This window comes from Podarcis pityusensis, assembly GCF_964106645.2.
Source record: "Podarcis pityusensis genome assembly, chromosome: 16".
Classification (NCBI taxonomy): domain Eukaryota; kingdom Metazoa; phylum Chordata; class Lepidosauria; order Squamata; family Lacertidae; genus Podarcis; species Podarcis pityusensis.
In genome coordinates this window covers 14,220,892-14,326,303 of record NC_138041.1, presented here as the reverse complement: position 1 = coordinate 14,326,303, position 105,412 = coordinate 14,220,892, and the positions used below count along the sequence as shown (strand labels likewise).

Below are 105,412 nucleotides of genomic sequence, written 5' to 3'. Positions count from 1 at the left end.
CACTGGTAACCTTCTCCTGCACAAACCATGTGCATAGGATAGCTCGATGGGTAGAGCACAAGACTCTTAACCTCAGGGTCGTGGGCAGAAGATTCCTGCATGGCAAGGGGTTGGACTACTGGACCCTCGTGGTTCCCTTCCATAGACGATTCTATGATTCTAGGACCAGGAAGAGTTGCACAATAATGGGAGATTCGTTTCCATGAACCTCGTGCAAGATAATTTCCTGGAAGACAGAGCCCTTGCCTGCCCAAGATACTTAAGGAAGAAAGAATATGAAAAGAGATCTGCTGGATCCGGCCAACTGCCCAGCGAGTCCAGCATCCTGTCCTCTCAGTGGTCAAATAGATGCCTGGGTAAAAGGTAAAGGTAAAGGGACCCCTGACCATTAGGTCCAGTCGTGACAGACTCTGGGGTTGCGGCGCTCATCTCGCTTTATTGGCTAAGGGAGCCGGCGTACAGCTTCCGGGTCATGTGGCCAGCATGACTGAGCCGCTTCTGGCGAACCAGAGCAGCACACGGAAACGCCATTTACCTTCCCGCTGGAGTGGTACCTATTTATATACTTGCACTTTGACGTGCTTTCAAACTGCTAGGTTGGCAGGAGCAGGGACCAAGCAAAGGAAGCTCACCCTGTCATGGGAATTCAAACCACCGACCTTCTGATCGGCAAGCCCTAGGCTCTGTGGTTTAACCCACAGCGCCACCCGCGTCCCATCTAGATGCCTGGGAGAGGTCACCAAACAGGAACCAGAGCGCAATGCAACTTTCCCGCCTTGCAGTGCCCAACAAGGGTTACTCAGAGGCAGAGAGAGCACAGCCATAGCAGCTAGCCGCCTTTATTAACCTTTATTCCCCATGATATTTGTCTAGCTCTCTTTGACAAGTCATCCAAGCTGGTGACCACCTCTCAATCTTGCAGGAACAAGCTGCTTTTTTTATTTCCCACCTCTGGAGCCGAACTGCCTTGGGATAGCAATCTGCCTTTCCCCTCATATCCCAGCTGTGTGAGGCTGCATGCTGGCCCTCTGCACATGCTCAGGAACACTTGTCACCTCACATAGTCAAAGGAAGGACTGCAGCAGAGCTCAGTTCCCAGTCTATTCCCCCACTCTGCACAGTGGAGCCATTAAGCCCCAGGGCAGAGAGGAGACAGCTGCCTCTCTACCCCCCGGAATTACGCACCCAGTGCCCTTTTCACACACCCCTTGACCTACTTCCCCAGTAGCCTCTGCCTTTCCCTGAGGCATGTTGGTACACCTCCGGGGAGGCCCGCCCTGGCCTTCTACGTGGGGCAGCTGGCGTCATCTCAGCCGACTCGCTGGGAGCGGCCTCAAAACCTACACAGACTCATTGCCTGCTGTTTCTCTGACACATCCTACCTCCAGCCCAGGTGAGGGTGGGGGAAACCCAGAGCCACCTGTCTCGAGACAAGGCTGTTGCACAGGCCCAGGTAGCCTGCTAGGAAGCAGGACTTCTGGGTTCTTGGCCAGAATCGGGGGTGGGGGAAGGGTTAGAGCAACCTGAAAGAGCCTACTTCCCAATTTTTTGGAGGGGAGAGTCACGATCGGAAAACTTCATTTTATTACACTTTTAATTTGCTTTATTTATTTCGTAAAATTTGTACACCACTTAACGGGGGGCGGGGGGGGACATTACTGGCAAAATTGCACCCTTCCACCAAGAACCAATTATACCAAGATCCTTGGTATACCAACAGCTCAGTTGACTAGAGTGTGGTGCCAAGGTTGCAGGTTCGATCCCCATATGGGACAGTTGCATTGCAGGGGTTGGACTAGATGATCCTCAGGGTCCCTTCCAACTCTACAGTTCTAATTGTAAGAGGATGAGAACAGCAGATTTTATTCTTTCCATTTTCTGTTTAGTCAACCAGTGAGCTTCAAGACTGAGTGGGTACTGCTGCCATCTGCATCTTCCATGTCCTAGTCTAACACGCTAACCACTAACTACACTGTCTGCAATTTCACTGCAAGGCCGCCACTCTCCCTTGCAGGATAAGTTGGGTCTCTTGGGTAATACACCCTGCTCCTCAAGGGGAGTGATGCGCAGTGGTTAGAACAACACAGGGCATGAGTTCAACATATAAAAAACACATTTATAGCCCACCTTTCTTGTAAGGAGTTCAAGGTGGAGCACATTATTCTTCTCTTCTCCACCTTATCCTTAAAAGCAACCCTGTGGCCGTGTCGGGATTCGAACCCTGGTCTCCCAGGTCCTAGCCCAACACTCTGACCATGGCACATTACACTGGTAGAGGCCCAGGCGGAAAAACCTGGATGCTGCAGGGCCAGGAATGGGGGAGGGGAGTGGCTATCAGCCTCTGGATGCTGTTGGACTCCAACTTCCATCAGCCTCAGCCAGCATGGCCAGCAGTGAGGGATGATGGGAGTTGGAGTCCTGCAACACCCAGAGGTTCCCCAGTCACTGCTGCAGAGAGACACCGCTCCCTCTCTCATCATACTGAATGTGCAGTGGGCTGCATCCAACTGAGTTCTACTCAGAGTAGGCCCCCTTGGCATTAATGCACCCAAGTTTTTCATGTTTATAAATTCCAACTCTGTGTCAGATTCTCTTTGGATACAACCCACTGCCATCAGACATGCTGATGCTATTCTGCTGATTCACAGAAGGTAGGGTCTATCACATGGGTAGGCAAACTAAGGCCCGGGGGCCAAATCCACCCAATTGCCTTCTAAATCCGGCCCACGGACTGTCTGGGAATCAGCGTGCTTTTACATGAGTAGAATGTGTGCTTTTATTTAAAATGCATCTCTGGGTTATTTGTGGGGCATAGGGATTTGTTCATTTCCCCCCCAAAAAAATATAGTCTGGCCCCCCACAAGGTCTGAGTGACAGTGGACCGGCCCCCTGCTGGAAAAGTTTGCTGACCCCTGGTCTATCACGATCTCTGAGGCAAACCTCCATGTCCACAAGAAGTCTACCTCAGCCTGGGTGCCAGATGTGGAGGGCAAGTCATGCCTCGGCTAGAGGGCTTCCGGCAGGCAACATATTGGACTGGATAGACCCACTTTTCAGAAGGGTTCAGCTGCCAGACAGATGAAACAGCAGTGACTCTCCTCTGGAAAGCACCATCCCCACAACACACATCTGACACAAAGGGAAAAGAGTTTACATTCCCCTCTCGGACACCCCCTTTTGTTGGTGTTTTTAAGAGAACATTACCCTGGCAGATTTTAAAGACAGACAGCGTCATGGAAAGACAGAAGACGGAGACAGAAGGACCCCCCACAAGGAGGTGCTGTAACAAATACTACCAGGACTACTTAATTTAACTCTCCCTGCTGGGTTTAGAGAGCACATCGCATAGGGGGTCAGGGGTGGGGAATTGGGTGCCCTCGACCCCCCAAGTCCCATCCTCCCTGACCATTGTCCAGACTGGCTAGGGATGCTAAGAGATGGAGTGCAACAGTTCTTCCATGCGCATCATCCGCCAGCCTTGCAAGGTAGGACGAGAGCTGGCAGATTTTTTAAAATTTGTTTTTTATTACGTTGAGCCGGTTCCCAGGGGCATTTCGCAAGAGGAGAGGAAGGCGGATTGGGGAAGAACAAAACTCCCAGCTGCCTTTGAAACGGGATCCGAGGAAGGAACGGGAGAGGGGAAGGGCGCCCCACCCTCGCTGTCTGTCGAGCGGGTGACTCGCACTGACGACTGTTCTGATGACTCACCTTGTTATGACACAGCACAAGATGACACAGCAGAAAAAAAGGAGAGCGCGGCCCCTCCCGTCCTGTCCCAGGGAAACGACCCAGGTGTGGATTTTTTTGCGGGGGGGGGCAGAGAGAAGTCGCCACCGAGCAAGGACCGTCTGCCCCCCATTTAAATACACGAACCTGAATTTCCCCCCTCTCTGCTAGAATATGGATGTAGGAACAGAGGAAGCTGCCTTATAGCCGGTCAGATCCAATGGTCCATCTAGCTCAGTATTGTCTGCACGGACTGGCAGCAGCTCTTCAGGGGTTTCCGGGGAGGGGCATTCTCAGCCCCACCTGGAGATGCCAGAGATTGAACGTAGGAATCTTCTGCTTGCAAGGCAGAAGCTCTCCCACTGAGCTGTGGGCCTTCCCCAAATAAGATTCTTGTTGTGAAGGGATGACTCAGTCGGTCGAGCATGAGACTCAGGGTCGTGGTTTCGAGTCCCACTTCGGGCAAAAGATTCCTGCATGGCCGGGGGTTGGACTAGATGACCCTTGGGGTCCCTTCCCACTCTACAGTCCTATGAAAGGGGAACAGTGACTTTGACTGTATTAGGTGGCAGGTTTCGTTCCCAGCCTTTCCTGGAGGTCCCGCCAGGGATTGAACCGGGGACCCCCAAGCTATGACTCTTCCCCCTTATTTCTCAATATTAAAATCTCTATTTATTTTTTTCTCCAGTAGAGCGTTTCTGATCCAAACTGTATTTTAAAAATGATAATATACCGACATTATTTATCCTAGGATCCCTGTACAAGGCAGAAAATTCTCTCCCAATCCCCAAGGTGGCAGTTTCATGTTCCTGGTTGAAGCCATGATCTCCCTTCCTGCTTACTCATGATGAGTTGCAGGAACTCAGGTTATTCCTGGGCAATTTCTGAAAGCACGATCGGCTTAAGGAACTCCTTGCCACAAGGCAGGATGGAAGCCACCAACAGATGGGGGGGGGGTAATGCAAATTCATTGAGGAAAAGTCTATGTAAGGGATGGAGGGAATCTGTGGCCCTCAAGATGTTGCTGGACTCTGGGTCCCATCAGCCCCAGCCAGCATGCCCAATGGTCAGGGAAGATAGCAACTGAACAACTTATCGAGGGCTGCAGGTCGCCCATCCTTGAGATCCAAGGCTCTCTTCCACCAATCCCTCACACTTTGCCTTCCACCAGACCTTCCTCTGCCTGCTGGAGAGCCCCATGGGGTTTAGATGCTGGCATATTTACTTTCTCGCCAACAGTAGCTAGTTTGAGTCATCAATTTATCTTGTTTTCTGGGTGAAAGGCCCCCAGAATTATCAATGCCAACACATAATGATGACTCTGTTTTATTCAATCTAGCCACATCTCTGTGGATTTAGTCACCAAACACCAAACACATACAGCAATCCACTAAAATCCACCCCGTCTGTCTCTTCTTATAGGCTCAGCTCTTCCCCTTAACCCCAAATCCCCATTTGCAACCAGAATAAAGGACAGATGAGATATTAGGCTTGTTCACACATTACACTGACCTAGGCTCAAGCAATCTCTATATAGTATTTTGCGTGAGAAAGGGTACACTTTGTTGATTGGTAACAGCTCACCTACTCTGTGCACAAGGTACACAGACCGTACTCTCAATGTGAGTAACCAAATGGGTGTGCAGTCCAGCTATTTGTGCACACAGATTGTACGCTTGTTGACTGCAACATGCGAACATCCCATAATGATTCCCAGATCCTCCTTCGTGTCCCCTGTAGAGTTATCTCCCCATTCCACTGTATGCAGGAATCTTGGGTTCTATTTTATTTTTTGTCTCGAACAAGATTTATATATCACTTAATCTTAAAGAAACTCTAAAATTATGGATAAAAACCAGATGTTGTTATTCTGGTTCCCCTCGCCCCCCCCTCCCCAAAATAAAATATTTATTTTTATCTAATAGGATTTCTATGCTGCTTAATCATAAGAAATGATGAAAACGCACCCAAAACTTACATTTTTAAACCTCTGCTGTGTGCCAGGCGCTGTACACATACGCTTGCTGTGGATGGGGTTCAAAACTAAACTCCTGCTATCTCTTTCCCTGCAGCTTCCCTCTTGCAAAACCACCAGTTGTCAAAGCCATTCGAAGAACCCACCTCTCTGTAATCTCTTTTCAGAGCTGACACTGAATAGCCAAACCTTCATTTGAGAGAAAAATCAGATGCAAGGCGCTTTTACCCACTATGGAAGCCGGGCGTGAGCTACCCCCTAGCGGCCAAAACCGGCACTGCTCCAATAGCCAAAGCGAGCAACGCGGCTTCTTAAACCCGGATTTGCTCCCGCTCCTTGTTTAGTTTGACCTCCCTTGCCCGTGCCTCTGAGCACATTGAGAGTATTCTTTTTTCTATAGCTGGAAATCATATTGCAATCTAATAAAACGTGTTTATAATTTTAGTAGATAACTATATTAAATAACCTAGCAAACACACACACAATAAATTATCGAATGGAAATAAACCCGGCATAGAGGCACCTATAAAAAAAGGGCCACAAAATTCCCACAACGCCATCGCTTCATTTTAAGCGTTTGGACAGGCAATACAACACAACAAATACTTCTCTCTCTTACACCACCCATTTGACAGAAGCAACCCCTCTCCACCCCCGATTTAGGGGGAAAGGCGCTTGAGATCAGAGGCAGACTGGGGCTCCCCAGGAACAGGGAAACCCGAGCACTTATTCAGAAATTTCAAACCGGGGCGCGGGAACTATATCATACCCTGGAACTATAAACCCCTCTCCTCCCCATGGGACTCCTGACATAGGAGCCGCGGTCCCTTCGTCCCCTAATAAAATATTGGAGGGGGTCAGCGCCCCCCCCCCCCCCGCTGATTGGCATTGCCATTCAAATAGTGTGCGTGACCCACGTCTTGTGATCGATTATACCTGCCCCCCCCCCAATATTTTATTCAAGTTGGCACCCCTGGCTCCTGAGGCTTCTGTCTTTGGGGCAATCATCAGTTTCAAGCCTCTGCCCTGGAAGACGCGTGGGGAGGGATCATTTGCCCGGCAATGGGACACTAAAGAGTGTCCAGAGTTAGGAGAGAGTAGGGAGAAAAGCCTTACCTGCTGCGTCCCTGGGCGCAGAGTGGAGGGCCGATGACTCCCGGGAGCAGGTGCCCTTCCCGCTCCGTAACCTTTGTACATCTCTACCCAGCCTCAGCCCCGCGAACTGTCTCACACGCTGAAAAGAGCGCTTTCCATTTGCCTGATTTTTATGAATGGGAGCTCCCAGCCCACGCTATTCTCTAAGGAGGTGGGGATGAGACATCGCTAAGTTGCCACTCGGCGTATTCGGGTAGGAAACCCCTCCCCTGAGACCTCATTTCGACAGGGAACCCGATGAACTGTAGAGATGACACCCCCTGCGGGCAAGAAAGACCTCTTAAAATACAATCTAAAGGTTCAGTGGACTGCAGCCTCCCCTAGCTAAAGCTGCACTTGGTTCATTCCAAGGAGTGAGTCAGAGAGCGGTGACGTAGATGCCCTTAAATGGCCTGATTTCTTCCTGTTTGGCGTTCCTCGAAAAGGATTCCCTTTGCCCAAGCTTTCACGTGTGTGGTAGAAACCCTGTTTCGACCGAGAGCGCTTTTGGATTAGGAAGGACACAATTTGGGAGACTGAGATGAGAGGTTCAGAGATTCAAACCTCGCTGGAAAATCCCACCTTTCGGCCTCATAGTCCAGCTCTTCTTAATCTGAATAGTTCACTTACAATGGAGAATGGGGCACTCTGCACATGCTCGGAAGCACTTTTAGGATTGTTATTTTTCTTAATAAAAAGAAAAATCTGGTCTAGGGCTGAATTTTGTTCTTGGGAAAAGAGGGTTCCGGAGCTGGACACCTTGCTCACAGCGCGGAGAGGGGTGGGGAGAGAACTGGGGGACGATAGACTTCAGGAGTGGGTGAAAATAAAATTTATTTGCTCTCTATTCGCCACCCCCCATCTTTTTTTCCATCAGGCACGTGCTCACCGTACCGGTCAAATCCAGATGGCGTTTCATATTCTTCACGGGGGTGACTCATACCCCCGTGGGCAATTAGCAGGGAAATCCCCATCATTTCCCCACTGGGAATAGAGCCAGGCCGTAAACCTAGATAGAGAAAGTATCTTGTTCCATTCAGCTAGTGGAAGAAGACACACACACACACACACACACACACACACACACACCATCAGGGTTCAAAAAGTGGGATCTTTCAAATCAGGGTTGGGGGAACCTGTGACCCTCCGAAGGTTGCTGAACTACAAATCCCATCATCCCAGATCACTGGGCTGCGGTGATGGAAGTTGAAATCCAATAATCTCTGCCATAAATTCCCTGTTCCTATGTTAAACAGTAGTACAGGGATATGTGGACTCCTGGGTCCTTTCCCCATCTCACAAAGAGCTGTGGAGTCCATTGTTGGGACAGAAGCTGGAATCCCTGACTTGTTCGTGAGGGTGGGAGAAGTTTTATGATGCAGTGTGGCCTAGTGGTCAGCGTGTTGGATTGTTTAGACCTGGGACAGCTGGTGTCTCCATCACTGAAAGCGGAAGGGGAGGTGCACTAGGATGCCTGGGTTCTTTTCTTGACAGTGTGGGAACTGGCAGAAAACCAAAGCTTCAAGCAGCCTCTTCTGAAGAAATCCTTTGGTATTGTTCTGTCTAAAGCCATGCTTATCTCTACTAAGGCATAAGCCCCTTGTATTTCAAAGGCACTTACTCCTCCCAGGAAAGTGTACAAAGACTGTGTGTAAAGCACTTTACACAATGACAAACGTGAGAGAAGCAAAATACAACTGCCATCACCACCATCAATGTCACTATCAGTAACAATAATGATTATTCATTCATTCATTACACATTTTTGTATCCTACCTTTCTCGTCCGGAGATCAAGGCAGTGTACAACAGTCCTGCTAGGGAGACCACGTTTGTTGTCCTCCCACCCTGTGCAAAACTTAAAAATTAAAAAAATGGGAGGCGGTGAATTAAGGTCACCTGTTGAGGTCGCGCCAGAGGAAAGATTGGAGCAGAGATGGCGTGATGTGGCTACTGGTCCCTTAGCCGCCCCACACTAACGCAACACTTCTAGCGGAGCTTCAAACCTTCTCAGCATGTGAATGGGGGAAGAGTTTATGAGTAATGAACAGAAGAACCAGGCAGCAGGATTTTTCCATTTTTCTGTTCCTGGCTTTTGGCCTCAAGAGGCAGGAATAGAAAGTGATTAAAAAGGCAACTTCTGAATAGAGAAAGTGAAGGTAGTGAAAGCAGGACTCCCCCTCAGCATCCTGTACACACACACACACACACACACACACACACACACTCACAATGGGGGGGGGGATGCTGTTGATATTTAAAAGTTTTTTTTTTCCAGATTTTACCCTGGGGCCCGAAAGTGAAGAATTCCCCTAGGCATGTGTAATCAAGTACAGCAAACCATTAAAGGCTGATAGAAGTGGGGGAGAGGGGCAGTTTCTGGGTTAGAGGGTCTTCTGGGGAAACCTCATTGAGAAATGCAAACAGAGTGCATGTACATCTATTATCATTGGTCCCCACCTATGCAACACTTTGAATGTGCTTGTGAAGGAGGCCACTTTTATGAACGCCATAGGAAGCTGGGTCAGACCACTGTTCCATCTAGCCCAGTATTGTCCACACTGACTGGCAGGGGCTCTCCAGGGTTTTTAGACAGAGTTTTCTCCCTGCCCTGCCTGGAGATGATGGGGATTGAATTGGGGACCTTCCGCATGCAAGGCAGATGTTTCCCCAGTTCTCATTGCACAGCGATCCCCTTTGCACAGCTCTGTTCCCATTGTACAGAATGAGGAAACTGAGGCTTGAGCAAAGAGAGGAAAACAGACAGGGAGAGCAACCTTGGGAGAGCACACACGCCTGCTAATTCTAACCATATGAGATGCAGCCTTATCCGGACCAGAGATGGAAGTGTTTGTCTCACTACTCCAGGAATAAAACATTGTCTTCCACTGTCAGGGCTCAGGGTCCAAAGTCTCTGAAAACTCCCAGGGCAGAGGGAACTCCCTAATTTTTTACAAATAAAAAAACCCTTAAAGGGATGACATGAATCTCTTCCTTCGAGATCTGGCAGGATGTGAGACACTGCAATAGGACTTTGGTGACTCACCTTGGAGGAAGAGGAGCGGAGTCAGCCGGCAGATCTGTGGCTTATCCCTAAAAACAGACACTTCTCAGCCCCGTGGAGCAAGCAAATCCAGAGAGGTTCAGAGATTACACTGAGGGGGCCTGGGCAGTGGTAGCTGCTGCCCCCTAAGACTGATGGAGTGGAAGGCAAGACAGAGGAGCCAGAGGCAATGACCAAGGATAGAGCCACCAATGGATTCTGATTCCCCCTCTCCCCATCCTCCTTAGCAGCCTGCTCAGTTCTAATAAGGAGACTAAGGAGGAGGAAGAAGCTGGCAGCAATGGCCACCCCCTGGGCTGCGCCCAAGTAAGAAGGCCGGCTGGCAATGCCCCATTTGCATTAATCATAGAATCTACCGTTGCAATGCAGGAATCTTAGCTAAAGCACCGGAGACAGACGGCCATCCAACCTCTGCTTGGAAACCCCCAGGGAAGGAGAGTCTACCACCTCCGAGGGAGACCATGAATCAGCCTTGGCCGGGCCTTGGCAAAGCATTTTACCATTGCACTGTTGAGAGTGCATTAACTTATGGTCTGTGTGTGTGGTGTGGGAGCTGCACGGTCAGGGAATAAACAATACTGTCCAGGGTTGTAAAGACCGCAGAGAGAATAATTGGGTGCGCTCTTCCCACCCTGGATCAAATCTATGCTTCCAGGTGTCATAAGGAAGCTGCAGAGATAGTGCAGGATAGTGTGGACTCCGGAAATGATCTCTTTCAGCTTCTGCCTTCTGGAAGAAGGTACAGGGTTATAAAGACTAGGACTAGCCGCCTGAGAAACAGTTTCTATCCAAATGCGCTTTTGGTTTTAAACGCAGTGTACGGAGTCTCTATGGGAGTATATTGTATTTTTAAAATGGGGTATCAGAGTTTTTAGGGGGCTAACCAGGTTGGGATAGCTGGGATAGCAGGCTTGTTGGTCTTGAATGTCTTATGTAGATTTTTTTTTTCCAATTTCTTTGTTCTGTATGGGACAATGACAATAAAGATTATCATATTGTATTGTATTGTATCGTATCATATCATAACAGGGGATGAGGTGGAAAAGAGAACAGGCATGGATGGAAGGAAGTGGGTGGGCATATAAGAACAGTTGGGCTACCCAGCTGCTGGGACAGAATGAACAGAGCACTTGCTTTGCATACATCCCTGCTGATAGAGCATGAGCCTTTGAATCTCAGGGTTGTGGGTTCGAGCCCCGCGCCGGGCCAAAACATTCCTGCATTGCAGTGGGTTGGACTCAATGACTCTCATGGTCCCTTCCAGCTCTACAATTCTATGATTCAGAAGGTTGCAGGTTCAATCCCCAGCATCTCCACGGAAGGCTGGGAATATCAGGCCTGCAAGTTTGGTGAGCTGCTGCCGGTTAGTGCAGGCAATGACCCGGTGAGTCTGGCGCAATACGAGGCCCCATTGGCACAATACATTCAAAGCAGTATCCTGCTACTCTAAGCAGCTGTGGCTTCCCAGGAAGAGGGGTTGGTTGTTCAACCACTCTGGGAATTGCAGCTCTGGGAAGGAAATAGGGAAGTATCCTCACAACTCTTAGCAAACTGCCACTCCCAGAATCCTTTGGGGGAAGGAGTAACTGTTTAACCCGGCACGATCCTCCTTGGACTGCGTAGTGCAGGTGGCACCTAAGGCCGTTTCTTATGTCCCTCTGCCATCATAGCTTGCATGGGACTCCCAGCCCAGACTGGGACAAACAGAGTATCCTGAAAGAGGACTCGTTTGGCTGCCTAGAACCAGGGGTAGACTTTGGTAATATGGCACCCTAAACTGTGGGTAGGCAAACTAAGGCCTGGGGGCCGGATCCGGCCCAACTGCCTTCTGAATCCGGCCCACGGACGGTCCGGGAATCAGCATGTTTTTACATGAGTAGAATATGTCCTTTTATTTAAAATGCATCTCTGGGTTATTTGTGAGGCCTGCCTGGTGTTTTTACATGAGTAGAATGTATGCTTTTATTTAAAATGCATCTCTGGGTTATTTGTGGGGCATAGGAATTCGTTCATTCCCCCCCCCCAAAAAAAAATAAAGTCCAGCCCACCACAAGGTCAGAGGGACAGTGGACCAGCCCCCTGCTGAAAAAGTCTGCTGACCCCTGCCCTAATCACACACCCTTCTTATTTTCACAATTCCCAGGGCTCTTTTTTCAGCAGCAACTCACAGGAACTCAGTTCTGGCACCTCTCAGGTAGGCGCCATTGCCATTCTAAGAGAACGAGGGGAGTGTTCATAGTGAGTTCTGGCACTTCTTTTAATAGAAAAATAGCAATGTCAGTTCCATTATTATTATTATTACTATTACTATTATTATTATTATTATTATTATTATTATTATTATTATTATTTTGCGCCCTATTGGCCTGGCACACTGTGCAGGGGAACCGCCCGCCCCACCCTAAATGTGGCGCTGCTGGAGCCCTGAACAGCAGCCCTCCAAACTTGAAGTTTTTGTTCCGTCACCCATGTGATTTGCTTATTTCCTACGATGCTGGGTTTCCTTTCTGTTTTGTACCTGCCTTGAAACATCGAGGAGAGGAGGGCTGGAAGAAAATAATCACGCCTAGTACACATTCAGGCCAAGTATAGCACAACTCTCACACCCATACACAGTGCTCAGCCATGAAGCTCACTGGGGGGGCCTAACCTACCTCACAGGGTTGTTGTGAGGATTAAACGGGCGGGGGGAGGTAGAACCACGCAGGCCAGCTTGAGCTCCCTGGAGGAAAAGCGCAATATAAATAAGTAAACAAAATAAGCCTGCATCAAAAAGCAGATGGAGAGAACTGAAACGAACAGAAAAATGTGTCCCTTCCTTCTGGGCTGCTAGTGGTTCTGGGCCTTGTTCCCAGGGAGAGCCAGGCAGCGGGACTCGCACGTGGAACAGCAGCAAAGCCTCTTCTGCCTGCGATGAGGGGACGGAGCCAAGTCTGGGAAGAGCTGGCATGCTGTGTGAGGCTTTGCTATACTTTTCAGGTTAGTCACACATTTCCTCTTCCTCTCACTCACGTTTCAAGGATGTCGCTTGGCTCCCAGCCTGCTCCCTCAAAGACGGGCCTCCTTTTCACTTTACCACCAAGAAGCAAGCCTTTCAGGAGGAGGAGGAGAGGAGGTCAGGGTACGGACAAGAGAGAGAGAGAGACAGAGGCGGCTTCAGAGGCAAAGATCCTCCTAGCTGTGCAGTGTGTGTGTGTGTTTTAAAAAACTGCTAGCACGGTTGCAAAGCTAAGCAGGGTCAGGTATGGTTTCAAACTGGATGGGAGACTTCATGCTGAGATGCCTGCATTGCACGGGGTTGGACTAGATGACCCTCGGGGTCCCTCCAATTATTCTATGATTCTATGTAGTGGTTTTTCTTGCCCCAGAGGGCAGGGGAGCAAGAGGGTAGATTATGGTGAGGACAAACGCATCAGCATGAACAGCAGTTCTTCCACAGTGGAGCCAACGATCTGGTGGGGGCTGTATTCCTTTCTGGATGGCCATCCAGTGCTGGGCGGGGGCAGATGGAAAAGTGGGCAGAGCAACAAATGTAAAATTGACCTTTGTACAGAAGGCTAGTTTCTACCCACACTTAAGCTGACACAACCCCTGTCTGTCTCCCATCCAGGGAAACAAATAGGTGTTTTCAAAGTTCAAGGGACACTTTCCAGCCAGGTCAAAGGACTCAAAGAGGATGAGCAGGGGTGGAGAGTGAGGGGTATCGCTGAGGCCTGGGGAGAGTTCAGAGGGCCAGACAGAAAGGCTTGGAGCAGCGGCCTTCAGCTGAGATATGACTTTTTTTTAAAGATAATCTTTGATTTTATGATTACATACTATACATATACACATTACTTTACATTTACATTTACTCCTAAGAGTTGACTTCCCTCCTTCCTTCTTCTGGCTTTTTTATGTCATCTCTAAGTTTTTCGCATTGTCTTTATCGATTTTGTATATTGTTCTTCTTCATTCAACTTTATCCATACAGTGTCTATATACAAATAAATCTTTCTGTATATACACGTCTTGTTGTTTGTCTTTATTCATTTACAGATACAATTAGTTACCTTGATTGTTCTTTACATTTTAATTCATATTGTCATTAACATCCAATAAAGTTTATTTTAATTTCCCATTATGAGGTTTATTTCCATTCTACTGATTTCACTATTTCACCTTATCCTATGTATAACATAAAGTTTTTCCATGCAAACTGAAATATGACTTTAGGCACAAGAGAAGCATAGAATTGTAGTATTGACCCCCTGCAATGCCTGTCATAGAATCATAGAATTGCAAGGTTGTGACGGTTATTCTGTGAGTCTTGGTTTTCCTTCCATCCTGCAAAGAGCCACCTACCTGGCAGCAATGTCTTCCTGGGTCAGACAAAAGTCTATCTGGCCCAGCAATTTTGTGTCTGATAACAGACGGTCGGTCCTGGGAAGCTCAGAAGTGGTGTGTAATAGCATCAGCCCCCCACTGTTGGTTGGTTGTCCCCAACAATTGGTATTCAGAGGTAAACTACTCTGAAGATGGAAGTTTGGATCTGCTGTCATGGCCTGACACAATACCTGCTTCTCCTCCTACTCTGTGAAGTCTGTCTGATGGTTTTCTTTTAAGCCGACAAAGTTGTCTGTATCTCTTCTGGCAGACAGTCCCACAAGTTAAGTAGGCATGGTATGCCCTTCCTTGAGACCCTGGGTTGTAGAATTGTATTTGGAAGTATTGGCTTCTTTTAAAAACAACAACAATTGCGCTGCCATGGATGAGAAAGTCAACTCTGCACGTGCTCAGAGGCAATGCAACATTATCTTTAACATACCACACCCAAGCCATTGTGCTGCATAAAATGTTTGGGTGCTAATCTATGTCCACCTTTCTCCTCAAATTAAGAAAAGAATCGCACTCAAGAGCAACTCAGGGCCTTGGTATTGTATCCCTGCTCCCCACAGACCAAGAATGTAGACTTGGCAAAAGGGTCCGTTTAATGAGAAATTCAGATCTGAGAGATCATGGCATTTTAACTTTGCGACAATCCCCCCCCCCCCCCGTATATAAAATATTGTTATTTATTGGTACATCCCTCTTGCTTCCTTTGAAATTAACGCTCGCAAATGTACAACCAAGTTAGGGATGAATACATGCTGGTCTGGATAACAAACGGATTAAAATCCTGTTGCAGCAGCAAAGTTCAGTGGGTGATCTGGGGCACTTCTATATCTCTCTGACCCTCTTGTTTTCTGGCAAAATGCCGTCAGAAGGGGGGGGGGTCAACAGATGCAGGTTTCTTCAGCCCAGTATCACAGCTATTGAGAAAGCAGCACCTGTTGGATTTCTCCCAGGCAGGCTGCCACTAAGGGAGCAGGAGTGCCAGGACCAAACCCATAATGTCAATTCCCCCCCTTCCTACCTCCTTGGCCATCAGGCGGCTGTTAATGAGTCACTGCCCCAGTTGTGGTTTCTCATCTACTTGGCACCTGAAATCCATCATTCCTCACACCCTGAGTCACCCAAGTTCTGGTGCCAGGACCGGCACCCGCCAATTCCTTCTCTCCTTCCTCTCCCCAAGCCAAGCCCACCCACTGGCACTGAGGAAAATGGGGCGAAGAGAAGCGAGTCATAGTGCCCCATTATCCCAAAGTCGCTCCCTGGTCTCTATTAGGCCCACCACCCTCTCCTCCAAATGCCCCTTTATTTACTTATTTTTAATGAAGTTTTCATTGTCATCCAAAATAAACGGCAGGATACTTCCTGATGATTACAACTCAGGGGTGTCAGCAAACGGGGGAAACACTCATTGACAGATCAGCACAAAGAGCACCTATTAAGAAGACAGAGACCTCAGCTGTTTAGGGGCACACAAGTTCATACAAAAACCCATTTCTGGACATCCATGGGCTTAATTGCCCTTTTAGAAAACATATGGAAAAAGACAAATTCTATGTCTGGGACAGCTGGTGCTATTTAATTTTCAGCTAAATATCTTTCTAAGAGATCTGTAACAGATCTTTGAAGATAAGTGTGTTATAATTTTCAGTGTGAATTTGTTTTGTCAGAACCTAGGACACTGGTCACCAGGTTATACAGCAGGGGTTCCGTTTCAGTTAAAAGCATCTTCTGACTTTTAGCAACAATAATTAAAATGGTGAGAGTGCCTCTGGGTTTCTGCAGAGTTCCTTTTGTCCTCACCAACGCCCTTCCTCACAGGGAGCATGTTCATGATCCACAAAACCTACCAGTCCTGTTTCCTAACCACTGCTGAGCAAAGTCAAAATACTACCTTGATGTGCAGTTATTGGACACAGGAAGCGGCGGTGACCTCAAAAGAAGCATGGCTTCTCTCAAAGAACCCTGGGAATTGTAGTGTTCTTAAGAAACGGATGTTGACACGGTTTCCCTCCCGCTGTTGAAACGAGGAACACTCTCAGACCCGTCCAGTCACACTTTCCCGTCACTGACTCCCAATTTCTCACTTACGCGCTAAGGTGGCCGACACACGTTGGGTGTGTTTAAACAGGCGCATCTTTTCCGTACTGGAATAAATGCTGAGCAAAGGAGCACACTCGCCTGGTTATTCGCACGTTCACTAGTGGTGCGGATGATGAACTTCGGGTACTTTCGGGTACCTCTAATGCGCATCAATTAAGGCTGCAGTCCTGTGCGCGATTACTAGGAGTTAAACACGGGATTTGCTGCCAAGTAAACAGGCGTAGGATCGGGGCGTACATTTTAAGTGAACTGCTTTTCAGGGTTGTTGTGAAGTTGGCCGACTATGGCTACAACCCAACACGCAAAACTTACCTGAATTGAATTCAGTGGGGCTTACTTCTGCAAATAAGGGGGTTGCATTGCAGAGGGTTGGATTAGATGACCCCCTTGGCCCTCTCCTACTCTGCAATTCTACGATCGGCCCTACACACACTTTCCTGGGAGCAAGACATCACTGAACACAAGGGGGCCGCCTAAGCAAGCAACCAAGCACGCGGGCTGTGCATCTTTAAATTAACCCTTTGCAGGGCGGTGAAAATTGCAGCGCTGTTGCAGGCACAGGACAGTAACAACGTGTTTGCTCAGAGGTAAATCCCATAAATAAGATCCCATGGGATTTAACTCCCTGGTAGCCGAGTCTAAGGGATTGCAATCTACAGTTATGAAGTTCAAACGATGCAATTCTAGGCAGGTTCACTCGGAAGTAAGTCCCCCTGCGTTCAAGGAGGCTTACTCCCTGGTAAGCGCTTGCCATCTGTTTTTGGACCCCTGTTAAGAACAGGATGCTGCACAAGGTGGCGCCCCCTCTGGCCTGATCCTGCGTAACGGCTCATGCCAAACTCTGCAAAACAAATGCAGCCTGCGCTTTGCTCACGGCGGGACAAATGTCGCGCGCCCCCGGGACCATTTTCACGCCGCCTGCTTGGAGCGGGGCGTGGCCTCTTCCGCCCCAAGCCCCGCCCCCAAGCGGAGCGGACTCGTAGGAGAGCGCCACGTCGGAAGCGGCCGCGGCCAGAGGGGGAGGGCAGAATCGGAGGCATCCCCGAAGGCTGGGGGATCCGAGATCGAGCCTACGGGGCAAGCGGGCAGGGGGTAGCCAACTGGGGTTCGACACCAGAGAGGCAATACTGGGGTTGAGGGGGCCGGGGGAAGGCGGTATAGTGTGAAAGGACCAACCCGGGTCCAGGCAAGGGGGAAGGGATTTGAACCTCCAAGGATCCAGCTCGGTTGAAGGCATACAGCAAATCAGGATTCAGGGAATCAGTCTCTCCCCGCCCCTCCACCTTTTTATTTTTTGCACTCTTGTCAAGTTCTTAACCGCGATGTGGGTGCCCGGACTCCTGGGTCCCTTGGCCCTGCTGGCCTTTTCTGCAGGCGGCTGCCAGGGACTGTCCTTCCAGCTTCCGCCGCAGACGCGCAAGTGTCTGAAAGAGGAGCTTCACCGAGATGTGATGGTCACCGGGGAATTCGTGGTCTCGGAAGCCACCGCACCGGGGATCAGGACAGACTTGCGGGTGAGGAGCATGTTGTGCTTTGACCTCCCCACCTTATTTCTTCTGCTGACAAACACTCCCCCCACCCCGGCTCACAAAAATACCTAAGTGGTACAGGAGTCTGTTGCAGCTGCAACCACAAAGTTCATTCTAGACCACGAAAGCTTCTTCATGCAGCAATGAATGCACACTGTACATTTTTAAACCACTGTTGCGTCACTTTAGTAATCATGGCGTCCTCCAAAGAATTCTGGGAACTGTTGTTTGTTAAATGTGCTGGGGGGGGTCCTCCTGACAACTCTGAGCCCCCTTTTAACAGACTACCATTCCCAGGAGGAAACCACCACTGTTAAAAGTGGTGTTTAAATGTGTGTTGTGGATGTTAAGGCTTTGCAAGTGCTGTGAGACTCTTTGTTGTCAAGCTTTTGTTTTGCATTTTGCGCATGCCCAGATACCCGTTGTCTCTACTAGAGTTGACGCTGGCAGTTGGCCCTTTCTCCTTGCAGGTTACGGACTCCTCTGGCCACCTCTTGTACTCCAGAGATGATGCCAAGAAAGGAAAATTTGCCTTCACCACAGATGACTATGAGATCTATGAGATTTGCTTTGAGAGTCATGGCCAGCCAGGTATGGGGGCGATGGATTCTGCAGGCGGGTTTAAGCTTCAAAAAGTAGCCTCTAATCCCAAATTTGGGTTTGTTTTTGATGTGCCTGCACAGTGAGGAAGGGAAGCACCCTACATGCTCAGAGGCACGTGAGCATGTAGCATTCTAGAATCTTGAAGCATTCTAGAATAATTTTCATGTTTCACAGCTGATCCCAGACTGGAAAAGTCAGTGGCTCACAATGAGACTTTCTCCCAAACTCACGCCCCTTTTTCCATCCCTTTGTCTCAGATTTGCCTTTAAGCACTATCCCGAACAGAGTCAGACCACTGATTGTCAGTGGCTTTTCAGGCAGGGAGCCTTTCCCAGCCCTACCTGACAGGATTTGAACCTGGGACTTTCTGCTCATAAGGCAGATGCTCCACCACTGAGCTGCAGCCCTAGGTAAGAAATAATTCCATGCAGTGAGTAGGTGAGAGAGGCAGGCCAGAGCTCTGTGACCATCTTCTGCCAGCCCCCAGCAAGCTAGCGGCTTTTTGTTAAAGACTTATTTACAAGATTATTTACCTCTGCAAAATAAACCATGTTTACATTCTTTGCTGAGAGGCATTAATTAATTCTAACACGGGCTTGCCTTTTGTCCCATATTGACTGAAACCGGGTGCAGATTTCCACAGAACCGTTCCATTTTTTAAAAAAACAAAACCATAATCCTTATTCAAATAACATTACTTGAATAAAACAAAACAGCTATAATAGCTGTAATCCCATACAGTAATGGAAGATTTCTTCATTAACTTTTCTCCCCCACCTGCCAGAACTGCAGCACCATAAATTTGCAAGAAACATTATCTTACAAGATCTTTTTAAAAACTGATTTCTTTTTGCTGAGAGGTCAGAACTTGGGAACTCATTTATTCAAGTTTTAACTGTATATTTTAATTGTTGTAACCCGCCCTGGGACCTGATGGTGAAAGGCGGGTAATAATAATAATAATAATAATAATAATAATAATTCAAAGAATGGAAATGATGTCTCTATAAAAATCATGATTTTTGGCAACCTCTCTGTGCAGCTGGTTGCAGTGCGTTAACCTCTCACACTTGACTAATTACCAAACCCACACAATCCATTCATTGATTGTAGGGCCTAGCCTAGATTTCTAGGGCTTCACAACTGGAAAAAAACAAAGTCTAAAAAGAGACGGTTACTGGATGCAGAGCTGACCCAGAAGCAGGGCCCCTTGAGGCCAGTCTGCATGACATCTAATCACAACATTGCAAACACCTTTTCTGGGTAGGCCTTGAATGAATGAAAAAACCAGAGATTGCTTCCTAACCAGCAGAATTTTCCAGAACAGCAGCAGTGAACCTGTGGCCTATAGCCTATGAGGCAGTTTGGTTGAAGCCATGCCCACTTGCTTGACACCTGACATCAGATATGACCGCTGGGGAATGTCGGGCCCTCTGGCCAGCCTTGGCCCACCAGTGGATCCAGTTTGACCTACCAGGCCTTTCCCCCCAAGCTATGCCCATCCTCCCATCAGCTGATGAGCAGGAGGACAAGGTTTAATCCTGCACTGGCTGTGTGCCCTGCACTAAGGAGGGAATAGGATTGCACCGCAGGATTTAATCTCTGTTCATCGGATGATCGGTGGAGATTAAGGCCTTCTCCAAAGCTCAGCTCCTGTGAACAGACAAGCGGCAGCAGTTGGGTGAGGGAGAAGCAGGGCTTCTGAGAAGAGCTTCAAGACAACCTTCGGTCCTGTTTTGGGATCTGCCTTCTCCCAAGTGCTGCTTGAAGCAGCTCACACACTTCTCCCGCGAGTGGTGGGGCGTCACTTGCAGGAGAAGCACAATATAATTTCAGTCTCAGAAGGGTGGAGGAAGAATCTTCCAAAAGCCTTTGTGAACCTCTCCCACTTTAAAATCAAAGTGGAAAAGGTGTTGACTTGTGGACGATCCCACCTACTAGTCAGTCGTAGGATGGATGACCTCTCCCACCTGTCAGATTTGGCTCTGATAAGGATCTGGCCCTTGGCACCAGAAAGGTTCCCCAGACCTGGATGTATGGTGTCAAGTGCTGGGCAGGTAAAAGATGGAGCTATCTGCTGAATGTGGGGTTTGCAGTAGATCAGTTGATGGTGCTCAGAAAGGTGGTCCTGTTGCCCATGTGATTGATTTTAGGATGACTTAATCATTATAAGGATCATAGTGATCTTGGGCGAGAAGGAACCCATCCTGAGCTAAGGGAGTTTGGAAGGCACTGGCCGCCATGTTTTTCAAACCAGAAATGCTTCTATTTAGTCCAGTAAAGCAAGCTGTTTTAAATATACATAGGAAGCTGCTACGCCGCAAACTTAAAAAACCCTATTTTAAAAAAAGTTTTCATTTTTATTTTATTTTGCAAATACAACAAAAGGAAAGGGAAAAATAAAAAAATAAAACCTCAACATTGCCAGATGACATTAACGGGGAAAATATATTGATCTTCATTTAAACATATAGATCTATAAAAACAGTCCATATGTCCAAATAGGCCTGTGTTGTGGTTTTAAAAAATCCTTCTGTAGTGCAGCCTTTTCCAGCCGGGTGTGATGGACTGTAATTTGCCTAAACCAAACCGTAAGTTTGGAACAAATGGCGAGTGGCTGGTTGTGGGACGTCTGCTGGACATCATTATTGCCTTAATCCTAACCTTGTCCTCTCAATCTATGCCTACCTTCTCTTCATTCCTCTCACCCCTAATCCCAGGGTCTCTCTTTTTCCAGGGAATTTCCGGGTCCCTGACCAACTGATCACCCTCAATATCAAGCACGGTGTGGAGGCACGGAATTACGAGGACGTAAGTGCAGCACTTAGTCTGCTCTGAATAAATATGGCAGGGAGTCCTCCGGCGGGGGGGGGGGGGTTGTGCCAGTTCCCCCATAGTGTGGACTAGATGCAGCAGGTAAATCTGTGTGCAAACGTTTCCTGCATTCCCCGTAAAAGTGGCTTGATTGTCTCAGGGCGGGGAGCCTGTGAAAAGCTCAAGATTCATCCCACCCCAGAAGTGCTTTGAGCTGTGGGGGTGAGCCTGCAGAACCTCCCTGAGATCGCCAGAAGATCCCTGCAGCTGGATCAGACCAAAGACCCAAGTGGTTGAGCATCTTGTTCTCACAACGGCCAACCAAACACCTTGCCCCACTGTGGGAGGCAGTGGGGCTCTGCATGCCAGTTGTTGGAAATCACAGGCGGGGAGGATGTTATAGGGGTCAGGTCCTTTAGGGCCTCTGTTTGGCCTCTGTGAGAACAGGATGCTGGGCTAGAAGGACCTGATCCAGCAAAGGTCTTCTTCAGTTTCTTTTATTTGAACTGTTTATATACGGGCCACACCTCATTTACATGTGTCCAGTTGATGCGTGACCACACACACACACACAGCATGTTGAACCCAGAATGACTTTAAAAATGAGCCCAGAAAGGTGCGAAAACAGCACCTAGCAATCCCAGAAGCCTTTGCACCGACCGTTGAGACCTGTGGAGAGTAGGGATTTTGAGCAAGGAGCTTCGGAGAGAGCAGTTGCGGTGGAGTTTGGCAGATTTGCGGCCGTTCATGCCAGTCTGATGAATGCTGCTGGTTTTTTTAAGGGTTTTCCAAGGGTTTCCAGAGTTGGTGGCCGTCTCCACTCCCTCTGTGGCCCCAGCTCTCCTTGTGGCATTGTGCTGGCCTTTGGCTCAGCCTGTCCTCCCCTTTCCCCACAGATTGCGAAGGCTGAGAAACTCAAGCCCTTGGAGGTGGACCTTCGTCGGCTTGAGGACCTTTCCGAATCCATTGTCAAAGACTTTGCCTTCATGAAACAACGCGAGGAGGAGATGCGCGATACCAATGGTGAGTGGCGCGAAAGCATGGCGGCTGGAGATCTTGCCCCCTGTCATTCGCTGGAGCCAAGAAAGGCTGCAGTGCAGGCCTCGTCTCTGGCTCTCACCATCTGGTGGCCTCCAGAACGTTGCTGGACTACAACTCCCATCATTCCTTACCACTGGCCATACTAAGGATGCTGGGAGTTGTAGTCCACTGACGTCTGGAGGGCACCATGTTGGCTGTGCCTGCTCTGTTGTTTGTTCTCTGGCCTTCGTTTGGCTGTTAATGGTGTCCATCAGCCTTGAGGCCTCCAACATCCTATGTTCCCAGCCACCTGGCCAATGGTTGGGGATGGTGGGAGCTGCTGGGAGTTGCAGTCCAAAGAATCTTGGTGGAGGCTGCCTCACAACAACCTTCCAAGGCAGGGTTGGGCTATGACTGGTGACTGGCCCAAGGTCAGCCATTAAGCTTTTGCAGGGATTTGAACTCAGGCCTCCTTGGGTATCAAGAGCTACTCCCTGCCCTGTCTACACTGGTGTGACAGTCTTATAAAGAGAAGCTTTCCCTCATTACCTGCCACAAAGTCATAAAAATATATATATTTTGGCAGTGGTGGGGACCTTCTGCATGTAGAGCAAGGCCCCTCCCTAAAACGAAGCCGAACAATAAAATATTAGAAGGTACTAATGTTATTTGTTGCATTTATTATCCTGCCGTTCCTCTGAGGAGGTAATGAGTGGCGTACAAACATACCGCATTTTTCGCTCCATAAGACGCACTTTTCCCCCTCCTAAAAAGTAAGGGGGAATGTGTGTGCGTCTTACGGAGCTAATGCAGGCAGGAGGCTCTGCTCAGCACTTCCTTTAAAGAGCCGCGTGGAGCGTGTGTGCGGCTCCTGGGGGCTTTTCCCCGAGGAGGGAGAAGGGCAGCCCATCAGACCCTTCTCCCTCCTCGGGGAAAAGCCCCCAAAAGCCGCACACACGCTTTGCACGACTCTTTAAAGGGAGCACAGCTCTTGGGGGCTTTTCCGGGAGGTGGGGGAAGGGACTGACAGGCTGCCCTTCTCCCTCCTTGGGGAAAAGCCAGCAAGAGCCGCACACACGCTCCGCGCGGCTCTTTAAAGGGAGCGCTGAGCAGAGCCTCCTGCCTTCATTCGCATCTGGGATGCACGCAGGCTCTGTTCAGCGCTCCTTTTAAAGAGCCGCGCAGAGCATGTGTGTGGCTCTTGGGGGCTTTTCCACGAGGTGGGAGAAGGGACTGACGGGCTGCCCTCTGCCCCTTCCCACACCTCCCAGAAAGCCAGCAAGAGCCACTGCGAGGCTCTGCTCAGCGGTCCCTTGTAAGGGCTCCCTTTCATCCCTCATCCCGCTTTGCTGGGAAGCCAGCAGAAGAGGTGCTGCACAGCTGTCGCTCTTGCTCTGCTGACTTCAGTGAGAGCTGTGCAGCTTGCTCTGCTGGTTTCTCAGCGAAGCGGGAGGAGGGACAGAAGGGTTTAAAGCAAGAAAAGCGAGAGCCACTTACATGCTCTGTGCAGAATACCGGTATTTTTTTCTTGCTTTCCCCCTCTAAAAACTAGGTGCGTCTTATGGAGCAAAAAATACGGTAGTTCTTTTCCCCTCCCCTGTTTATTCCAGCAACAACCCTGTGAGGCGGGTTAGGCTGAGAGACTGTGACTGGCCTGAAATCAGCGTTGTGGCTGAGTGGGGATTTGAACTCTGGTCTCCCAGATCTTAACCACCGCTCCACCCTAGGAGCTCGGAGCTGGATCTGCCACTTGGCCTTGTCTTTCTCTCTTTGCAGAATCCACCAGCGCTCGGGTCTTCTACTTCAGCATTTTCTCCATGCTCTGCCTTGTGGGCCTGGCCACTTGGCAGGTCTTCTACCTCAGACGCTTCTTCAAAGCCAAGAAACTCATCGAGTGATTGAGCTCCGGTTTGGGCACAGGGGGAGAGGCAAGAAGTGGGCGGCCCCCCTTTACTGGACTCCCCTGCCTAGTTTTGCCATGGATCTAGCCTACAACTTGTTAGGTGTGAACCATGCTCAATCTCTCTCCGCTGAATTATTCCACTCTGAAGGTGACTGCATTATTTTTTCCCGGGATTTCCTTGTGGCCAGGACTCTCAGTGGAACCTGACAACTGGACTGGATCTCTTTGCTAGCCAGGCATGGAGCCGCTCATCAGACAAGGCATGGATTCTGGGGAGCAGATTAGAAAACCACTTGCTGTTCCTCCCAAACCGACCATGGTGCTCGTCTGTTCTGCATGGTGGTGGTGCTTGGGATGTGGTGGGGCGGGTGTTTTAATTAGACAAGGTAATTTAAGTCCCAACTGCTGAGTGTAATACTTTGGAAGTAATAAATTTTGGTTCCTAGATATTGCTTCTGTTTTGGTGGGTGGGTGAGGGGAGAGTTATGGCAAACAATGCAGGAGGGTCTTGCCTCTCCTTGCCTCATCTGGAGTCAGGAAAAAGGTATTCTACAGGGTCTATGATGTGTGGATTTTGGTAGACTGGTTAAAGGCCATAAACACGGCTTTTTTCATATGGAACTCACAGGAACTCAGTTCTGGCACCTCTCAGGTGGGTTCCAGCACCTCTTTTTCTAGAAAAATAGCACAGGCCACAGACAATTTACAGGTGTCACCCTGGTTACGCAGGGCTTAAGTTTCCCAGGTAGCATGTGTGTATGTAAAATTGCAAATAGTGGGGAACAGCATCTATAAAGCCTGTAAATACTCTGGAAACCTTTGAAAAAGCAGCAGCACTCACCAGGCTGGCATGAATGGTGGCTCTCAGTCTTCCACATCGCTGGAGGAAGATGCGCAGTGTAAAGGATGAGGGGTCAGCAAACTTTTTCAGCAGGGGGCCGGTCCACTGTCCCTCAGACCTTGTGGGGGGCCAGACTATTTTTTTGGGGGGGGGGGGATGAACGAATTCCTATGCCCCACAAATAACCCAGATATGCATTTTAAATAAAAGGACACATTCTACTCACTTAAAAATACGCTGATTCCCGGACTGTCTGCGGGCCGGATTTAGAAGGCGATTGGGCCAGATTCGGCCCCCGGGCCTTGGTTTGCCTACCCATGGATTAGACTTTGGGTGGGGAGAGTGTTATTGTGGACACCCTTCTGTGGCTTGTGTGGCCAGAGGGAAAAGCGGTAGAGGCAACTCTTTGTAGGTTACCTTTCAGCTGCAGGAACGGCAGAGGGGACTTGCACACACACTGATCTCTCTCCTTCCAGGGAATCTAGGAGCATTATTGCAAATTGAGGATCTCTTTCAGTCAAGCACTTGAGGGTACAGAGGAGGGACGGTGAGGGGTATGGTAGGGTATGTCCTGTGAGACAGGGAGGCCAGGAAGACTGAATTTGGCCCCATCCCTGAGGATGATTTGAGAAATCTGTGGTGGTTGATAGTACTATCAGTGACTACCTGGTGTTATAAAAATGGAACCTCCATATTTAAAGGGAGTTTGGGAACATCTCCAGTTTTTGAGTTTTCAGATTAGGCCACACCAAAGCAAGCACCTCAGATCTCCCTCACTTCGAGGAGAGAATTTTGAAGCATGTGTTTTTAACAATCCCATCAGAAGCCGTGGAATTTGTGCACGCGAGTCCTTCTCTGCTCAGCACAGCTTCCCACCAGCTAAGCAAGTGTAGGGCTGCAGTTTCTAAGAAGCATGTTGGCTGAAGTCTGCCATAACTCAGGAGGCTGGGAAGGGCTCTCTGCACATGTTCAGAAGCCCTCGCTGCTTCTTAATTACAGGGGTTAAAAGTGTTTGCCTTAAAAACAGGTTCCGATGCACCAGGTCCTGTCCCTTAAATGGGTTAGAGCAAAATTTGCTTGCGTCTCCCACTTCCTGTTGCAACTTTATGCACATATTACTGCCTTGTCAGCCTAACTCGCCCTCTCTTCTGTAACATAAAAAGATGACAAATTCGCAGCAAGGTTGTATTAAAATAGTCAATACATTTTTATTGTTAAATCTGCATGCATTTCTTTATACGGATAAGATACAAAATTTGCCCCCTTCACCCTGTGCCCTTGCCAGAACTGCAGCTGTTGACTTTGTGGCCATGTCCATAACGAAAAATTAAACTTAATTCCTTGCCTGTTTAACTGTCACAACTCAATCAGAGGAGTTTCCTTCACTCACATACCAGGGTTGAGTTTTTCTAACTGCTGCCAATTTCATTCTTCTTATTGAACTAAATGACTTTTTTGAGGCCCCTTCCAACGTTAACATTCTATTCTATGGGTGTCAACCATGCTTATATGACAGGGTTGCCAACTTATTAAAAAGAAAAACAGCCTGACCTGCTCCTGTGCATTTATCAGCAGCTTGATCTGCAAAAACCAACAGAAGATGTTTCCCATGGCATGGAGATGGTACTTGTATGCAGATCTAGTTGTTGTGTTAAGGGCAGTCCTTTCCTATCGGATGCTGTGGGACTACAACTCCCTGCACTGGCTGCGTTGGTTTGAGCTGATGGGAATTGTAGTCCAAAACATCTGAAAGGGCACCAGACTAGGGAAGCCATAGGACCTGCAAGGGCCAAATAACGGGAAGAGACGGGCAAGCTCATTGTAAGGTACAACTCAAAAGAGATTCATTTTCACCCTGTCCTTCAACACGCAAACGATCCTGAATCAGGGTATATAAAATATAAAATGAAACTTAACAGTACAACAATTCCAGTAAACAAACAAATATTAATATGAAATCAAGCAGTATGACAACTTACCCTCCTTACTACAAAAGTCAGTGGCTTAATACATCAAGAACCCATGTCATAAAAAGCCTGGCTAAAGAGGTAAGTTTTCAGCTGGTGCCCAAACACCAGCTGGATCTCAAGAAGGAAGTCATTCCAATGCCAGGGAGCCACCACTATGGAGGTCCTTTCATGAGCTATGGAGGTACAAACTTCACTCGGTGATGAAGTAACTTATCCCCCAGAGACGCTGCCTTTGGGTTGTAGTTTTGTAATGGTATATATATATATATCACAATTCTTTGGTGACCTTCAACAGCAAAATCAGTTGAAGGTTATCTTTTGTTTCCAGGATGAGGAACCCGTGGCCCTCCAGAAATTGTTGGGACTCCAAATCCCATCATCTCTGGACAGCATGGCCAGCAGCGAGGGATAATGGAAAGTTGAAGTCCCAGCAACTTGTGAAGGGGATAGTATTCTCCGATTATATTTGGATCAGAGGATTCCTCTGCAGCAACCAAGCATGAAGAGAAAAGGACTCCCTTCTCACCCCATTAATGTCCCTTGTGGGAGAAAGGTTCTTCCACTGCTCTGCCCCAACATTGACAACTGCCAATTGGGGGCGTCCTCTGTTGATGCTCCAGCAGTCCTCCGTTACAAATTCCCGTCACACTCGGCGTAGGGCGCCTTCTACGCCAGCCAGGATGGGGGCAAAGCCTCAGGGGCGGCAGTGGCAGTCTCGTTCCAGGCGGATTGCTTGAATGACCAACGAGCCGTCCTCTTTGAGGAACACGAAGGGCATCGGTGCCCGGCGGGTCTGGCAGCAGTGTCTCTGTTGAGAGAGAAGCAGGAGGAGGAAGGTCTCAGGTTCAGTCCTTGATGGCATCTCCAGGCAGGGCTGGGAGAGACCCTGGTCTGAAATCCTGAAGAGCTGCTGCCAGTCAGTGTAGGCAAAACTGTGCTAGAGGGATCTGGCTTAGTAGAAAGCAGCTTCCTGGGTACAATTTATTCACTTACCATCCAAAGATAACAGGAGGGCCAACCCTAGCCTTGTTTCGCTCTCCGGAAGACAAGAACACAAGAGGGAGCCCTTAAAAAGGCCCAGCCAGGAAGAGAACAGCAAGGACCCTAAGGAGCTGCTGCCAGTCCGAGTGGGCAATACTGAGTTATGTAGACAAATAGCCTGAACGGGAATAAGGCACCTTCTTAGGTTCCCTGGGGGAGGGACTATAGTGCAGTGGAAATTAATCCCTGCTTTGCAAGCAGAAGCTCCCCAGGGTCATCCCTATAATTGCTGATTAAAAGGATCTCATCCATCTCAGAAAAGACTTCTCTGCCCGTGATCAAGGCCAGATCCATCACTTGGCATCTTGACAGCAAGAGCCAGAGATCGCTCCCCGCCCTTGCTCTGAAATCTGACCTAAATCTGCATCATTAGATATAAATTGGCATGTTGCAGAATTGTGCCCTGAAATGTTTAGGTCACCAGCGATACCCCCACAGCTTCCTATGTCCCAGAGGAGGGGCCCATACTTAGTCAGGAGCAGATTCCCTTGTTTGGCAGCCCAGAAGGTCACTCCTTCGATCCCTGCATCTCTGGGAGCAGGTGCTGGGAAAGATGGGCCCTTCTCTGCCCTAGACTATGGACAGGCACTGCCGGTCAGAGCAGACTGTACAGGGTTAGCTCAGGAGGTGCGCAACCTGTGGTTCCTCGGCCTAATTTCATACGGCTCTCTGAGAGGCGCTCTGTACCTGCTTGGCTTGCCCATCTGACCGACGGCTCGGCTGCTCAAGTCCGCAGTCTTGAATCCAAAGGGCCAGCGGAGGGGCCTTGTCCTTTCGTCGGCAGCGGCACCCGAGGCACTGGGTGAAGACGAAGGACACCGGGTGCAGCACCCAGCTTTGCCAGCCAAGATCTGGGGGAGGAGGAAGTCCAGAAGGAAAAGGTGGGTGAAGATGCAGGAAAGGTGGTGGGGCAGGAAGCTGCAGTGCAGACAGAGGGTCATTCTCCTCCATGAAACCCCTGGATTAGGGGAGGGGAACTTTTGCAGGATTCCAACTCCCAGCAGCCCCAGCAGCATGGCTAATGGTCATGGGGCGATGGGAGTTGTAGTGTTGTAGGGCCTGACAGATCCCCTACACCTGAGGCTGAAACAAAAGGGTTAGGTGAGAGAACCTTCCCTCTTGCCATTTCTACATTCTAGACCCCTCTCCAAATCTGTTTTGTGTTTGGGTATCTGAGTGTATCATGCAGTTCACCCCTCAAGGGGGCACCACAGTTTAAGTGGAAAACATGGCTGCCACAAGTGCATTGTGGGTAATACTCTTGAGAAAATGGAGGTAAGAGTCGAAAATTGCTGGAATGCTTCAGAGTAGAGTGCATTAACATTTATTAGCATTAGTAAACCGGAACCTGAGGAGACTGTCGATATTTTTGTTCTTTCAGGTCGGTTCTTAAAAGTGCCTCGTTTCCTTGGCTTTTAATTAAACGGCTCCACTATCCAGCCAGGATGGGCAACTTCAGGTCTGAAGGTAGCTTTCAGGCATAGGAGCCAACCCTTACGGACCAAAGTCCCTTTGTCTCCCCCCATAAAATATTTGAGGGGGCTGGGCCCCCCAAAGTTGATGCTATATTGCTCTCGGCAAGTGTCCCTATTTTCCAGGGACAGTCCCAGGTTTGCAGAAGCCATCCAGGTTTCTGATTTGATCCTAGAATGTCCCACTTTTACTTAGGACGTCCCTACTTTCACTGGAGAAATGTTGGAGGGTGTGCACCTTCCACTTTTGCCTCTGAAACCCTGGGAGACCTGGGATCTTCCCTTCCCTTCCGACGGAGGGAAATCATCCCTGATTATCTTCAGCCCCAATAATGCCCCTTTGCTTGCCTGGTGGGAGGATAGAGAAAGGTGGGTGTGCAAATGAAGCTTTGATGCCCCCCCCTTGCCACTTTTCCCTCTGGCACTGCCAACCACTGGCCAGTGGCTCCTGGAAGGTTGTCTAGAAGGGAATGCAGCCCTTAAGAAAAGGCTCCCCACCCCTGGCTTAGCATTACCTTCCAAAGTGACGTGGTGGGAAATTTGGGTGCAGCTTTCTCTTCGGACCAGAAGTGTCTCATTGGACGAAAGATCTGTTTGGGGAACAGGTGGGAGAAGAATGAAATTCGAAAGGCACTTCCTTTATTATTAGGACTAAGGAAAAGGCCACAAAATAGTGGCAAGGTTTTTAAGTTGTATTCATTCAACTTGTTTTTATTATTGCTTGTTAGCCGCCCTGAGCCCGGCCTTGGCTGGCGAGGGCGGGGTATAAATAAAAATTATTATCATTATTATTATTATTAAGGTTTGTGGGTTTCTTGGAACTCTTCCCCAGCCAAAGATGTTACAGAAAGGATTGGGGGGTGAAGTGGGCTTTGGGGAGATAAGGAACCTAAAACGGATACAAACGTTAGGCTTGATTCTGCAGACATAAAGTCACCTCAGTTCCAAGGTTGAGGTTGCAGGCTGTATATGCCCCTCCCAGGGCCAAATTAAGACCTTTTAGAGACCCAAAGCACTTAAAAGATTATGCTGGCCCGCACCATATTGATTCAAAATAAAAAGCAATATTATACTTTATAAGAAAAAAAAGGAAAAAAAGAAAGCATAGATTTATTGCAGCACATGACGGGATCTGAACTCCTCACATTATTTTGATCTAGATTAGTAGGAATACCCCCTGGAGATAAGTAATAAAAAGAAAATAGAAAAATTGGGGGAAAGTTTGTAGTGGAGTGTAAGGAAGCCTAACAAAGTTGTGATTTTCCCCTTGATGGGAGGTATTCCTACTAATCTAGATCAAAATAATGTGAGGAGCAGTGTGGAAGTGATATTAATTTGGGATTGCCAGCAGGTGTGTAACAGTTGCTGGTCTCAATAAATGTCCCCCAGTTTTGGTCACTCTCCCCATTCCACAGATGGGACTACCAAGGCTGAAAGTGAGCATTTTGCCCAACATCTCACAGCAATTCCTTGGCAGAGGGAGGAATTTGAACCCACATCTCCAAGCTTCCGACGCATCAACACTAGGTATGTTGAGCTTTTCAGACTGAGCTGTTTGCTCCTGTCGATCTCAGTAAAAATGTCTGCCAAATTGAAAAGATGGACCTTTCCCCCCGCATGCTAGAAAAAACTTCACATGCTGCATTTCTGTCTGTTGGGCTGCTCAGACAGCCATAAAAACAGGGCTTAAAAAAAAAAGAAGTAGCAGCAGCAACTTTTATCTCAGTTTAATTAGCGGTACTTGGTGAGGCAAAAGGAAAAGGAAGATTATGGTTAGGTGAGTTTATGCAGAGGCTTAAGTAATTTCAGAAGCTGTGCTTTCTGACCCATAAGCCCCTCACTATCAGTGGTAAGTGGTGAAGGAAAAGACACTCTGTACATGCTTTAAAGGTAAAGGGTAAAGGGATCCCCGACCATTAGGTCCAGTTGTGGCCAACTCTGGGGTTGCGGCGCTCATCTCGCTTTATTGGCCGAGGGAGCCGGCGTACAGCTTCTGGGTCATGTGGCCAGCATGACTAAGCCACTTCTGGCAAACCAGAGCAGCACATGGAAACGCTGTTTACCTTCCCACTGGAGCGGTACCTATTTATCTACTTGCACTTGATGTGCTTTCGAACTGCTGGTTGGCAGGAGCAGGGACCGAGCAACGGGAGCTCACCCCGTCGCGGGGATTCGAACTGCCGACCTTCTGATCGGCAAGTCCTAGGCTCTGTGGTTTAAGCCACAGCGCCACCCCCGTCCCTTGTACATGCTTTAGGGAACTGATATTCCAGGGCAGCCTTGGCATTGAAAGCAGATCCTGGAGCCAAGGCCCAGTGCCGATCAAACCCCTGCCTGGGGTTGGGATAAGTGGGCAGGTCAAGGTAAGGGATGCAGAAGTGGGGTGGGAATGAAGACTCACTGAAATGTTGCCCCCCACTGGACAGATCCGGCAGTTCCATCATTTCCCAAGCTTCATGCGCCTGCCTCCTTGTGCCAGCTGCGATCCTGGGGGGGCTGTCCAACCGGAGCAACCGGAGCGTGGCAGAGCCCACTTCCTGGAGGGCCCGCTCCCTGCAGCTGCCGGAGGAGACAGAACAGGCAGAGATCAGCTACAGGTTCTACAGCTTGCCAATGTCGCTTGGGGAAGGGCAGATCACATGCTTTGCATGCAGAAGGCGCCGGGTTCAACCCCCGATGGCATCTCCAGCTAGGGAGAGATGCTGCCAGCCAGTGTGGACATTACTGAGCTAGATGGCCCAATGGTCTGAGTTGATAGGAGGCAGCTTCATATGTCCCTCTGCTGTTGCAATGCCACTTCTGTTTGAGCTTTCAAAACCACACAAGCACAGCATGGGTTTCATTAGCGGGGGAAACGTCTCTCACCCTTGCAGGAGAGGTAGCTTGTGCAAAAAGGCACAGGTATGAATCTGGGAGAAATAAGGTTCAGTTTGCATTATCGCAGGAGCCTATCTAATTTGGGTTTCCTGAAACAATATGTGAAACAAATCTTATGACACCTTCTTTCCTCCAAAAAGTTCCTTTTATCTTCACAACATCCCTGTGAGGTAGGTTAGGGTGAGAGGCAGTGATTAGCTCACAGTCACCCAGTGAGCTTCATAGCTGGGCTGGGATTCGAACTCTGGTCTCCCCGGCCCTAGTCCAACAGTTCTCCAACAACAACAAAATTGCACAAAACTGTATTAGGGGAAAGTCTGCAGCAAAATGCACACATCTTGGTGAAAATGGTATACAAAGCCACACTGATTTTAGGACAAATTGCTTGCAGAGATTTGTATGTTAGGAGAAATGTGCAGTAAAAGCTGGCTGTTTTTATGAGGAATTTTTCAATAAATTGCAAACTGCTGGAGAAATGTTGCAAACTGAAGATTAGAAAAATGAGAAGCTGAGACAAAATGGGGCAGACTCATCCGTCCCATAGGCACAGGAGCAATCTCTTCTGAGGTTGCCAACAACAACAAAACAATATAGCCCTCCCTGCTCTTCTGCTTTTAACAGCAGCTTGACAGGCAAGGGATTAGCAGGGGATGCATTCCCCCTTTAATATCTGCCAAAAAAGCTGCCATAACAAAACGGAGGAGCAAAAGCTGGCTGGGAAACTGGCATCCAGTTCACTGAACAAGCAGGAGCCTAAACAAACCGAGAGAAACATCCATTGTTTCCAATGCCTATTGTTACTCAGATAACCTGCTGAATACATCCCTTTCTAAAAGGATTGTGCTTTCTCTTCCACCACAACTCTGTCCTCCAGAATGAGCCTCCTCTCTCTGTTTTAGCTCACCTCCCAGCATCACACAGAGGTATGACAACAACAAATTTCAGGTGGCCTTTTCTGTCCTCTCTCTGCAACGCAGTTCTCCACCTTCGAATTTAGCTACACAATCCTCCTCAGCCAAATTAATTTAATTTTTATAATTTATTTTAATAATTTTAATTTTAATGAAGCAGAACAGGCTAAGGAGGCCATTTCGGATCTGGAAGGGGCTCCTGGATTTCTAACAGCCTGAGTGACATCGAAACAGCCAAAAGTGACACAGGTATAGAGGGAGCTGCCCTCTACTGAGTCAGGCAACTGGTCCATCCAGCTCAATAGTGTCAACACTGGCTGGCAGCAGCTCTCCAAGGTTTCAGGCAGGAGAACCTGGAGCCTTCCCCGAATTAATATTGGGGAGTGATTCAGGGGCAAAGCCACCCAAGCAAACATCTGGAGTTCAGGGGGGCTGACTAGTTAACTAGCTACTCCTTCCTTGAAGGTTTTAAAGCAGAGGTTGAGTGGCCATCTGTCATGGTTGAGATCCCTGCATTGCAGGGGGTTGGACTAGATGGCCCCCAGGGGTCCCTTTCAACTCTACAATTCTATGACAGCATCCCTGACAGCCTGTGCCCAGCCTCTCCAGCAAAGAACAGCATACCACCTCCCAAGGAGGACGCCTGTTCCACGGTCAAAGAGTACTTATGGTTAAGGCGTTTCCCCCTAACATTTAGCCGAAATAATCCTCTTTGCAAACAGTACAGGCAATTATCTTTCCCGCCAAGCTGGTGCTGCTGACCAGCATGGCCATGGTTGCTTTAACGTCCCTTAAAATTGTTACTGTGCTCACAGGAGAAAAGCAGGAAGCAGGTCCTTGGTCCATCTAACTCAATACTGCCTACACTGACTGGCTGAGATTTCTTCCCTAACAATGATCCTCTGTCTAGGTGATAGGTATTCTACCTTTTGCACAAGCCACAAGATGGTTTATAGCAAGGCAACCATGCTGGCTGTCCCACAAGGACTGGACTAGTTGGTCTGCATTGAAGCAAGCTGAGCTAGCAGAAAGCGGCAGGGATAAGTTTGAATTGATTCCTCCCTTTTCGGACACAGTCCTATATGCCTACTCACCTGGGAGGAAGTCCCATTGAACTCATTGGGGCTTACTACTGAGGAATACATGTGGGATTGGACTGTTTTTGTTGGCTGTAGCAACAGCAAGGGGAAAGACCCAGAACTCTTTTATTATGCTTTTAGATGTGCTGGAAGCCGCCCAAAGTGGCTGGGGAAGCCCAGCCTGATGGGCGGGGTAAAAATAATAAAATTATTATTAATATTAATCCTCACCTCCCTTTCTTATAGATGCCAGCCCCACTGGGGAAGGGCTGTGGCTCATTGGTAGAGCATCTGCTTTGCATGCAGAAAAGCCCAGAATCAGTCGTGCTGGACATCTCCCTGTACGGCTTGCAATGTCCCCTGCCTTGAAACCCTGGAGAGCTGCCAATTCGTGTGTTGGACCAGTGGCCTGACTCAATATAAGGGAGCTTGCTGTGTTCCCATTGCATTTGGTAGGGCTTACTTCTGAGTAGGCATAGTTAGGACTGCACTTTAAAAGACTGCAGCTGCAAATCCTTTGCAAACTTTGTAAGCCCCTTTCCAACGCAGCAGAGTTTGCTTCCAAGTAAACACCTGTGGGAAAATGCTGCACAAGCTTGTGCTGGATCAGACAAAAGGGCTGTCTAGTCCAGGATCCTGCTCCCACCACTGGCCAGCCTTTGGGACCCTAACAAGCATGTTACGAAGGCAATGGCCATTCCCTGATGTTCATCCCCAGCAGCTGGCAATGTCCTAGGATAGCTTGCCCCTGACCATGGGAGATCAATTTAGCCAGGATGTCTAAGACTCATCTATGGTCCTCAAGAAGTTGTCTAATTAATTTTCATTATTATTATTAAAAGGCAGCCACCGGTGACATGAATTGTGGCAGAGAGGTCTGTGAGTTAACCAGGTGCAATGGAAGCATGGGTTCTGTCTGTTCTGAAACCTCTGCCAAGCTGGTTGTGGGAAGAGTAACAATTGCCAGCAAAGTATCTCTGTTTCTGCATTCTCTGCAGTATGCATCATTTCAAAAATCTCTGCCGTGTCCCCTGTAACTTTTCCGCATAGGGGAACGTACGAAGCTGCACCGTACTGAGTCAGGCCATTGGCAGGCTGGCAGCAAGGGGTCTCCCTCAGCCATACAGGGAGAGGTGCAAGACTGAAGGGGGGAAATGACTGAACCTAGGAGCTTCTGCAATGAAAGCAGATGCTAAGATGCTCAACAGGATCTCAACCCTGGGACCATCTGCATGCAAACGTTCCCTACTCCCCTGATCACACAGTCTTCTTCGTTACCCTAAATAACAACCCTCTTCCCACCTGTCATCACATCCCAACGGACCAGCCCCACACCCCACATTTCCTTCAAGACAACACACAACACTCCCCCCCCAACACCCATTTTAATCATCACAACAAACTTGCTAGGTACGCTGGGCTGGGGGGGGGGGGGGAGCCTAGCTAGAGAGGAAGACTGACCCCAAGCCACCCAGGGAGCCTCAGATTTTAGGTGTATGACAGGTATTAAATCAGAGCCTCAGGTCCAGCCACCGCACCAGATAGTATTCCCAAATTGCAAGCACAAAAGGATCTGGCCAGCTGCTTACCTCTCATTGAGGGTAACGACAGACGACTCGAGCGGCTGTTCTTCATCAAGGCTGGACTCCCGGAGGAGGGCGAAGGACCCCCACGACGACATCCCTGTCAGCAACCCACTCACAAGCACCAGGTGGAACATGGCGCACGCCAGGAGGGTGCCACACCAAGCCAGGCGGGCAAAGCCAGGGGGGAGAGAACAGCGGGGGTGCAGGGTAGCCTAGCCCGGTCAAGAATGCCAGCTAGACTAGGCGGGCGAAACTGGCTTGGGCAGAGCAAGGATGGAAGCAGAGGGACTGTGAGAACCCACTTTTATCTGCCTCTCCCCCAACACTGCCGTGACCTTGGCATTTTTCACAGGCAGGCTTGTGCCTTCCCTCAGAGGAATTGGAGAGGCAGCATCACGCGCCAGCTTCTGGGGGCCGTGTCCCAGCATTCGCCCTCCCACAAAAAAACCCTACCTTGTGCGGGGCGGGGGAATTAAAACCAGGAGCTGAGATTCAGCGTCAGAAGAACATGCTTGAAATAGCCCAACTGAGTTCTGGAAGGGTGGGCAAAGGAACTTCTGGGCATAAGCAGAGTGCTTTAAAAAAATAACAAAAACCAAACATCTGCACCTGGTGCAGGTCCCATTCCTTTCAATGGGGGCTGTGTGGGAGAACATTTCTGCTGCACTGGACCTGTTGGATTCCATGGTGGCGGCTTAAAAACCTTGTATTTTACCTCAGCCTGGGTGTTTCAGAGGCAAGATTGTCTCGCTGCATTAATGAACCTAAGAACATAGGCCTCCTGCTACCCTTAGGGGCTGGCTGCCCGCTGGGGGTGTCTCCTGGGCTATGCCTCCACCCATCGTGATTCAGAGCAGGCCTCTTCTCCACTCCTGCCACGGCCTTTGATTGACAGTTCAGCCGTCAGATAAGGTTCATTTGACACCTTCATTCACCCCTTTTTCCCTGAAAGAAAAGGGGTGCCATTTTGTGGTTCACCTCAGGGGCCAAATGTCTTCCGCCAGCCTTGCTTCAGCTGCTGTCACTGAGGATGTGGGCAGGAAGCAAGGCAGTGCAAAGGCCAGCAAGCTCTGAGGTTCTGCGTAGACGGCCTATTTCTGGGGTACATGCCTCTGCTCCCACCTCAAAAAGCTGTAGCTCCTACACAGAGGCAGAATAAAGGAGTAAGGAGGGCTGGCTGTCAGGCAGGCAGGCAAAAAACCCAGTGCCTTTTCCTTCCCCCAGTTGTTACTGCTTGATGGGTCTATTGAGCAGGACTAACAATGGCTACAACCCTTGGACTGCACAGCCCTTCACAAGAGGGTTCAGAGCCTTCAGAGAGAGGACTGTCCTCTGCAAAAGGGAATGTTCTGACTCTGCCCATCACTTTAAATTTCCCACAATGCACCAGAGACCACTAAATAGAATCACTCTGGGACGTTGTCGTAAATGTAAGAATACGAAAAATGAAGAAAGACTCACTTAGAAAAAAGAAGTTTATTACAATCATTTTTGTTATTTATTTATTCATTAGTGGGGTGGGGGGGAAGCTTTTTCAATTTGCGTATAAGAGTCAAATCTTAAATCTGATGTAAATATTTATGGATAAGTTGTTTAGTGTTTGCAGATTACTTTAAAACGGAGACAATCCAACACTATTTATCTTCAGTTCTGACTGAATGAATTACATAATTCATACCTGGCTCATAGTTGTTTTCTTTTTATTTCCAGAAAAGGAAAATTTATTGCATTATCATATTGTATGTGTGTGTGTGTTGCACCTTTAAAAAAGTGTTTTGCAGTTTCAGTGCATGATGAAAGTACTCCAGTTTTCAATAAAAAGATTATTTCATTGCTTTTGTAAAGCCCACCACTTTTAACTTTCCGTGAGGCCACAGCACATCCTGACCACCTTGATGAGACGCCTTCAGACCTAGAGGCAGCCCTGGCTGCTATAACCACATCAATTGCTATTAGCCACAACAAACCCGCCTTGTCCAGAGGCAGTGTGTCCTGTGTACGTGATGGATGCGAATAACAAAACCACAGGTGCTGCTTGTGAGAAGGACACACTGTTGGAGGTAAAAAAATGATGGGCTAGATGGGCCTTTGGTCTGATCCAGCCAAGGAAGGTTTTTTTGTTTAAATTGCTTAAAATGTTTACTCAGTAGATACAAAGATCAAGCTTTGCAAAAATAATAATAAAAGAGGACAAAGAAAAATATATTTACAGTAACTGTAAGACACGTTTGCATCTTGTCATATAATTTGAGAGCACAATCAATCGTGTCCTTCACTCCAAAATTCATTGATCCTCGCCAAGTCCTCCTAAAATATGTTATTTTCCAGATTTTAGCAATGAATATTTTTTTTTGCAGCTGTTAATAAGTTAGCTAGCTATTATTTTTGAATCTGCATCTAATACTTGAATCTTTCAATGACCCAGAAGCATTTTTTATTTTTTATTTTTTGCATCTAGAGGTAGTGAATGTCCTCCTAGCCAAGGTTGCTTTTAAGTGTGTGGGGTTTTCCCTTTCATTCCTTATTAAAAATAAACCCAAGAAACAGTGCCCGCTTTCATCTGACAGGTTGGGGGGTGAGGAGGAGACCTCGACTTCTCTTTTCTCTTTCCCCTTTTCTCCCTCTCCTAAAAGCGAGACATTCCTGCGTTAACAGGGAACTCTTGTCTCCTTAGCCTATAAATAGCGTCCCAGGTTGACTTGGGGAGGGGGGGCGGTATGTGTGCATGAAAAAAAGTGTGTGCAGGATGGGGGGAGCAACATGACCGAACGGTGGAATCTGCTAGGAGATTAGCCGTCCGCAGACACAGCACACTGCACCTGCTCCCAAGGTCTTCACATCAAGGGCTGAGGGTGGGAAGTGGGGGGAGTTGCTAACTGGACTGAAGCATTAAATTAGCTGCAGCCATGGCTGGGCGAGGGGGGGCGGACAAAATGAGGGACTAGTCTGCGGGTGCCTGGCTCTTTTTAAGTCAATCCAGGCCCTTCTCTCTGAATAGTCCCTTTTCTTTAAATAATAATAATAAAAGGAATTATCTAGCCCTTTGCGATAAGGATGGGCGAAGGGAACAGCGGTGCTGTCAGGACAGGGTTTAGAATTGTAGAGTTGGAAGGGACCCTGGCGGTCATCTAGTCCAACGCAGGAATCTTTTTCCTGAACACGGGCCTCAAAGCCACAACCCTGAGATCGAGAGTCTGCCGACTGAAATATCAAGAATAGAAACATAGGAAACTGCCTTACACTGTTAGGCCCTTGGTCCATCTAACTTAGTATGGTCTCCACTGACCAGCAGCACCTCTCCAGGGTTTCAGACAAGATGTTCCCAGCCCCAACTCTACAGCTGGGACCTTCTGCATTCAAAGCAGAAGTCCTGTCCCTGAGCTACAGCTCTTATCCTCCAAACAGAGTCACAGTCACATTTTCAAGTAGGACACCTTGAACTGGACTCAAGCCGGCACAAGGCTTTGGGGCTGACGATGACCCACAGTGCCACTCGCCAACGTGGCAGCTACATTTGGCACCATCTTCAAGGGCAGCCCCAAGTAGAGCGCCTTGCAGCAGTCCAGGTGGGAGGTAATGGGCACCTGCGGCCAGGAGCAGCCACAGCTAGGGCACCAGCCGTAAGTGAGCAGTTTGTCAGTTTGGGCACATGGAGTTGTCCTTTCCGCTGAAAAGTCCAGAACCAGAGTCTGTTCCTCTGCATCTTCTTGTCCTCATCATGTGATTCACCTAACTGAGAATCCGCTTGTATCCAGATGCAGGAATAAGCTCTCCTACTTGGGATGGGAAACCTGCAGCTAAGAATGGGTGGATCTGTTTGTTTTTGTTTCTTGTTTTTACAGTCTTAAATCCAACTCTCTATATTTCAACATCAGTTTGCAATTATTTAAAGAGTCCTTGTTAAAATTATCTATCATATGAGAGCAGATTTCTCTTAATGCTGTCAATTTTACCTAACTCTACTTTTTTTAAAAAAATGACTTGACTGAAGAACCGCATTGCAAAATACAGAGAAGTGTCAATTTCACAGGGTGCAGAGGAGGCAAAAGGGATGTCCTGGGGCTGAATATATCCATGAACTGAAACCCACATGCCTAATCGATGAAAATGCCTTTGTCTGGGTTGCAAGGGCCATTCTCATTTCTGCAGAACAGCTGCCAGAGGCAGAAGAGCCAGACTACCCCCCCCCCGCAATTAGCTGGCAATCTTGTGAACCACATCCTCTCAGGGCCAAGCTTTTGACTCTAAAAGTGTCTTGTTTTTAACACCTTAAGTGTGCAGTAGGTTTGTCTTTTCAAACTGAAAGTTGCATCAGCTGGGGTTGGGGATGATAAATTAGCTGGATCGGGTGTTTGCACTGGGGAAATTTCCACCCTGCACTCCATTTATAGAATCATAGCATTATAGAGTTGGAAGGGACCACAAGGGTCATCTAGTCCAACCCCCTGCAATGCAGGATTTATTTATTTTTGCCCAGTGTGGGGTTCAAACCCACGACCCTGAGATTAAGAGTCTCATGCTCTACCGACTGAGCAGTGGTACTACAGATCTTCCTCGGGAGCACACGAAGGGAGTAAGGGGTCAAACTGCCCTTTCCCTGCTTGTTCCTGAGCCCTCACTGCATGAAGTGAAGGTACAGGGAATCAGGCAGAGGGGGCCTTCTTGGCAGTGGCACCTTTCCATCGTATGTCAAGGAGACAAAAGAACTACACAACTTTTAGAAGACATCTGAAGACAGCCCTGTATCAGGAAGTTTTTAATGTTTGACGTTTTATTATGTTTGTACAGTATATTTGTTGGAGGGCAGGGTAATAATAATAATAATAATAATAATAATAATAATAATACAGTGGTACCTTGGGTTAAGAACTTAATTTGTTCTAGAGGTCCGTTCTTAACCTGAAACTGTTCTTAACCTGAAGCACCACTTTAGCTAATGTGGCCTTCTGCTGGCGCAGCGCTTCTGTTGCGCGATTTCCGTTCTCATCCTGAAGCAAAGTTCTTAACCCAAGGTACTATTTCTGGGTTAGCAGAGTCTGTAACCTGAAGCGTCTGTAACCTGAGGTACCACTGTAATAATAATACTCCTCTTGGAGGCCCTTCCAACTCTACAATTCCTGGAAATTCGAACCAATGCTCAGCAAAGGCCAGGTATCATCTAAACTTCACGTAAGCTTTGTGTAAGCAAATGAGCTGGACTGCTCAAGAAAGCAGTCTCCTGGCTGAGCCCCCGGCCTGTTTTGTTCCTCTTGGAGAAAGGGGGGCAGGAAGGGGAGCGAGAGGCCAGAATGCCAGGATTGCTCTGCTCCAGCAAACTACATCCTGGGCCTGCCAAACACCCCTCAAACTCACCCACCCCGGAGGAACAAAGGAACATTGCCAGTGGCCTGCCAAGTGTGGGGCAGGTGCCCAGACAGAGATGCTGGGGGGAGGGGGGGAGAAGGTTGAGAACGCGCTGCAAGCACAGGTGGGGCACAGCAAGCAAAGGGAGGACCATCGCTCAAAGCCGCAGGTGTGATCAACCAGGGCATTTCGGTTTCTTTTTCTAATAATAATAATAATTTATTATTTATACCCCAACCATCTGGTTGGGTTTCCCCAGCCACTCTGGGCGGCTTCCAACAGAATATTAAAATACAATAACCTATTAAACATTAAAAGGTTCCCTAAACAGGGCTGCCTTCAGATGTCTTCTAAAAGTCTGGTAGTCTCTCTGACATCTGGTGGGAGGGCGTTCCACGGGCGGGTGCCACTACCAAGAAGGCCCTCTGCCTGGTTTCCTGTAACTTGGCTTCTCGCAGCAAGGGAACCGCCAGAAGGCCCTCAGCGCTGGACCTCAGTGTCCGGGCTGAACGATGGGAGTGGAGATGCTCCTTCAGGTATACTGGACTGAGGCCATTTAGGGCTGTAAAGGTCAGCACCAACACTTTGAATTGTGCTTGGAAATGTACTGGCAGCCAATGTAGGTCTTTCAGGACCGGTGTTATAGGGTCTCGGCGGCCGCTCCCAGTTACCAGTCTAGCTGCTGCATTCTGGATTAGTTGTGGTTTCCGGATCGTCTTCAAAGGTAGCCCCACATAGAGCGCATTGCAGTAGTCCAAGCGAGAGATAACTAGAGCATGCACCAGTCTAGCGAAACAGTCTAAGATAGCCTTAATATGCAGATGCAGGCAGCCTTCCTCAAGAAAGGCAAACGCAGAGTGGCAGTGGTTTGTGAGAGTGGCTCTCTGCACATGCTCAGAAGGCCGCCCTGCCCTTGCCACACACAGGTCCCCAAGGGCCAGAAAGCCCTGCCACCCCTCCCTAGAGCATGATGTGCACTTGAAGTCTTTCCGACACCCACCCGCCCTCCCAAAATAACACCCCTCTTGTCTTCCTGCCTCTGTGGTTCCTCCCCACTCTGTCTCACCTCAGCATCTTCTTCTGAGGTCTGAGCCCCAGAAGCTACTTTCATTCCTAACCACACAGCTGTGCAGATTGCAGCCGCGATGTGGCCGACAACCTTCCCTGCCACTCGCTCAATGCTGTGGGGGCTCTGGATAGCTGCCCCCTTTGCTAGCACCTTTCTGGCCCCAGACCTGAGCACGGTGAGAGCGCCTGAAGGGGAGGGCAGAGGTGAGGGTGAAGGGTGGGGGCCCAGGTGGCCAAGGAGGGTGGTGTGCAAGGGATTTATTCAAGTACTATTGCTTGGCATGCCATCCCTGCCTGATTCTCACTGACGGGGCTCCTGTGCTTTTAATAGCTGCCTTACAGGCAGACATTCAACTGGTGAAGCTTAGGAACACAGGAAGCTGCCCTTTACACTGAGTCAGGCTGTTTGTCCATCTAGCTCAGTGTCGACTACACTGACAGGCAGCAGCTCTCTGGGGTTTCGGATTGGGGACATGGTTTGTTCATTTTGGGAGTCAAAAGCACAGGCGTCAGAAGAAAAGATGGCTGCCCAAGGGAATAAAAAATGAAGTGTCTAGGCCATGGGTAGGCAAACTAAGGCCCAGGGGCCAGATCCGGCCCAATCGCCTTCTAAATCCGGGAATCAGCGTGTTTTTACATGAGTAGAATGTGTCCTTTTATTTAAAATGCATTTCTGGGTTATTTGGGGGCATAGGAATTCGTTCATTTCCCCCCAATATAGTCTGGCCCCCCACAAGGTCTGAGGGACAGTGGACCGGCCTCCTGCTGAAAAAGTTTGCTGACTTCTGGTCTAGGCCAAATGGGGTTGCCAGCAATGGATAGAACTAAGATTGTAAAAGAGAAAAAAATGGAGGGGGGGGATCGTTTGCGATACTCCCTGGAGGGATTCAATTAACCCTCTCTGTGCCTTTTGCTTTTGTCTCAGTCCCAACTGACTCAGATGTTCCAGGATTTTATGAGGCAGTTCAATAAAACCTACCTGAGCCAAGAAGGTAACAGCAGCATTGATTCCCATTGGGTTAGGGTGTGGGTAAGGGAATATGGCAGGAGGGGAGGGGTCCTCTCTGGGGAGAACAAGCCCCACACATTGAGCACAAGATTCCTGCATTGCTGGGGGTTGGACTAGATGACCCCTGAGGCCCCTTCCAGCACTACAGTTCTTTGATTCTATGAGAGCGATAATAGAATTCACAGTCAGTTTCATGGCTGAGCAGAACCGGGTTCCTCTCTGCATCCTGGCTTTTCTGCAAGACTTTGAATATTGGCTCACCGCGACAACCCAGCTTGAAAAACTACTTGCAGCTCTTTGGCAGCAAGCAGGAGCCTCTGAGCATGAGGAGAGTGCTTTCTGAGGCTAGGCTTCTTGGGCTGAGGTTCAAGACAGGAACAAAAGAATGATGATGATGGGGAATGTCTCTTCAGATCGAGGATGGGGAAACTGTGGCCCTCTTGACCTTGCCGGACTCTGACTCCCATCAGCCTCCAGGCAGCATAGCTAATGGGCCAGCGAGGATGGGGTCCAGCTACATCTTCTGAAGAGCCTGACAGGTTCCCCCCACCTGCTCTCTAATTTGCATCTCTTGGCTTGCTCCAAAATGTGGAATATGCACAACCTTTGCGCTGTGTTTGGGGGCCTCTTGCTGCTTATTCTCCTTCTCTGGGGGCACCACTGATTCTCCTTCCTCCACTGTCTCCTCTTGATTTCTGACCCCAGAGATGCAATATCGGTTCAAGGTCTTTGTGCAGAACTTAGAAGTCAGCCGGCGGCTGCAGGCTGAGGAGTTAGGGACGGCGCAGTACGGGGTCACCCGCTTCAGTGACTTGACAGGTAAAAGTGTGTGTGTGTGTGTGTGAGAGAGAGAGAGAGAGAGAGAGAGAGAGAGAGAGAGAGGAGGCTGGATGTTGGGTGTTATTAAATTAAAGGGCATCACAGAGACAAGGCTGGGCTTGCCCAGTGCGCCACGTTTTTCTTAATCTTGCCAGGGCCTTGTGACATTCTCAGGCAGGTAGGAATTCAACTGGAGAAAATTGTAGCCAATAAAGGCTGCACCTGTTGGATTTCAGTTTGTGGAGGAGCTAATGCCGGTAATTTCAGACGAAACGAAACAAAACCATTGGGTGGTGAAGGGGAGAGGGTCTGTAGCTTTACCTCTGAATGTTTCAAACTCAACAAGACCTTGACGGCTTCCAGGGCAGGATTCAGGTATCAACTGGAGCTCAGGAAGCAGCAGCAGGCCAGGAAAAATCATACAAAATAATTCAGAACGCTCAAACTCCAGACCACCCAGTGAAGCTGAAGATTCAGAGCAGACAAAAAAGGAAGTCCTTCCTCACACAGAACCTAGTTAAAACTTTGGAGCTCACTCCCACAAGACGTAGTGGCATATCCCAGCTGGTCAAAAGCTCTCAAGGAGGGTGTGAAGCAGGGCCAGTGAGTGGTATTGTTTGGGGAGCAGCCCAAGGGGCAAATAGAGAAGCCTGGAGGCAGGGCCGGATTTAGGTTTGATGAGACCCTAAGCTACTGAAGGGAATGGGCCCTTTATAGGTCCAGCTGTCCTTTGTCAACAACAAATTATCACTGGTTTTTGTGTTGAATATATGCTCTATGGTAATTTATGGACCTGATAGGTATCAAAATCATTTGCACATGTTGCCATGCAACCAGTCCATGAAGAATGTAGGCTCCCTATGTATAGAGATGAGCAAACCAGTGATATTTTAGGGAGCCTGGTAGCAAGCGGGGCCCATTACTTACATCATAGGAGCCTACACAACACAAAACACTTGCTGTATGTAGGTTTTATTTTATTTGTTTTTTATCTTGTATTTTGGAAATGTACATCCAGGTTTTTTTCCTTTAAATTTTTTGGGGGGCCCTAAGAGAGTGAGGCCCTAAGCTATAGCTTGTTTAGCTTATATGTAAACCCAGCACTGCCTGGAGGGCCACATATGGGCCTGAGGCCTGAGGTTCCCTGTCCTGGCGTCACACACATTACAAGACATGCACATATCTGCTTGTGGAGGTGACTGACGGAGCACAACTCCGACCTTTCTTTTCCTTTCCCCACCACACAGAAAGTGAGTTTGCGATGATGTTTGGCATCCCTCAACCCTCCCAGCTCGGCCTGCCCCCCAGCTTGAGGGACTCGGATAACTCCCGCCTGGAGAAATTAACCAAATCCTGTGACTGGAGGAAAGCTGGCGTCATCCCAGCCGTAAAATACCAAGTAAGTAGACAGAAAGGGATTGTGCAATGCTTCGGCATACTCGTCCTGCCCCACAGAGATGGGGTGGAGGAGGTATTAAGGCCAGTGTACCCCACACACAGGTGGCATTGTGGTCTAAACCACAGAGCCTAGGGCTTGCCGATCAGGTCGGTGGTTCGAATCCCTGCGACGGGGTGAGCTCCCGTTGCTGGGTCCCTGCTCCTGCCAACCCAACAGTTTGAAAGCACATCAACGTGCAAGTAGATAAATAGGTAACGCTCCGATGGGAAGGTAAATGGCGTTTCCGTGCACTGCTCTGGTTCGCCAGAAGCGGCTAGTCATGCTAGCCACATGACCTGGAACGCCGGCTCCCTTGGCCAGTAAAGTGAGATGGGCACCGCAACCCCAGAGTCATCCGCGACTGGACGTAACGGTCGGGGTCCCTTTTCCTTTACCTTTTACCCCACACAAGTGATTCCCCAGTCTCTTCTCTGTCCTGCTTTGCCTGAGCAATGGGAAGTTCAAGGGGGGCTGTTGTAGGGTTCCCTTTAGAGAATGGACAGGAGACTTCAAAGCCCTTCCTGAAAGCCTCAATTTGTTTAATAAGCTTATAACAGGGAATCGATGCAGCCAATGGGAGCTTCAAGGCAGAATCGAAAGCCATTCTAGAGTCATCCACACTGAGGGCACAGAGAACCAAGTCTCCCTTGAATTACGCAAGCGAGGGTTGTGCAGGGCTGTCAATTTCTGTTTCAGTTTATCATTTTTCAACTCCTCAGTTCAGTTCTCTGTACATCTCTGTTTGCAATCCCCAAAGTAAAAATTCATTAGCATCCTAGTGCACATTTCCCCTGACAGGCACATTTTGGCATTCAGTTTTGCCACCTGGTATATACCGGTACATATTTTTTTTTGCAGGCAATTTCCCCTAATACAATGCATTTTTAAAAATGTTTTCAATAATATATGCATTCTAACACCCACTTCTCCTACGATAATAGACACTTGGTTTGTCTGGAGAGCCGCAGTAGAAAAGTGGGAGGAAAAAGGTGTCGATTTCAGAGGATGTCTGCGTTGTGGTTCGCATATTGTTTTGGAAAGTGCAAATCAGGGACGTTTGCACTAGAATCCAAACTGAATTTTCTCCCTATCCTTGACACCACCGGTGCTACAGTGCGCTAAAGCAGTCCAGGAGGGGATTGATGGGGAAATGCACTGAGAAGTGTGGGGTGAACGAGTTATGGGCAGGAAGACGTGTGATGATTGCGCAAGCAAATCTGGGTGAACGCTCACTGCTAACAAAGCGGAACAAATGCTCCATAAAGAACGGACCTAGTCTGACTTCTTACACCAGCTTTCGGCAAGCAAATCAGGAAGAATGACTGCTGCATAAAGAGGCTGTCTTGAGGGCCCCCCAGCATTCAGCCTGATATCTAGCTGATTCTACCACCCTCATTGTTTTATTTTCATTCTAGGAAATGCTTTAGTTTTCCAGTAAATTTTCTGTGTGGGCAACCGGCTGTTTAAAGGCATCAGAACAAGGCTGGGGGAGTGGGGGGTGGGAAGGGTGTCAGTTTATGGCTTATCTCCCAAGTCTATGTTAGGGTTTTTGAGAACAGAATTTTGGGGACGGAACAGGGGTGGGGGAGAAGAGGATGGGATATGTCCCAGGTTAACTATTCCTGCTCCCTACAATCTCTCTTCCCTTCCCCTCCCAGGGCAAAAAGTGCAGGTCTTGCTGGGCTTTTGCTGCTGTGTCCAACATTGAGGCCTTATGGAACATCCACAGACATGTGCCAAGGAACCTTTCGGTCCAGGGTATGTCGGGCATTGGGAGAGCAGGGCAAGGGGTGGGTGGATGGCCAGAGACAGGCAAGGCATGGGAGTATATTTTAGGCACAGGAGCTCATCATGGTAATCACCTTCCCATAGCCACACACCCCAAACATCTCAGTGGGCTGGCTCTTGAGCCGCCCCACCCCAAGCAGGGCATTGCAAAATTTGCAAAATGTGAATTTCGAAGGAAAGCTGTTTTTCCAGTTTGTTTGTTGTTTTGGAAAGGGGGAATTAGTTAGGTTCACCTTTAAATGCGAATTGAATCAAAAGTCTCGCCCATCCCTAATCACTGGATGTCTAAAAAAACCCACAGGTATCTTGACTTGAGTTCAAGTTACGCTGCAAAGGAAGGTCCCAGCCAATCCAAGTGGGAATCTCTTCAGTTGAATCTGCCAAACTGGCTCCGAGCTGTGTAGTCTGCCCCATCCTTGCTAGCTGGAAGGTTCTTCTTTTCGCCAAGGCATGGAGATTACGTACATTCCAAAGGCTGGAGGCAGATTTCTAGCTATAAGGAGACCCTCGCTTGTCATTCATTGACTGTTGTCTTTCTTACACGAGTTAATGGGAGCTACCCGTCCTGAACCCAGACATCAGCCTAGCAAATAGCACTTATGCTGTAATTTGTGGTTGAAAAAGAAAGGGGGGGGGGGGAGAGTGCAAACATTACTGTTCTCCTTTTGTCCTTCCACTGAAACATTTCCATGTAGGGTCCATTTACTGTTCAGCCATTCAGGAAATTTTACAAAGCAAGCTTTGGGTCTAAGCACTGGCAGGGACCATCAAAGGGACGGTTGTGTGTATGTTGAACTCAAACCACCAGTCCAGTTTGGGATTCTCCTTAGGGTGGGTTGACTCTTTGTTCTTCCATTTCAGAGGTACTAGATTGCACATACAACAAGATCGGTTGCCTGGGAGGCTTTGTGTGGGATGGACTCCGGACTGTCTTCAACAGCAGTAAGCAAACCTTTTGAATTCCCACTCTTCTTATTTATTTTCTGTAGGAACAACCCTTATAGCCTGCCTTTCCCCCATGGATCTGGGCTATTATGTTCCCTGCCAACATATTTTACCCTCACAACAAACCCTGCAATGCTGTTAGCCAGGTAGATAGAATCCCAGTTTAATTCAGAATTATTACAGGGCCTTTAAGCATGAGTCAACAGTGTGATGCAGCAGTAAAAAAAAGCTAATGCTACCCTAGGCTGCATCAACAGAAGTATAGGGTCCCGATCCAGGGAAGTCACAGTCCCGCTCTATTCTGCCTTGGTCAGACCACACCTGGAATACTGTGTCCAGTTCTGGGCACCACAATTTAAGAAAGATGTTGACAAGCTGGAACGTGTGCAGAGGAGGGCAACCAAGATGATCAGGAGTCTTGAAAGCAAGCCTTATGAGGAACGGTTGAAGGAGCTGGGTATGTTTAGCCTGGAAAAGAGGAGACTGCGAGGAGATAGGATCAAGTATCTAAAGGGCTGTCAGATGGAAGATGGAGCGAGCTTATCATCTGCTTCTCCAGAGAGTTGAATCCCAACCGACTGATTCAAAACACAAGAAAAGAGATCTGACTTAACATTAGGAAGAACTGTTTGGCAGTGGAACAGAGTACCTTAGAAGGTGATGGACTGTCCTTCCTTGGAGGTCTTCAAGCAAAGGTTGGACAGTCATCTGTCATGGATGCTTTGGTTGAGATTCCCGCATTGCAGGGGGTGGGACTAGATGACCCTCAGGGTCCCTTCCCACTCTATGACTTTGATTCTAGGAATGTAGGAAGCTGCCTTTCACTGAGTCACACCTGGGGTCCATGTAGCTCAGGGTGGTCTCTGCTGGCCAGCAGAGGCTCTCCAGGGTTTCAGATCTGCCCCAACTACGTGGGGAATATGGGAACTGAACTTGGGACCTTCTGCGAGTGGGTGCTCTGCTACTGAGCTAGGGCCCTTCCCTATCTCTGCACTCCTGGCACTTTTGCATATTTCACCCCACTCCTTGGATCTTGTCTTTACTCCCTCCTGCCCCAAGAGACTAGGCAAACTAAAATTCGGGAAGCTAATTGGCCTGGCATTGTATAAACTGGAGAGGTTGGCTGGGACCTGTGTGTGTGTGTGTTTTCCTGCTTAAGTGGGGAAGGGGAGAAGGGGAGTATGTGCTGCCTTCCCCCAGCCCACTGCTATTCACCTGCTGTGTCTTCCTTCCTTCCCAGGCGGACTGTCAAACAGCCTTCTGTACCCCTACACCGGCAGAAATCAGACATGCCAGAAGCACCAGAAACGAACAGCTACCCACATCGACGGCTATGAATTACTCCCCAGGGATGAGAATTGTAAGGATTTACTAGCCCATGGCAGAGTAGGAGGTCTGTGGGGGAAGTGGGTGTGAATTGCAACTTCGCACAGTAAGAAAAGGATAAGAAGGCATAATTTGTTAATGGAGGTGTTAGAACTGAACCTTTCTGATTCCAGAGGTGTGGGAAATTTGCCTCTAGCAAATACGCAGTAAGGGAAGGAGAATGCACTCTGCACATGTTTAGAGGGTGCTCTCCTCTGCTGGTATTATCCATAACTGGGCCTAGGCTCTTAGGATCTTGACTCAGTATAATGAATGAACATGTAGCAGGAGGAAAGGGTTGTGTTCTGGGACAAGGAAGAAGCATCATTTAGGTTAAAGCAAAGGTAAACCTTTTTCCGCTGAGGGCCACATTCCCTCAGGGGGAATCTGTTGAGGGCCACATGCTGGAGGTGGGCAGTACCAGGGGCAAAAATGGGCAAAATTGCATATCACTCACACATGATGCAGTAGACTAGAGGAAGTGATTTCCAGAAGGGTGATCCAGAGAACAAGAGGATCATATGGAAGAGGTTGAAACTCTTTTCATTTCAGAGATTTGGGCTCACTTTGCCTGGCCATCGCCTGCTCTTTGGCCAGAGGCTTTGTCTTTAGTTGCCACACTGAGGAGCCAAATAGCATTCCGCGTTCCAGGAGCAAGCTTCTGAGCAGCGCAGAAAACTTTGTCAGGCGGGCCAAAAAATCACAATCCAATCGATCGAGGGATGAAGTTATAGCTCCAGGTTTACTGACCCAGTAAAACTGTCGGTTCTCAAAACAACAGAGTGGAAAGTTTTATTGGGTCAGTGCTAACTGGGCAGGTGATAGATTTTCTCATTCCCTCCTCCCTGGTTTTGCTCTAGAATGGGTAGACCTGTAAAATGTTGTGTCACTTGAAAGCAGTTTGAACATTGGTCAGGCTGCAGCAATTCACCTAACCTCTGACAAGGCCCTAAGCCAATGGAGGCTAGTTGTGGGTGGGGGGTGTGTGTGTAAGGGGCTACTCATTAGAAAAGTCGCTCTGGACATTCTCAGAGGCCTTCCTCATAATTCCTCATGTTCTAAGACTGAACTTGGACACTAGAATATATATTTGGAGAAAGGGGTTATTGGGTTGTTTTTGGTTTTATTTTTATTTTTATTACGATTATATTTATATTGTGATTTTATGTTGTAATTGGCCTGAGACCTGTGGGTACAGGGTGGTATACAAATTTTAATTTTAATAATAATAATAATAATAATAATAGTCTAGTTTGCTATAAAAGCTAGGGTTCGCCTATCTTCTCCTCACCCCAGTGCTAACTCTTGGCTTCCCCTCCCCGCTGCATTTCTCAGATATCGCTAGAATCGTTGCTTCCCAGGGGCCTGTAACTGCCCTCCTTAACCAGGCTCGCCTTCAGGTAGGTGCCCAACAGAGTGGAAGAGAAATCCCATCTCACCCACCAACTTACCCAACTTGTTTGCTCATACCCTCTCCAGCGGCGTCTGGTGCCCCTTGCTGCTGGTAGGACAGGAGGCAGGGAGGCGAACACTAGGTGGCGCCAGAGCCCCTGACAGGCAGAGCCAACTCATTCTGGTTCCTCTATGCTACATCCTCCTCCCAGCTGAGTTTTCCAAGGGGAAACACTGTGACTAAGGAGGAAGCGGACAGGCAGGCTAGTTCAAAGTAAGAAAGCAGGAGGGTGGGGCAGTGGCGGGCTTTGGGCTCTCAAATGTCGGTGGTGCCCTGTGTGGCTGAACCAGTCGCACTACCCTAAAAACACCTGGGTTGGAGGCAGGCTGCGGGCAAACTGAGATTGATGGAACGGCATCGCATTCACACGAATGGCCGCCTTGCTTTCTGCCGATTTAGACCTGCTCTTTCCCCCTGCTCTTTCCCCCTTTCTGCTAGAATTACCAGAAGGGCATCATCCGATCCCCTTCCCAGTCCTGCAACCCGAAGCTACTAGATCATGCTGCGCTCATTGTGGGCTACGATGAAGGTGAGCAAAGGGCTTCACTCTCTTGTCTGTGCAGGGCAATTATTAGACTCCAGGTCTATAGCTGCTGTTCTGTAAAATCCTCCTCTCCTCTTGCACTCATTGTCTCCGGACTGTACCATTTTAGATTGCAGGTGATGGCTGCCATGACGGAATGCTCCACTCCCATTTTGGCCAGGGGGGGACGGACCCTGAAGATATCCTGACATGTTAGCTTTCTATGTGCAGGGATTTTTTTTTTCATGGAGGATCCTAGAATTGGAAGGGACCCCGAGGAATCTCAACTAGATCATCCATGGCAAACGGCCATCCAACCTCTGCTTAAAAACCTCCAAGGAAGGACAGTCAACCACCTTCCAAGGTAGTCTGTTCCACTGTCAAACAGTTCTTCCTAATGTTTAGTCAGAATCTTCTTTTTTTGTAACTTGAACCATTGGCTCAGGCCCTACCCTCCGGAGCCAGAGAAAAACCAGCTTGCTCCAGCATGGAGCTCCCGTGTTGAGTCTGCCTACATGAGACAATACTGACCAAAAGCTTATCTGGTCAACTCCTCCCTGTCCTTCAGGAAATGTGTCAATTATTTCCAGTTTTTTGAAGTCTTTTGGCTGGGTAGCTGCTGCTGTTTTTACTGCCAGATGGACTGAATAGGACAGCTGTTCCCAGACTTTGTCCCTCACAGACCGCTTAAAAATGGCTGGTGGTCTTGGTAGACCAGGCATCCCCAACCTGCGGCCCTCCAGATGTTTTGGCCTACAACTCCCATGATCCCTAGCTAACAGGACCAGTGGTCAGGGATGATGGGAATTGTAGTCCAAAACATCTGGAGGGCCGAAGGTTGGGGATGCCTGTGGTAGACCATTTTGTGATTTCCCCCCTCCGCCTGTCACAGGAACTGTAATGGAGCATACTAGATGCTGTAGGAAAGCTGTCTTCATCTGCAGCTGGAAAGGGCTGTGTGGTCAGGGTGCAATTTGACTGCCTTAGTGAGAAGACCAGAGTGGATTTTTTATCCCTCTCCTGTAATACTATGAAAATAATTGGGTTTATATTTTATTTTAAGGAAGTATTTCTAAACCACCTCCTCATAAACTATCAATACTGATATGGTACTTTGGGGAATTTGGAATGCTTCAGGGGCATTGTATTGTTTGTAATCCTGACACTTGTTTATTTGTTGCTATTCATATTCATTTATAAAATCAGAGCTGTCTACAAACAACGGTACATAAAATGTACAGTGAAAACCGTATGAAAAGTTAAACTTAGAAATTGGGTGGGTGACCAAATTGATCAGTGGTCTGGAAACCAAGCCTCATGAGGAAAGGTTGAGGGAGTTGGCCATATTTAGCCTGGAAAAGAAGAGTTTGAGAGGAGATATGATAGCCACCGTCAAATAACTGAAGGATTGTCACATGGGAAATGGAGCAAGCAGCAAGCTTGTTTTCTCCTGCTCTGGAGGGTAGGATTCAAGTTACAAGAAAGGCTATTCCTACTATGATTCTATGACTTAACATCAGGAAGAACTTTGATGGTAAGAGCTGTTCGACAGTGGAACAGACTCTTATGATACGTTGAGGACTCTCCATCCCAAGAGCTGACAGCTTCTCAGTCTCATGGCATAGTAAACAACTTTTTTCCAAGCATCAGCGGTTGATCCCCTGCTCACTGCTATCTCCAGAGTGAATTCAGTAGCCAAGATTTATGTATTGGCTATCAGCAGTCACCACTTAATTATCTCTGTTGGCAAGGTGCCGACAGAAGACGCTCAGTCCGCCATGTTCCTCCCCCAGAAGTATAAAGCAATACTTAGCTTCCATTCTCCCCTTCTGTGCAGTCAAATCTCGACGTGGATCCTGGGTTGGACCATATTGGATCATCCAGAATTCGTGGGGAGAGCGCTGGGGAGAAAAGGTGGGCTGATCTCCACTTCTTTGGCCATTGGGGAGTTTTGGTGGAGTGGGGCAGGAAGCATAGGAACTGGGCAGGGTTGCTGTGTGCCTGGCGTGAGAGAATCAGATGGGGTGGGTGAAACCCATCAACATCCTTGTTAAGCTGGGGGGGAGGGGGTGCTTCCACCTCAGGACTTACAAGGGTTGTCTTTTGACTACCAATGGACCAGAACTGGCTATAAGGCTTGGGACTGGGACAGGGGGCGGTGGATGAGAGTGGGCTTTAGGAAGCTGCCTAGCCTAGTATTTGATTGTGCTTCTCTCAGGATCTCAGGCAGAGTGGGGTCTTTCATATCAGCTTTTAACTGGAGGTGCTGGGGAATGAACTTGGGACTTCCCTGTGCTTCGTCACAGGAGAGTGCTGGTCAGTAATCACACAGTTCAAAGGTGGAGTTAACTCTTTATTAGCAAAAGCACAACCTCCACATATTTGGTTGAGTGTCAGGTCTAAGGAGCAGAGCAGCTCCTACCTGGTGAATCTCCTCCATGAAAATCAGATGCTGAGACTGAAAGCCTCCTCACCAGGGCTTTCCCCCAGCAATCAGAGACTGTGCCTGCATGCAACCAACCTCACCTCCCCCCTTTTCATGCCTCTTCTGGTTCTGGGAGATGGGGGTAGCGGAGCTTGTTACAGCAAGAGGGAGAGACATCCTGGCTGACTCCTTTCTGCCTTTTGGCTTCCCTCCTCTCCTACTTCAGCTTCTGCCTCTGATTCTAGTCTTCTCTCTGCCACAGACTCTCCCTGCTCACTAACGCCTGTTGCCTCTTCAGCTTCCGACCCCTCCTCTTCCCCGTCTTCTCCCTCTGACCACTCATCGCCATCCCACCGCCACTCCCCGGGCTCTGAGCCTTCTCCCCTTGGGGGTTCCCCAGCTGATTCCTGCCACCATTCCTCTGCATCCAACCAGTCCATGACACACAGTCTCTCCCAGGCACACAGGTAGTTAGTTGCCTCATAGCAACTCAGGCTAGTTGTCTGTCTAGCTCATGATTATCTAATCTGATGGACAACAGGACCCCTCTTCTCCTGCTTCCTGATCCTCTGAAGTGGAGATAGAAACTGGGACCTTCTGCTTGGAAGCAGGTGTTCTACCACAGAGCTGGCGCCTCTCCCAAACTTATTTTTCAGGGGAGAGGTTGAGCACACACGTGGTGTGCAAAAGGTCTCAGCTTCAATTCCCGGCATCTCTAGTTAAAAACAAGGAGGTCAGAGAACAGATCATTGGAAAGACAATTTCTCCAGCAAGCCAGTCAGGGTAGACGGAGGTCACTAAACTTTTGGTGGGTGTATGGGGAATTTTGAGTAAGTGCTCTGGGTGTTGATTACAAAATGGCTGCTGTGGGGTATGGAGTATAACACAAAATGGCCGCCGTGGAGGATGGGGGTTTGGCATAACACCAAATGGCCACTGTGGCGCGTGAGTCATAATAGAAAATGGCTGTTGCTTCCGAAAGATCAGCAACAGTGACAGGACCACAAAATTGTGTGGGCTTCAAGGGGGGAGAAAAACCACCTACATCAGCCATGGCTACATTTGCTTGCAGAGAGAAGCTCTTTGTGTCTTTCCTCTGTTCAGAACGGAAGGGAAGGTGTCTGGCTCTGGCATCAAATGAAATGTGGGCTGGTTTGAAGGGTGTGTGTTAAAGGTAGGAGAGGCCGAGCCATTGAGAAGAGAAACTGAGCAGGAAGAGCTCCCTTGAGCATCACTTTGCTGACCTCTGGAGGAGACAATATTGGGCTAGATCAAGGACCCTGCGGCCCCCCAGCTGGCGTGCTTGGACTGACACGCCTGCCAGGCGCCGAGCGCAGGGCTTTGGCCTGAAGCTCAGCCAGAGCCGTGACACTTTTGACCCCATTCCCTTCCCACCTAGGGCTACTTCCGGCTGCACCGTGGCACCAATACTTGCGGCATTGCCATGTTCGCGGCAACAGCGCTTGTCCGGGATTCCGAGGGAAAGAAGCCTGTGGTTTGCCGTCCTTGATGGCGCAACTGTGTTCATGATCTGGAGTCCAACATCATCTGGAAGCGACCGCATGGGCTGACTCCTACAGCGCATCACCTCTTTTTGGCTCGAATCAGGCCTGCCATTGTTGCTTCTCCCTTGCACAGCTTCTAATGCCACAAGCTGTCATACCCCAGCCATATTTTTCTACAGCATTATGTCACTGAACGGTGCAGACCCCCAATTTTGTTGTTGTGGACTGCATGCCAGCAATGGGGCAGGGCTGAAGCCAGCAGTGGGGGAACTCTATTTCTGGGGGCCCTTGTTGCGCAACCACCAACGAGGTCTAGGTAACCACTGTTTTCTTCTTCTAATTTTTTATTAGTTTTACATAAAAGTTTTACACCATAAACATAACATTTTCACACATTAAAAAAAGGGTTCTTTCAAACCTTGAGACCTCCATCCTTCCCCTCATGGGTTCCAATTCTATTCCTGCATCTCCTACTGTAATCCATCTTTTATATAATCATAGTATCCAAAATCCATGTTACATTACAAGTGTTATTGTATTCCTGCCAATGATTTCAGCTGTTTACAGTGATCTCTCAGATAGGTGAGAAAGTTATTCCAGTCTTTTAAAATACTTGGTCTTCCTGATTTCTGGCCTTTCCCATCAGTCTTGCCATTTCTGCATATTTCATCAGCTTGATCTGCCACTCTTCTCTGGGCGGTACTTCTTCTTTCTATCTCTGGGCAAGAAGCATCCTTGCTGTTATCTTCTTCAATGGGGTTGTTCCATGACAGATCAGCACATTTTAATATAAACAAAATTTGCTACTACATCTCAGATTTTGATTAAAATTCTTGTACTGGATTATCTCACCTATCAAAATCACTGGTGTGAATAAAAAAATTGCTATGCCTTATTGTTTTTGAGTTATTGCAGGGATGAAAATAAGGGGAAATTAGGAAAGTGTTATATGCATACAGAATGCACTTCTTAAAGCAATTGTTTAAAGCAATGTGAACAAAAGTCGCTTCTAATCCCTCTGGGAGCTTAAGCTTCATTAGTTTCATAGTATTCATGTTTATTAAAGTTTTTTTCTGTGTGTGTTACAAAACAAACAGATAAACAGGGAAAGGTACATCTATTGCCTCAATTTATAGCCTTTGTGAGTCATGGCCCGGGTGAGAGCCAAAATGGGATAGGACCAAACTGCTTCTCGGTCTTGCTGACCCCTAGTGGGGGGAGAACAGGCTGCTCTTCACATAGGTCTCTGAACAGATTGCTTGCAGGTGGCATTTGAAATGAGGTTAATTTGCCCTAAGAGGACAAATATATACTGAAGAATTGGGGACCAAGACCCAGTGGGGTGGCTGAAATGTTGGGACTGGGGAGGGATATATCCGTCTATTTTGGGTTTCTCTGTTTCTGATTTTTTCAAACTTAATTTAGCTCTCCACATTTCTGCAATGATTTGACATAAAAAAGAACTTGTTAAATTAGTCAGAATTCGTCCCAATATATTTCCACCTTTGCAAGCAATTGTCCTCAATGAAGCCTTGCATTATGTTTCCCGCCCCCCACCGGATGCATTCTTACTTTCCTCTGTTATAAGCAATTTGGTAGACAGTGGTTGAAATTTCAGAAAACTCTTGACTGAAGGATTCCCTTTGGCATGATGTTTTGAAGGTGAAAATCAGGTTGTTTTCTTGTTCAAATGCAAACAGCTGATTTTCTCCTGCATTCCTAGGGTGGAGCTATGTTTAAATTGCTATGAAGCTCAGAGTGACCGTGGGCCAGTGACACACTCTCAGCCTAAACTACCCTGCAGAGAAAGATAAAAGGGGAGGGTAGAGAACCGTGTTTGTCTCCTTCTTGCATGGGGATGAGAAGGGAGAAATAGAAGCATAATTTAAAACAAACACATGCAGAGGGAGGTAGGAAGTAATTGCATTTCCCCCAGACAATTCCATTTTTCTACCCTTCATCTAATTCATAGAATTTGCTTGCAATCTTGTATCCCCAAATGTTTTTTACAGTCTATTCTTACAATTATGGGATTTTTTTTTTTTTTAATGAAGACTGTGGCCCCATCTGCACTATACTTTTAAAGCAGTATTATACCACTTTAAACAATCACATTATCGCCCAAAGAATTATGGGAGTTGTAGTTGGTAAAAGGTGCTGAGAGTTGTTAGGAAGACCCCCCCATTCCACTCATGGAGCTACAGTTCTCAGAGTAGGTTAACAATCAGACCCTCTTGCCATGGATCACTGGAAATTGTACTCGGGGGGGGGGGGATAGGGGCCTGAATACCCTTAACAAACTACAGCTCCCAGAATTCTTGGGGGGAAGCCATGACTATTTAAAGTGGTACAATACTGCTTTAAATTCATATTGCAGATGGGACCTGAAATGCACTGAATTTCCCCATGTTGGCAGGTTTTAAGGTAGTGATTCAGAAAATAGTGGGCTGTGTGTATGTTTCACTCTTCTTTCTTTATGGGGCATTACAGAAATGGGCCTGCATGAAGAGTTTCAGCTTCCAGCAAATGCAGTTTCTGTTTTGATTCTCCCTTGCATTCATATTTCACATGCAAATGTCATGAGCTGTTTCTGGTATTTCATGTTACCTTTCGCTCTCTCTGTGCATGAAGTTGGTTTCTTTTCTGCCATCTCACGCCGCTTGGGGTTGCCACTCCCTGCCCTCAACATCTGTCATGCCTTTAACAGTTGCAAAGGTCATACCATAAAATAAGACCCTTTCCCACAAATCCCCCCCCCCCCGCTGCTCTTGAAAACACAGGTGCCCTGCTGGAGTGTGAGCCGAGAACCCCAGTGTGTATTACCAGGAGTGGGGCAGCTTGTCAATGTCATTTTCTCATCTTTCCACAACCTTCACTTCAGTTCACATCAGTTTGGTTTTTTCTTTTCAAAGGCTACATGAAAATCCATCAACATCGTAGTGCATTCCCAAAAATATACATATGTCTATAAGATTTTGCCTAATACGGCACATTTTCGCAAAGCACTTCCCTAAAATATCATTCATTCCGGGTGTGTGTGTGGGTGTGTTGATATGTTGATTGTTCACCTAAAATTAGCATGTGCATTTCTGTAAACGTTACTTGGCCAAAGAACTGCACTGTGGCTTTGGAGATGTGTGAATTTTGAAGGATGGCTGTGTTTTGAATCATGTAATGTTTCAGAAGGGACACGGGTGGCGCTGTGGGTAAAACCTCAGTGCCTAGGACCTGCCGATCATATGGTCGGCGGTTCGAATCCCCGCGGCGGGGTGAGCTCCCGTCTTTCGGTCCCAGCTCCTGCCCACCTAGCAGTTCGAAAGCACCCTTAAGTGCAAGTAGATAAATAGGGACCACTTTATAGCGGGAAGGTAAACGGCGTTTCCGTGTGCTGTGCTGGTGCTGGCTCGCCAGAGCAGCTTCGTCACGCTGGCCACATGACCCGGAAGTGTCTCTGGACAGCGCTGGCCCCCGGCCTCTTAAGGGAGATGGGCGTACAACCCTAGAGTCAGACACGACTGGCCCGTACGGGCAGGGGTACCTTTACCTTTACCTTTTTAATGTTTCAGAAAGTGCAGATTAAGAGAGTAGATGGAATGCAATTTCTCCCCATCTGTCAGAGTGGGGAAACTTTTTTCCCAGTTCAAGGGCCGCCCTCCCTTCTTTGCAGATATCAGGGGGCCACGAGCCACTGGTGAGCAGTTCCAGAGGCAAAAGTGGCCGAAACAATGTGAATTTGGTCTTTGCAGAGTAGACTACCATTTGCAGGCCCCCCCACTCTGTCTTCCATCCAGAGAGGACTTCTATGTAAATCCCACTCTTTGTGCATCTGATGAAAGAGGCTGCAGATGCTCGCTCAATAAACCAGTAGACTCGGGAAACATAATGTCTCTAAGCGCTTCTATTTTTGCAACAAATTTAAGAGGGGGCTGTTTTATTGGGATTCCTGGGCTCTACCCAATGTTGTGTCCAATAGTGGACAGGCAAATATTAAAATTGTGCAGCAGAGGAATGCAATGCACCAGCTGCTTTAGCAAAAACTCATTGCCCAGTCCACAGTGCAAATGAATTTTCAGGCTGCTTATGCATTCATTTGGACAACTTTCCACTGAAATGTTTCCAAACATTTCAAATGACTGTAGCTTGATGGGGTGCATGCAACCGCCTCTCTCTCCCGCACAACTTGAGAATTCTATTGGGCGGGTGCAGGAAAGGGAAAACCTTGTTGCTGGACTACAACTCCTATCATCCCTGGGCTAGGCTGATGGGAGTTGGAGTCCAGCTACACCTGGAGAGACAAATGCTCCCTGTCTCTGAATGAGACTGCACCCACTCTTCTTGGACACTTGGAGCAAAGTGGAAATGATAAAACAGCCATTTGGAGGCACTGCACGTTTAAGTGAAATTGCAGAGGGCCTTCTCGGCAGTGGCACCCTCCCTGTGGAACACCCTCACACCAGATGTGAAGGAAGTAAAGAACTACACAACTTTTAGAAGACATCTGAAGGCAGCCCTGTACCGGGAAGTTTGAAATGTTTGACGTTTTGTTATGTTTTTATATGTGTTGGAAGCTGCCCAGAGTGGCTAGGGCAACTCAGTCAGATGGGCGGGGTATACATAATAAAATTATTATTATTGTATGGAGCACCATTGAGAAAGCCTGCAATTGCCATATTCATTCCCTCCAAACCTCCTTGCTCCAACTCTCCACAGGCCTCAAAGTCCATGCAAAGGCTTGTGGGATTGCTAGGTGCTGTTTTTGCACTCTTTTTTACCCCTTTTCATGCCATTACTGGGTTTGCAGTGGTGCACATGTGCCATGAACACATGTAAATGCAGTGTTAAGGTGAATGCCCAGCCTTGCCAGCCTCAGGACCTGGCCCTGAAGGCAACTGCAGTCAGATGAGAAAATAAAAGCAGGTGTTCATGCTAAAACAGTCAGGGAAGTTTAGAAACAGGTGCCTCTTCCTGAGCAGCTTAGCACCTTCTCATAAAGAGGGTGACTGGTGGAGAGTGTGGTTAGGTATGGAACTTGCTTCTTCACACCTCTGTGTTCAAAAGGTGCAAATAAAAGAAAAACCACACAGATGGAGAAATAACACTCAAAGCAACAGAGGCAGGCTGTCCTTGCGGCTCGAGGAGCTGACCGCCTGCTTCCCCCCAGCAGACAGGGTGGAAAGATGAGCCCTTCCAAATAGTACAGAGAGAACCACAAAAGAGGCGATGCAAAGCTTGGTTGAAAAAGAGTTAGAAGAGGAGACCCTATAAGGAAAGGTCTAAACCGATGGTTCCTAAAGGGGGCAGTGGGATTACCAAGGGGGGTGCTAACAGGCAAGGGGGTGGCAAGGAGGCACTGGAGGTCTAAATGACTTCTCATGAAAAGCGGGTATCACTGGATCAATTAAACAAGATGGTTTTAGCTGGCTTTTGAAAAAACATTGTAATTCATTGTTACTGTTTGGTTATTGTCTTCCTTAATGAGGCGTGCAAACCGTCATTTTGAAGAAATGCTTTTTGGCAGGTACGGTAGAGGGCACCTGCAATGAGTTTATGGAACCAAGGGGTCAGTGGCCCACAAAGGTTTGGGAACTACCGATCTATACAGTGCTTGCAGTGCATTCTGCTTTGCATGCAGAAGGTCCCAGGTTCAATCCCCGCCATCTCCGGGTAGGGCTGGGAGAGACTCCCTGTCTGAAACCCTGGAGAGCTGCTGCCAGTCAGTGCAGGCAGTACTGAGTTAGATGGACCAATGGTCTGTCTCAGTAGAAGGCAGCTTCCTATGTTCCCCCAGGCTAGCTTCTGAAACTTGGAAAGGATTTTAAAGCCAACTTAGCCCAATGTAAAACTCAAAGGAGAACGACCCAAAGTTTATGTTCTCAACAGTGTTGTATGAGATGGTACAACAAACCACAATATGATCACAGAATAACAGAATTGGAAAAACAAAAGGGAAGTGAAATCTAGAGACAGACAAAATATATTCAAAATTCCATCTAAATATAAAGGAAGCTTTGGTGTGAACTATGCATTGATTCAAAGCAATCTCTTCTACTTCATGACCTGCCCCAGACAACCCGAGAATTAAATTCTCATGTTGGTGTTTATGTTATAAAGAAGGATAATAGTCACCAGCTGTGCTGCTATCTAGAGCAGAAATCACCAGCCTCAGCCTTGAGAAGCCCAACATAGAGAGTATTCATGTTCTTTCATGCCTATCTCCTATGTTTTATGCCATGTGGAGTGTCTTTTTCATTCTTATCTTCCACATTCCAGTTTAGTCCAACAGAAAACACAAGTAACTCGGAACAGGGAGTATGCCAAATAAAAAGACAACCATAGATATCAGTGGAGCAAATAATGAGACTTGATACTGACTCGCAGGACTTCAAATAAAATAAAACGAAAAGGGTCACAAAGGCTTTCTTGGATTTCAGCAGGGATACACAAGATATCAGAAGTCATATGAGGAAATCTGCTTTCACAGGAGGGAACCTGCTCCCGGTCCAAATTCAGCTAAACCCAAGAGGTAGAGCGATGATCATGATAATAATAATAATAATAACTGGCAAGGAACAAAAAAGGTTTTCAGAAATCAAAACTACTCAGCAACTGTAGGGGCTGTCACTGTATTTCAGCTTATTTCAAAGTTTTATGGCAGATGACTGTGGCTTCCTGAAACCAAACTTTGGTTCAGACCTTGAGGGCGCTTGCTCCTCGTCCGCAGCACCCCAGAACCCAAAAGATAGGTCTAAGGTGAAGAAGGACTTCTTGTTGTCTGGCCTCCCTCTCTCCAGCTTCGCTGGATAACCCCATGTTACAGCATTATGAGAGGGAGAAAAACTTCTCTCCATCTACTCCCTCCACACTGTGCATCACTGTGGATTGGGAAGATTTACATTTCAGTTTGAGCGGAATTAAATTCTCCCCCAGCCCACGTCTCAAAACAGAGAACCTAATAGATGGGCAGCCCAGTTCCACATGTGACATGAATTCAGGCCCCAGTGTCAGCATGCAGACGTCTCGGGCAACTATTGGGAGTGGAGGGCTTTGAGGAGCTGATGCTTGTCCTGGGCCAAGTGGCTGCTGCATGTGAATCTATATTTCCCACTATGCTCCAGAACAGTGGAAGCATCAGGCATTGTGAGGGCACTGTCCGAAATCTTAAATGGCCTGATACCATCTATTGCTCTAGCCAGGAATAGCCATAGGCAGGAGAAGGGATCTCTGGGGAAGAAGGAGAGTCCACTGAGGACTCATTCAAACCTGGAAACAGCCTCACAGGGGTTCTGCCTTCACCTCTCCCTCCGCACCCTTATGCTCAAAAGGGGTTACTGGGATGTGCTTTTACTTTAATTATATATTTTGTGGTTTTGTATTTTGATTTTGTTCTGTGAGCTGCCCTGAGACCTCTGGGTATAGGGCAGTATATAAATTCAATCAATCAATCAATCAATCAATCAATCAATCAATGGCCATATCCCTCCTCTCTAAAGAAAAAAAGTCCAACAAATTTAACCTCCAATCATAGCAGAGGTGCTCAAGCCCCCTGATCTTTTCTGTACAGTGGTACCTCTGGATTCGAACGGGATCTGTTCCGGAGCCCCGTTCGCATCCTGAAGTGAATGTAATATGTGACTGTGCGTGTGCGTGTCGCGTTTTGCCACTTCCATGCATGCGCGTGATATCATTTTGAGAGTCTGTGCATGCGCGAGTGGCAAAACCCGGAAGTAACGTGCTTCGTTACTTCCGGGTCGCCGCGGAGCACAACCTGAAAATGCTCAACCTGAAGCGTATTCATTCCGAGGTATGACTGTACATCCTTCTCCAATGCTCCAAACACCTTTACCCAGATACATGCCCCAAAGACAAGCATAAGAATAAATAAAATTTATTGGGCTCTTGAACCACTGGACTTCATTTGCTGTTCCATCTCTCCATTTCTGGGCCCAGCAGACGAGCTGTGGCTAATCCTGTGGCAGCCCCTGGATGTGGGCTCTTCCTCAGTGTGAGGAGGAACTCCGCATACCTCCATCGCAAATGACGCCGGCTATCCTAGGGTGGCGCTCCTCTCCAGGTGGCCCTTCCCAGAACTGATGGAGGTAAAGTCTATGCTACTGCTGAGGCACACGGCCCAGAGAGAAGACTACAAGTGGGTTGGCCCTTTTCCTCTTCTCCGCTCAATCCTGAGCTCATACTCTACCTTGAGCTCACACAGCCGCCAGGCCTTCGCTGACAGGCATGTTGATGTGCGCCGTCAGCAGTGGTTCAGGCTCCCCCTCGTGCAACACAAACACCTGCAACACGAAGGAGATGAGAGGAGGGAGGGCCTGTGGTCGGCATGCCAACACAGCGGCCATCTTGGGTTGCAAGTCAGCATACAAACTGGGAACAAGGCACAGGGAAGGCAGGCTTTTTCTTCTGACAGGCAAGCCCCCCAAGACTGAAACAACTGGGAAATCAATGGCATGGGAAGTCAAGGGGCAGGCCTGTCAGGAGTGGGGTGGGGAATCAAAGCAGGAACACTAACCTTAATAATATCCGAGGTCCCTTGTTCGCTCAGACACTCCACAAAGGTGGCCAGAGGGTAATTCAATCCTGGAACCAACATGGGAGTCTGCAGGGAGGCAAGAAAAATGCAGGAAATTCTTATGGCAAGCAGCGTGTTGGGGAAGAGGGCTAAGAGCCCAAGGAGGGAGGCGTGTAGCAAGGGGCAAATCTGTAACTCCAGCTGAGCCTGAGTTAGGGTTTTTGGCCAAAGTTGTTGAGCTATTTTTGCAAAATCTCAATAAAAAAAGTTTTTGAGCTATTTGTAAGGAAATCCATAATAATAATAATAATAAATTTATTATTTCTACCCCGCCCATCTGGCTGGCTTTCAACAGCCGCTCTGGGTGGCTTCCAGCAGAATATTAAAATACAATGATTCATCAAATATTAAAAGCTTCCCTAAACAGGGATAACCTACACTTCCGACATGGGTTGCCATATGTCTGGATTTTCAAGGACATCTTAGTGTTTCCCGCCCGGACACTGCTTCTGACCGCCTAATCGCAGCTATGTCCCGGAAATTCCAGACGCATGACAACTCTACTCTGAGAAGGCCGCTGGACTGGTTATACAGGGGGCCTGTGCAAAACATTTAGGAGAGGGAGTCAGGGGAGATCCAATTTAGGAGAAGGATGGAATTACCTTAAAGAAAGGATGCTCTATGGAGTAGAGTTTTTCATCATACAGGAAGCTGATGAGAAGGTTGGCGACTGCACGGGTATCTGACATGTTCTGGAGGTTAAGGGTCAACTTGAAGGTAGGGCCCATGCCCTGGACCTGCAGAAGGGAGAGAAGCGCATTATGGGAATGAGCATGTGAGACAAAGGGGAATGAGGATGGGGGGGGGGGGAAGTGTCTCAGCAATGTCTCAACATTTCATCAAGAGGGGACTCTGGGTAATATCCAACCCAAAGGTGCCTCCGGACTTTCACTATTTTGCAGGGGAAAGCACATGGGAACTTTAGGTTTGCACAGCCCTAGCACAACAAATCCACTTTAAAAAAAAGAACTGGACATTTTACGGTTTGGAAAGTGAGAGGGAAATACAAAATATGGGATGAACAAATGATTACTGGGAAGAGGTATAAACATTCCCGCAAGTAAATCAGAATGAATGCTCATTAATGACCAGATATAATCAAACCTCCTCCTAAGGTCTGTGCAAGAAAATAAGGATGAATTCTCAACAAACAGGTAATCCAGAGGGACCCAAAATCAGATTAGGCCCACTGACGCCAATGAACTTGAGCTACTCCAGTTTATTGAGTTCAGTGAGTCTACTGTGAGCATGACTTAGTTGGATACAACAGCTCAAGCAAAGCCCATCCCTTCTCAAGAATTCCTAATTTACTCCATTTATTTATTTATTTTTAACTATTTTATTTTCATTTTTAACAAAATTCTTATACATTTAAATCATTTTCAATTTTTACACATTTGAGATTACTTGAATCCCTGGACTTCCCCCACCCTCCCCTAGTTTCCCATTTTTAATTATTCTTTCTATTGCATCTAATCACATTTCCCCAATCCATTTTATCTCTTTGTTAGAACTTTAATTTTGTTTCATTCTAAGTGTTATAACAATCCTGCTAGCATTTTTAAATATTTACAGTGGTCTTTAAGATGCTCTATAATCCCTGCCCCCCATTCTTTACTGAATTTTTCCTCATCTTGGTGTCTGATCTTCACTGTCATCTTCGCCATTTCGGCACAGTCCATCATCTTGGTTATCCACTCTTCCCTGGCTGGGACCAATTTACTCCTTTTTTTAAAAGCAGCCCACCTTTTTTCTTGCACCATCCTCTGATTTAACGCACTATTTCCTTTCCTCCCCTCACCCCATCCTGGGGTCACCCCTCCAGCTGTCTTCTCTTTCCCAGGGATTGGCACCATTTTTAAGGAAGCCCGCCTCGATTCAGACCAATCCTGTATTCATTTCCCCCTCCCCCTTCCTCCTCACCACAGCGTTCATCTTCAGCTGCTCCTGCGCCGACTCAGACACAGGCGTCATGTTGCACTGAAGCGCTTGGGCGTAGGCTCGGGCCGCCATGAGTCGGATGCGGCTCAGGTCCGTCTGAAACACCCGGTGCATGGCTGGGCGAGGGCGGGGGATGGGAAGGAAGCAAAGTGAAACAGGGAGGAGGGAGGAGAGAAATGAGACCTCCCCTTGTGCCGTCATCAAACCACCCTCTGCCTGCAGAAATTAGGGGGTCTGTTGTGCTAGAGCACTTAGGTCCTAGAATCAATTCTGAGCATCTCTTTCCTGGCTGAGAACACCCACAAACAACGCTCCACATAAAGGTCTTCCTGCACCAGTTTGTATAAGGTAAAGGTAAAGGGACCCCTGACCATTAGGTCCAGTCATGACCGACTCTGGGATTGCGGTGCTCATCTCGCTCTATAGGCCGAAGGAGCCGGCATTTGTCCGCAGACAGCTTCTGGGTCATGTGGCCAGCAGGACTAAGCCGCTTCTGTCGAACCAGAGCAGCACACGGAAACGCCGTTTACCTTCCCGCCGGAGCGGTACCTATTTATCTACTTGCACTTTGATGTGCTTTCGAACTGCTAGGTTGGCAGGAGCAGGAACCGAGCAACGGGAGCTCATCCCGTCGCGGGGATTCGAACTGCCGACCTTCTGATCGGCAAGTCCTAGGCTCTGTGGTTTAACCCACGGCGCCACCCGCGTCCCACCAGTTTGTATTCATAGCCACAAAATATGAACAGGGACTTTTGTGTTTAGCAGAATTCTCGGGGGTTCTTATGCTGCAACTGTGGAAAAATATGATCAAACACAGTTATGGTATTGAGATGTACAGGACTTGATGAATTGTTTGAACGAAATACTTTGTTCCGATACGCGAGATTGAACTCCAGGCCAAGACCAGCCAGCCCCTATGGAAGGAAGAAGCCTCCGCCAAAGAACATAAAGAAGAAGATAAAGATGAAGATTGGCAAAATAAATTATTAAACTATCCAGGACAAATCATTACAAAAAAGGGCAATTGTTTAAAGCATATTTTTAAAGCTTTGTGTACAGATTTTTACATTAGTATAACTTTTAAAAGTCACCTGTAATAAGATGAAGAAGGTTTTAACATTGGATTGTTAAGTATGGTTTTATGGATGTGCATAAACAAGTACATTGTAATGGAACCAAGAGGGGGAGTGGAGGGAAGTCGATCAAAATTCATGGTTTAATTTGGTTATGATTTTTTTCTGGGGTTTTTTAATTGTTATTTTTGGAAAATCAATAAATTAGTATATAAAAAAGGTTAAAAAAAACCCAAAAAAACTAGCCATTTTTAAGGTTTATTCAAAGAGAGATTCCTAAAGCCTCTACATGTGTAAGGAGGAAATGTTTCCTGATCCAGAGACCACAGAGGAAGGAGCTAGGAGTTTGCATCTGGCTGGGATGTTGTGTGCCTGTAAGAGAGGCTGCCATGCTCCGAGACGCACTGCTCATGCGACTCACCCACGCCACTCTCCCGCTCCCGTAGCGTCTGGTCCACATACAGCTTTGTCTTCTTGGGCACGTTGAGCTTGATGCTCTGGGCGACGGGGGCTCCGACAACCGCATCCCGCTTGTCAAACGTGGCAGTGCGTTTTAGGATCTTGATGATCAGGCCCCCGCCTAGGAGAAGAGCAGAAACTCATGTATGCGACTACAGCGGCAAGAATGCTACTCGCCCAAAAATGGAAAGAAGAAGAAGAAGTCCCAGCAAAGGAAGAATGGATACAAAAACTTATGGAATATGCAGAAATAGCTAAACTTATTGGAAGGATAAGAAATCAAGATAACAAACTTTTTATAAAATAATGGAAATGGTTTATTGAATATTTACAGATAAATTGCAAGCAGATAAAAACATTGGCAGGATTCTTGTAATAACCTGCAGTTTCTTAAGAGTATATATTTAAAGAAGATGAATAAATGAACAAATTAAGCTAATTTGGATATGCAGAAGATATTAAAAATAAAGTTAAGGAACTGCAGAAAGTGGGGGAAGGAAGTCAAGTTTTGAAATGTCAAAATGATTGTATAATCAGTGAACCGTATAAATCTGAAAACTATAAATAATTTTTAAAAAAGAGAGAGAAGGGGGAGAAACGACAGATGGGCAAGGAGTCCAGTAGGACAGGGAAGTGCCTTCACTTGATAGGCTCTCCACCCCTGTTCGATACAACCCACTCCAGCAAGTTTAGACCAACTGACTTTCTCCCAAGAAAGCCTGAGAGATGAGCATCTTCAGCAAAATTCTCAGCTGCAACTCGTTCTTCACAGCTTGGGCTCCATATCAGGAGGGACAACTGCATGCTGCAACCAGACTCTAGCTCTGTAGATGCCTCTATGCTCAGGTGCAGCTTACCCCTGAATGCTACCTGCTGGCTGCCCCCTGGGGAAGGGCAGAAGGTCGGGCTCAGTGCTCTGACTTCACAAGGCACAACATCTGCTCTTACCTTTGGTGGTCATGACAAGCGTGTTATCTTCCCTCCCATAGCGGCCGAAGCAGATGCTGTTGACAACGTCCTGGCAGCAGAAACAGAGAAAAAGAGATGAAGGTGGGTTGCTGCTTTTCGCAGGGAGAAGGAAGAGAGGTAGGCTTGTCTTTGGTGTGGCCGTATAGCTTTCCTTTCTTTGATTTGGTCTTTGCCAGTAGTACAGCACCTACTTTTCATGCTGAAGGTCTGAGATTCAATCCCCAATGGCCTCTCCAGCTAGGAGGAAGACCTAGGAGGAATATCCTCTGCCTGAAACCCTGGAGAGCAGCAACCAATCAGTGGTAGCCAATACTGAGCTAGATGGACCAATGGTGTGACTTGGCCTTTGTCAGGTTCCCACATCCCTATGGGAGCTCTTTGTCTTCTCATGGCTCTTTCACTGCATCTCCACCCTCCCAGCCCAGGGCACCTCATCTCCTCCCAGGTTGCCTCCCTGCCAGCTCTCCTTCACCTCCTGTGGGTCCTCCCTCTGCCAAGAACAGTCTCCCTCTCCCTGTGTGCTCAGTTCAGGAGCTGAGAAGGGCCACAGCAGGTCCGGAACAGGTAGGCTGAGTGAGGATACAGCCTGTAAACTGTTACTGAAGAAGGGAACTGTAGGGGAGGCCATCTGCAGCAGGAAGGGTGCCTCTCTGGACCAAGGGAGTTTCTGCTTTGCATGCAGGTTGAATCCTCAACATCCCCAGTTTGAAAAGGGATCCTGGGCAAGAAGGACCAGTGGTGTGACCAAGTCAAAGGCAAGTTCCAATGCCTTACCAGACCCACATTCAACAGGAGCCATGTTTTCCAGGAACTTACTCAAGGAGTCTTGGTTCTCTAGTTCTCCTGTTTCAATCCCACAGATGACAAACACACATCCCGTTAGAGTGAGGGATGAGACAGAGCAGCCTGGGCTCAGAGAAACAAACATACAGTCTCACAAACAAACACCTCCCCCACCCACGCTGCGACCAGCTCCTGTGCCAAACCACCAGAATGCCGTCATTCAGCCCTGAATGTGGGCACCCCCTGTTCCTGCCTCTCACCTGCGTTTGGATGATGTTCACAAGGTTCTTGTCCTGGTATATGTGCACCTCCATATTGGCCAAGGCGACCAGAACAGCATGGAAGCTCTGGAACTTCTCATCTATGAGACTCAAAGTGATGGGGGTGGCTGGCAACGGGACCACCCAGAGCTTCTTCCCCTGCCACGAGAAAAAGACATTCAGGAACCCGACAGAACAGCTTCTCTGACCCGGTCCCCAATTGATTTCCTTGCTAATTAAGGCCCTCCACCCCCCACTAGGATTACCCTTCTTTTAACAAGATCCTCCTTTAAAACAGAATTGGGCACAGCAATAGCACCACCTGGGGACCACATGCATACACTTACACAACACAATGCCCTTCAGTGTACCTTGGCTCCATTCACTTAACTCTAATGCACCTTGAGTTCCAGAAGTGAGCCAAGGTTCAAGTTAAGAGCTGCTGCCTTCAGTTGACAGTTTGAGGTGAGGCAGATTGCCAAAGCTGTGGCCAGTAATTAAAGCTGCCCTCCACCCCATGACCCCACAACCTTCTGAGTAAAGCTTTGAAGGGTTTCGTCGGAGCAGGCCACCACAATGTTCTTTTGGACCCAGGACAAGCCCACGGCTTGAGAACTCAGCTCAATGCAGTATTTATGTCGCTTGGAGTTCCTGCGTGGGAGAGAAAGACAGCAGTGGCAGGTCAAGTCCAGGCCTGGCCTCCTTGTGGTCAGGCAACTCCAGTGCCAAGATGGGTGATGCACAAGATATGGGGCTTTTCCTTGCCATATTCTTAAGAGCTTGCTCTGAAATATGTCAGCCTCCCTCTTCAACCCATCAGGCCCTCTCTGCCCTCCCAAAACACCCCCAGCAGCTCCTCCTCTGCCCACCTGCGGAGGATGTAGATGCACCCATTACGGCAGGCCACTATGAGCCGATATTCCACATCGTACTGTCCTGTGACGTCCAGAAAGGCTGGCACGCTTGGTACCTTTGTCTGCCATTAAAAAAGAAAAACAGTGCTGAAGCCGGATACTGCCCCACTCCCTGGCATGTTGCCTCGCAGGGGACAGACGTGAGAGGGACCTATTTTAAATAGTCACATCACCAGGATGGGATTGGCAGGCGGGTGGTCACCCCTGGGCAGTTTTGAGGGTTTCCTAGTTGAAACAGACACCCCCATTCGTTACCAATATCCCTGCCACTGAAACTCAGCCTCCTGAGATTTCACAGACATGGGCCACAGCATTCAAACCTACAAAATCTAGAAACCTGCTCTTTGTTGTCGTTTTTAAACCGGAAGCCATGCAATCAGTGGAGGTTGCCGCTTACCAGAACTGATAGGGCACAAGACAACAGTAATTGGAGCCAGACAAGTGCAGCCACACTTCTAAGTAAGGAAACAGTGAAGTGGAGGTTGGCAAAAGCCAGACTAAGATTGCTGGCGCAGTGTCCCAATCGCCTTCATGGTCTAGCTCCCACTACAGGGAATGGTGAATCCAACAGCTTATTGTTTTATTCATTCATTGCATTTGTATCCCACACTTCCTCCCAGGGAGGAAATTTGTAAAAATATTCCTTTTGCATCCTCATAACATCCCTCGGTGGTAGGTTAAGGCTGAAATATGATGGCTGCCCAAGATCGCCCAGTTAACTTCAGGGTTGGGAGCAAATCTGAAAGCAGATCTCCTCAGTCCCGACTCCAATACTCGATTCCCCCGACATTGTCTTGAATTCTGCAACTGGTTGTTGGGATTGTGAGGAACACCAGAGCGAGCGGCTTCCGCTTAGCCTCAAAGGGCATAAGGCAGAGAACAAAATGGCCCTCTCTTCCCCCTCTTGAAATAAGCATGCTATTGAGCTTCAGAGCACTCTTCTCCAGGGCCTCACCGCAGTGGCGTAGTGTGGGTTGTCAGCACCCGGGGCAAGGCAAGTAATTTGCGCCCCCTAACCCTAACCCCCAGATGTTGCACCCGGTGCGGCCGGCCCCCCCTGCACCCCCACGCTACGCCACTGCCTCACCTGCACCAGCATACTGAAGGGCTCAGGATCCAAGATGATGATGTCGCTGTTCTCCGTCCCAAGCACCAGGCAGCTGATAGAGCCCTCGTCTGCCACGCTCTTCTTCAGGGTAGTCATGCAGGTAATCAGTGACTGAAAGATAAGGAGGGGCAAAGGGGCAACTTTATGCATCAAGAGAGGTGAACCCCAAGGGACTAGGATATGTTTCCCAGCCATGGGCAACTGGTTCTGTAAGTGCACTTCCAATCTGGGACATTTGGGGGCATGGGAACCTTGTGCCTAACCCTTTTGCTACTTGATTGCCCCAAGTTGTGATTTTAAAAGATGTGTCACCTAAGCAAGGCCATTCTTGGCTTCAGGGAAGAGTTGGCAGTATTTGCCTGGGATCAACCAAACAGCATCCCAAACCTCTTCCTCTTCTGGGATGTTCAGGGCAGGAGTGGATATGGAACATCAGAGTACACACCTGGCGCTTGAGCGGCTGCATTTTATACTGGTTCACAAAGGACTCCATCTCAGGAGGGTCAAGGGCCAGGAACCTGCAGAGCAGATGGGGAAGGTGATGAAAGGAGCCCAGGGTCCCAGCCCACACGGGGGGGGGGGAGGGAGAGGGAGAGGGAGAGGGAGACGGAGAGGGAGACGGAGAGGGAGAGAGATGGCCTTCAACAGAGGATGAAAAATGGAGACCATTTCTCACAATCAAAGCTGTGTTCCCATCAGCCTGAAGCAGAGAACTTGGGCTGGAGTGGGCATTACAGGAACATCCAAAACTGCCTTGTACTGAGTCAGAGCACTGGCCAATCTAACTCAGTATTGACTACACTGACTGGCAGCAGTTCTCCAGGATTTCTGGCAGGAGCTTTTCCCAGCCCTGCCTGGAAATTCCCAGCCCTGCCCACACCAAAGAACTCACCTCAAGGACTGCACTGACAAGGGCGGCTCCGTATTTTCTCTGTCTGCGTTTTCCCTGTTGAGACACATCAGGCAAGTCAGGAGGGAGAGCCTTGGGCTTCTGTGGCTCATGCCAGTGTGGCACAGTGAACAGTCCTGAACCACAGAGCCCTAGGCAAGCTTGTTCGCCCTGAGCCTCTGCTTCTCTAGTCAATTAAATGGGAGCTTTCATAGCCCAGACATGTGGGGGTGACCAAAAAGCAGATTATAAAGCATATTTTTTTGCATGCCAATGTAAGAAATAACCCCCCCCCCTCCGCCTGGCATGCTCTCCATTCCCACCTGCCCCTAGTTGACCCCCAAGCCTTGTTTGCTTATCCTCCTGATGTTTAGAGATGGCTCAGAAGACTTGGTCTTGCCCTGCCCAGCTTCAGAGCTCCTTACCGGATCATCTCCAGTGTCTCCTTCATTGACAGAAGGTCAACCTTGTCCTACCAAGAGAGAAGGAGGACAGTCAACGGCTGAACAAGTGGTGAGCAGATCCAGCAGCAAAAGTGGATGGAGCAATGGATACAAATTTTATATTTTCATGCAGTTTCAACACAACCCTTTTTTGCCCTCCATACAGGCAAGCAAGAGGCATCATAGAACATATTCCAGCCTTGCAAAAGCACCCAGGAAGGGTGAAAAAGCAGGTCTAGTAAGGGGTATGGTCTGGGGGTGGAGGCTGTGGCCTTGAGAGAGACCCGAGAGCCAGGCAGAAGTTCACCACTTCTGCTCCAACCACACTGGCCCTCAGGCAGGAAGGATGGGAGGGAAGGTACCTAAAGACCCATGACCAAAGGGGTTCTGGCTAGCAGACAGCTTCCCCAAGCCCTCCCTCCTCCTTCTCACCTCCTTTGCCTGCTCCCAGACATCCTTCTCTGTGGAGTTGACTTCCAAGGGGGGCAGAGCATAGCGGAAGTAGGGGCGCATGTTCTTGTACACGTAGATGTAGGGACCGGCAGCCACCCCCACAGCAGGAACACACAGTTCATGACGCTCCATCAGGAAGGCAGCCACACTTGTGGGCAAGTCCAATAGGACATTCTCGCTCAGGAGGTCCATGCCGTGGTACACCTTCAGCTTCATCTCATGTCCTGTAGGGCCCAGGTCGCCCACCACCAGCTGGGAAAGGGGGAAAGCAAAACAACAACTAGGAGCCTCCTTGAATGAGACCCAAGGATGTGTGTCCCTTTGGAGGCTCTGAAACCTAAATCGATAAACCTAAAAGCAAGCAGGCAAAAGGAACAGAGGAGACTAGGAACGTGCACTCAAAATCTACACAAGAAAAATGGTATTCATGCAACAAAAGCCTATTAGGCCAGATGGAGAGGTAGAGAAAGAAGGGAAGAGGCACCCAAAAGGCAGCAGATTTGCAGGTGTGATGAATATGGGCAGTACAAGAGAAGGGTTTGTGGATGTGACAGCGACAGTTCCCTTACCTTACAGTCTCCATCACCATGGAGGTCAGCCAGGGCTGGAAAAGACAGCAGAAACTGTATCAGCCCCATTAAAAAGACCCACACATAAACAGGGGAGAGGGCAGAGGAGCCCCATCCCCCCCAAAGCTACTATTTTTATAAGGATACCAGGCAACATCCCCTGTTGAAAGTAAAGTCACCTGCAATTGACTTCACCCCAGAGGCACACCCCTCCATTGTCCCCCAAGATAGACAGATGCAAACAACAGAATTGTTAAGAAAATACAGGTTAATGGAAGTCTCCTGCAGATGAAGGTAAGTCAACAGGGAGGCACACAGCTTTAGCAGAAACTTGGATGCTGGAATGGAAGGAGCTTCTCTGGAGCTGTTTGAATAGGGAAAATTAACTATATGCTTTCATGAGATCAACAGAAGTGAGTGACTTCCCCTGTTGGAGAACCCCTACTATTGTCCTGAGGCTTTCCATGTGTTTCTTTACCTTTAAATCAAAGCAAACAAAGTAGATACCAGAGAATTTAAGTACTATATTGTAGTATCTGTTCCATAATCCGAATACTGGTTTGGAAGAAATAACCCAGTCAGAATCCTGAAATTCAAGGAAAAAATAGACTTCTCCAAAACCCCCAAAATGCCTTGAATTGACACTGTGGGAGAATAACATACCTCCCCCAACCCTTGAAAGCTTTAAAATCAGCCATGTGACCACAGAAGAATCTCCACCATCCAGGAGAAGTAAAAGCAGGTGAGGAAAGGATGCAATATGGTTGGCGCTACACTTTCCTCAACCACACAGTGGTGTAGCACCCTCTGGTGGAACGAAGGGTGACATGGTGAGCCCAACATTACCATAAGGGGATGGCGCACCTTCTGGTGGACATGAGGATCAACACTGCTGACCTCAGTTATCCACAATGCCATCGCTTCTTGATGTTGGAATGAGGGGTGCTTCACTAGCCTTGACTGCCCAGAAGATGGGGTGTCTTCTGACGAGCTTCAGTCATACAGCCATAGAACCATAGAACCGTAGAGTTGGAAGGGATCCTGAGAGTCATCAAGTCCAACCCCCATTGATCAATGTGGATCATCAACTTTGTTTGCCTTAACTTCTACTAGGGCTTCTCAGGTCACTCCCTCAATTTTTCTTCTTAGAGATCCAAATGGTGAAACTGGTCAGCACTGGTCAGCCATTGCCTCCCTGTCCAGCCATTCTATGGGTAGAAACTGGGTGCCTCCCTTCCATTGGACAAAAAAAGAAAGACGCAGCTCTGAACATGTGCAGACAGAATTTCCTATACTACTAAGCCACATCTGATCCCCACATGTCTGCTATTGGAGGCAACAAATTCCAGGACAGAGGATGCAGCCTTATAAAAAGAGTGATTCTCAGACTGAGTCACTCCTTATTCCCACAATGGTCCAGAGCAATGTTACATTATGGAGCATTCTGGGAGATCTATATGACAGCTCCCAGTTGTCTGGTACTGATTCAGAGCTCTGCTGTCAGGTAAACCCACCAAGGCACATTGTAGCAGGAGGTAAAAGGTAAAGGTACCCCTGCCCGTACGGGCCAGTCTTGACAGACTCTAGGGTTGTGCGCTCATCTCACTCTAGAGGCCGGGAGCCAGCGCTGTCCGCAGACACTTCTGGGTCACGTGGCCAGCGTGACGAAGCTGCTCCAGCGAACCGGCACCAGAGCAGCACACGGAACGCCGTTTACCTTCCCGCTAGTAAGCGGTCCCTATTTATCTACTTGCACTTAAGGGTGCTTTCGAACTGCTAGGTGGGCAGGAGCTAGGACTGAACGACGGGAGCTCACCCCGCCGCGGGGATTCGAACCGCCAACCATGCGATCGGCAAGTCCTAGGCGCTGAGGTTTCACCCACAGTGCCACCCGCGTCCCAGCAGGAGAGGGCCCACCAAAGACCACTCAAGTCTGCTGGGACCTATCCTTGCCTTCCTTCCTTAACCACTTCCACCAAAGCAAGCTGTCACAAAGTAGGCATTGCTCGTGCTGCAGTGCGGAAAACAAAATATGCTTTTACCTACTGCAAATCCAGGGAGAACCAGCAGATAGTCAAAACTATGCCCGTCTCAACCACTGTACATTATGATCGCCATATTCACCCATCAAAACAGGAAAGAGACAATGCTTATTAAGGAGAGAGAAAACGAACTCAGACTTACTGACGCAAGAGGAAAATGTGTAGAGGCTGGCCACTGGGTCGTAGTGGGCATCCAGCCATTTGGAATTGGCTTGAATGCTGCAATGGATGAAGGAAAGGTTGAAAAAATGTACAAAATGAAATATATTGCAGACAGTTTCAGCCCAGAGAGCCAATTCTCTAGGAGTCTCTGTTCACACCTGACCTAAATCCCTCTGAACCATGAAGCTTCCACAGAGTGGTGACAGGCACTCAGAAGTCTTGATTTTCTGCCACAAAAATCAGTGTGTTCTGAAAGAACCCAGGAGTCCTGACACTGTTTCTTTGTCTTTCTCTCATATACACAATTTCAAGTTGCACCCCTCTTACAGCTCATCGTGATTCTCTCTCATGCAGCTGGGCAAAGAACTCCTCAAAGTCTTTGAGTCTGCAATTCTGTGCACAAATACCTGGGAACAAACTCCATTGAACTCAATGGGACTGACTTCTGAGTCAACATGCCCAGGATTGGTGCTGTTTATTTGTATCCTGTCTTTCATCCAAGGAGCTGACGGTGTCATACACAGTTCTAAATATATTAAGGATGAGGATGTTCTTGTGAACTAGATGGGTTTATTCTCATTCAAAAATCTATTATGTCCAGCAAACATTTCTCTCCCAGGAGTCAAACAGATACTGATGGGGCAAAGCTCCCACCCGTGCAAAAAAAGCAATTTGCCCACAATTTTTGCCCCCCTTCTTCCCCCCAATATTGTCACTACCCACAGCCAGAAAAATACAAACCAGTTCCTTAGGCAAAACGAATGCGGCAAAAGACTCACTTCCATATTATCTACATGTCCTCATCACCCGCTATACTGGGGTTTTGAGCGGTTCATCTATGCCTGGTTGACACCTTTTTTATTTAGATGTAGAGGTTGCTCTGTGCGTTTGACAGATGCACTTGGGGGCAGAAACGGAGCAGACAAAGAAGTTCTCTTCTGCACGGAAATGGGCTGATGTTGGGAACCTGCAGCACCTGTTGGATTTCTGCCTGCCTCCGTGGTGCAGCTGCGACAGGGCTCCTCCTCGGGGGTGACATAGAGGGGGAGGAACTGGTCACAGTGCAGACACGCGTCACCAACCAGAGGGGATGGAATGGAAACCAAAACAAACGCATGCGCACCCACTTTCCTTCTAGGGAACCCAGGAGTCCGACCTGCAGGCACCAGCCTCCTCCGCCCTCCTCCCTCGCCAGCGCAGGCAAGAATCCTGAAAGCGGGGAGGGGACGGGGGGGCAAGAGAAAAAGAGGAAGCGGGGAGCAGCTGCCCTCCAAAACGCGACCTCTCCGGGCTTTACCCGTCGCCAGCGGCTCCCGAGGACGACGAAGGCAGCGCCGCGGCCGCCATGGATAAGCCAATGGATCCGTCGCCATGGAAACCCCGCGGGAGCCAATGGGTGCGCCGAGAAAAGGAGTCCCGCCCCTCCCAGCAGAAGTCCGCGCGCTCATAGACTTGCGGAGAGTTCAAGACTAATACGCAAGCACACACCCAAGCAGCTTCCGGGCTAACTTGGCCGGTCCACAGAGCAATTTGAAAAGGATTTGCGACAAAAACTAAGGGCTGGGCCAGACACACTACGAGTGCTACGTTGCCTCAAACGCACAGAAGGGGCTCCGAGGGGCCATCTAGTCCAACCCCCTGCAGTGCAGGAATCTCAACTAGCTCATCCATGGCCGGTGGCCATCCAGCCTCTGCTTAAAAACCTCCCGTGAAGGAGAGGCCACCACATTTAGGAGGAGTCCATTCCACAGTTGAACAGCTTTTCCTGTCAGAATGTTCTTCCCAATGTTGAGTCGGAATCTCCTTTGTTGTAACTTGAAGCCCTTGGTTTGAGTCCTACCCTCCACAGCAGAACAAAACAAGCTCGCTGCATCTTCCATGTGACAGCCCTTAAGATATTTGCCTCTTCTTCTCCAGGGTAAACATACCCGGCTCCTTCAACTGCACCCCATCTTGGTTGCCCTCCCTATGAACACATTCCAGTTTGTGGGCATACACAATTCTGACCATACTAAGCCTCCTGATGTATATTTTGCTTTGGGAGGCTTAGTTTGGTCAGAACTGAGTATACACTTCCAGAGTTAACACTAAATACAATACTTCTGGTAAATGAGCCACGATAGCTTCTATAGGGCCGTGAAATTTTTGTGTCCCGGGCTTTTTAGACTCATCTACCCATGTACTATCAGAAACAAAAGGGGCGTATTGGGGACATGAATTTTCCCCCAGCTCTCCTACCCGAATACCTTGCTCCTATTTTTACTTGGCTTCCAAATCTCATTGGAATTTACCCACCCAACAACTGCTGCTTTTATCCCTCCCCCAACACTACCAACAGCACACAACAGCTACCTGAGCTTCCCCACCCCTCAATTTTTCCACAAAAGCTGCCCTGTTTTGCCCAGTATCAGCATTTGCTACTTGGAATGCCTTCTAAGCATTATGTGGCATCCTGAGGAAACAAGCAGCAGCTCGCTAACATCTAATTTCTTAGTCCCATGGGATTAAAGACAGCCTCAACAGGCTCCCAGACTTCTCCAGAGTCTACAACGTACCAATTTAGAGAAGCTGAGAGGGATGCATTCTGCCCCTGAGGTTCCCCAACACCGACTATCAACACAGCAGTTCTGAGGAAGCTGGATCAGACTGCATTATTCCCCACACTGGGTTCAGTCCCCACCATTTAGACAGGAGTACAGCGGGGGGGGGGGGGGAGCAGAAAGGAAGTTCACACACTTTATAAAAGCTAGGTTTATTGAACCCTTAGGTGCAACAGCAGGAGGGCTGGAGCCACCGCAGGCCCTTCCGGGGGGTGGGGAGTGATGGCCGACTGCTTTCAGAGAGGCGATCTTGTTCACTTGTACCCCTCATTTCCGAAAGAGACGGGTGAGGTGCAGAAACGGCCTGGTGTGCCTGGATGGGCAGGCAAAGGGAGCTGAGTGTGGGGAAGCCAGGGCCCTTGTGCCTTGTGGGGCTCAGGATTCCCAGAAATGGGCATCAGCCTGTGCCATCTCCAACAGATACTTCTCCAGGACTTCAGCATCTTCACGGAAACGGTCGCGGAAAGATTTGATGAGCCCCGCTGCACTGCTTTCGTACTGCACCAGTGCGACATCTTTACCTGGAAAGGGGCAGGTAGGAGGAGGAGAAATGATCAAAGTCAGTAGATGGACCATTCCAGATGGGTGATGCTCTTTCAGGGGTATCATTATCTCGCCACTCCCTAGTGGGTCCAATTTGACAGGTGGACCCACCTATCAATCACCCGGTATCACTACAACACCAGGAGCTGGTCACTTTGACGTCCCAATTGCTGGGACTTCAAAGTGCATCAAAGCACTGCAATAACCTCTTTGGCTGTTTGTAGACAGTCACCCCCACTTGTCCCGCTGCCCTTTTGGACATATGAAGGCCTTCAGACAGCTCCTGTTGCAAAGCATCTGGAACTGTTAAGAGCATTTGAAACTGAGCAGGATTTAACCCCTGCTCATTAGCATGTCAGCAGGGATTAAATCTTGCTGCTTCAGCTGAGGATATCTTCTTCTTCTGGGAATAGGATGCACAGCCAATGCCAGATTTAACCCTGCCCTCCCACCCATCAGCTGACCTCACCAGGGACACCAGCTGATGGGCAGGTGGGCGTGGTTTGGGGAAAACGGCCGTGCAGGCCAAAAGTGGGCCTGGATTTTAATCCTACACAGTTAAATTAATCTTAAATTCTGATACTTTAAAAATAAATAAGCAAACCAATATTTATGATGCCACCTTAGCCAGATTCGCTTAACAGCTGAATCAGTTGAGCTAGGAAATACCCAGCAGAGGAGGATAGAATCACAGAAAGGTAGAGTTGGAAGGGACTCCCCAGGGGCATCATTCATTCATTCATACTTTTCAAGTTCATACATTTCACTATTTTTTTACATTTCACTAATTCTACAATCATTTTGACATTTCAAAACTTTACTTCCTTCCCCCACTTTCTGCGGTTCCTTAAATTTATTTTTACTATCTTCTGCTTATCCAAATTAACTTAATTTGTTCATTTATTCATCTTCTTTAAATATATACTCTTATAAAACTGAAGGTTACTACAATAATCCTGCCAATGTTTTTATCTGTTTATAATTCATCTGTAAATATTCAATAAACCATTTCTGTTCTTTTATAAAAGATTTGTTATCTTGATTTCTTATTCTTCTGGCAAGTTTCACCATTTCTGCTTATCCCATAAGTTTTTGCATCCATTCTTCCTTTGCTGGGACTTCTGCTTCTTTCCATTTTTGGGCAAGTAACATTCTTGCTGCTGTAGTAGCATACATAAAAAAGTTTCTATACATTTTTGGTAGTTCTGTCCCTATAATTCCCAAAAGAAAAGCTTCTGGGTTGTTGTTTTTACAAAGATTATTTTAAACATCATATGTGTTGGTCTTGTAGTAAGGTTAAAGCTTACTGGGAAATGATATATAATGAAATGAAAAGGATGTTTAAAACACCCCCCGAGGGTTATCTAGTCCAACTCCCTGCAATGCACAAATCTTTTTCCCAGTGCGCGGCTCAAACCCACGACCCTGAGCTTAAGATGTGCTCTACTGACCGAGGAGATATGCTCACCGCTGCTCTTACCTTCCAGGCGTGTGTTTGCTTGGACAAACAACTTGCGTTCTTCCTTGCGCAGCAGCACAGTCTTGCGCAGGCTCAGGAAGCGCTGGGGCTCCTCGTCCGTCACCGCAGAGTACGTCTCGTAGAGGGTGCGCCCACCTGCCACATCCGCTGTGGACTTCAGCACCTTTGGAACAGAAGAGCAGCACCCTGCTGGGTCAGCCTCTCTCTCCCCCTAAGGGAAGAGAGACCCTGGGCCCATCCTTCCCTCCCTGGCCCTTACCTGCAGTTTGCGGAGAAAGTGCTCCAGCGCAGGTTTCCCTATTGTGGTGATCTTGCTGCGGTCGAGGGACACCACTGCATCGGGTTTGCCGTCTCTGCCTGTGGTGTGTTGCAGGGATACCAGCCCCCCGCCGGCTTCCAGGAGAACCCTCAAGATGACAAAGCGCGCCTGCATGTGGGCCTGCCGTGGCAGGAAGGCAACACAATGCCATTTAGAAAAAAGGAGCTTTACTTCGATATAGGATTACAGCGGCAAGACTTTTATACGCACAAAAATGGAAGGACTCGCCATTACCCACAATGGAGGAACGGCTGTTGAAATGACTGGGTTTAGCCGAGGTGTCGACGTGTTTAATCAGAGAAAAGTCACTGCCAACATTTACTAAAGACTGGAAACTTCTTAGAGACTTTTTGCGTGAGAAAGAAACCCAAATGGTATTTGGGTTTGAGGACTCAATATAATGTTGGTTTACAGAAAGTGGATTTCTTGGGTGTTATCTTTGAGTGAGTGCGCTGAAAAATTTATACATAGAGTTCTTTTTTTCTGTTTCACCCCACCCTCTTTCTTTCTCTCTCTTTTTCTTTCTCTCTCTTCCTATCTCTTTCTCTCCTTTTTTGGTCTGTGTTTTAATTAAGATAGCCTTTGAGAGAAAAACGATATTGGATATTAATTTTTGGATTCCTTTTTCAAAATTTTAATAAAATCTATTTTTTTAAAAAAGGAGAGGCGAGGAGACAAGGAATTCTCAACTGAGACTGTGAAGCAATGACTCTCAAGTCCAGACAGACAATAGGGGGCAGGGAACTAACCTTTCCTCCGGGCCAAATTTACCAGGTGGGTAAAGGTTACCCACTTGCCATTCCCCTGATGCCACAGGCCTCTCTTCTTCCCACCCAGGGATATCTTTCCTCTACCCATTCCAGCATCAGGACTGCACCTGCCGCCATGTTCCGGACTCCGGGGTGTAGAACTCCAGTGCCAGCAGCCCGGCACGCACCATGTTCAGCCAGTTAATATAGATCACATCCTCAGCATCTTCTCCTTCCAGTTCAAAGATCCTTGTGGGCAGAGCAGGAAGAGGAAGGATTATCACAGCAAAAGGGATGGGAGGGGGGTCAGAGCTGCCACCGCCTCATAATAAAACACATCCGGGTTTGCAAAATGCCCTTTCCCCCCCTGGCGATTCAAGTTGCAGGGGGGCAGCCAGAACGTCAGAGAACTGAGGTGGGAGCTATTAACTCTCTTGCCTTGGTAAAAATTGCCTTTTAAATATTGTACGATGACTTTGGCTAGCTGGGAGGAACATAAATTCTCCCCATGAATAAATAAAATATCCTGAAAGGCAGCATAAAAAAAAAACCTAACAAAAACTTAGCAGTCAAGTTTTCCCCAGAGCTAATAGTTTTGTCCAAAACAAGGATGCAGGCCAGGGGGCCAAATGGAGCTCTCCAGAACTCTCTATGTGGCCCTCGGAACTCTCTACAAGTCCCACCTGCTCACCAGGCCTGCTTCACACCTTCCTTGAGACTTTTAGCCTGGCTGGGAATTTGTCCTTGAACTCTGACAATGCCTTTTGCTTGTCCTGGATGGGCAGGGAAGAGTGGATGTAGAAACCAGCTGACCTTACCAAGTAAAACTTGCATCCACTGCCCGTCCCCCTTTTGCCTCTGGCCATGCCCGTCACTGGGATGCAGGCCCCAAAAGATTGCCCAGAAGGAAACCTGCCCCTCAAGACGGAAAAAGGCTTCCCAGTCCCGGTTTAAAATCTTTATTATCTGAAATAAAAGCCCCTCTCAGCCACGGCCTGGGACTTTGGGGGTCTTGCCTGCTAAGGGCTCCATCTTGTGCTTCTCCTCCCCCACCCCCACCCCACATGCCGCTGCTACCTCAGGTCCTCACCCCAAGACCTCCTTGTTCAGGCACAGGTACAGTCCCACACACTCGGCCCGACACTCCTCGTAACTCGATGCAACGTTCGAAAACTTGCTGTCCCATGTCTCACCGCCTCGGTACCAGCTTCTAATCTATGGGGATAGGAGAAGAGTGAAGGGCCAGACAGCTGCGGGTGTCTTGGACAAGTGAACTGAGTTAGCTGTCTGAGGGAAGGAGCAGCCCTGTCCTCCTGATCTTAAAATGGTCACCTGCTCTGCTCTGGACCAGATCGGTGGGCGGGGGTTGATTCTCTAAGTCAGCCAGAATCTGCATAAAACAGAGCTATGGGCTTGCTTTCCCCCTCCTCCCTCCTCCTCCCTTCTTCCTTGTGTGTTGTGCCTGCTAGTTTTTAAGCCTGAGGCTATGGGTTGTTGTTGTTATTTTAAAGTTGCTCTTCCAGCATTTTTGGCTAAAAAGTAGGGTTAGGTTTTTTTTAAATAAAATAGCTGTCACGTGAATTCTGCACCTTAAGGGGCAAAAATGCGGATCCCACAGAGAGGAAGCGAAAAACCACATTCTATATTGTAGAATAATACAGTGGTACCTCGGTTTTCGAACGTCTCAGAAGCTAAACATTTCAGTTTTTGAACGCCGGAAACCCAGAAGTAAATGCTTCCATTTTTGAATGCGCCTCAGAAGTTGAATGGCTTCCACTGCGTGTCCCCCCTCCCCCAATTTTATCTATTGGTTTTGCAGGCCGCCCTTTGCGCCTCGGTTACTGAACATTTTGGAAGTCAGACGGTCTCCCAGAACGGATTACGTTCAACAACTGAGGTACCACTGTATATCAGTGTAAGATATACAAATCATTATAATTTATTCTGCATCTATTGGTTACAGGGAAGGGCCATGAGCTACACAGGGGCTGATTTCCTCCACCACCACAAAAATCCTCCCAAGTTCTATTCCGGAATTTAGAACTTAAGCACACATGTGCTTTCCAACTCATCTGTTCCACCATGAGGGCTAGAAACCTGGGGTGCCCTTTTTTTCCTATTTCTTTAAAAAGAGAACTAACTTGTGATTCAAAGGACACTGAACTCTAGGTCTCATGCAGGAACTGCCCAAGTGGTGCAAAGGACAATAAACAAGGGGGGGGGGGACTTCTTTAAGAAGTCACAAGCCCTTCTAATCCTCACAGGAAACATGTGAAGGCTTTACCTGTTCTCCTGTTTCTGGGTTGATCACTGCCTCGTGGTCAAAGTTGAAGGCCCCCGAGTCATCCTGCCAGGACAAAAGAGAGAGTGCTCAAAAACTGAGGCTGCTCATAATGAAGGACAGAAGCAATTATTGTTGGAGGGAATGTGGGCAACAAGGATCTTTCATACAGATATGCTGGGATTCCCTGAGAATAGCTGCATATTGGAATTTGATATTTAAATGAATGAATACTGTAAAGTCCATTGGTTCTTCTTATTCCCAATGAGCATGGAAAGGGGGTCATGAGGAATCGGTATATAAAACGTTAATGGCTTTCATGTAATGGGCTGCTCGACGAGAAATTGCAAAATCCTGGAAGCTGGCGGTCAACTTAAATTTTGAGGAATCGCCCCGGAGACTTTTGCATGCTGCACTTGCAGGTAAATTGGCGTGCAATATGAAACTGGCCAAAGGAAAAGCAAAAACTTTTGACTTTTTTCCTAGCTGGGGAGCCCACTCATGGAATACATTAAGGGACATAATACAAGGTTTCTCTCTTTCATCTGCCTTCCTGAGACTGTGGAACACAGGCTGAAATGGCTTCTGTCCTCTGACACCCAAATTTCTTCTGCTTTGGATATCCTCAAAAGCTTGTTTTTTGGGGGGGAGGGGTTAGGTGCCCACCTGGACAAAGAGCTTCCCGCTGCCGTGACCCAGGAGTTCATGGAGTCCAACTTGAACCTCAAAGGAGGGCCCCTTCCACTGGATATAGAGATCCTGCAAGAGGATTTGTAAATAAATAAAGCTGGCTGTTTCATTACTCCCCCCAGAGTTTGGGACAAGTGTTTTTAAAAATGCATTAAAAATCAGTGAAGAATCCTTGCATGCCCCACTCCTGCAACAACCCCCCACCCCATTTTCCCTGCCCCTCCGCAAAAATACACCCCCTCCCCCAGACACACACACACACACACACACACACACACACACACCTTGTCCTCTTCTGCCAGGAACGTCAGCTTCTCCTTCTGCGTGGAGTAGGCCACGGCCAGCACATTCCCCAGCGAGACATTCTTGAAGCCATCCGTCTGGCGGATGTCATCATCTGGGAAAGGGGGAGAAACAGACTGCTAAAACTGGGTTCTGCGGGGCTAGAGCTTCTCCACTTTGCACCTCTGGTTCGCAAATCACAGGCTTTGCTCCCGCCCCCCCCCCCAACGACTCAAAAGGCCGGGAGAAAAAGCTATGTTTTGCAAGCGACACTGCAGAGCAGGGAAGCCCACTTGCTGACACCCGGGTCAAGTGGGATCGCTCTTCCTCCTCATGGGCGGGAGGTAATCCTGCTTAGTGCTGAGCTGGGGGGGTGGTGAGCTCTCCCATGAACTCCAGCCTCGTGCTTAGCAGGATCAACCACCCTTTGCATCAGGATCACAGGGGCTGCCTTAAAGCGCCTTTCAAAGGGGCTATTTGAAACAGCAAGTGCTTCTCTCACTGGGAGGAGACTCCTTCCACCCCACCAATGCCCACAAGGAAGCATACAAGATGCTTCAAACAGCACCTATGAGCAGTTATTTCACTGCTGTTCATCAAGGGCTAGCGCAGATTCAATCACCCTACTTGGGTCGTCAGCGACTTTCGCTTCCTCTTCCTATTCACTTACCAAACGGCAATCCCTGGTCCTGTTATTCTAGCTATGTTTAGGCCTGTGCTGGGACAGGGGTATGTTCCTACCGGCTTCTCACCAGCTCCTCTTGTCACTCTATTCCTTCCGGCACACTTTTGTATTTTGTTTCCCCAGTGACGATAGTCCAATTTAGGAAGCCATGCCACTGACCAAGAATTTAATTTGGCCCTGTTCCAGGATACCCCATTCCATCCTGCCCCCCCCCCACCCTACTGTCCCTTAGTCACGGAACATGCTTTGTTCTTACTGGGCTGCTTTGGGCCCCTCGATCTCACCCTGGAGTCTTTCCTCCTCTCCCACCCATTTTTTGGTATTTCCATAGTCCTTTTTACAGGCCCCGTCAATGGCAGGGAAGGGAGAAAATGAGCGTTTCGCCAACCCTGCGAGCAGCACTTCAAGGCAACACTTCTGGAGTTTCTCCTGCTGCCATCGTGTCAAGGTAGGATAACAAAAATTTTATTATTTGTACAGTGGTACCTCTGTTTAAGAACTTAATTCGTTCTGGAGGTCTGTTCTAAACCTGAAACCTTTCTTAACCTGAGGTAGCACTTTAGATAATGGGGCCTCCCGCTGCCGCTGCGTGATTTCTGTTCTCATCCTGAGGTAAAGTTCTTAATCCGAGGTACTACTTCCAAACACTGTAACCCAAAGTATTTGTAACCTGAAGCATTTGTAACCTGTACTGTGTCCATCTGACCAGGAAGCGACCCTTCAAGGTCTCCCCCTCCCCGCCTGGAAATACTGGGGATTTGACGTGGCACCTTCTGTATGCCAAAGGGAGATCCTTGACCACCAAGTCCCAGCCCTACCCCACGGCCTGCCACCTTCCCCCCCAAACCTGCCACCGACCAGATCCTCACAATTTGGGATGTTGATGCCGGCAGGGATCCCGCTCCCGGCAAAGGTCAGCACGTCAAGCGAGGTGAAGTCGGGCTTCAGGAAAGTGTCTTTCTCGAAGGCGCGAGGCCACGGCAGCTCCTCCAGCAACCGCTCAGCCGCCGCCACAAGACGAGCGAACTTTGCACTCATGGCCTTGTTCACAACCGCAACGAAGCCTGGTGGGGGGGAAGGGTGGAGAGGCACTGTGAGGAAGCCCAGTCTTAAGGGCCTCCATTTCTGGCCCCACCCCCATTCCTGCATTGCAGGGGGGTGGACTAGAATACCCTTGGGGTCACTTCCAACTCTACAATTCTATGATCATCTCACCAACATGTCTCTTGGCTGCTGTCTCCCCATACGCCAAGCCTATGAAATAGTCCCCAAATTCTACTTGCAAGAGCAGAAAAGACTTTTGGTGTGACGATCTGTGGATAGCTCGGTTGGCAGAGTGTGAGACTCTTAAGCTCAGGGCGGTGGGTTCGAGCTCTGCGTTGGGCAAAAGATTCATGCATTGCAGGGGGGTTGGACTAGATGACCCCCAGGACCCTTCCAACTCTGCAGTTCTATGATTCTATGGTCTCTTCGAAAGAGAGAGCGGCCCATATGTCCCCCTTCTGGGGCGAAACAAAGAATCTCACTGGATGTGGAGATGGCATCCTCCCCAAGTCTCCAACCCTGCCTCCACCCAGAGCAGGGTGATGCGTTGAGAGAGGGGTGGGGAAACGTTTTTGGCCAGAGGGCTGCTTTCCCTTTGGGGGGAGCACATGCTGGGGCAGTCAGGGCCAGGGGCAAAAGTGGGCAGAGCAATGGACGTAAAAGTTACCTTTGTAGAGTAAGCTAGTTTATGCGCACACTCACCCCTCTTTGCCCTCCCTCCAGGCAAGCAGGAGGCATTAGCAGAGTGCATGGACGGGTTCCAGCCAGGCAAAAACATTCAAGGAAGGTGCAATTCAGGGCTAGCAAGGGCCGAGAGCTGGGGAGGGTGAACCTCAAGGGCCAGACAGAGAGGCATTTGGCCCTTGAATCTGAGGTTGCCCTGTCTCCAGGTTAAGGCTAACCCAACAGCCCAGACCCCAAACTTCCCCCTGCACAGGCAAAGTAGTAGTAGTAGTAATTTTATTATTTGTACCCCACCCCTCAGACTGGGTTGCTCCAGCCACTCTGGGCTGCTTCCAACAAATATAATTTGTGTCTTTGGGGGGGGGTTGAGGGGAGGCAAGGGTGGGAGAACAATAATGCTGGGAACTTTAATCATTGTTATCGTTATACTGAGAGGGCTTCAGGGCAGGGGTGGGGAGAGACGGGGAAAGCAAAAGAGGGCATCGAATGGTCAACGACTGGCGTGAGATCGTACTACTTGCAGGTGGGGAATGGGGACGTTGAGCTAATACAGTACCTTCAAATTCCCCACGGGAACCATAGGGATCTCGGTAGCTTTCGATGAAACCTATATAGCTGTGGACACAAATGAATAAATAAATAAATGTTGGGGAGAGAGAGGTTCTTTAGGTTAGCCATACCTGGGGCAACTGTTACTCTTCCCCCCAATCAACAAGGGAGGGTGGGGTAACACTCCCTATTTTCCCAGTTCCTGGGAAGCAGCATTCATTCAGAACACACCCTGAATCTGGATTAAGAGACTCCACTGATCTGTGCAGCCCCCCAGACTCACCTCTCCACGATGGGCCCCTTGTCGCGAATCCAGCAGCGGGAGCCTTCCTTGTGGGCCACGATGGAGCCTTGCGTGAAACTGGCGATGTAGTGAGACAGCATTTCCGCCTGCGTGGGGTTGGCTGCGTGTCGCTAGCAGGGAAAGAGGAGAGGGTCTGGACTCAGGACCAACCAGCCTGAGGCAGATTCGCCCAGCCCTCGATTCTCACCACCTGCCTTTCCCACCATCCCCTAGAACGCAGCTGCTCATATGCCTTGATCTTTTTATTTTATTTTTTTAAGGAAAGATGTCAAATGGAACAGGTCAGCAGTGGCCACAGCATTCAACTTCTGGATAATCTCAGCTGTGGTTTATACAACAATATTCAAGGGCTGAGTCTTTCCATATGAACCTATCCAGTCCCTGAGATCATTCTGTGAGGCCCTTCTTCACGTGCCTCCTCTTTGAGAGGTCTGGAGGGTGGCAACACAAAAACAGGCCTTCTCTGCAGTGGCTCCCCGTCTGTGGAATGCTCTCCTCAGGGAAATTTGCCTGGCACTTTCATTATTATACACCTTTAAGCACCAGGCAAAAACGTTCCTCTTCAACCAGGCCTTGGACTGACTGAAATCCAATGCCCTTTTAAAATATATTGGGGAGGGGAAATTATTGAGTTGTTTTTGTTATGTACAGTGATACCTTGGGTTAAGAACTTAATTCGTTCTGGAGGTCCGTCCTTAACCTGAAACTGTTCTTAACCTGAAGTACCACTTTAGCTGATGGGGCCTCCCGCTGCTGTCGCACCACCACCACCACATGATTTCTGTTCTCATCCTGAAGCAAAGTTCTTAACCCGAGGTACTATTTCTGGGTTAGCGGAGTCTGTAACCTGAAGCGTCTGTAACCTGAGGCACCACTGTATTTTGTGTTTTCATATTGAGATTTTATGTTGTGAACTGCCCTGAGGACTGTGGGAATAGGACAGTATGTAAATTTAATAAATGACAACAGCAACAACAGGTCTCTAGACCTCATGGATACGCTTCGAAGAGAACAGGCCAACGCATGCTGAAGACTTAGGGTCACACGTGTTGCTAAAGGTACAGCTGCCACCAAAAATGATGAACATGCCACATATGTTCCCTGCCTGTAACCTGAAGCAGTGCTTAAAATCCTGCACTGGGGTCTCAGTTCCCTGCCTCCACTCCCCATCACAGGGGCAGTCCAAGGTGAGCCAGGAAAGCCCACCCCCTTCCCCCTCACCTGGGCTTTCTTCAAGTTCTCCACAACCTTCTCCAGAAGCGGGGAGTAATCTCCTCGTGTCACAGTGAAGAAGCAGCCGCCAAACTCAAAACATTTAATCTTGGCCGACATGTCAGCGTCAAGCTGAGAATCTGGGTGGAAGAGGGGAGGAAGGTAAACTTTGCAAGGGCTGTGGGAGTGCACGGGGGGGGGGGTCGTGTGCAGGAAGTCCCAAGCGTGGATTAAACAAGGCTGCGCAGCCGAGGGCAGGCCCCCCCCTTGGCAGAAGCTGCCTGGGTTTCCAGTTTGCAAGTGAGTACACAAGAAGGGCCCTGCTGGAGTAGGCCAAAGGCCTATTTGCTCCAGCCTGCTCTCCTCCTCACAGTGGCCATACAGGCCACACAGAGGGCATGAGCGCAACAGCAACTCTCCACACTTGTGACTCCTAGCGACTGGCATTCAGAGGCATCCTGGCTCCCACAGGGGAGGCAGAACATCCTCTGCAAATTTATCTGCTCTCTCTTTTAAAGTCATCCAAGTTGGTGGCCATCCCTGCCTCCTGTGGGAGCAAATGCCATAGTTTCAACTATTCATTTATTAATTTTATTTTGTAAAATGTATATGCCACTTAACTGTAACCCTCCAAAGCCACACATTGTGTGAAGAAGTATTTTCCTCTTGCCTGCCCCAAATCTTTAGACATTCAGCTTCACTGGGTGGTTCCGAGTTCCAGTAATAATGAAAGATAACACAACCTCCACTTTTTTCACACCATGCACAATCATTTTCACCTCTATCGTGTTTTCGCTTTTTTTCTGAACTAAAAGTCCTAAATGCTGTAACCATCAACAAGGGAACTGCGCCAACCCCTTGAACATTTCAATTTCCCTTTTATTTAATGTTTTCTCCCGCTCCACAGCTTCCTATCGGAGGCAAGGCAACTAGAGAACTGCAACTGAAGCACACAGTATTGCAATTGCAGCCGCACCTTAAGATACCTGCCCTGTGTCAGCACCACTGATTTCAACAAGTGCTGGCAAAGGAAAACTTCCAAGTTTAGAGAAGTTCCTCCGACCTGGTAACGTGGAGGATATTTCCCAGGTGAGTTAACTGATGGGTTGCTTTACAATCATGGAGGACTCATCTTCTTCTCTGAGAAAGCACTGCCAGACAGGTATTTTCAAACTGTGCCTTTCAAAAGGTTCAAATTATTTCATGTGCTTATTGTAATCTGGGAATGCTATTAGAGAGCAAGTGTGGCATAATGGTTAGAGTGTTGGACTATGACCTGGAAGAGAAAGGTGGTGTATGAACAACAACAACAACGCAATCACTGGCCATAAGCAGGGAGTGCTGTGAGCATGCCAGGAGTGGGGTTGGGGAGAGGGCTGGTCTATGCGACCCAAAAAACGCTCTTACCATCTGAAAGCACCGAAGCCAGACGAACCTCATAATTCACTTTGTCATCTACCTTCGTCTTAAAAAGCCTTGTGTTGTAAGCACTGATGTTCTGGGGAAAGAGTAAAAGAAAGTGAGAGGATGGAGCCGCGAAAAGCAAAACAAGCTGCCCTATTGTCTGGGGTTCTCAGGCAGAGAAAGGTCTTTCCCATCACCTGCTACCTGGGGTTCTTCCCAAGGGTACATCCCTCTATAGCAGGCGAACAAAGAAGCTGCCTTACACCTGGTCAGGTTATTTGTCCATCGAGGCCCACAAGGTTTGAGATGGGGGTTTTTCTCAACCCTACTGTGAGATGCCAAGGACTGACCAGGGGGCGACACTGCATGCAGTGCCCAGCTCTGGTGCCCCGATAAGGCCCATTCCCTTGATGTAAACAGTGTGCCCACTTGGGCAGAGGACATGATATGGGGGACAGGAAGCTGCCTTATACTATGTCAGACTAGTTGCCCGTCTAGGCTGCTCAACCCGGTGTAGAAGTGGGGTTCTTGCAGCACCTCAGAATCAAGGAAGTCCTGGGCCAGCTTTGCATCTTCCGTGGTGCAGTTTGCAGAGAAGTAAGTAGATGTGCCCTAGAGAGAAGAGAGAGGAAACACGGAATAAGCAGGATGCACCTGTCCTTGGAGTTGCCCTGGACAACAGGACACCCCCCCCAAAAAAAAACCACTTGGACTACTGCAATGTGCTCTACGTGGGGCTACCTTTGAAGGTGACTCAGAAACTACAACTAATCCAGAACGTGGCTGCCAGACTGGTGACTGGGAATGGCCAACGGGACCATGTAACACCGGTCCTGAAAGACCTACATTGGCTCCCAGTACATTTCTGAGCAAATTCAAAATGTTAGTGCTGACCTTTAAAGTCCTAAATGGCCCAGTATACCTGAAGAAGTGTCTCCACCCCCATCCTCCAGCCCGGACACTGAGGTCCAGCTCTGAGGGCCTTCTGGCAGTTCCTTCACTGCGAGAAGTGAGGTGACAAGGAACAGGCCTCCTTGGTAGTGTCACCTGTCCTGTGGAACGCCCTCCCATCAGATGTCAAGGAGCTAAACAACTATTTGACTTATAGAATACATCCCAGTACAGGGAAGTTTTTAAATGGTTGACCTTTTATTGTGTTCGTAATATTTTGTTGGGAGCCACCCAGAGCGACTGAGGCAACCCAGTCAGATAGGCAGTATATAAATAATAAAATTATTATTATCTCCCCCCCCCCTTTTTATAAGATATTTATTAAAGTTTAGACATTACAAAAAAAAGAAAAAAGAAACAAAAGAAAAATACAGGCAATAAACAGTTACAAAGCCTCAAAAACAAAAATGGATACAATAATACAAAACATCAACAAATACAAAAAAGAAAAAGAAGAAAAAACAAAAGCATTTAAAAAACCCAAAAGAGAACAAACAAACATAGAAAGGAACCCCATATTTTCATATCTTTATCTTTCATTTGCTTATTTCCTCGACTTCCTCACACCTCCTTTTTTGTATTCTAGTTCAATTAATTATTCCAGCAAGTCCTTTCCCTCTTTCACAAATTTAGTTCCATCATTTAACTTAACACAATTTTAGACTTAAATTTACATCTTTATCCAATGTCAATCTATTCATACTTAGTTCTTTATAGTATTTCTACTAAAGTCATATGGCTTCTTTCCAGCATCCTTCTAACATTCATTAATTTTAGAGTATTTCTGTAAATAAACTTTAAATTTTTTCCAATCTTCTTCCACCGACTCTTCTCCCTGGTCTCGGATTCTGCCAGTCATTTCCGCCAATATTTTGTTGGGAGCCACCCAGAGCGACTGAGGCAACCCAGTCAGATAGGCAGTATATAAATAATAAAATTATTATTATCAAGCGATACTTGCTAACTTCCCCCCAGAACTGAGCATGCGGATGGGTTGAGCTTGGCTCTCTGCTTCAGAGATGGGGAAGCAGCCCCTGGGCCCCAGTCCCTTCTGAATAAACTTCTGGAGGCAACATGGCAGCAGTTGGCCAGGGGAATAGAGGGTGGAGCAATGAATTTAAATTTTACCTTTGCACAGGAGGCTAGTTTCTACAAACACAAACACCCCTCTCCAGCCTCCATCATGGCAAACAAGAAGCATTATCAGGGCACATTCTAGCCAGGCAAAAGGGAGGTGTACCTGGCCACAGAGCCCCAGGTGCTTTTGTGTCGGCTCTAGGGAGAACATGCGCGCTGCACAGCGGCCCCACAGGACCTCCATCTCTTTTGGGTGGTCCGCAAACGCCTGGCTCGCCCACACCAGCTGCTTCAGCTTCTCCTGAGGGCAGGAAGGCAAAAATGAAATGATTACCAGTGGCATGCCAGCAGAACCATACGGAGCCTCCTCGCTCAACCTTGAGCCCCCAAAATACAACTCCCATCATCCCTGGCCACTGGTCCTCCTAGCTAGGGATGATGGGAGTTGTAGTCCGATAACCTCTGGGGTCCCAAGGGTGAGAAAGGTCGATATGGAGCCTCAACCTATCCGTAGGAGAGACTCCGCCCCCTCCGCAACCTCTCAACCAGTGAGATAAAAGGAGCATTCCAATTAGCTGGAAAAGATAAATGGCCCCTCCCTCTCATAGATGTCCTATCGCACCACCAGCGTTCAAAAACTCCCATTGTTCTAGGCGCACTTTGCGACAGGGAATTTCATTAATGCGAAAAGTTTCAGAGCTCTGGGTGCAGTACTAAGATTTCAGATTAAAACTTCTACTGCCGGAAGGAAAGGAGGACCTTTTTCTGCCTCCCAACTTCCAGCTGCAATCTGAAGACTGGAGAAGAGACCCTCTTAAGAATATTATGGGGGTGGGCAGGGGATGTATGGCTTTTTTTCCTTTTTTTGCAGTCTTAAGAAGAGGACTAGACCATGTGAAAAATGAACGCAAGATATTACTGGCAGTTCATTCATTTTCGGCTTTGTATTCTTGTTACAAAAATTCCATTCCATTCCATTGCAGCGCCCATAACCTAGGTTTAAGGAGCCATTTAGCTCCTAGCTTTCTTGTCTCAGTTTCTAACACCGCCCACTATAGACACCTGCAAACCTTGTACTCACCTTCGGAAGGTTGGGCACAAATTTGGTGTCCCCGAAGGATTTGTAGTTGCCCATGTTGGCATAGAAGGCGGCAGCGTAAACCAGGAAGGCCTGCAAGCAGCAACAGTCATGAGAGCCTCTCCCTCCCCCTTAGCCATATTTTTTAAAATCCCACCCCTTAAAAAATAATTATTATTTTTTTACAAACTTGGAATTGGGAAGCTATAAAACCAGAGAGACCAAGGACAAAGGATACAGTCTGCCTGCAGCCAAATTAGCCCAGTTCTAGAAACTCCCCACTAAACCAATTTTATCTAGCCTTTCGGCTCTCCAGATGTTATTAAAAATCTGTCCCAAGAGTGGGAATCGTTTTTCAGCCTGAGGTCCACATTCCCTTCTGGGCTACCTTTTGGGAGCCACGTGCCATTGGTAGGCGGAGTCACACACATTTCCCCTTACTTTTTAGAAGGAAAAAAGTGCTGTCTTATGTAGCGAAAAATACAGTAAGCTGACTTCTAACCAAGGCTTGTTCTGAAGCTGGCAACCATAGTTTCTTGGTTCGTACACAACGGGGAGCTACAATGGACGCTTCCTGCTTTAACTGCGGCTCAAAGGAAGAGCAAAGAAAGGGGGCTGAGGAGGAGGGCGAGGGGCTTGTGCAGGTCTTGGCTAAGTACCGTATTTTTTGCTCTACAAGACTCACTTTTTCCCTCCTAAAAAGTAAGGGGAAATGTGTGGGCGTCTTATGGAGCGAATGCAGGCTGCGCAGCTATCCCAGAAGCCAGAACAGCAAGAGGGATTGCTGCTTTCGCTGCACAGCGATCCCTCTTGCTGTTCTGGCTTCTGAGATTCAGAATATCTTTTTTGCTGTTTTCCTCCTCAAAAAACTAGGTGCGTCTTATGGCCTCGTAAGTGTGATCATCCAAACATGAGTAGCCAGAATGTAGAAGAGAACCGGATGGACAAACCTCGCAGGACACATGCTGTCTCTAGTACCTGATACTCCTCGTCTGAGAGGCCGAGCGATTGCGCCACCTCGCCTAACTGAGTCGGGTCCTGGGACCGAAAGAGCTGTGAGAGGAGGGCATAGATGGCAGGCGCTTCTGGGGAGGTCTGCTGCAGCACCACCAGCCCCCCGTACCAACAGGCCCGCGACAGGTAGTGAGCGTACAGCCTTTCCTCCGCAGATAAGAGGTGGAAGGCTTCGGCACAGTCCAGCATTGCGACGCCAATATCATTGGGCAGAACATACTGGGGATCCACCATCCTGCCAAACTGGGGAGAGAGAGAAAGAGAAAGAGCCATTAATACAGAACTAACCCTTCAGTGCTAACGAACGAACTTGAAGTTGCATTGAAGACATCAAACCTAAAGCAGGCAGAATGAATGAATGAAATTCATTATAGATTATGATGATGATAAAATAATAATAATAATAATAATAATAATAATAATAATAAAGAAGTAATATTATAGAGTTGGAAGGGACCCCTTCAATACAGGAATCTCAGCTAGATCATCTATGACAGAAGGCCGTCCAATCTCTGCTTAAAAACCTCCAATGAAGGATAAAAGTAAAAGGTAAAGGTAAAGGACCCCTGGATGGTTAAGTCCAGTCAAAGGTGACTATGGGGTTGTGGCGCTCATTTCACTTTCAGGCCGAGGGATCCGGCGTTTGTCCAGACAGCTTTCCACCCAGTGCCCGGTTTAGCATGCAGGAGTTTCATGTGTTCACAAGAACCTCTGCAGTCAGATCTCACCAACCAGTCTTCAAACTGGACCTTTTCCACCACTGACAAGGCAGATACATCTACCCACTAATTCACAATTACATGCAAAGCTCAATCCTGGAAGCTCATTCATATTGCCACTGACCCACAGCCTCCCTCCTCCCAGCTTATAGCCAGTCCCTGCCACCGCCCTTCTGCAACACCAGCAGCTCACCTGCTTCTCTTTCTAGCTGCCTCCAACTTCCTGACACGCCCCCTTCTTTCCCCCATTCATAGCTTCGAACATGGGGAAATGCCCCCTGCGATACAGGCAGCCAATCCCCGAGCCTCCCTGAGAAGAACTGATGTCTAGCTGCTGGGAAACTAAGGCCCACCCCTAAGTCCTTTCCCCACATCAGTGATTGGTCCAGATTTAAAAATAAACAACTGTAGCCCCATTGTCCCTCCCCTAAAGTCCACAATATTATCTCCTCTTAAGTCACTCAACTTACGTTTTTCAAACAAGTGTTTCTAGCCAATCCGAGTCTTTGGGACAGGTAAGAAGGATGCACAAAATCTACCACTCTGAATAAAAAGGAGTTTTCTGTAGAACCTCAAGCACAGATAGTCAACATGGTGCTGTTCAGACTGTGCACATAAATCACATTTGCAAGGTCTAAAGCAGGGGTAGGCAACCTAAGGCCCAGGGGCCGGATGCGGCCCAATCGCCTTCTCAATCCGGCCCGCGGACAGTCCAGGAATCAGCGTGTTTTTACATGAGTAGAATGTGTCCTTTTATTTAAAATGCATCTCTGGGTTATTTGTGGGGCATAAGAATTTGTTCATTCCCCCCCCCTTCAAAATATAGTCTGGCCCACCACATGGTCTGAGGGACCATGGACCAGCCCATGGCTGAAAAAGGTTGCTGACCCCTGCTCTAAAGGTTATTATTAATAATGACGGCAGTGCCTCTGGGAATGTGCAGAGTGCCCGTGAGAAACCACAGCCAGCTCCATAAACTGTTTTGGGGCCCATCAGCTTGCCACAAAACAGCGAGCAAGCATTGGCTTAGCCCTCCACCCCCAAATGCATCCGAGAACATGAGACCTAATGCCTTTAAGATGCTTTTGAACTCCGCCTTCCATTTTCCTGACTGTCGTTGGCCATTCTGTTTGGGAGCTGATGGGAATTGGAGTCCAGCGACTATGTGGAAATTGCCATGTTTGCTACCCCTGCCTCAAAGGCTAACATATGGCACAATATCACAAGTACATATACCACAGGGGTTTGGGTATGTGTCAAACAGTGGTGCCAAAGGGAAATACAGAAAGCCCAGGAAAGGAATCCCACTGAATTGGAGCCAGTCCTGGTCACATCTTGCACCAGGCTCTACCGCCATGGAGGACCCCAAGCACACCCTGGAACTTTTGGTGCCTCCGCAAGACTCCATCTGGGAGGACCACTTGCTCCCCAGCCCCGCCGGATCTCCTGGTCCCTCCCCACCAGGCTGTGCCCTCTCACACTGGGCCCTCACAAGCTCCTCTCCACCATAGTGTGAACCTCCAAAGACCATGCAATCCCATTTCAATCTCTGCTCCTGCCGTTAGAAAAAGAGGAAGGGGAAATGGGCTGGGCTGGCTAGCTACTTTCTTTGTCGCCTTGAGCGTGGAATGTTGCATCAGAAATGCAGGCACCCGCCCTGCACCAAGTCGGTCCATCTAGCCTGGTATTTACACAGGCTGGCAGTGTTAGAAACTCAGACATCTAAGCTAGGCACCAATGGCTTCTTAAACCAAGGTTATAGTCGCCAAAATGGAATGCCTTGGGCAAGACGGCTCGAAAGTCTTATTTTTCAAAGGATGAACTGGCTGTGATTGATTATCAGTTAAACATCTGGCTAGTTCAGATGACAACCTTGAGCTAGGTTAAGAGCTCTGAGAACTTAAAGAAAAGTCACTTGATCCAGGGACAGTCCACACACACACACACACACACACACGCCAGTTCCTACCTCTTTTTCGTAAGGGTGACACGGACTGTTCCTAATGTAGGAGTATTCTTCAAAACTGAGAGCAGGGCAGTGGGGTGGATAAGTGAAGACAAGCTACAACAATTAACTAAAACACTGTTCATTGCCCCTGCTCAGGCTGCACAGAAAAAGCATTTTGGTTCCTGGAATTCATTCCGATTGTGCAGATTAAATATAACTGATAGAATTCTACAGGGTGCGGTTTTAGTGTGTGAAAACTGTCCAGATCCAATGATCCCCAGATGGCGGAGACGGCATGCGCCATCCTGGCACCCAGGTGTCTGAACTTGGTCGCAAGTGGCCTGGTGCAAAATGCGCCTGGTGCCTGGCTAATTTGGAACACTGCTGACAATGCCTCCTGCTTGTCTAGACAGAGAGGTAGGTGTAGGGGTGTGTGTGTGTGTGTGTGTGTGTTTCTAGAAACTAGCCTATTGTAGAAAAGTTTACAACTTGTGGCTCCTCCTACTTTTGCCTTTGGCCCCGCCCACCACCAGCACATGGCCCTCGGAAGGCTGTCAAAGAAGAGTCTGTGGCCCTTGGGGTAAAGTTGGGGTGGATTAGAGACCATGGGGGCTGTGGGTTCCCTTAACCCTCTGACCCAATTTTTCCACAACTGTTGCACTGCTTCCCAAATGCAAAACACTGGGGGGGGGGGGGGAGAGAGAGAAAGAAGCAACCACTTTCACCAGCCCACTGGTTTATCGAGCTCCACACAATGAACCCGGGATCTTTTGCATGCAAAGGATCTGCTCTGACCTGGGCTGAGGGTGCTGGATGACAACCTTCCTTCTTACCTGGAGCTGCTGATTTGTGCAGGGAACAGTGGTCCCTCTTGCCTCCCTATCTGGGTGCCTTCAAGGCATTCCGGACTAAAACACCCTTCAGTTGTACTGTAGTTCAGAATATCTGGAGGACACCCAGTTGGCAAACGCTAATCTACTGCTTCCTGTCCTTGGGAAACTAGAGGTGCTGGGAAGATGCAGCCAGGACCTAAAATCATAGAATCGTAGAGTTGGAAGGGACCACAAGGGTCATCTAGTCCAACCCCCTGCAATGCAGAAATCTTTTGCCCAATGTGGGGCTCGAACCCACAACTCAGGCTCTACTGCAGGGTTTCCCAAACTTGGGTCTCCAGCTGCTTGTGGACTACAATTCCCATCATCCTTGACCACTGGTTCTGCTAGCTAGGGATGATTTTATTTATTTTATTTATTGAATTTATATACCACCCTATACCTGGAGGTTGGGAGTTGTAGCCCAACAACAGCTAGAGACCCTGGGGAGCCCTGCTCTACCAAGTGAGCTATCTTTAGCAATGCAAAGAGTGAGCTCTTTCACCAAGCGGCAACCCCTCCCAAAAATTCACGAACCTTTGTTTACTTATTTCATCAAATTTATGCACTGCTTGGTTGGAGGGAAGAAAACCCTCAAAGCTATAGAAGCTGCCTTATACTTGCTATGCCTTATATTAAGGCCTGGGGAACCTTTTCTAATGAGAGGGCCACATTCCCTTCCATGCAAAATTCTGAGGGCCATTTGCCGGAAGCAAAAATGGGCAAAGCAAATGGGCAAAGCAACAAATGCAATTTTTGCCTTTTCTGCAGCAGGCAAGTTTCTGCACATACTCAGATTGCCCCCCCCCCCCGCCCCGAAACACATTCACCAACTGTGCAAAGAAGCAGCACTACCAAAGCTGAATCGGCATTCCTGCATTGCGGGGCGTTGTACGAGATGTTCCTTGGGGTTTCTCCCAACTCTATGATTCTATGCAGCCACCGTGCAATCAGGCAAAAAACACGTGTTATGTGTGTGCATGTATGTGTGAACAGCCAGTGAGAGGTGGAGCTTGGAGAGTTTCCAGTGCAGGACAGCGAGTCTGGAGGGTTGCAGTGGGCGCCAGGCCTGCGTTCCCCCACTCCACCTGCTTTGTGCCACCCGTCCCTGTCGCTCAGCCTTGCCTGCACCGACATTCAGCAGCTCTCCAGGCATAGGAAGCTGCCTTCTTCTTCCGGATCAGATCATCGGCTCCATCTAGGTCAATACAGCCCGCACTGACCGGCAGCAGCACTGCAGGGTTTCGGGCGGGAACGCCGGGGACTGAACCAGCGACTTTCCGCATGCAAGGCGGATACAGTACTCCAGCACTCAGCCACGGCCGCTCCCCCATCTCCTTGGAGCCAGGAAGGCGACGGGGATGGGCGGGAGGGAAGCAGCGAGCGAATCACAGAATTGGAAGGGTTCCCAAGGGTCATCTAGTCCATTCCCGGGCGGCCAGCCCTCCTGCTGTGTTCTTGGACCGGGGGGCAAGAGGAGGCCATATGGAGACCCTGGACATATGGGATTGATTGGACCCACCGCGCCCCGCAGGCCCCCCAGACCCTCCTCACCTGTTCCTTGCTCCCTCGTTGCTTCCAACTTCCTGCCCCGCCCCCTCCTCGCCCTCATTCATAGCTTCACTGTCAGACACGCCCCTGTGGCCCAGCCAGCCAATCCCAAGGCCCTTTCGGGGGGAAGACTGACGTCAACGTTGCTGGAAAAGCGGAGTCCCGCCTCTTGCTTCTTCTCCTCTCCCAACGATTGGCGGCTGCTGCTTGCTTGTTCGTTTCTGCAGAGCTATGGCCCTGCCCACTTTCCCCGCCCTTTCTGTTTTTTAAGCTGCACGCTTACCCGCGTGGAAAGTGAGCCTTGCTGAGCGCAGGTAGAGTTTTTGCTTGCATCCAAAAAGACATCGGAATGCGTGGTCAGTCTCTTACAGCTTTATCACCACCCTTGGTTGGTTGGTTCTTAATGGAGTTGCAGGAAGCTTACATCAAGCCCCTTCCAGACGTTCTGTTTATTGTGCATTCATGATTATTTGTTCTCGTGATGGTACCGGAGTGGTTTCGCGCCTTCCCACTGTCGATGCTGTTTATACCTGCAAAAGTATCAGGGCAGACGAACTGCTTCGTTTCCAATCAGTGCATGACCCTTAGCTTCCTCCTGAGATCCTTGAACTTTTCATACCACAAATGTTCTAAGGTGGGGTGTGCCCAGGAGACTGTATGTCCTGCTTTTGTCACGCTATGGCTTATGTCCCTTTGGATTGCAATAAGTAGGTAAGCATCACAATACAACTAATAATAGTGGATCCACCACTAATGAACTATTATCGCACCAATGACATGTTGCAGAAAACAGCAGGCAAAGAAGAGTCTTTCACCTCTTACTGCTTTTTTAACTGATGGAGTATATGTTTTTGCATGCAACTGTTACAGAGATGAGATGAGCAAAAGAGCTTGCTTACTCCCACTCTCCTAACACATGGGTAGGCAAACTAAGGCCCGGGGGCCGGATCCGGCTCAATCGCCTTCTAAATCCAGCCCACAGACGATCCGGGAATCAGCGTGGTTTTGCACAAGTAGAATGTGTGCCTTTATTTAAAATGCATCTCTGGGTTATTTGTGGAGCATAGGAATTCATTCATTATTTTTTTTCAAAATATATTCTGGACCCCCCACAACTTCTGAGGGACAGTGGACCGGCCGGCCCCCTGCTGAAAAAGTTTGCTGACCCCTGTACTAAAAGATCCGGGAAGGGCTTTTGAAAGGTGTTAGGCCAACTCACTGACTTAACAAAACAATAAAGAAAATAGTTGCTAGCTTTCTCCTTTCTGTAGCAGAGAACCTATAAAGATAAACTAACTCTGTAGTTTAGTAAAGGGAGATGGGAAAAGGTTTCTCTCAATATTTTCTGTGCTTAGAACTCTGTACCTAAGAAAGGTTGCTCTCAAATACTATCTGCAGTAAATTCCTGTGCTAATCCTGTGCTAATCTTACTTCTGCAAATTTTGGCCAGACAGTTAGCACACCGCCAGTGACTGCTTGCAAAATTTGGCTGACAGGTCAAAAGTTCGTTTCCTGCCTAGCCAGCTAGCAAGAAACCGCTGCTGTTAGCAATAACTAACCAGACCTACTAAATTTGGCTGGCGGGTCAAAAGTGCAGATTTAACCAGGCCTGCTAAAGAGGCCCCTTTTCCTGTCTTATGCTTACTAATGCAAAGATGAGAAAAGACACGTGTACAAAGGAGAGGGGAGGAATGTTTAGCAAGCAATAAAATGTGTTTAGCAAGCAAAATAGAAAGACAGGAATGTTTAGCAAGCAATAAAATGTGTTTAGCAAGCAATATAGATGTGCCATGTAAGGGAATAATTTGAGAAGGTATGGGAGGGGGGAAGAGTGCTCAGAGAGTATAAGAAAGTTTGCTGAAGTGTCTTGCTTTACAGCCAGTCTATTTTCAGGAGCTATCCAACTGGTTGTCTCTGTGTACAGATATTGTCTCTGTGCACAGATTTCAATAAACTTTTTCTCCAAAGAAGATTTTGCTTTCCTGGTACTTTTGTTCCCTCCAAGGTCCGGGGATGGCGTGGCTGATGGATCCCTAGGTAAATAAGGCTTCATTTCTTTGGGGGCTCGTCCGGGATAAGCCCTCTCCCCAATACGGACCGGAGGGCCAGGCTCAACCAAGGTGAACAGCTCAGCAGCGTTTGCAGGCTCCCGTGCGCACCCCACCTGTTTCGTGGGGGGAGCCAGCCACACTGTCCTGCAGTGGAGACATCTTGTTGAGGGAGAAAAACAAAGAGGACGGCGCCGAGGGGACAGGTCCGCAGCGGAAAAAGGTAAGCCCAAGGGAAAGGGCGTGGGCCCCCAAGGAAAAGGGGGGCGAGGTCTGATCAGCCTCACCTGGTTGGGCAGTAGAGTGCCAGCTACCAGGAATAAGGGGATTGGTTGCGCAGTAGAGTGCCAGCCACCAGGAATAAGGGGATTGGTTGTGCAGGAGAGTGCCACCAGCAAAAATTTGGAACAGAAGAAGGAGGGAAAATTATTTTGGTGTGTTTTGTGTATTGCATGCTGAAATTATTTTGGTGTGTTTAGTGTGTTACATGTTGAAATTATATTGATGTGTTTTGTATGTTGTATGTTGCATGTCAAGATACTCTAGTGGCTGAATTGTCAAGTGTGGGCCAGGGCTTAGTGTCCCCTTGGCCGAGCGATTGTAGGTCTGTTGTGTGTGAAGTATCTGGAAGAAATGGGTTCTGGCCAAAGTAAAAGTACCCCTTTGAAATGCTTTTGGGGATTCAAGCTCATGAGAGGGGAGGATGAGGACATTGTGTAAATTAGATTGGCCCACCCCAAAATAACAAATTGGCCGTCCATCAGGACCCTTGATTTGCAACTCATTAATCCATTATATCAGAACATTTTGAATGTCCACCCTGATCAAATCCCCTACATTTCCACATGGAAGACCAATGTGGAACAGAACCCCCCCCCCCTGGCTGAAGTCATGCTGCCAAAAAGTCTCAGGCAGCCGTATCTGCTCAGTCAGGAAGACAGGAGGACAACCCCCCAGTCCTCCAGGATTCAGAGAGGGAAGAAGATAAAAGTTTTGATGCCCCACCACCTCATGCCCCAGCAACAGCCCTGGCACCACCCCCGCCACAGGGAACAGATGGCCCAGCCCCCAATCCCGTGGACAATGCATTGGTAGACCTGGGCGAGGATGGAGAAAGGGAGGAACGAGAAGAGGATGGTGAGGATGAGGAATTTGTAAAAAGATTAGTTAAGTTGATAGGTGATAATAAGAACAGGCAGAACGTTTGAGAAAGTATGTGGAACCTTATGCAGGAGAAGTGGACGTCAGTCCCCATATGTTAAAAACAGCGGGATGTGTAGGGGAACAGAGAAGAAAGTGGCAGAAAGAGTGGGGAAGGCAGTGAAAAGAGTGACCCTCCATAGGGCACATAAAACACAGGAGGAGGGCGCGGCCAGAGTGATGCCTCTCCATAGAGTGTATGACCCTCCGGCCCCCACGGGACCTAACGGGGTGGTGCCCAATAGAACTTATACAGTTCAACATGTCCCCTTCTCTAGTGCAGATGTTTGTAATTGGAAGAACCAAAACCCTTCATTTGAAGAAAACCCTGCCAAAATCATTAAGCTGTTTGAGGGAATTTTTTTTAAAACATACAACCCCACTTTTTATGATGTGCAATATTTGATGGATGCCCTGCTAGCTACAGAGGAGGATAGGCGAATTCATGCTGAAGCCCGAGCACACATGAGAGCGCAGGGGGCAGGAGATCAAGCTGTTGCAACAGGATATCCTGAAATTACACTGAATTGGGATTATCAGACCATTGAAGGGCAAAATACCCTCACCACTTATCGCCAGAATGTCTTAAATGGCATGAGGAGGGCAGCCAGAAAACTCACCAACTTTGTGAAGGCCAGAGAAATAGTGCAAGGAACAGAGGAGGCCCCTGGAGCCTACTTAAAGAAGCTGAAGGAAGCCTACCGCCAGTATATCCATGCCCCTATCATAAGAACTGCCTTTGTAGCCCAAGCAGCGCCCGATATTTGCCGAAAAATCCAGATGGGCCACACCCTGAAATGGATGTTAGAAAATAGCCCAAACCACTTATAATCAGAGAGAGGAAGAGGCCCAGAAGAAAAAAGGAGAAGTACCAGGCAAAGAAGTTGATGGCCCTGAAGACGGGAGGTCCACCGTTAGAAGAAGAAGAGGAGGGCGAGGCCGCTTAGGAAAGAGTCAGCGTGCCATCTGCCGAAAGGCACCTATTTCCTCTCCCAGGCTAAAATGAGGAAATGTCAGATGCTACTACATCCGCGTTAGAAATTCCAAGTCACCACAACCCTCAACCCAGCTGCCCTATTACCGGTAGGAGTAGGTGAGGAGCCCACGCATGATTGCATTGAAGTAATGGATGAGGTGTATTCTAGCAGGCCTGACCTTAAAGATGAAGCAGACCCCCAGTGGCCATCATGGTTTATGGATGGAAGCAGCTTCATTGAGGCTGGACACCGGAAGGCAGGTTATGCAGTGGTAGCCCTGGAAGACCAGGTGATCGAAGCAAAGTCACTCCCGCCTGGAACATCGGCCCAGCTGGCAGAGCTAACTGCGCTTACCAGAGCCCTGAGCCTGGCAAAGGGACAGAAGATAAACTTTTATACAGATTCTAAGTATGCATTCCTGACTTTACATGCCCATGGAGCCTTATGGAAAGAAAGAGGTTTGCTTACCTCCAGAGGAAGCCAGGTGGCCCACCCACAAGCCTTGTTGAACCTTCTGGATGCTGTATGGGAGCCCGAGGCAGTGGCAGTTATCCATTGTTATGGACACAAGACTGGACCAGGAGAAGTGGCCAGAGGAAACCGATTGGCAGACAGAGTGGCCAAGGAAGCAGCCCAAGAACTGGCCCCCGCCTCGGTTATTGGAGCACTGGTCCCAGAAGAAATTTTAAGCACCACTGACAAGCCAGCTTATACGAAGCAGGAAAGGGACACTGCAGACGCTCAGGAGCTGACATTGTCCAAAGAAGGATGGTACCTTACCCCTGATGACAGGATATGGATTCCAG

General features: G+C 48.4%; 6 protein-coding genes across 22 annotated transcripts in view; 2 read left to right on the top strand and 4 right to left on the bottom strand.

Moving 5' to 3' along the window:
* Positions 1-7,092, bottom strand: part of FOSL1 (FOS like 1, AP-1 transcription factor subunit) — an 18,007-nt gene extending 10,915 nt beyond the window's left edge. For 2 of the 4 annotated variants that reach the window (XM_080985494.1, XM_080985495.1), the window contains exon 1: positions 5,705-5,880. In XM_080985494.1, coding sequence (XP_080841620.1) covers positions 5,705-5,743 — 39 coding nt within the window. In that variant the 5' untranslated portion in view covers positions 5,744-5,880. Of the gene's footprint in view, positions 1-5,704; positions 5,881-6,817 lie in introns of those variants that run through there. The other 2 variants (XM_080985493.1, XM_080985492.1) reach the window with 2 other exon arrangements.
* A 10,270-nt stretch (positions 7,093-17,362) lies between these two features.
* LOC308465703 (transmembrane emp24 domain-containing protein 10-like) lies at positions 17,363-24,683 on the top strand. The gene is made up of 5 exons (XM_080985814.1): positions 17,363-17,883; positions 18,369-18,489; positions 21,239-21,312; positions 22,212-22,338; positions 24,112-24,683. Exons 1-5 carry the CDS (start codon positions 17,692-17,694, stop codon positions 24,231-24,233), a joined length of 636 nt encoding a protein of 211 aa, XP_080841940.1. The 5' UTR covers positions 17,363-17,691; the 3' UTR covers positions 24,234-24,683.
* A 1,579-nt stretch (positions 24,684-26,262) lies between these two features.
* On the bottom strand, positions 26,263-37,393 carry LOC308465702 (uncharacterized protein). The gene is made up of 5 exons (XM_080985813.1): positions 36,019-37,393; positions 31,964-32,121; positions 30,078-30,152; positions 28,778-28,941; positions 26,263-27,857 (listed from the first exon to the last, which is right to left on the bottom strand). Exons 1-5 carry the CDS (start codon positions 36,147-36,149, stop codon positions 27,744-27,746), a joined length of 642 nt encoding a protein of 213 aa, XP_080841939.1. The 5' UTR covers positions 36,150-37,393; the 3' UTR covers positions 26,263-27,743.
* Positions 28,938-56,591, top strand: CTSW (cathepsin W). 9 transcript variants are annotated; one of them, XM_080985796.1, is made up of 12 exons: positions 30,978-31,089; positions 37,861-38,075; positions 43,352-43,418; positions 44,141-44,254; positions 45,502-45,653; positions 47,351-47,450; positions 48,342-48,422; positions 49,666-49,785; positions 51,126-51,190; positions 51,682-51,772; positions 53,604-53,680; positions 55,591-56,591. In XM_080985796.1, exons 2-12 carry the CDS (start codon positions 38,019-38,021, stop codon positions 55,699-55,701), a joined length of 1,035 nt encoding a protein of 344 aa, XP_080841922.1. In that variant the 5' UTR covers positions 30,978-31,089; positions 37,861-38,018; the 3' UTR covers positions 55,702-56,591. The 9 variants fall into 9 exon arrangements, with proteins under 9 accessions (XP_080841924.1, XP_080841923.1, XP_080841925.1 ...); XM_080985798.1 differs by lacking the exons at positions 37,861-38,075; positions 43,352-43,418 and adding an exon at positions 28,938-29,191; XM_080985797.1 differs by lacking the exons at positions 37,861-38,075; positions 43,352-43,418 and adding an exon at positions 28,938-29,365.
* Positions 56,592-63,565: 6,974 nt separating this feature from the next.
* On the bottom strand, positions 63,566-77,767 carry BBS1 (Bardet-Biedl syndrome 1). 5 transcript variants are annotated; one of them, XM_080985771.1, is made up of 17 exons: positions 77,643-77,767; positions 76,326-76,402; positions 74,142-74,176; positions 73,552-73,824; positions 73,102-73,148; positions 72,680-72,733; positions 72,233-72,305; positions 71,767-71,898; positions 70,635-70,741; positions 70,296-70,416; positions 69,766-69,924; positions 68,702-68,771; positions 67,716-67,874; positions 66,204-66,337; positions 64,883-65,017; positions 64,221-64,307; positions 63,566-63,987 (listed from the first exon to the last, which is right to left on the bottom strand). In XM_080985771.1, the coding sequence occupies exons 1-17, from the start codon at positions 77,690-77,692 to the stop codon at positions 63,901-63,903; spliced, it is 1,800 nt and encodes a 599-aa protein (XP_080841897.1). In that variant the 5' UTR covers positions 77,693-77,767; the 3' UTR covers positions 63,566-63,900. The 5 variants fall into 5 exon arrangements, with proteins under 5 accessions (XP_080841897.1, XP_080841899.1, XP_080841900.1 ...); XM_080985773.1 differs by having other exon boundaries at positions 77,628-77,720; XM_080985774.1 differs by lacking the exon at positions 77,643-77,767 and adding an exon at positions 77,322-77,482.
* Positions 77,768-79,081: 1,314 nt separating this feature from the next.
* On the bottom strand, positions 79,082-100,460 carry DPP3 (dipeptidyl peptidase 3). 2 transcript variants are annotated; one of them, XM_080985769.1, is made up of 18 exons: positions 100,385-100,460; positions 95,256-95,534; positions 94,281-94,370; positions 93,363-93,500; positions 91,709-91,783; positions 91,175-91,265; positions 89,777-89,907; positions 88,535-88,665; positions 88,259-88,317; positions 86,844-87,038; positions 85,292-85,404; positions 84,984-85,076; positions 84,321-84,383; positions 83,127-83,251; positions 82,165-82,285; positions 81,228-81,407; positions 80,969-81,131; positions 79,082-79,466 (listed from the first exon to the last, which is right to left on the bottom strand). In XM_080985769.1, exons 2-18 carry the CDS (start codon positions 95,523-95,525, stop codon positions 79,321-79,323), a joined length of 2,184 nt encoding a protein of 727 aa, XP_080841895.1. In that variant the 5' UTR covers positions 95,526-95,534; positions 100,385-100,460; the 3' UTR covers positions 79,082-79,320. The 2 variants fall into 2 exon arrangements, with proteins under 2 accessions (XP_080841895.1, XP_080841896.1); XM_080985770.1 differs by lacking the exon at positions 100,385-100,460 and adding an exon at positions 96,204-96,331.
* Positions 100,461-105,412: the final 4,952 nt, after the last annotated feature.

Excerpts from the sequence above, each read along its gene's own strand:
- LOC308465703 (XM_080985814.1), top strand. The coding sequence starts at position 17,692 with ATGTGGGTGCCCGGACTCCTGGGTCCCTTGGCCCTGCTGGCCTTTTCT. Across the intron at positions 18,490-21,238 it reads TGAGAGTCATGGCCAGCCAG|GGAATTTCCGGGTCCCTGAC; the intron begins GTATGGGGGCGA and ends CTCTTTTTCCAG. Across the intron at positions 22,339-24,111 it reads GGAGATGCGCGATACCAATG|AATCCACCAGCGCTCGGGTC; the intron begins GTGAGTGGCGCG and ends CTCTCTTTGCAG.
- CTSW (XM_080985793.1), top strand. The coding sequence starts at position 41,204 with ATGAGCTGGACTGCTCAAGAAAGCAGTCTCCTGGCTGAGCCCCCGGCC. Across the intron at positions 47,451-48,341 it reads AAGGAACCTTTCGGTCCAGG|AGGTACTAGATTGCACATAC; the intron begins GTATGTCGGGCA and ends CTTCCATTTCAG. Across the intron at positions 48,423-49,665 it reads CCGGACTGTCTTCAACAGCA|GCGGACTGTCAAACAGCCTT; the intron begins GTAAGCAAACCT and ends CTTCCTTCCCAG.
- BBS1 (XM_080985771.1), bottom strand. The coding sequence starts at position 77,692 with ATGGCGGCCGCGGCGCTGCCTTCGTCGTCCTCGGGAGCCGCTGGCGAC. Across the intron at positions 73,149-73,551 it reads TCTGGGAGCAGGCAAAGGAG|GACAAGGTTGACCTTCTGTC; the intron begins GTGAGAAGGAGG and ends CTCTCTTGGTAG. Across the intron at positions 72,306-72,679 it reads TTGTCAGTGCAGTCCTTGAG|GTTCCTGGCCCTTGACCCTC; the intron begins GTGAGTTCTTTG and ends TCTGCTCTGCAG.
- DPP3 (XM_080985769.1), bottom strand. The coding sequence starts at position 95,525 with ATGGTGGATCCCCAGTATGTTCTGCCCAATGATATTGGCGTCGCAATG. Across the intron at positions 85,077-85,291 it reads TCCTGGCAGAAGAGGACAAG|GATCTCTATATCCAGTGGAA; the intron begins GTGTGTGTGTGT and ends ATCCTCTTGCAG. Across the intron at positions 79,467-80,968 it reads AGCAAACACACGCCTGGAAG|GTAAAGATGTCGCACTGGTG; the intron begins GTAAGAGCAGCG and ends GCCCCTTTCCAG.
- LOC308465702 (XM_080985813.1), bottom strand. The coding sequence starts at position 36,149 with ATGTTCCACCTGGTGCTTGTGAGTGGGTTGCTGACAGGGATGTCGTCG. Across the intron at positions 32,122-36,018 it reads GTCGTTACCCTCAATGAGAG|CTGCAGGGAGCGGGCCCTCC; the intron begins GTAAGCAGCTGG and ends CTCCTCCGGCAG. Across the intron at positions 28,942-30,077 it reads CCACCACGTCACTTTGGAAG|ATCTTGGCTGGCAAAGCTGG; the intron begins GTAATGCTAAGC and ends CTCCTCCCCCAG.